Source organism: Eleutherodactylus coqui, chromosome 1 (assembly GCF_035609145.1).
Source record: "Eleutherodactylus coqui strain aEleCoq1 chromosome 1, aEleCoq1.hap1, whole genome shotgun sequence".
NCBI classification, from domain to species: Eukaryota; Metazoa; Chordata; class Amphibia; order Anura; family Eleutherodactylidae; genus Eleutherodactylus; species Eleutherodactylus coqui.
Genome location: NC_089837.1, coordinates 480,071,468 through 480,204,462, shown reverse-complemented (window position 1 = coordinate 480,204,462; position 132,995 = coordinate 480,071,468). Strand labels below are relative to the sequence as shown.

The window sequence follows — 132,995 nt, the reverse complement described above, 5'->3', positions numbered from 1 at the left end:
ATAGTACCAGTGTTTCTGTGTGCTACACAATATATCCATTATGATCCCCACACACAGCTGTGCTACATGGTACATCCATGCTGATTTCCAGACATCATCAGCTCAGCAAACTCCTGGATACAGTGATCAGCCCATGGGCATGTAATCCCTGACTCCAGCCACACAGGTGATCACATGATGGTGACATCATCACAGGTACTGGTGGCTGCTGTCGGCTTATCCAGTATACAGTACTTTCTACCAAACTGTACAATGGCTCCTCCCACAGCAGTGATGTCACCGCAGGTCCTTCAGCCCACCGGATCTCTGTGGTGGCAGTAGGTCGGTGTCTTCTGTCAGGACCAATGAGTTGTGTCTGAGATAAGAATGGCTTAGTTATATTCTCATTTTGGTATTTTTGTCCTCCCCTTCCAAAAGCCCTAACTTTGTTGTTCTTCTGTCCTTTCAGGCTCTGTGTTTTATATATGTTGTAGGACCTGCGATGACATCACCAAGCGTGGAGCATGAGAAGCACACACAAACATACATACTCACGGTCAAGTGGTCGTTAGTAGTTTGCTACTGTCTGTGCTGCTCAGGAATTGAGTATTCATGAGCAGGTCCAAGCCTACCTTGAAAAGGGGATCATAAAGGAATGTCATTCTTCTTACAAAACTCCATTGTTTCCAGTCAAGAAAAAGGTTGCCAAAGTGCAACCTCAAACCTTTCACATTGTCCATACTCAGTAAGCATTGAATGCTGTCACAATTGTAAACATTCCATTGGTACTGAACCCCCACACGTTGCTGTCTCAGGTGCCAGCCAGCTCTGCCTTCTTCACAGTAGTGAATGTCACAAATGCTTTTTTTGTGTGTGCCCTTACAAAAGGGTGCCCAGTTCTTGTTTGCTTTCACTCATTGTGGTAGGCAATATTGGTGGTGTGTGTATTGTCGCAGGGAGCAGCCAACTCCCCAGGGCGGTACTGTGGCCTTACAAATACTTTTGCAAAGCTGGGTCCCAAAATATCTCAGCACATCATTGCTTCAATATGTTAATGATTTGCTTTTGTGCTGCAATACTGTTCAATGGTGTCTGTTGCAATTTCTTGCTGAAAATGGTTGCAAGGCATCTAAGTCCAAACTTCAGCTTTGCCAACCCACAGTCTTGTTTTGGGGTCATTTTATTTCACAAGGCACTAGCCACATCACTACCGACAGAGTACAGGCAGTTCAGGCTGTCCCTCTTCCCAGAAATCCCTGGGAGCTATGTACCTTTCTGGGACTAGTGGGGTATTGCAGAGAATGGATACCTCAGGCCTCCTGCCTTTTACAACCTCTTTATGAGTGCCTGTCATTTCCAAAATTTGAACTGTTCGTTGAGGCCCATTAAGGCTTTAGGGACTTGAAGAGATCCATTGTCTCAGCACCAGCCCTTGGGCTTCCCAATTATGCTGTGCCCTCTACCTTACACTCTCATGAACTGCAGGGACATGCACATGGTGTACTTACCTAAAAACACGGCGGTAAAAGTAAACTAGTAGCCTATTAATCAACTAAATTGGATTCTGTAATACAAGGTTCGCCTTCATGTGTGTGTGCCATGGCTGCTGCTGTGTTAGTAGACAAATCTACCCCTATTGTGCTTCATCACCCCCTCACAGTCATGGTCCTGTAATTTGAATAGGGCTAACTTATTTCCCAGCGCTTTCAGGTAATTTATTTTATATATTACCCCCCACCAAGCTGGTTATTCATTTTACTGACCTCGGAATGATGGAAGGCTGAGTCAATCTTGAGTTGGCTACCTGAACCACGCGGGGATTGAACCTGTAACCTTCAGGTCATGAGCGAGAGCTTAGCACTGAATTTCTGCTGTCTTAACACACCACACAAGGCAGAATACTGGAAATACTTAATAGAAGACAAACTAAACATCTTTCAGCGGGTAGACTTACTATGTATGAAGCTGTCTCGCTAGCACCCTTTCACATCATAATCAATAAAAAAAGGATGCAGTCTTGAATCCAGCTACTTTACTTCTATTGAGTTCAGAAGAGGGAGGAATAGAGAGTAAACATCAAATGCATGACTGTTTAGAGTTAATGGAAAGTTAAATCAGGGGTATTGAAAAAGGTTGTCAAGCCTCCATTGGTAATGCACATTTTGAGTTTTTTGTAGATGGAGCCAGCTACCATGAAAATGGACAAGGAAAAATAGGCTATGCAGAGGTAACCAAGAATAAGGTAATTGTACAAAAACACTCCCTCCTAGGAAATCTGCCAAGGAGGCTGAGCTGATGGCACTAGCTGAAGTTTGTAAATTGGCTGAAGGTAAGAACTTATTTTCACAAGTGTATATCAGTCGGCGTTTTCACACCTGGCCGATATACGCTTCTATCTAAGCAGTTTCCCCCTTCCCTTCACCTCACCGGCTCTCTGCCTCTGTCCTCCATTCCGGTGTTTGCAATTGGAGGAGGTGAGGCGAAGCAAAGCTCCACTCTGTCCCGCCCACTCCCATTGCTGGCTATAGAGAGGCAGCGGGAGCTTAGCCCCGCCCCACCCACTCCCATTGAAAACCACTCGGAGGGGAGGAGAGAAGCAGAGAGCCGGTGAGGGGGAGGGAAAAGCTCCTGTAAATAAGCCCTAAGACTGTTAACGTCTACACCAATTTGAGGTACACTTTTAGAATAGTGCAGTAGAAATTTTGTTGGATTATCTGGTCAAGGCTCATATCAAGTGGACAACCCCTGAGGTCCTAGAGAACCGGAGAGCAGACGCAAATGAAAACTGGTGAGTGGGCTTCTTGGAGAAGGGCTCTGGAACAATACTTGATTTCTCCTCTGCATTGTGCAGACAATTGGGCATACCTGGTTGATGAGGCTTCAATACCCCTCGAGCATCACCTAATTTAAGGGATTGCTCCAAAACACACCATGTTAAATGTTGATTGTGGCATGTAAAAGCTGCACAGAGGAAATGCTTTCCCTCTGTGCCATCCTTTGCCCTGTGCCATATAATAGCAAACCTGCATGGCCTATGATTGCTATCATTAGCAATACTGCATTGCAGTGCAGAAGTAGGTTCAATTTCCCTACAAATACATTTTAAAAAATTGTTAAAAAGACCTATTTTGACCACTTTCCCCAATTTGTTTCCTCATCGCATGAGTTTTATCCTCATCACACATTTTATCCCGCATGGAAAGTGCTATAAAAAAGGCAAAATAAGCCAAAACCCTTTTTTCTTCATTTTGACTCCCCAAAAAATGCAACGAAAATGATCAAAAAGGTATGGAACGTTGAATGCAGTGATCGAAATTATTATTTTTTTTTTTTTAAACCAAAATATAAAATTTTGGTAGTGTCTTAATTGTACCAACACGCAGAAAATAATTATGTGATGTATGCTGCACATTAAAATTTGGCCTTTCCAAAAAAAAAGTTATGCAATACCTTAAATTTATACCAAAAAAATTGAACCAATAAAAACTACAGCTCACAACGCAAAAAAACAAGCCCTCAAATGGCTATATTGACCGAAAACTAAAGCTTTGGCTTTTGAAAAGTGGAGATGAAAACCCCCAATAAGTTGTTGCACCCTTAGGTCTAAAATAGGCCATTAAGGGGTTAAACCATTTGTATGATTCCATTGGTGTGCAATGATCAAGGCCCACAGTGCCTGAAAGCGTTGGATTTGTGTGTGTATCCTGTGGATGTATGAAGGGGCGTCAATAAAATGTATAAAGTGTAGATTAAGAACTGCCATAAAAACCTGGATTTTTTTCTGAAAGGTGCGGTGTGTAATACCAGCCCAAAGGTGCTGAACACTGAGTGGTTTTTTGGATTGAAAAAAAAAAAAAAAAAATGATATTTTTCTATACCAACCGATTTTTCACTTTTATTTATTTTTCAAAAAACCCAATAGCTAGATGCAAGGCTCAGGGGCCCAGGTGCAAATATTTATCTTGGGGCCCTTTAACTTCTCTTAACCCCTTAATGCAGAGGCGTATCTTGAAGCTCAATGCAAAACCTGTAAGTATTCATAGTACCGGGCTCACTATATGGAGAAGAGAGGCATCACAGGCACCCTAAGGGTCCGGGTGCAACTGCATCCCCAATTGTTACACCAGTGGCTAGATGTAAGGCTACATTCACATCTGTATCAGCTTCCCATAGAGCATCCAGCATAGATCAGCACAAAATCCCAGGCTGTATAGTACAGCATCCTGCGCTATTGATTGAGAAGATGCCGGTCAAAAAACCAGAAGCTGGAAGGACCCTATTATAGGATTGAGACGAACAATGGAAAGAAATCGGAACTGCGGGCTCAGATGTGAATGAGTGAGGAAATCCGATGAGGCAGCACGCTATAGGTGCGACATCTTCTTCAGACCCCTTTTCATAGACTTCGCTATAGAAACAAAAAAAAAAAAAAAAAACACACACACACATGAAAAATGCATAACAAAAAGGTCAGCATGAAAAACAAACAAACATGAAAGTCACAATGTTTTATCAATCCAAAACACAGTTTGTGTGAAGAAAGCCTTGTGCATAGAATCCAGTAACCATACTGTTCTGTCTGTTAAGAATGTAAACATCTCCACTAGAGGGAGCACCACAGACCTTTGTTGGCATACTTGTTAAATACTATTAGGCTCCTTCACATGGGCGTATGCGCAATTGCATTCTTTTTTGTATGTGTATCTGAGTATTTCACTGTACTTTTTGCGCTTGCCGGCATGTTTTTTTGTGCATGGGACACAACCATGCCCCCATTTACAAACACATCTATTTAGCCTAATGAGTACCAGATGTGTTCCTTTTCCTGCATAGACTTCTATGGTGACCTTTAGTGCCCAAATGCGCTCAAAAGTACAGTATGCGGCATTTTCTTGCATGCCCAATAAAAGGAAGTAGGCAAATACATGTGAATCCACCCTTCGGCCTTCTTCACATAAGCGTGGTTTTAGGCGTGTGAAAAGATCGTGTCTAATAGAACCAATGGTTTCCTATAGAAATGTTCCCATGAAGGAATTTTAGGCGCGCAAAATACTCACACTAAGGGTGACTACCCACTACAGGGTTTTTTTCACTGCGAAATTCGCAGCATTTTTTTTTCTGCAGGGGTCTATGGGACTTGTAATGTTAAAAATCGTGATTTACCGTGAAATCGCGATTTTGCACGATCGCAATTTTAACTTTACAAGTCCCATGGACCCCTGCAGGAAAAAAAACACTGCGAATTTCGCAGTGAAAAAAAACTGTAGTGGGTAGGCACCCTTAGAGATAGAACATGTGACTACAATGCCCACATCTAAGGTCCGTGGTGCGTGAAAAGATAGGACCGGACCTATCTCTGGTGCGCAGGAGTTTCCATAGACTCCTATGGGAGCTGGATAACGCACCCCGCAGCTCCCGATTGTGTGAACAGGCAATTTCACAGCTAATTAAGCTCGAAACTTAATAGCTGAAAAATCGCTCATTCACACTATTTTTAGTGCAGTATAGCCTCAATCTTTTCATGCCCCTATACTGCACTAAAACCACGCTCGTCTGAACGAGCCCTAAGGGCTTATTCCCACGAGCGTATATCGGTCGGGTCTTCGCGGCCGGCCGATATACCCTTCCATCTAAGCAGTCGTGTCCCCCCCCCCCCCCTCCTCCTCCTCCTCCTCCTCCTCCTCCTCCTCCTACTCACCAGCTCTCTCCTCCACTCCTGCATTTGCAATGGGAGGTGGCGGCATGGGGGCAGAGCTAAGTACCGCTCTGCCCCGCCTACTCCTATTGCTGTCTATATGGCCAAGGGGCAGGAGCTTAGCTCCTACCACATTCCACCCACTCCCATTGCAAACCGTTGGGAGGGGGAGAAGAAGGGGGAGAAGAAGGGGGAACTTCTTGGTTGGGAGTGTATATCAGCCGGCCGTGAAAACCCGGCTTATATGCGCATGTCTGAATAAGCCCTCAGGGTGTAAGAACATTTTGCCTGCACAAATACAACACATTTCGGCTCACAAAAAAATACGCCCAATACCACATTGAGTTTGTGCGTCTATGCGCAGTGAATACGCAAGTTTATGCATATATCATACGCACTTACGCATGTGCATTGATTTCAAAGGGCTCTTGCTGTGCGTAAATGCGCACCAAGACAGATCATGCTGAGTATTTTTTCACACCTTTGCACGTCACGTGAAAAAATATGCTCGTGTGAACGAACCCAATGAAATCAGAGGCTTCTATTCACTGCGTATTACATGCGCAAAATTTGTGAACGAACCCTTATAAAATTTTTGATATTTCTTAACTCTTCAGCCTATGATTAGCGCATACCCAAAGCTTTCTCACATTACTGCTTCCAGTCAGCACAAATTATGCCATTTGCCAAAATCCCGCTGAATTATTAATCAGAGCTTCCCATGCAGAAATGAATGAATAATGACACAATTTTAGATCATAAATGAGTTCTGGACAATTAACTGCAGACTATTTAGTGTAAATGGCAACGTGCTGGATGGCTTAAAGGGGTATTCTGGGTGCAGACTGACATTCTAAAGTCATGTACATCATTGCAATAGGTCATTGTGTAATATGTTCACTGCACCCAGTCTAGCTACTTTCTTCATTTTGCTGCACAGGATAAAGAGGCGGCAGATAAGAGGTACAGGTTGACGCTACTTGGCTGTACCTCCTAGATTTCAGCATTTTCAGAATATCCATTTTGTGCCCAGAAAACCCCTTTAATAGCACAAGTACTACAGCCATACTTTACATGGTTTAATTAATTTCCTTAAAGGGGTTTTGTCATTAGAGAAAAAAAACCTCAATACTTACCTATTCCTCCATCTTATCTTCACCTCACCAATCTTCTCCTGCAGGCCCCCGATTCACTTCACCGCAAGCTGTCCGGAACCCGTAACCCCTGTCCCTGCCTACTTGCCCCCCTGGGCTAACCCCCAGAGTGACAACTGGGCGGCGGTCCCTACACTAAACTACGGAAGCGGGACACGGGAACAACAAACAAACAGTAGAATGGTCAGACTATCCGGGTCGGCAATAGGAGGGTACGCGGTACAAAGGGGTCAGGCAAAAACAAAGTCAAGTCCAGAAAGCAGAAAGTCAGGGGGGTCACAACAGGGGTCAACCAATACACAGGCGCAGCGGGAAGACCAATCTAACACTGGCAATGCTGAAAGGGAACAGACACATTTAAATGCTGTCAGAACTCCCACCCCAGCAGCTGATTGGGGCGGGGAGCCTGACAGCAGCAGGGCCTAATCAAGGAGACACTGGGAACACTGCCCCCAGCCCTGCTGAACAGACGGATGCCGAGAAAGAACGCCTGGTAGTCATGGAAATGGGGACGCAGTGCTATGGCGGCCAGGGGACAGCACTAGAACCGGGGCTCCCCTGCGCCACACTCCTGCAACCCAGGTGGTAGGACCGGCAGTGCAGGCACAGAGGCCCCAAAGGTCGCCGGTTCTGACAGTGTCCATTTCCGTCATTCTGCTTCCTGCAGGTCAGTGTGCCCGGTCTCTAGTGACATAGCGTTCACTGCCTAGCAGGGAATGCCGAATCCTATGTCGGGCTATTGCCAACACTGCGCATGTGCGCTGTCTCACTGTGAGTGTTCATATACTATTGCCGTGAGACAGCGTGTGTGTGCGGTCACGGCAATAACCCGGCATTCCCTGCTAGGCAGTGAACGCTACGTCACTAGTGACTGGCTACACTGACCTGCAGGAAGCAGAATACTGAAAATGGACACTACATATCAGGAAGAAGAGGATCTGACCGGTTTGCGGTGAGGTGACCCGTGTGGGGGTGGGGGGGAATGGAGGAGCCAGAAGAATATTGACGAGTAGAACATGCAGTAAGACGACCGACGGGGAAGGAAAAGGTAAGTATTGATTTTTTTTTTCTAATGACAAAAGCCCTTTAAAGAGATGTCTCCGGATAGACATTGGTCGTTTATCACTAGAATATGCCACAGATGTCTGATCAGTGGGGGTTGGACTGCGGTGACCTCTCCCGATTGCTCATCAGATGCATTTTGGAAATATGCTTTGTAACTGAATACATAGGAAAAACTAAAACACAAAATGTCTGATTTTGAATAGTATAAGATATCTGCGCTCCCCCATAAAGAAACTGTACAGAACCACAGATAGTTACAGTAAGGGCGCATTCAGACCACCGTATATAGGCTGAGTTTTCACGCCCATCCGATATACAGCGTCTCTCTCTGCAGGGGGAGGAGGCTGGAAGAGCCGGGAGCAGTGCTCTGAGCTCCCGCCCCCTCTCTGCCTCCTCTCCACCCCGCCTGCACTATTTTCTATGAGGAGAGGCGGGGCAGGGGTGGAGCTAATTCATGGAACTTAGCCCCGCCCCATTCTGCCTCCTCTCATTGTAAATAGTGAAGAGGGGTGGGAGCTCAGAGCACTGCTCCTGGCTCTTCCATCCTACCCCCTCTGCAGATGAGGACACCGTATATCGGCTGGGCGTGAAAACCCAGCCGATATATGGTCGTCTGAATGCACCCTAAGGCCGCCTGCACACTGGGGGATTTGCACTGCGGAATCTAGAGCGGGCGACCACCTCCGGATTCCGCAGCAAGTACCCTCCATAGCATGCTATGGAAAAGCGCTTCTTCCTGCACACGAGCGCAAACCGATTTCGGTTTCCGCTCGCAGAGGAAAAGTTGCAGTACGCTGCATTTTTGCGCAGATTCCACGTGAATGACTTCCATTGAAGTCAGTGGAAGCCATCCGATCTGCGGCCCTTCTGCAGTTGACATTGCAGAAAGGTCACAGATTCCACGTCATCACTAGGCAATGACGCGGGAGAAGCAGGAGTTTTTAAAAAATCTGTACTGCGCATGTCCAACGGCGAGACGTGCAGACCATCCGAAATACAGATGAAGAAAATGAAAACCAGATACATGCGGACACCGCTGCTGCCAAGGCCAAAACCCAACCCGCCCGTGTGCGTAAGGCATAAGGAGGGTTTCACATCTGCGTTGGAACCTCCGGTCGGAGGTACCATCGTAGATCCAGCACAAAATACCGGAAGTGGGCAGTTGAGCGGAAAGCAAACGGACCTCATTATCGTCAATGGGGTCCATTTGTCGCTTTTTGGTTTCGTCATAAGACAGACTCGTTTAGCCCGGGGATACCCCTTTCCTGCTCTCCTGAGCAGAAAAACGAAACCCCCAATGCAGGTGTGAGACCACCCTAATCTGAGATAAAGGACAAACTTGCATATCATGGACCCTAACTGTCATCTTTGTGATAATGGTGAGAGTCCATGGTATATTAGTTTGTCCACACCCCCCTTCTCCAGCAGCTAGCATAGGCTCCCATATGAACCTATGCAGCTGCCGGCGGCAGCGTGAAAGCGCCTGGTCGGGCACTTTCATGCCGCAGAAATAGGCCCCTGTGCACTGATGCATTGTAAGCCAATGCATCAGAGGGGCAGCGTATATCGGCTGATATATGCCTGTGTGAATAATCCCTAACGCTGTTTAAAAAAAAACAAAAAAACAATGTTAGAATTGATGGTTTTTTTTCTCTGCCCTTCAAAAAAAATTAATAAAACTTATGCAGTACATTATACCTACCTAAAAATGGTACAAATAAAGAACACAGTTTACCACGCAACAAAAAAAACTATCATAAGGCCATGTTCACGGAAAAATAGGTTCAAAATAGGCCGCGTCACTAAGTGGTTAAAGGGGTTTTCCCATAATTAAATATTAATTTGCTTTATTAGAGCCAAATCACAGTGGTATAGAGATCTATATAAATTTAACTGAAACCCTTCACAGATATAGATTAAAATATAATGACATTTATTGAAAATTTCTAAAATTGTGGGCTCACATATAACACTTATAGACAATACGTAAAAAGGACAGGTAACATATAAGCAAAGAATAGGCCCTTATGGATATATGTAAGACAACGTATCTCTCGGATAGATTTTTAGAGATAGCTGCCGCTCATACAAATGAGAGAGGATAGAACTCCAGAAGGTAAAAGAGTGATATCCACGTCTAAGGATTATTTGTACTTAGATGTTGATATGGTACAGGAATTGGTGCCTGTACTAGGGCACAGTATTCTTATGTGTACTCTTGTTGCTAGAACACTTTTTTAATGACTTCCCATTGGTAGCACAGTTATTGTGTATACAGGTGCTAAACACATGGGCTCATTGTGTGTCAGTGATGCTGACCAGAACGTTTCGGAAAGCTCGCTCGACGCGTTTCCCTACCCATGTAGGGGGCAGTTCCTCAGGAGCGCGGGTAATTATTGCCCGAAAAGTACGTAAAAATAATAGAGCAACAGGATTAGTGCGTCAGGACATAGTCCTGCTGCAGTTTGATACTGCTAAGGTGATGCCACCTGTTCGATAGTCACCTCTTCTTGCTTGTCACTTCCCGTGCGGTATCTGTATTGGTACCGCTATCGGGCTCTCTATTTGAATATTCAGAGAGGGAGAGGGTCATTCATCCCATCTGGCATATAAGATGGTATGTGCCAGTATTTGAATGCCTCAGATAGCACTTCCGTGTAGCAGATGGCGCCCTTTAATAAGGCTTAGTCACCGGCTACTACGGCAGGGCCAGGTGATACCCTCCTAGAGAATTCCTGCAATATCCATTAGGGTACTTGCATTGGTCTGTAGATTTCTGTGACCAGTGTGAATTAATGCAATACCCAGATGGAAATTGTTCTGTCTCTCAGTGTTTGTTAAAGCGAATGCTTCTCCAGGATCTATGGCCGACCCTTCTCACACAGCTGGTAGTTATCCCGGCTGTGTGTGATGAGGGCAATGCCTACACAGATGAAGCTCAGGTAAGTAGCAATATAAGTCTCAGATAGTTAGCTTCAGAGAATAGAGGGTTGTTTCGGCTAGACCTGGGGGATAATACTCCATTCAAAGTTCTTTCATAGAGACCAGGAAAGACAGAACCCCTACAGTGTCAGTCCTAGCTGGATTAGACAGGGGTAAGAGGCAGGGACAGAGCAAGAGAGGTAGCGCCTGCGGCTCTGATGGTGAGCGGCTGGCTATGAGGTGTTGGAGCTACTGACAGTGTTTAAATGGAGGTATGGCTCCTCCTCTATGGGAGGGGTAATGTCCTCCAGCCTATTGGGACTCCAGGGGGCGGTAGTGGTTGTCCCAGGAAACGCCCACCTGATCATTGTGTCCAATTTCACATGCTTCTGCTGGTCACAGAAATCTACAGACCAATGCAAGTACCCTAATGGATATTGCAGGAATTCTCTAGGAGGGTATCACCTGGCCCTGCCGTAGTAGCCGGTGACTAAGCCTTATTAAAGGGCGCCATCTGCTACACGGAAGTGCTATCTGAGGCATTCAAATACTGGCACATACCATCTTATATGCCAGATGGGATGAATGACCCTCTCCCTCTCTGAATATTCAAATAGAGAGCCCGATAGCGGTACCAATACAGATACCGCACGGGAAGTGACAAGCAAGAAGAGGTGACTATCGAACAGGTGGCATCACCTTAGCAGTATCAAACTGCAGCAGGACTATGTCCTGACGCACTAATCCTGTTGCTCTATTATTTTTACGTACTTTTCGGGCAATAATTACCCGCGCTCCTGAGGAACTGCCCCCTACATGGGTAGGGAAACGCGTCGAGCGAGCTTTCCGAAACGTTCTGGTCAGCATCACTGACACACAATGAGCCCATGTGTTTAGCACCTGTATACACAATAACTGTGCTACCAATGGGAAGTTATTAAATAAAGTGTTCTAGCAACAAGAGTACACATAAGAATACTGTGCCCTAGTACAGGCACCAATTCCTGTACCATATCAACATCTAAGTACAAATAATCCTTAGACGTGGATATCACTCTTTCACCTTCTGGAGTTCTATCCTCTCTCATTTGTATGAGCGGCAGCTATCTCTAAAAATCTATCCGAGAGATACGTTGTCTTACATATATCCATAAGGGCCTATTCTTTGCTTATATGTTACCTGTCCTTTTTACGTATTGTCTATAAGTGTTATATGTGAGCCCACAATTTTAGAAATTTTCAATAAATGTCATTATATTTTAATCTATATCTGTGAAGGGTTTTAATTTGCTTTATTAGAGCAAGCAAAACAGAAGAAGTTTTCAAACAAGTTTAAAATAATTTTAAAACATGCTCCTGTGTCTAGATATTGCAATTACAGTCCTGTGATGGCGCCCCCTGGTGTTCTTTTGATTCCCTCTCATAATATCCAGCTCATGTGTCCAGTGCTGCTGAGAAGAAGCCACTTCTAATGCTCTGACTCTTAGGCCTCCTTCACACTCATGCATCTCTATGCTTGGCCGATCAAGGCTAAAAATCGCATGAATGAAGAAGAGCCGTGATCAAGTCCTGAGCTTTAGCCGTGTCTTCTCTTCCATTCACAAGGGGTGGCTGGGGCATATCGGCGAAAAAATACGCTGTAGCGCAGAAATCCCTCGGTTAGCAGAAATCCTCAAAATTACTATTAATAATAATAATCTTTCTTTGTATAGCGCCAACATATTCCGCAGCGCTTACAGAGACAGGGGGGATACAGAATACAGAAAGACAAAAGTACGAAAATTACAGAACCACGGCTACATAGTAATCAGTTGATGGAAACAATAGGGGTGAGGGTCCTGCTCCAACGAGCTTACATACTACAGATAATGGGGTGATACAGAAGGTAAAGGGGCTGGAGATGTGCGCGGTATGGTGAGGTGGAGAGTGAGCGATGTTATACACATAGACAATGGTCAGACATTTAGCCGTGTGACGGCAGAATCAGTATGACTGCAGGAGCGGTTTAAGATGGATAGCAGGGATTGCAGTCAGTAGGTCTGGGAGCATGTTATCGGGCGGAGTACAGAGGGGTTTGTTTAGGTAATGCAGTACGCCTCCCTGAAGAGGTGCGTTTTTAGAGCACGCCTGAAATTTCTCGAGTCCTGGATTGCCCGGGTATCCTTTTGGTAGTGCGTTCCAGAGGACCGGTGCTGTCATTGTTTCCCAGCGTCGGCCACAGCTAAACTCCCTCCCCCTCCCTTTTCCTCAGCCCCCATAGAAGTCTATGGGAGCATCCAGCATATCTCGACAAAAGATAGGGCAAGACTTTTCTTTGACGCTGCGTTTTCGGCTGCTGATGTGCTATTTTTCCTGGCATGATTCTTTTACTTGGCTAAAAATCGCTCATCTGAAAGAATACATTGGAATCCAATTTCACAATTTTTAACATGGCACAATTATCCACGTATATACGGTTGTGTAAATAAGGCCTTATCGTCCATATGTCTATACAATATGACGGACCACTTCGCCACATGTGTACAAAAGATCCATCCAGGCAGTCTGACTGAGCTACTGGGGACGTGTGACTCACAGCACTGGACATAGGGGGCGCTGTAACAAGCATCTAAGCAATGTATATCCACTGGTACATTGTTTTAAAATATTCCAATTGGTAACAGAGTAAATGAATATTTATGGCTGGGCCAACCTCCTTAATTTGAAGCATTCCACAGTCATCGGCTCCATGTGCTCATATCTCCTAGTTTGCACTTTGCATTTACAGAGGAGAAGAGGTAATAAAATCTACTAGGTAAATTGGAAAAAAATTCCCTTAACAGCGCAGTACACTGAAAAATGACTTTGTTTGCATCATTAACCTGCCTCATTTAGAGAAGTGTTAAGTGCACAGAACCTGAGACGAATAAAAATCCCTAATTATCATGGGAATTATAAGCAAAAAGCACAATAAATCAAGCTATCAGAAAGTCATCTCTGCTTGGGCTCATCCATTCACACCTCACAGAAACACTGAACGGATCGCTATTAATCTAGGCTGAATGTTTGTATACATAGAAATGGCGAATTGAAAGAAGCGCAAATCCTCTATACATGCACACAGTGTAATCTGTATTAACCGTACATGCCACAATTCATGGCAGGAGCAGATTCTTATGAAGCTGCGCTTATTAAAGGCTGATTGATAAGAGTCATTTGTGAACACCCACTTTTAAACCACTACTAATATTCAGTATAAAATAACTACCTGTCGTTCGGCACACGAGGCGCCAATTCACTAAGCCGCTTCTTTGTAAAATTGCGAAAGAGTCGACCCCTGCACTATAACATTACCGGGTTATTTATTACTATATAGTCCCCTTGGAGAACGTCTCTACAGCTCCAATGGAAAGTGAAGGTGTTAAGTAGATTGATTAGAGTCATGTAGCATTCAAGGACATTTTCTCCCCACCCTAAATCTTCATAATGCAGCTCTATGGTATGAGCAGTCTGCGGGCTATAAACATTTTGCATTCATTACTATTCCTGAATCACTTTCGAAACTTGCATTACTGGGGCTTGAGTTCCATGGAAACTTTAGTTGCACGATTTTAACTATTGCTTGACTGATTCAGAAACGCACTTAGCTGCTATCAAGTCAAAGTCCACTGTCCGCGCGCAGTACAGCTCGGGGCTATAGGCCCAATGTCCACGGGCGGATCCATGCGTCTTGCTGCCCATAGGGATGCATTAGCATCCGTAGGGCAGCTAAAAGCATGCGGATGGGATTTCTTCCCGGCGTGCGGGAAGAAATCGCAACATGCTCCATTTACCTGCGGGTCTGCCGCACGGACGGCTCCCGCAGCTTCTATTGAAGCCAATGGAAGCAGTCTGCATCTGCGGCACATCTGCAGCTAAATTTCTGCTCTGTTGCGGAACCGCGGGGGAAAAAAGTGCACGGCGCATGCCGAGAACATCCGCCGGGCCGAAGAAAGAAGATCCGGCTGCGACGTAGGGGAGATCGCAGCGTCCAGACAGGTAAGTATTAAGGATTTTCTGGCCTCATGTCTGCGGGAAAGGAGGGATCCGCAGCGGGATTCTGCATGGAGAATCTGCGCAGGCCTGAATTTTCCCGTGGACATTAGGCCATACTGCTCTAAAGATCGTGTGAACCGGCTAATTCCTAGCTACTTGAAAGCAACCCATTCACACGATCGGAGGTGCGTGCTGTGTGCTTTCCAGCTCCCATAGGAGTGTATGGAAAGATACGACAGGTCCTATCTTTGTGCGCACCACAGAGCTGACATGCGATTTCGTAGTCACTTGTCCTATTTTTGCTAGATGCGCAAATTCAGTGCGTCTAACAATCATTCATGTGAACGCTTCTATAGGAACCCATTGGTTCTTATAGAAGCGCGTCCTGTGCTCGCCTCTAATGCACGCGGATGGTGCTCATCGAAACAAGTCCTAATAATGTTGGAAAGCCGACCTACAAAGAGTTCTTCATGTAGTGCCAGTATATACAGTGTAAGGACAATCGTAACATAATGACAGTTGTGAGAAAAGACCAGCAATAAATTATTTTTAGAAAAATTACTGTTAATCATTCATTTTCATTGATCGTAAAAACGATGATTATCAGCAGCACAATCGCTAAATGTAAACTACATTCACGAAGGTCTTCAGTGGGCAACGCTGATGCTTCTTTCCTGGTGAGGAGAAGGTATCGACCTGTTGGCCATTATCTTCAGCAGTCACTTATCTGTGTACTCACTCGTTCACTGGTTTCCTTGTGGATGGGAAGCTTCAAGCAGTCATTTAATGGAGAACGCCAAAGTTAGTTTTATTTCTTTCCTGTGTCACTGATGTATAATGTGAACAGTCACTTCACATTTAGTGTTTGATCTCGATGCCATAATTTGGGAATGGGCCCGGCCTGTTAATTAATATATGTAGAAATCCATTGAAATGTTACTCGCAACAGCTTACTAGACATGTTATTCACACTGTCCAACTAGTAATAATTGTAGACATGTCAAAGAGATATGATTGCTGGAGGCTATTCCAAAATGAAGGGGATTCTTCTACCAGTTCACGGAGGAGACTTGACCATGCATTGCAACTATTTTATATACATATTATAAAATAATGTTCTGAAGCTGGCCATAGATATGAAATATTAGGTGAGATCTACTGCCAATCTGATTCTGTGGTGGTCATACATATACAGGGGGCCATACACCAGAGGCGTAACTTGAAGCTCCTGGGCCCCAATGCAAAACCTGGAACGGGGCCCCCAACTATAATGCTTTATTCATAGTACTGGGCTCCCTATATGGAGAAGAGAGGCCTTATGGGCCCCCTAAGGCTCCTGGGCCTGGGTGCAACGGCATCCCCTGCATCCTCTATAGTTACACCCCTGCCATACACCTTAGAAAACTGTTGGCTGAAAGCTCATTTGGCCAATAGCTATTCCTTCTTACACCCCCTTCCCCATACTGATACACTTGGCCGAGTGTACGTTTTACCAATAAAAGGGAATAAGCTGCTGCTAGACAATTTAAACAGCTTATCTCCCCTGAGAACTAAAGAAATGGTATTTTGAATTCCAACATGACTGACCCAACTGCCTTTGGCCACCTGCAGACGAGCGGGTCGGATCCGGCGGCGAGGATTCTCGACCCGCGATCCGACCCGAGCGCCTGCAGAGATGAGCGCGTACTCACCCGCGCCTGGCGGCCCCGGCTCTTTCATGTGCGGCCGGGTGAGTGACGTTTCTGTGCGAGGCTCTGCGAGCCCTGCACAAAAATAGGACATGCCGCGGTTTGTTTGCCGCGCGAGATTTTGCGCGGCCAAACCGCGACCGTCTGCATAGGAGTGCGTATTGTAATGCACTCCTATGCAGGCTTTCAGTGGCGGAAATCCCGCGGGAAATCCCGCCGCGGGATTTCCGCCCGTGTGCAGGCGGCCTTAAGGGAAGAGTCAGGGGATACCTCCATACACATTAGATGGTCAGTCAATCCTACTAAATTCAATGGGTTGGACGACATTCATCAAATGTGTATGGCATATGCTAATAAATTAAGCTGGATCTATCAATGATCTGTAGATAAATATATCATGCCTATGGCCAACTCAAACTTTTAGCATATTAGTATACATCATCTGATTTAGGGCTTATTCAGACGACCGTATATCAGCCGCGTATTCACGCCAGCCGATATACGGCATCTCTCTCTGCAGGGGGAGGAGGCTGGAAGAGCCAGGAGCAGTGCTCTGAGCCCCCGCCCCTTCTCTGCCTCCTCTCCACCCCCTCTTTGCCCATCTGCACTATTTGTAATGAGAGGAGGCGGAACGGGGGCGGAGCTAATTCCAGAAACTTAGCCCCACCCTGTCCCGCCTCCTCTCATTGCAAATAGTGCAAAGGGGCGGAGAGGAGGCAGAGAGGGGGCGGGAGCTCAGAGCACTGCTCCCGACTCTTCCAGCTTTGTCCCCCTGCAGAAAGAGACGCCATATATCGGCCGGCGTGAATACCCGGCCGATATACAGTCGTCTGAATAAGCCCTTAACTAATGCTAATAATACACTTTAGTCAGCTGCTTGTTTGGCTGACAACTGCTACTTCAGATCCAAATCCCTGACTACATTTGAATGGGGAAAGGGTAGTAAGCCACTGCCAGACATCTCTGGCAGCGACTTTTGGTCTTCAAGAACAAAAGGATCGGGCATGTTGAAATCCAACAGCTCGATACTCCTTTTCCACAAGATCTGCAGATGATGGAAAGTTGGAACACCCCCCCCCCCACACACACACAAATAACATGATTGGCCGGTCCAGCCAAAAATCCTCAGGTTTGGCCAACAGTTTTCTTTTGTGTTTAGCAGCTTCAGACCTGTACCTTTAATAGTTCTCTGACACTTTGCTAATGGAAAAAGTTGCAGTAAACATTTTTAAATAAGTCTTACAAGGTCCTGTATTCACTTTTGAAGATACAATTAGCGTAGGGTTTCATAATTATGGTGCTCAACACATGAGCATACTGCTAATTAATTATGATTACTATGTGGCGTTCATCCACAATGCTGGGTACAACCACAATACTTCGTAAAAATGTTTTTGCTGTATGCACAGAAACTTAAAGGGGTTGTCCCGCGGCAGCAAGTGGGTCTATACACTTCTGTATGGCCATATTAATGCACTTTGTAATATACATTGTGCATTAATTATGAGCCATACAGAAGTTATAAAAAGTTTTATACTTACCTGCTCCGTTGCTGGCGTTCTCGTTCCCATGGTGCCGACTAATTTTCGCCCTCCGATGGCCAAATTAGCCGCGCTTGCGCAGTCCTGGTCTTCTGCTCTCTTCAATGGAGCCGCTCGTGCAGAATGCAGGCTCCGTGTAGCTCCGCCCCGTCACGTGCCGATTCCAGCCAATCAGGAGGCTGGAATCGGCAATGGACCGCACAGAAGAGCTGCGGTCCACGGAGGAAGAGGATTCCGGCGGCCATCTTCACAGGTAAGTATAGAAGTCACCGGAGCGCGGGGATTAAGGTAAGCGCTCCGGTAAGTTTTCTGTACGTCCCTGCATCGGGGTTGTCTCGCGCCGAACGGGGGGGGGGTTGAAAAAAAAAACAAACCCGTTTCGGCGCGGGACAACCCCTTTAAGGGAATGCTTCATTAAAGGGAACCTGTCACTTTAAAAGTTCTTGAACTCTGCAGAGATCATGTTATAGAACAGGAGAAGCTGAGACAATTAATATATATAGTTTTATGGATAAAAATCTTGTATAAAGGTGCTTTTAGACAGAACGATTATTGTTCAAAAAATTGTCCAAATGAGCAAAAGTGAACGATAATTGGTTGGTCTAAACGCGAGCCAATGACTGGACGAGAATCATTCGCTAGTCCCTCGTCGCATAAAAATCGCCATTGTCTGGTTCGCTTATCTTCAGTGTAAACAGCACTCGTTCAGTCATTCGCATTTGCTTATACAGCGAATGTGAAAGACTGATTGATACTGATCGATGCTCCTTTTAACAAGTCAGCAATGTGTCTTCCTGTCTCAACAGAGTGCACAAGCGAACGAGCTAGCGGTTACGTCATTCGCTTGTTCGAAAGAGAATCGGCTCGTCTAAAAGGACCCTTACTTGTGATTTATAGATCTAAATCTGTGTTCTCTCTTACCTTAGGAGCCCAGTGAGCGGCCTTATCAGTGACTGATAGCCTTCTCTGTGTTACATTCAGACATAGCTATCAATCACTGATAGGACCGCCCCCTGGACTCCTGAGTTCAGAAAGAACAAAGATTTAGATCAATAAATGTTATGTTGAGGCTTTTCTCACAAATCTATATATCGATCTGCTCAGTACTTCCTGTACTTTAACAGGCTGCTTGCAGAATGTATTGCATATTTAATGTGACAATTTCCCTTTAAAGGCTTATTCCTATAACAAATATTTATGGCAGATCCATAGAATATGCTAGAAATGTCTGATAAGTGTGGGTCCTGCCTCTAGGACCTGCACATATATCTAGAACGAGGGCTTCTCAACCACATACCACCCAATGAGGGGGCTATCATTAGTTTTAACCATGCATGTAAGCGAATGGTGGGATGAGTGCATTTCTCGCCATTCATCCTTTGGTAAATACAGAAACTGGCTTGTATCATCTGTTCTGTACCTACAGAACATTTACGACATCTCAAGTGGTTATTCCATTAATCTCTATGATAGGAAGACCCATATCAGGATTTGCGTGGAAAGTGGCTGAATAGTTATGCTGCGGCAGGGTGGGACGAGCGTAGGTGAAGGTAGCACTCACCTAGGGCACCAAAACTGAGGAGGGCGGGCAATTTTATTGAAAGGAGAAATCTCTTGTCCCACTTAGCCTTATAGATAAATCACTACAGGAGGCCCATGGAATGGTCACATTGGGCATGGTTTACTGTACTATTGACCATGCCTCCGGTTATTTCACGGTGTTCTACGCCTTGACATCACCAAACCTCAGAATGTAGTGTGAGATCATCAGGATGTAGCGCAGTGCCCCTAACAGAAGAGGACCCATAGTGTTGGTGGCGGCTCCTCTTCACACTGGTCCTTCCAGACCAGGACACAGTGCAGTGAAGCTGGGCCCAGAAGAGGAAGAGAGCTAAGTGCATTTATTTCATCGGTTGGTCTGAGGTCTGTATGAATTATGGGATTAGCCATGGGGTCTGTATCAACTGTAGCGGGATTGGCGGTGGCCATGTGTTGTGGGATAGTCTACTCAATACGTATACCTATTTATGGCACTAAAATACAAGGAAGGGTTGAAGGGGTTACAGTTTTGCAAAGATGGTCAACTGCCAGCCTGAATGCCAGTGCTGCTAGTTTTCTGCAATTTATAATTATCATTTACAATATTTGAAGCTGCCGAGAAATGCTACTTCAGCATTCTCCTCCTAACAGCCCTGCTCATGTGTGAACAGGACTTGGAAATGTTGTTGCTTTGCCTGCACATTGCTCTGCTGACATTTAATAGCGTTGCCTCCATTTACGTGAATACATAGATTCAAAGACGCTGTCCCCGAAAGATTCAGACCGTTCGCTTTAATTTGATCACAATTATACAGAACTTTCATGAAACCCTTCTAATTAAGGAAACACATATACATTCATTATACATTCATTCACACATTCGTGTGACGCTGTTGGTTTATGTATTTGCTGCTACATTTGTAACAAGTCCTGAACGCTCTGTGATACATTATTTCACAAGGCGTCTATCTTCATATTACCACAATCCATACATGTAAATATCTATATGCCTGAAGATCTTTTTTATCTCACACTTCTTCTCCTGTCCCCCAACTAGGATAGATCTTGTAAGAAGTCACTCCTTTGAAGCTCTCCTTCCCTTCCTCCTTTCCAACACCAGATCCTCACATCCTCCTTTTTTCCCCTCTCAGTGGGTTATTTTGCTGAGAGTCGAGTTTTTTTTTTTTTTTTAGGCTGTCTTTCTGATTAATTCCCTTGGTCAATAGAAGATTGGCTTTCTCTGGCTGCGTGAGACACACACTGAGTTGTGCTGAGGCATCCCCATTCACTGCACTGCTGAGGGAGCGAAGACATACTCCACTTTAACTCCAGAACAAAGAGGTGACGGCTTTCCCTGCCACAATGATTGTCAGCGCTCAACAGAATGTGGCGACAGAGCTGGTCAGTATATATATATAGTATATATCCATTACTTATGCTATGCACCTGAGATGACTAAATAGTGATAGCTGCAACATGGCTTGAGATGTGTGGCTGATACTGCTAACTGCATGTCTGGTACCTTCATAACTTCAGTGTCCTGTCTTAGCCTTAAATGACCACCGCAATCCCTTAGGTTAATAGATCTACTGTTTTTTTTTATTTTTCCCTTGACAGCAATGTCCTTTTTTATTGATTAAGCATTATCTATAAGTCTACCTTGAAGAGCTAGAAGAAGGGAACTCCACATCACATTGGCTTAGACTCATCCTCCTATAACTGGGGCAAACACCTCCTATTTTACTGCAGCCTTTGCAGAACACTGTACATACTGTATACGGGTGCTAACACATATATTGCATGTGTATTGCATTTATTGGCATGCACAGCTGCCGGGCTCTATCGGTTCCTCTTATAAACAACCTGTAAGTTAGCAGGATCCTGTTGCAGCATACTACTGTAGACACAATAATGTCTATTATGTACGGCTTCTCGCAGCCAGATGGCGGGATGTCACCGAGATGCGTGAAATCTACTGGTGTCTGTTTATGTTGTGCTCCGTTTTCAGCGTGAAGATAGCACTTAGTAATGGCAGGGCTGTATGTCACGCTTTGCGCACATTTCTTTTTTTTTTTATAGCGTCTGGATAAAGGTGAATTTATCACTCCGGTCTTTTCTGCATTTGCAGTCATGGCCAGACATTCCCAGAGCTGTAGAGAGATTAATCTGCATGGCTAGCGCGCTTTACATGGGGCGAGATTCGGTTTACAGTCTGAAGCTCAATGAATGCCCTGCCGTACGCTTACTACTCTGTAATAAGGACACGCATGAGTATCTTTTAGTGAGATGTTTGGATTTCTATCCGGTGTGAAGTGCTGAATATCATCGGGAAAGATAGCCGCTGCTTTCACTGCACAGTCTTGTAGATCATGTAAATCAATTACGTGATTAATTAAATAAATATTATTATCCACCTCATCTGGATATCATTGGTTCACAGACATGATTATGTCTATTGCATGACTGATATGAAAATTTACTAAGGTACATTATGCTAAATCTTGAATGGGTCAAAAGGTCCATCAAGAAGTCTTTGATTCCAACCAATCCGTCACATTGTAACTTTATAGTCACCTGCTACGCTATTTGCTTCTCCTGGGATGCATCCTATTCTGGTACACCCTCACTTGAATAGTGGGATATAACAATACAGAGGTTCTTTTCTTTTGCCCACTATGCACCTCTATGAAGTCGAAACCAACCTACATAGGACTTGTGTTTAAAGCGTACCTGAGTTTTCAAAAAAATGTTCAAAAGCAGCCCAGGTCTTCATTGGTCACTGCTGTTTGCACCCAGTTTGAGCTCTATTAATCACATTTTCCATGTAGAATTTCTTTATGTTTGGAATCTACTTACAAGTGGGGGTTCTAATCCAGCTATTCTACCAGTACTGTACTGGCCGGGACTTCCTCTCCTACATTTTCCATGCTTCCTTGCTGATCCAATCATCTGCAAGGCAGCATCTGAATGCTTACTCCTCATTTGCATGTAGTGACTAGCATTCTCCACATGACCCTTTTACTAGAGGAGCCAAATGCCTAACCACAGGCAGTGGATTGCAAAGCTGTTTGAAGGGAGATTCCTAGTGGCAGTGTTAAAACAACATTTTTTTAATGCAAGGATATTACAGGATTGATGATGCACACATAGTCTGTTAGATGAGCAGAAGTTGTGTGAAATGTTAGTGTCCGTTTAAATAATCCTGTAGTTTAAATGGAAAAGGGATTCAATAGGAAGTCATAAAAACTAATGTACATGTGTCAAACGCAAGGCCCATGGGCTGAATCCAGCCAACCACATCATTTTATCTGGCCAATGATTGGGGTTTGGACACGGAAGGATCGACTCTCCACTGTTCCTACAGGACGCAGCCAGCACTTGGCAGAAGGGGTGTCGCCAGCAAAGGGAGCGGGTACCACCTTTATTCTGAGTTACGGAGAGCACCTCTACACCGCACTGTTCAGCAGCTGACAAGTGGTGGCACGGCTCTGACAACCCTACCCAGGCACCCTAGCGACATAGCCCATGAGCAAATCTGCCCATGTAAATGAGCCCTTATGTACTGCCCTATGAAGGCAACCATAATGCTGATGTGGCCCTCCGTGAAAATGAGTTTGACACCCCCGGTCTAATCTGTGCAAGTGCTGGGCATGCTGGCTAGGCCGAAATAAGTTCTGGCAGCTGTCAAAAAGTTCAGCTGCCGGTGGATCTCCATTGCTTCTGGGATGAAAAAAAAGGCTGCCTTCCATTTATTGAAAATAAAGTCCATTTCTTTTACATTTTGACCATGTGGGGATGAAGGTAGTAGACCCTCTCAGCTGCTAGGTCCTACGGCTACCGCCGTGCCTGCAGCTATGATAGGTATGCCCTTCACCAAAACTTTCATGGGCTTAATCTTGCATAGTGCTATAACCCCACTAAGTAAAGTAATATATGTTAGAGGCACCTGGAATATTAGTGATTCGCTATCTCTAGTGCTTCATAATATGCATATGATGGACACGCTGTAGGTGTTTTATGAAGCTGCCACTTTGACTATGGTGGTCATGTGCATTACCTACAACAGTGTCTCCAAGCAGCCATATAGTAGTACACAGACTGTTCTACGGGTCTGAAATATGGATGTAGTGCCACCACGAGGCACTGTACTCTTCCTTAGAACCAGGGGCGTTACTATAGGGGGTGCAGGGGATGCGGTTGCACCCGGGCCCAGGAGCCTTAGGGGGCCCATAAGGCCTCTGTCTTCCATATCGGGAGCCCAGTACTATGAACAAAGCATTATAGTTGGGGGCCCTGTTACAGACTTTGCACCGGGGCCCAGAAGCTTCAAGTTACGCCTCTGCTTAGAACTAATGCTTTTAGGGGAGATTGCCTTTAAAATACAATATCCAACAAGCCATAAAGTGATTTCTTCTGGATTTTCATGTCTGTGTAAAAGTGAAGGCACTCAACTTGATATATGAAAACTATGTCTTCTGCCAAAACTCTAGATTTATCAAGATGGTCTGATATGAGGTATGAGATACATGCTTTGTACACAAGGAGAATTTGCTGTGGAGTTTAGAGACAGAATGAAAATGTCCTGTTCGGGTTATGATGAGCTCAATATATTTTTGGTTGGGGTTCATTGAAGGGTAAAATAGCAGTCTGGTCTGGAGCCTGATTAATAGGAGTGAAGTAATGCATGTAATCTGCGGGTGGTACATCCGAATGAGCAAAAGTGAATGATAACACTGCGCAACATATTTTTTTAGAATTTTCGTAACAGAAAGTAATGGATATTTTTCTGTAAAATTAAAACATGCTGATTACACTGGTAAAACCGAAAAATAGATAGCACGCCTCAAGTTCAAGTTATTTAACCCTTTAGTGACCGAGCTTTTGGTTGTTTTAAAAAATCATAACTCCTTTATTTCTCCATCCACGTCGCTGTATGAAGGCTTGTTTTTTTGCGGGACGAGTTGTATTTTTCAATGGTGCTATTTAATGTACCATATGATGTTCTGAAAAACTTTAAAAAAGTTCTAAGTGGAGTAAAATGAAAAAAAAAACAAACAACAAATTCCGCCATATTTCGGTGCATCTTGTTTCTACGGCGCACAAACTGCAACAAAAGTGACAACATAACTTTATTCTATGGGTCAGTACGATTACTAGGATAACAAACTTAAGTAGTGTTTTTGTTTTTTTCAAAGCCATTACATGTTTTTTAAATTATTCTCTGCTGCCATTTTCTGTGCAATAATTTACTTTTCTGTCCATATAGTTGTGCAAGGGCTCTTTTCTTGCGGGATGTCCTGTAGTTTGCATTAGTACCATTTTGGAATACATACGACTTTTTGATCATTTTTTATTGCATTTTTTTCTTAGAGACAGAATGACCAAAAAAAACGCATTTCTGGCATTTCCTAATTTTTTTTCAGACAATGTTCCCCGTGCGGGGTAAATAATGCATTACTTTGATAGATCAGAATTTTACGGATGCAGCGATACCAGATATGTATTTTTGTTTTAGGATTTTGATTCTTTTATTTGGTCTTACCAATGACCTGTAAAAACACAGTTCATTAATTACAACTTAGGCCGCCTGCAGACGGGCGGGTCGGATCCGGCGGCGAGAATTCTCGCCGCGGGACCCGACCCCAGTGCCTGCGGGGACGAGCGCGTACACACCCGCGCTTGGCGGCCCCGGCTCTTCCATGTGCCGGCTGCCAGGCAGCCGGCGCATGCGCAGACCGGAGCCGGCGGCCGGGGAGTGACGTTTCTGTGCGAGGCTCTGCGAGCCCCGCACAGAAATAGGACATGCCGCGGTCAAACCGCGGCCGTCTGCATAGGAGTGCGTATTGTAATGCACTCCTATGCAGGCTTTCAGTGGCGGAAATCCCGCGGGAAATACTGCCGCGGGATTTCCGCCCGTCTGCAGGCGGCCTTACTGGTGGAGGATCTGCAGTGTTTATGCCATGTGGAAACATATATGTTACATAAACCTACCCTTATAGTGTTTGTTCAGCACACGGTGTATAACAGTGATTGTGTAATATTTGCACAATCACTTTTGTTATTCTTTTTATTAAGCAAAGTTAACGACGAGCCGACTGGATTAATTGTATAGGTGGATTTCCAAAAAATACAATACAACGGCAATTAGATTACATTATTCCCCATAACTGGAAAACCTTACGTGGCAGAAAAAAAACGGATATCATATCTGAATTCAGCGCTTAAAGTTACTATGAGCCACCTATCTGCTTATCTGTTACAAAAAATGTGTTGCACAGTGTAATCGTTCAGTCTAAGGCCTCTTTCACATGAGTGTTGTTTTAGCGCAGTATAGGCGCGTGAAAATATTGCGGCTATACTGCACTGAAGATCGGTGATTTCCAACTATTTTAATTAGCTGTGAAATTGCCTGTTCACACGATCGGAGATGCATGATGCGTTGTACCCAAGTCCTATAGGAGTCTATGGAAAGAACGCACCAAAAGTAGGTCAGGTCCTAACTTTTCTTGCACCACAGACCTTAGATGCGAGCTTTGCAGGCGCATGTCCTATCTTTGATTGGTGTGAGTATTTTGCTCATCTAAAAATCCTTCACATGAACGCTTCTATCGGAAACCATTGTTTCTTTTAGAAGTGATCTTTTCACGCGCCTCTAATATGCTAAAACAGCGCTCATGTGAAAGAGTCTTAAATGCAAGCCAACGGCTGAACGATGAACAGTAATCGTTTTCTTCTTGCTCGTTGTTCATTTTATGCAGGCATACAGATCATCGTCTTGTTCGCTTTTCGTTCCCTTTAAGCAGAGCTTATTCAGAGTTTCACATTCGCTTCTTTGCTGGTACATAAGAGAATTGGCTTGTCTAAAAGGAGCCTTATGGTACAGGGGAAGGAGATGTGCACGATAGGCGAAGTGGAAGTGTGGGGTGCCGTAGGGAGGGGCAGAGGGCATGTTGTGGGAGTTGGGAGGTGGGGGAATTAAGTCAGGAAGTTTGGTATGCTTTTTTTAAGGTGCGTCTGAAGTTTCATGCGTTGGGGATAGTCCGGATGTTTTGGGGTAGTGTGTTCCAGGGAACCGGTGCTGCTCTAGAGAAGTCCTGGAGGCGGGCATGAGAGATTTGTATTAGGAAGGCGTTTAGTCTGAGTGTATTAGCAGAGCAGAGTGTGTGGGCTGGTTGATATATGGACAGGAGGGAATCGATGTACAGTGGTGCGGCGCAATGGAGGCCTTTGAGGGTGATGAGTTTGAATTGAGTTCTGTAGTAGATGGGCAGCGACTGGCAAAGAGCGGAGGCATCCGAGAAGTGGCTGGATAGGAAGATGAGTCTAGCTGCCACATTTAGTATCGATTGGAGAGGAGAGATTCTGGTGCGGGGAAGGCCGATGAGCAGTGAGTTGCAGTAGTTGAGTTAGGAATGAATGAGGGTGACAACGAGTGTCTTTAGCGTGTCTGTGGTGAGAAACGGACGGATTTTAGCAAATATTCCTGAGCTGTGGGTGGCATATTCGAGATTGGATGTGGGGGGTAAAGGAGAGGTCAGAGTCCAGTGTGACCCCCAAGGCAGCGGTGTGCTGTCTGGGGCTTATGATGGTGCCAGATACTGATATGGAGATGTTGAGGGAGGGAGGTTGGCAGAAGGTGGAAACACGAGAAGGTCGGTTTTTGAGAGGTTTAGTCTGAGAAACAGGGAGGACGTAGTATTAGAGACAGCATATAGATAGATAGATAGATAGATATGAGTAGATAGATATGAGTAGATAGCTATGAGATAGAAGATAGATATGAGATGGATAGATAGATAGATAGATAGATATGAGATGGATAGATAGATAGATATGAGATAGATATGAGATAGACAGATATTAGATAGATGTGAGATAGATAGATAGATAGGAGATAGATAGATAGATAGATAGATATGTATTAGATAGATAGATAGCCCTCTCAAAATAAATAGTTATTTTAGATGTATGCTAATAATTGAATGCCTTCACCTGATGACTCCTAAGAGGTTTGTTAACAGAAATGTGCTGTGTATTGGCAACCTGTCATGGACTGCTGGAGCTACTGATCACTATTAAATCAGCGATGTCTTCCACATCTTACTCAGCTTTTCCTTTCTCAGTCAAAACACATCTTCAGTACCTTTAGAGACAATATTCAGCTTGATTTGTATTTATGCCCTCCAGATGATAAACTGCAAACAGTGCTATTACTTTTCATGTCCCCTTACGGTTTCCAACACTTTTTGCAGTGGTTAGCCTACAGGCGGCTTGATTTGCGTAACCCACGCGGGAAATCTGCAAATCAAGCCGCCCATAGGGATGCATTAACACCTGCAAGGCAATTTAAAGCATGCGGATGTGATTGTTTTTTTTCCCAGCATGCGAATCACACACATGGTAAGAAATCGCAGCATGCTCTATTTTCCGGCGGATACCGCAGGGATAACTTCCATTGAAGTTAATGGAAGCCGTCTGGTCCGCGGCATACCCGCAGCTGTCACTGCGGACGTGCCACAGATCCGCAGGAAAGCAGCAGGAGATTCGAAAAAAGGCACTGCGCATGCGCTGGGCACATCGGCCCGCGTGCTGAAGAAAGAAGATCAGGCTGCAATGGAGGAGACCCGCACTGGATCCAGACAGATAAGAAGCTGTCTTTTAATGCCCATGTCTGCGGGCAAGGGCAGTTTCCGCTGCGGGGTTCAGCAGTGGAATCCGTGCGTGCCTGTGTGCATGAGGCCTTACTGTTTTGTAATTTTGGGGAGCCCTGAGTAGTACTGATTCTGGGGGTCTACCCTGCAGTTACATGCAAATATTACCTATTTATCTTTTATGCCTCATGCACACCGAACTGTATTGTGCGCTGCACTTGGGATGCCATATGTAGCAGCCAATTTTTCCTTAAAGGTGTGTTTTAGAAATGTAACAGCTGGGGTTTCACCGCATATGCTTCATGGTTACATGGGCACAGCGACTCCTCCATACAGACTGCTGTGCTTGGTATTGCAGCTGAGTCCCATTCAAGTAAATGCTTCAGTACAACTAAATATACGCGGCCGTGCCTGTGTAAATAGTGAAGGCAGCCCTTGCATTGTGGTGAGCATCGCTTTTATTAGCAGCATTCTGAACTACACATAATTTATTGATTGACCTTTATTACAATTTTTGGAGGCTAATGGGGAAAAAAAATAGTAAATTTAATTTTTTTTTCATATCATGTGCCGTGTAGTATAGATACTATATCATCTCTATTACTTTGTAGCATCTGAGGTGTTAAACATGAGGGATCTCATATCTCAGTGGATTCTTGGCTGTATATTACAGCTGATGCCACTAAAGGTATCTTTACACGGGGGGATTATTGCCCAGATAATCGCTGGAAAGAGTAAATTCGGGCAATAATCATCCAGTGTACATGTGGCCACCGACAGGGCTATGAGCGACAAATAGCTCGCTTGTCGGAGTCTCTTGGTTTTTAGCTCACCTAAAAAACAAGCGGCTATTGGCCCATTTAAGCAGGAGTTGTTCAATCTTTGAGCGCCTTCCTTTGAGGGGCCGAAGCGATCCCGTCCCTCTCCGCTTCCATTCATTTGAGCGACTATTGCTCCTGTGCAAAGCACAGCATTGATAGTCACTGGGATGGCTGTCGTCCCTTGTGCAGCGACCTTAAATCATGGTGTGAACACAACTCTTGTGCCAGCACCATCACTGCAATATGGCAGTTCACAGGAATGAACCACGATAAACTATCACAGGGGAGAAAGAGTATTAAGAAAGAATGAATTCATCTTCTGGAGGTCCATATCAGTTGGCAACTGGTTTATCAGATGCCTCCATGTTCCCGTAGTACTTTAATCCCCTGATGACCCTAGGGACCACTTTGCCTAGAAGCACGTTGGGTTGAATACAAGTATGGTATCTTTTAGGGTTTTATTGGTTGACAACAGGGTTCAGCCGCATTGGGGTGCTCGTTTTAGAGTGATTGCCCCACAGACAGGCAAGGTGATATTGACTACCGTTTGGCCATTTTAAATCTGTGTCTGCAATTGACTGTGTAATCTGGTATCCTGAATATTAGTATGATTATTCTAAAGCCGGTTTCACATTTGTATTGGAACCTCCGGTCAGAGAAACAAAAATAACTACAAGACAATCCTGCCACTAGAAGTTGTTGTTGTTTTGCTGCAATACTTGGCATGCAGTTACATCTCAGGCAAATGATGAGAGTTGTGGTGATTAGATGATGGGTCTTGCCATCTGAGGACCTAAAAGTGGTTCCACCCTCGGCCTGTAAAAAGGCTCTCGGAGGCTCCTTGTGTGTAGTGGCCTCTTCTTGCGCTTCTGTAGAGCTTGTTGACCACTAGACGCCTCTATGATGCATTTGAAGAGATTTTGTTGAGTTAACAGAGTTTGAGAGGGGCGCATTATTGGAATGCGAGAAGCTGGATGGTCGTCTCAACGAATTGTTGCCTGCTGGGCTCTTCTGACCAGACTGTTAGGACCAGTGGATGCGTCAGGGCATGCACACAAGGCGACTGGGCTTAAGATTTTTTGCGAGACGAGCTGTAGTTTTTATTGGTACCATTTTGGGGTGCATACGGCTTTTTTGATCACTTTTATTGCGTTTTTATGGAGTTTTTTAAAGACTTTTTTTAAAAGCATGTGCAACTTATTGTACGTGTCATTACGGACGCGACAATACCAAATGTGTGGGGTTTTAATTTTTTTTACCTTTTTTTATGCTAATATGAGAAAAAGCATAAAAAAGAGGGTTTTTTAAACTTTTTTTTACATTTTTCTTTTTTACTCATTTTTTAAATCTTTTTTTTACACAATGTGAGTCCCTCTGAGGGACTTGCAGCACAGCACTGATGATCGCTGTGATGAGGCATGGCAGGGCGATTATATCGCGAGAGCCCGGCAACTTCACCGGCTGCGGGATAGCGTGAGATCATAAGTGATCTCGCGCTATCCCCAGGACGTAAGTTTACGCCCTATTGCGGGAAGTACCCCGCTGCCAGAACAGAAATTTACGCCCTGGAGCGGGAAGGGGTTAATCAGAGGCTAGGATTATGTAGTAATTTTGTAATCCCCTGCAGCTGTGAAGCTGTAATATCCGCCATGCTTATTATAGACCTTGTACGCCAATAGTCAGAGGCACGGTATCTGACGAAAGCAAAGAGCATAGTCTGATATATTTATACATAGTTATTAGTTCGCCCCTCAGCCGCCTTTTTTCTACTCTAAATAACCCCAATTTTGATAGCTTCTCTGGGCATTGTAGTTCGCCCATTCCGTTTATAACTTTAGTTGCTCGCCTTTGTATCCGCTCAAATTCTGAAAATGTTCTTCTGGAGTACCGGTGCCCAAAACTGTCCACAATGTTTCATGTGTGGTCTGACCAGTGACTTTTAAAGAGAAGGAGAATGTTCATGTGCCCCTAGACCTCTTTTAATACACCCCATGATCCTATTTGCCTTCGCAGCAGCTGCCTGACACTGGTGGTTCCAGTTAAGTTTACAGTTAACTAAAATCTCCAAAGAGCAGTGAGTCAAAGGCCAGCTTCACATCTGCGTCGGCACCTCCACCTGGAGGTTCCATCACAGATGCAGCGGGAAAAAGCAGAAGAGAAAGTACTTCATGCAGCGCTTTTTCTTCCGTCCAAAAGCCAGCCAGCTGAGCAGAAAGCAGGCGGACCCCTTAATAGTCAATGGGGTCTGCCGGCGCTGCTCGGTTCAGTCCAGAGACAGAACCATTCGGCATCGGGGATTTCCCTTTCTTGCTTCCCAAACAGAGCAGGAAATCGGAATCCCCAGCCTAGATGTGAAAGCACCCTAAGGAACTCTTGCCTGAAGATGTGGTGATGGCGAACTCCCTAATGGCCCTTTTGCATGGACTGAGAGTCTCATATCTCTCGTTTGCCGGAGTGAACGAGCTGGTGATGTTATCACCAGATCATTTATGCTTAGGCAGCGTGTTTAGACTGCACGATTCTTGTTGAGAATCATACCGTTCTTGTGCACTAATCATTCAGTGTTTCGCATTCCTATCACTTTTTTAACTGCCCAACAAGTGAACGAGCCGGCGCTGATTTTTATGCCGGCTGAAACTGAGCAACGAGCAAGAAGTGCATGATTCTCCTTCGCGTTCAATCATTGGCTGCATTTAAATAATTATCGTTCAGTTTCAGGCCTCAGTCACATGGGCGCATCGGCGCCCGTGTTACTGCAGGAAGGAGACGTACGTACCTGAAGACGGCCGTCTCTCTGCAGCGCCGGAGGAAAGAACATGTGACCGGCTTCATTGCTGGTCATGTGTTCTTTCATCAGCGCTGGAGAGAGATGGCCGTCTTCAGGTACGGCCATCTTGTAACTGTCAGTCACACGGGCGCATCGGTGCCGGTGTGCGGGTGCCGATGCGCCCGTGTGACTGAGCCCTCAATCATTTGAATGATTTTCTGAACGATAGTCGTTCAGTCTAAATGCAGCATAAAAGAGTCCAAGAGGGACCAGAACGCCTTTCTTGAGTGTTACAATATTATGTCTTATATCCCCGATTACTTTAGAAGGGTCGGTAATCCCGGGATTATTCTGATTGCCAGAGTTGGAGTCAGGAAGGAATTTATTTCTCCCTAAAATGAGGAAAATTGGCTTCTCATGGTGTTTTTTGCCTTCCCCTGGATGAGCATTGCAGGAAATTAGGCTGAACTGGTTGGACACTTGTCTTTTTTCAGCCTTACACACAATGTTACAATGTTACCAATCCAGACACAATTTACAGTGGGTATAATGTGAGAAGAGGCATCATTCTACAAGATTAGAGGTGCTCGAGCGAGCATTGCCTTTAGCGAGTACCTGCCCGCTCGAGACGAAAGGTTCAGGTGCCGGCGTGGGGGAGCGGTGAGTAGCGGCAGTCAGCAGGAGGGAGCATGGGGGGAGAGAGGGAGAGAGAGATCTCTTCTCCGTTCCTCCCCGCTCTCCCCCGCAGCTCCCTGCCCGCCGCCGGCACACGAACCTTTTGTCTCGAGTGGGCAGATACTCGCTAAAGGCAATGCTCGCTCGAGCAATCGCCTTTAGCGAGTATGCTCACTCATCTCTATACAAGATACTTCAAACTCGACCAAATTTACTGATATTATGGATCTGCCATGATAAATTTGTCAATTTGCTAGACACGTTCGATACTTTTCTCTTCCTTGCTCCAACTCATGACTGGAGTACATGTACATCAATAATATCAGCATGTACTAATAAATTGGGCACATTTTAATAGCTCCTTTAGAATGAGACAAGTTGACTTCGAGGCATTGTGCCAGAATTATCGCATGGGTTGTTGCCTTCTCCTAAATGTAGACATATTTACTACTGATTTAAGTCATACTAGATACTTTTCGAAAGTGTCTAGAAAAGAGGGCAGTGAAAGGAGTGAGATTTTTAGACAGATTTACCAATTGAAACTTTGTAAAAAGCCTCACAATTGTTGAGCAATCGTTGGTGTAAAAAGTGGAGGAACATCTCTAGAAGTATTTAAAGATGCACAGAATGTATTAACATCATAAATCTGGAGTATTTTGTGCATGAGAAGGGAAAAAACATGCCAGAAAACCGCCATCGAAGGTTTCTCTAATGATGAACTCCCTTAATTGTGCGTACAACACATAATAAACGTGTCACTTATCAAGAATTTGCCCTTTTTTGCCAAAATTTTAAAGCACAGTTGTTTAACTAATCCATCCTATTTATTTTGCTTCAAAACAATATTGGGAATTAAGATGGGAATTTGAGGTAAATGAGGGTCTACAGTGTTGCTCTTTTCTTGAGCCTGTGAAGGAACAGAAGAATAAAAGGAGAGAGAAGAAAAGAATGGAACATTAATTCTCTCCGCCAGCACCAGTGCACATTAGAGGACTGTATTCTATACATGTAGCTCCCTGGGAACTGCTCCAATACTTTTTATCATGGAAAGTGTGCAGCTTGCAGTACATTTCTTTTGTCATTTTATGAGTCCCTTGAGAAAACAGTATGCAGCATGCGTTCCAAAATGGTTTTCCAGACCCTATTAAAACAGGCCTGCTTTTTTATCTTGTGTTGCTCCTGGAACCTCTGGAGCCCCATTGCTTTGTTCAGGGCTGGGTTATATTTCTCCTTTCTCATTAGTGTAGTCTGACCATGATCACTGTACATGGGCCGAGTGCCTAATATTTGTGATCATCAAAGGCAGGGACAAATGGGAGCTGGCCTAAAGGGAATTTGTCAGAAAGGTGGACTCCTTAAAGCGCCACTGTGATGAAATCACATATCTTTATATATTTCCATCCCTCACTTGATTGCCTGACACAGTCTGGACGTCTCCTCTGTGTATTGCAGCCACTTCCATGCAGTCCAGTCCCTGTCTGATGCTTATCAGGCAACATTTTGATGTTTAGATTTTTGGGGTTTTACTTTGATGTTAATCTCAGGATGCATCAGCACAGCATTAGCTAGAAACTATCTATACCATTTCTGCCTGCTTAGGGGATAGTTTAATTATCATTACCTTGTATATGCACCTAAATAAGCTACATACCATAAGTATACAGTCAGGTGATTGTATTATAACTGCATGACAGAAGTCTGTAATCATCCTGAGTAACTGAATTCCCCTCTAGGCAATTTCTGAGGTAGGTTCCATGTAAGAGCATCGCACAGACTGAGAAACTGACTAGTTTCAGACAGCATAAACCCAGGTAGATTAGAGCTCGTGAGAATTTAGATCACATGACCATCGGAGGAAAATGAGGCCAAGGGTTTTGGATAGAAAGGAATAACTTAAGGCCCTTTTTAGACACAATGGTTTTAGCTCAAAAATCGTACAAAGCCATCTTTTGAACGATAATCGTCGTGTGTATCTGCACTGACATCGTGCAGTTTTCGTTAAGCCGTCGTTGATCGCTGATCTTTCAGGATGCTGAAAGATCAGCGATCAGTAATCAGGAATTCACAGCGGGATACAGATGATACTATTGTTTCAGCTGTATCCCGCTCCCTGAAGACAGGCGGGGTATGAAGAACTCAGCTGTCCAGCTGTTTTCTTCATTCCCCGCTCAGAGTGCTCTGCTCTATAACAGCCAGGCACTCAGAGCGGGGAACAGCTGGATGCAGAAGACAAGCAGCCTTGCTTGTCTTCTGCATCCCCCACTCGGAGCGCTCGGCTGTATAACAACCGGGCGCTCTGAGCAGGGAACAGCTGAATGCAGAAGACAAGCGGCCCCACTCGGAGCACAAGGTGAGACTGTATATCCTAATGCATGGCATGGAAACATCTTAAAAATAATAGCAGTATGAAAGTTATCCAAAACTGTTCCCTATTCACAAAATAACAAATTAATATTGCAATATATTGGTATTAAAAACATTATTAAAATCATCTGTAGGCCGGGCTCACACAAACAGGGTGGATTCCGCTTCTGAATATCCGCAGCGAAAGACTCGTATGTAAGATTGTGGAAGCGAATTGCATTTGGTTGCGTATGCGTGCTGTTTTCCGTGCAGGTGTACATTTAAGGACAGCATATCGTCTGCACGGAAGAACGAACGCAAGCAGGGAATGACATCACAAAGTACACCAACCCCCTGGAAACACCCTTCTATAGCTTAGGCGAATGCCCAGACGACATTTTCCTGTGCCTTCGTGGTGAGAGCTGCTCTGAGAACCATGCCTTCAAAACGGGATACTGCTCTCTATGCTTGGCTGGTTTATACTACTTTTTTTGAAAGTACTATAAACCATTTTAACCCATTAAGGACCAAGTACAGTAAATTTACAGCACTTGGTCCTGGGCTTTAATCCCAGCCGATAATAAAAAAATATGGAAGGGGATTAAAGCCCCTCCTTCTGCAATCAAGCCTTTTTTTTAGCTTTTTACCTCCAATAAAACTAAAAAATGGGGGAAAAAAGTCAGTGAAAAATATTTTTAAAAATAGCCCTATATGTCATGGAAAAACACAGCAAAATTAATTTTGGTAGCTGAAGGGAAAAAAATTACTCAAACCACCACATGGGTAAAATCCCTAAAAAAGTGTCTGGTCCTTAAGGTCCAAAACTGCCTGGTCCTTAAGGGGTTAAAAAGAACCACTTCTTCTCGTGGAGGAAGAGCCCTGAAGAACAAGTGGAGGTTGAGGACCGCAGGCTGAATGGGTTGTTGCTCTCCAGACTGTCCTGCATTGTCTGCCCACAAATTCCTGCTTTCTTTATACTATTTGCATCTGGTCTCCTAGCAATCCGTGTCCATACACAATGTAATTACGAATGCACTGTGGATCGAACGCATCCATAGAGATCAATGGAGCCCATATGCGCAGAATAGAGCATGCTGCGATTTTTCTGCCACTCGTGGAATCTGCAATTCCTACCCGCAAGTGTGAGCGATCTGGTGAAAGCCAATCCATTTCAATGCCAGAGTATCACTGTGGATCGTCCATGCGGACGCCGATCGCGGGATCTGCACTGAATGCAAGGATTGCAGCAAAATATCTGCTTAGGAAGTGTAACATGTCATTCTATGTATACTTAACCAATATAGGAATCAGAGGAGAAGGTAACTAAACATATGTGTGTTGAAAATACTGTACATAGCTGTAGTAAGGGCTCCTGCACACTTGCGTTTTTTCTTCACACGATATTGTTGCGTTTTTTTGACGCGACTGTCAATGGACTTTCTAACGTTAAAAACTCATCTCCAGTTGGTGCTTTGCAATGTTTGTGCAATGCGATTTTAACATTTGAAAATCCTGAAAAAAACGCAGTGATATCGCGTGAAAAAAACATGCAAGAAGAACGCAAGTGTGCAGGAGCCCTAAACTGAATAAAAGGAAATAAAGTGATGCTCTTACAGTCTGGATGGCTGGCGGCGTATCTTACAGAAAGTTATTTTGGCACTGATTAGTAGAGGAGCTGTAGCGTTTATTTAAATTACCGTTTTGGTGGGAGCAGAGGGGCGGGAGAGGTATAACATAGTATATTAGGCTGAAAGAAGGCAATGTCCATCCAGTTCAGCCTGTTTTAACCCCCCACCCTTTCCCTCTTGTTGATCCAGAGGAAGGCAAAAAAAAAACCAATGAGTCAGAAGCCTATTTAGCCCATTGTGGAAGAAAACATTCCTTCCCGTCTCTATAGTGGCAGTCGGAATAATCCCTGGATCAACATTTGAAAGTTCCTACCTGACTCCAAGACCTGAATCAACAACCCCGCTGGTTATTTAAGGTCTATATCCTGTAATATCATAGCGCTCTAGAAAGACATCAAGTCCCCTCTTAAACTCCTCCTTGGATTTTGCCATCACCACATCCTCAGGCAGAGAGTTCCACAGTCTCACTGCTCTTACAGTAAAGAACCCCCTTCTGTGTTGGTGATGAAACCTTCGTTCCTCTAGGCGTAGCAGATGCCATCTTGTTACTGACGCAGTCCTGTGTATAAACAGCTCATGGGAGAGATCCTTGTATTGTCCCCTCATGTATTTATACATAGTTATTTGCTCACCCCTTAGCTGTTTTGTTTCCGGGGGGATTAATCCCAATTTTGATAGCCTCTCTGGGTATTCCAGTCCTCCCATTCATTTTATTAATTTAGTTGCCCTTCTTTGTACCCCTCAAGCACTGCAATGTCTTTCCTGAGCATCGGTGTCCAGAACTGTACACAGTATTCCATGTGAGGAGAAATATGGTTTGAATATGATTGGCGGACAATAAAAAAGTGATTCTCTATTCTGGACCCTCTTACCCTTTATCCTTGTCCACGATTCATATTCAAAACAGCACGGGGCCCACATGTTCATTTCTTATGGGGCCCTCTGCTTGCTATATATTTATACATGAACAGATGCTATAATAAAGATCAGCTAGTGGGTTCCATTTTGTATTATATTGCTTGTTCCTGACTTGGTGCTGTATTATGACTGGTATGTTAAGCAAGTAATGTCTTAAAAGCTCTCACAATGCTGTAGAACTCTGATGAAGGATATCATACTAAAAGTATCGTTCATTTCAACATCAGATGTTCCATTTGGAACTTCCTTCCCTGATTTCTGAAAAAAAAACAAAAAAAAGCGGTGAAATAGCGCAGCATGCAGAACTGTTTCATCCTGTTAAATCTGGAAAAATGCCAGGCTGCTCAATGGAAACGGAACAAACCCCATTACAGTCAATGGAGCCATTCCGTTTAATCATATGACGATCTAATGTAAAATTCCTCAGTCTAACCAGGATGCTCCCAGAACCTAATCCTTGGGCAAGAGTTTGCCTGGTCCATAGACAGTTCAATTTTCATCAGAATCTTCATATACATTGTTTTTATGATGATAAGATGCCACTTTTGTAACATTATTGTATCCTTATTTATTACCACTATGAGCCCTTTCAAGGTTATTGTTAAAGGGATTGTCCAGTTGTAAGCCTATTCTTAGGATAAGTGATATAAGTAGTAGATCGGTTTGACTCTGTTGCCAAAACCCCTACCAATCAACTGTGCACCCCTGCACTAAACAGTTTTCTACAGGAAGCAAAAAGCTCCTTTCTTAGAACAGTGGCAAGGCTTGGTAATGCAGGCCGTGTTACCATTGAAATGAAGGGAAACCTGACCTGCAATACCAAACCTTGCCACTGCAGTGAGAATAGGGCTGTTTGCTTCCTGTAGAAATCAGCTCAGTACACAAATATGCCAGCCCGGCAAAAAGCTGATTGGCAGAAACCTCAAGCAACGTACCCCCGCCGATCGAGAATTGATGAACTATCCTGAGGGTAGGTGGTTTGCAATTGGATAACCCCCTTAAACTTACCCATTTCAAATGGAACACTTTGTAGATATTTTAGACACAGCAATGTGGATTGTTTCTGTCGCTAGGCAAAAGGAAACATTTTCATCATAGTTTATTTTTGGAACTGATTTTTGTCTTTTGTTTATCAGGACATGCGTTCGTCCAGTGCCCCGCCACGTAATTGGCGTGGAATTGGCCTGGCAGTGCTGGTGATTTCTGTGGTAATGTCACTTGTCCTGCTAGCGATATTCCTGCTTTCTCCAGGTAAGGAGCAGCACACCTTAATATGACAGCATTACGCAGGGAACTGCTATGTCTTATTTTAAAGTAAATGTGAAGTTTGTAATTGCATTAGCAAACAATTAAAAAACTTTTAAAGCCCTGTTCACCTATGGAATCACTAGAAAATGTATTTAGAAATTGATTTTTTTTTACCAGGGTGCAGTTAAACAGATTTAAAGAAAATCTATAATTAGAAAATAACCTTTTGTTTAAATGTAAGCTTATACTTATGTTTTATGTCTTAAACATAAAAAAATGATGGGTTTTCTTTTGTACATCACAATGTATATGAAAAAAATCTTGCACAGTTTCTGTTTTATACAGATCAGTGAGATCACCTTTCAGTTTGTGTTATTGTTCCGTTTGTGCAAAGCTTGCCTGCATGAGCGTAAATCAGAGCTATGCAGGGCTAATACTTGCACGGCCTGCGTGGGTGCCAATATTATGTCCAAGCAGTAAATAACTGGCCCTACCCTCAGGCAAATCGCCTTGATAGGGGCGGCCCTACATCAAGAACCTAGGATGACCCTATCTTTCCCTAGCTAATAGCAGTGGTTATTAGCAAAGATGTTATAAAGCCACAGAACGGGGAACAAGTTGTTACAATACCCCAACTAATAGCAGTTCACAGACTGATTTATATAAGCAAGACAGCAACAAGTATAGCTGACAAGACCTCAAACACCACAAGACAAGAGTCTACAGCAATGCATCAGAATTCAGACCAGAAGTCGGATAGCAGCCAAACAAGACAAGACTCAGGTGTCGGACAACCCATTGGATAGAGTTCAGACAAGACAAGTTTTAGCAGGGGCTGGCAAATTTTAGCCTTGATGGCAAGATCACAGCACTTGCCCTTGAATAGTGCCCACCCTAATATGTTCACACAGCAATATCTGACGCAGAATTTTCTATGTGGATTTTGCCTCTAAGGCTGGTTTCACACGGAGTGGAATTTCTATGCGGACTTTCTGCACGGAAATTCCGCCTGCAATCTTAAACCTGAAACTAAGCAGCAAAGTGGACAGTAGGCCAAGCTGCGCTGAAACTGACATGCCACGTGGAATTCAAAGCCACGGCATGTCAATCTCTCTATAGGGAGATAATCCCGCAGTGGAATACAAGGTGCAGGTTATGAAGCTGTCTTTTTACTGCAGAAATCTTGATGAATTTCCATGCGGGCCCGCTGCGGACATTCCGCAAGATTTCCGCTGGATTTCCGTCCCATGAGAACGTAGACTAAAACCATGGCAGAAATTCACACTCAGTTTTAGCCCTGTCATGAACAAAATCTGTGTGCAGAATTTCCATCACGATTCCATGTCAAAGAGTGATATGTCATTTTTTCATGTGGAAACTAGAGATGAGCGAGCATACTTGTTAAGGGACAATACTCGAGCGAGTATCGTCCTTTTCGAGTACCTGCCTGCTCATCAGAAAAGATTCGGGTGCCGGCGGGGGGAATGGGGGGGTGATCTCTCTCTTTTCCCCCCTGCTCACTCCCGCAACCCGCCGTTCACCCCCACCAGCACCCAAATCTTTTCTGACGAGCAGGCAGGTACTCGAAAAGGACGATACTCTCTCGAGTATTGTCCCTTAACGAGTATGCTTGCTCGTCTCTAGTGGAAACACATCAGAAATTCCGCATGTGGATATTGCCCATGCACAGGGCTAAAACTGCAGCTGGATATGTGGCAAAATCCGCAGCAGAATAGCCGTGGATTTCTGCCACAGTTTTAAAGGTGGAATCCACATGGAAAATTCCATGTCAAATTCCGCCATGTGAACATACCTTCAAACCTCCTTCACATAGACTGGAAATGCTGCAAAATTTTTGCTGGTGGAATCACTGCGTAACAGCATCTATAGTACAAGCCATGTGGTGGGAATTTTTAAAAATCTTCCTTGATATGCTGCAGAAAATTTCCACAACAAAGCTGCAGCATTTTTTTAAAAATGCTGTGGATTCTGAATTTGCAGCATGTCTATTTATGCTGTGTAATTCAATTCTTGAAATACAAGGGTTAAATGCCAAGCAGTGAGTGCGGATTTGGCCGCTGTGGTCTTCCAGCGTAATTGATGCTGGCTTTCCGTTGTGGAATGCCCGCAGGGATTATCATATAACGGAATCGAATAGCAGATGATGACAACAAGATGATGTGATTTCTGTTTGGAGTCATTTATATTCAGTTTTCTGGGTCCAGACAGAAATAGAGATTTCAACCAGCCATGACTTGCTTCTGCACTTGCTCCACATCCTCCTTCCGCAAAACCTAACTAACTTACCCATGCATCCTTAAAGTACCAGTTCCCCCACTGTGGTCCCATTATGTAATAATGCCCCTGCTGTGGTCCCACTAAGTTATAGTACCCCCATTGTGATCCCACTAAGTAATAATGCCCCTATTGTGGTCCCACTAAATAATAGTGACCCTTCTGTGGTCCCAATTTGTAAGAAGAGCTTTCTACGGCCACAATAAGTAATAGTGACCTCTATGTCCTCAATAAGTCACACAAACCCCTGTGTGGCGACCATTAGTAACAGGACCCCCTGTGATAGACATGATGATTAGTCAGTATAAAATGTCTATTGATTTGTATAAACCAAATGTATTATGCTATTGTAATGACTTTTAACTTTGTGGAGGTTAATGGCCACACAATCTCATCATGGTATTTGCTAGACAATGGGATGGTGAAAGATGTGTGGTGTAATGTTAGCTGAGTACATAAAGTTGCACAAGCAGCCTCTAAGAGTTAAAGGTCATAGTGTTATACGTATATCTGTATTCAATACTGAGTGTTTTCCTAGCCCTCTTCCACCCCCCCCACACTGAAGTTACTTAAACAATGAGTTGCCACGTACACAGAAATTGCTTAAGGTTGCCTGCATGCTAAGAAGACAAAGTCCAAGCTACATCGGGCTTGAGGAAGGTTGGGCAGAGAGGCGGGAGATTCTATATGATCCGACAAATGAGAATCTTATATGTTGCTGATGTAATCTGTCGCACGCCCATTAAAGGGCAGGTGTCATGTGTTATAATAAAAAGGCTGAGGCTCTACACATTGTAGAGACTCTCCCAGTTTAGACCAGCATTTGTGTCTGATCTGGTCGATGATGTGTGCACACTATACAATTTGGAAGCTACATAGTACCCCGAAGCCTGCTGGAGGAAAATATGATCCAGCACACCCCTCTGTAGCTCTACTTAGTAAAATGACCCTTCTGTTGCCCCAATTACTAATGAGACCTCTGCTGTGGCCTCAATAAATAACATTGTTCCTTTTATAGCCCCAATTAGTAAGAAGACACCCATCTTTGGCCCTCTCAATTCATATAGGACCCTCTTTTTAAAGTGGACTACAAAATACAGTTTAAACTAGCTTCCTAACACACACAGTCATACAGGGCTGCCCTGTATTGCAGGGATTAGGGTAGCTTCTTAACACACACACTCACACATGACCTTACGTCCAACGCTGGGAGTACTATCTCGCACAACATAACCTCACTTCTTCCACCGGGCTCTGTCACTCAGTGTACAATGAACGATGTACATGGTCAAATAGCCCTTACATGGCTTGGAGATGGGTTTGACGTGAAATGATGGTCCAACTAAGTGCAAACCAGATGGGATAGCATGACACTGTGGAATGTTTCTGGTAGCCATGCTGGTTTAGTGTGCCTTGAATTTTGAATAAATCACTAACAAGGTCAACAGCAAAGCACCATCACACCTCCTCCTTCAGTTGGTTTCTACATATGTGGTTACCACCATGCTCACTTGATCTGCTTTTCTCAAAGACATGGCGGTTGGAAGCAGAAATCTCAAACTTTGGCTCATCAGACCAATGTACAGTTTTCAACTGGTCTACTGTCCATTCCTTGTGTTGCTTAGCCCAAGCAATGCTCTTCTTCTTGTTGATGTTTCTCACTAGTGGCTTATTTGCAGCAATTCGATCATAAAGGTCTGATTATCGCAGTGTCCTTTGCACAGGTAATGTTGAGATGTGTCTGGTACTTGATCTGTGAAGCATTTATGTGGACTCAGATCTGAGGTGCAGTTAATTTGTAGTTTCTGAGGCTGGTGACTCTAATGAACTCATCTAATACAGTAGAAGTACTCGTGATAGCCAGTTTCATCATAGTGTTTGATGGCTTTTATGACTGCACATCAGGATATCTTCTTGACATTTTCTGGATTGACTGACCTTTATATATTAAAGTAATGATGGCATGTCGTTTCTCTTACTTAGTTGGGTGGTTCTTGCCACAATGTGAATTAGAACAGTAGTTGAATAGGGCTAAACACTCTTTGGAACTTTGCACCAACCCTACCTCTGCACAAATCAACTGATGGTCTCAAATGCATTAAGAAGAAATTGCACAAAAACTCTTGACAAAGCATACCTAGTTATTGAAAACCATTCCAGGTTTTCTCGAGGCTGATTGAAAGATTGCCAAGAGTGTGCAAAGCTGTTATCAAAGAAAAAGAGAGCTACTGAACAGTTCAATCCCCGCATGGTTCAGGTAGGCGGCTCAAGGTCGACTCAGCCTTCCATCCTTCCGAGGTCGGTAAAATGAGTACCCAGCTTGGTGGTGGGTAATAAATAAATTACCTGAAAGTGCTGCAGGATAGATTGGCACTATACAAATAACATGATTTATTTTTTTATTTACTTAAACCTTTTCAATCCACTGTCTGACCTCTGAAGACATTATGATTTAAGACTGTACAGCTCCCATGTTGAAAGACGTCCGTCGGGGTTGTCTTACTGTATATTGCCAGCCTCTCTACTGTGGGAGCCTATCCAACGTGTCACCTCATGCAGTACTGGCTTTAGCCAGCAGATAGCGTTGTTGTAAAACAGCAGGAAAAAAGAGTAAGCCCCCTAGGAAATCCAGGATACAGATTGGATTGGAAAGGGTTAAAAGGATCTAAAATAGAAAACATATATTTTGGTTTAACACTTATTTTCTTTATTACCTCATTCCATATGTGCTCCTTCATAGTTTTTTATGTCTTCATTATGAATCTACAATGTAGAAAATAAAAAAAAAATTAAAGCAAGAAAAACCATGGATTGAAAATCTGTGTCCAAACCTTTGACTGGTATTTGTACATTTGGGTTACATCATCATCCTGCACAACTTGGTTGCAACTATTTATTCCTACAGTAATTGTGCCATAAAGATTATTTATGAAAAGCATTTGTATAACACTCTCATGCAGCTAGGCATTACTTATCCATCTCTGCAGTGGGGGTTGGGGGGGACTTGTTATTTCTATAGCGCCAACTTATTCCGCAGTGCTTTTGGGTAATTTATTTATTACCCCACCAGCAAGCTGTGTACTCATTTTACTGACCTCGGAAGGATGAAAGGCTGAGCCAACCTTGAGTCGGCTACCTGAACCAAGTGAGGGTTAAACCTGCAACCTTCAGGTTGTGAGCGAGAGCTTAGGACTGCATACTGCTGCCTTAACACTCTGCACCACACGAGGCCTATTACACTATGACGTCCAAATAATACACTAAATATAAAGCATGTCTGCATAGTAATCTCTACATATAAGAAATGTCTATATATTGCACTCTACATATAAGGCAAGTCTATATATTACTCACTAGTCATTCCAACACTCTTCGGTTACCCATACACCTACACTCCACTAGCATACATCGACTTTGTATAACTAAGGGCCCTTATGCACAGAACAATCCTTGTTCAAAAAATTGTCCAAACGAGCGAAAAGGAATCATTCAGTGTAAACGCAGCCAACGATAAATTGTTCGCTTTTCGTTCATTTCATGCAGGCATAAAAATCATGGTTGGCTCGCTCACTAATTGTTTGGTTCAAATACTGATTGTTCACTCGTTCTCATTCACTTAGGACCAGAGGCGTAACTTGAAGCTCCTGGCCCCCAATGCGAAACCTGTAACAGGGCCCCCAACTATAATGCTTTATTAATAGTACTGGGCTTTCTATACGGAGACCTGAGGCCTTATGGGCCCCCTAAGGCTCCTGGGCCCAGGTGCAACCGCATCCCCTGCACCCTCTATAGTTACGCCCCTGCTTGGGCTTATTCACAAGAGCACATATACAGCGCGTTTTTACGGCCAACCGATATACACGACCATCTGAGGCATTACTTTCCAACGTATTCATTCACACGGGTGAATATATGGTGCGTAAAAACATTGCATCGTAAAAAATGGAACTTATGCGACCGAAATATGGTGGCGGCGAATATACGGTGGGTAAAAACATAGCTCTGGAACTATCTTTTGACCAATATAGGAGCTGGGGAAAAAAAGTGAGGGGGAGGCAGTTTAGCAGTGTCCAACACTGAGAAAAGACAGGTGCCTCTATTTAGGCATTTGAAGTAATTCCCGAGATTTATGCCAAGCGAGGGTTTTCCGGAGTGCAACGTATTTTTCCGCTAAAAACGACGCTCGCAGTTGAGTGAATGGACAAGAAAACACTAATTATATGTGGCCGTGATCGCGGAAAATCATCCATTCATGCGAATTTATGGCATGGACAAGAAAATGTAAAAACACATACAGTCGCGTGAAAGAACCCTAATACAGTAAATATGAACAACTGAATGATTTCTTGTTTGAATGAGCCAACGATGTATCTGCTGGCATAAACAGGCTGCCCGAGCGAACTAAGACATCGTTTAAATGAGAAATCGGCAGGTCTTAGCGGACTCTAGCTCTAGGCATAATTAGCAGTTTCCTGGGTAAACATTCCAAAGTTTCCAACCTTACCCCTAGTAATTAGCATCATTACTGGCTTCTGGTCTAAAGGCCTTTTACACGGGCCGACAGTTTTTTTTAAACGACTGAGCGAGCGCTGACATCACCGCTGAGGTCGTTAGCGCTCGTGCAGAGCATTTAAACAGAAAGACTTACCACTGGATCACGGGCTTCTCATCCGCTTCTCTCTCCGCGCTTCACCTCCTATGAGAAGCACTGAACAGGGAGCATTTACATGGAATGACAAGCCAGCAAGCTAACAAGGTTTTTTAAGCGGACTGAAGGACAAGTGAACGACTTTTTCGCATTCACACTGAATGATTATCACTCAAGGTTGACCGAATTTTTTGCGATACGTGTAAATGAGCCTTAACACACACTGAAATGGGGCATTTTCTTATCAACAATTAATACTAGCTAATTAGATTATATTAAAGGGGTTGTCCCGCGGCCAAAACGAAAAAATTTTCACACCCCAGTCCCCCATGTTAAGCAAGCATCACAAACTACCCATGTAAATCGGTTTTTTAGAGCGTTTCTACTCACCATGAAGCTGTTTCATGAAGTTATAAAAATCTTCTTCCAAGATGGCCACCGTCATTTCCCAAGGTGCACCGCTGGTCTTCTCCCATGGTGCACTGCGGGTCTTCTCCCATGGTGCACCGTGGATGTTCTTCTCCAGTCTGAGCTCCACTGCCGATTACAGCCACCTCATTGGCTGATCGGCACCATGTGACGGGGCGGAGCTACGTGATGATGCTGAGAAGGGGGAGGAGCCAGGACGCAGCTCGTGAGCCCGGACCCTGCAGAAGAGGATTCCTCTCTGCGCAAGCGCGACTGTTGCGGAGACCAGAGGATAAGTTTGATCGTCGCCATGGAGACGGGGACGCCAGCATAGGAGGAGGCTCAATAGGTTTCAGACTTGGCTCTTAAAGGGGTTGTCTTGCGACAGCAAGTGGGGTTATGCACTTCTGTATGGCCATATTAATGCACTTTGTAATATACATCGTGCATTAAATATGAGCCATACAGAAGTTATTCACTTACCTTCCCTGCGCTGGCGTCCCCGTCTCCATGGTGCCGTCTAATTTCAGCGTCTGATTGGCTGGAATCGGCACACGTGACGGGGCGGAGCTATGCGATGACGTGTAGAAGGGGGCGGAGCCATAACGCCGCTGCTGCCGGACCGAGCCGAAGGGAAAAGACCCTTCTGCGCAAGTGCGTCTAATCGGGAGATTAGACGCTGAAATTAGACGGAGCCATGGAGACGGGGACGCCAGCGCAGGGAAGGTAAGTGAATAACTTCTGTATGGCCAATATTTAATGCACGATGTATATTACAAAGTGCATTAATTTGGCCATACAGAAGTGTTTAACCCCACTTGCTGTCGCGGGACAACCCCTTTAAGCTTGAGAATTTGCTTACATTGAAAGTGATAACGTTTCCGAGCCCCCTATACAAGGTACCTATACATATGGGGGTTACCAAGTTGATTGTAATTTATGGAATATTATTACAATGTCTACAAACGTCAAATCTTAGTATGTAATAGAAATCTATTCAACATATAGTTTAACTGCTTACTTATACTGTCTCTTCACAGATATCCCGAAACAGCCTGAGAGGTTATACCTGACATTATCTGACCTTGAGAATCCAGACTATCAGGTCCATGTACCCAAGCTTTTCTGGATAAGTGGTAAGTACAAGGAGCATGTCCTTCAAAGGTAAAATTAGTAGAAAGCTGGTCCGTGCACGGTGACTGCATCAGATATTTCGAATATATGAAACGCTCAGGCCTTAGTCACACGGGTGTTTGTACATGCAAATTTTTGTGCGCATAACTGATGCGTTCAAAAATTAGTGTGACCGAAGCGGGAGTCACGGTGGAAAAAACGCACCTAGCAGCGTCTATCCGCTCAAAAAGAGCACTGCCCGCTATCCCCTGCTGTGGCTGTGACAGCTGCAGCAGGGGATTCCTTGGATGTGAAACCCCTGGATGCTGTCACATCCAGGGGTTTTACCTGTGGTCAATGGGGCCAGCGGCAGCTGCGGCAGCCCTATTGACATACAGAGAACATCGAGATGCTCTGCTACAGCTGTGGCACAGGATTGCAACGTTCTCCCATTGAATTCAATGGAGCCGGCAATACAGCCGGCTCCATTGAATGCAATGGGCTGCTGGCAAGCCCTGCAGTGGTTTTCAGGGAAGGGCTTAAAATATAAGCCCTTCCCTGAAAATCAGTCCAAAAATGGGTAAGAAAAAAAAAATCTATACTCACCTCTCTGTAGCTACCGGGGCTCAGCCATGTCCAGCCGGCTCTTCTCCTGCACTGCTATGAAGAGCTTTCACAGCGGGGATTTAAAATCCCTGCCTGCTGAAACGGCTGCCTCCAATTGGCTGAGCACTGTGAGCAATCAGAGGCAGCTCTCAGCTATTGAATGACAGCTAAGAGCTGCCTGTGATTGGTCCCAGCGCTCAGCCTATTCATGAACTATGTGACATGAAGTCCAGGACTCACCCGGTCCCCCATTCCTGCGGTGACTTCATTGGGGGACACTGCAGGAACAGGGCAGCAGGGTAAGTATGAAAAGAGGCTCTCCGAACTCCGCGACACCTGAAATATAAGCACCATAACTTGGATTATGGTGCAAAATTTTCATGACAGGTTCTCTTTAAGCATAATGGGAGTTTTTGCATCCCTATAAGTTTAAGGATATGGTCACACATAAAGGGAATGTTGCGGATTTTCCGCAGCAGAAAATTCCAAGTCAAAAGTGATTAAAATCGAGAAATTGCTGGGCCCAGATGTAATACAACCAAGGTTTCTAAGGGAACTAAGTGATGTAATAGATCGCTATTTCTTATATTTAAGGACACTACTGAGACTGGGTTGTAACACTAGATTGACGTATTGCCAGTGTGGTTCCAATTTACAAAAAGGGGTCTAAAGGAGAGCCTGGTAACTACAGGCCGGTAAGTCTTACTTCAATAATTGAAAAAATATTCGAAGGGTTTCTGAGAGATGCCATCCTGGAATACCTCAAGGGGAACAATGATATAACTCCTCAGCAGCATGGGTTCATGAGAGGTCGATCATGTAAAACCAGTTTGAGCAGCTTCTACAATGAAGTAAGATCTAGACTGGACCTGGGAGAATTAATTGATCTCGTATATCTGGATTTTTCTAAAGCATTTGACACCGTGCCACATACTATGTTACTAAGTATGTAAAAGCCGAATCCTCAGTGCCGAAATTGTCTCGAAATCAGTTGAGTATCCACATTTGATTTTGGCAGATACAGAACTCCCTTTACCTCCCAAGTCTTCACACTGTCAGCACAGCCTTTTACCCTAGTGGGCAGAGGGCTTCTGGTCAGGTGATCGCACTTCCACATCACCTGACTTGTGGTGCTGCGCTTACTACAGGCTGCCAGGTAACAGGAGAAAGGCTGCGCTGATAGTGTGAAGAATTGGGAGCTTATGGGAGCTCTGTATCTGGCAAAATCCGTAGCTGATTTTGACTCTGCTTTGCATGTGTAAATGCTGTGGAGTTTCCTGCTGTGAAAATTCTGCAGCATTTCCGCCCCATGTGACCGTACCCTAACATTGTTTTATAGGAGTTGTTAGTTTTTTTATTGCATTGTATATATTGGGGATGAAAGGGGTTTGTTTAAACAATTTTGTCACTACATAATGAAGAACATCTAGAAGATGTTCCAAGTTTAAGGCTCATTGGGGGTGTCATCCAAAAGGGATCACCATATTATAGTCCAGTTATCTCATACTACTATACAACCAAGAGGAGGTAATGTAACACCAGAATTATAGACATTGTTGACACCAACCAGAGATGTGATCACACTATCACTGTCATGTAACAAACGGCAAGAGCTAATGCTTATAGGCAGAGGCGTAACTCGAAGCTTCTGGGCCCCAATGCAAAACCTGTAACAGGGCCCCCAACTATAACGCTTTATTCATAGTACTGGGTTCCCTATATGGAGAAGAGAGGCCTTATGGGCCCCCTAAGGCTCCTGGGCCCAGGTGCAACCGCATCCCCTGCATCCTCTATAGTTACGCTCCTGCTTATAGATGCAATAGAGCAACATATTACGACAATATGTGCAGTTAACAGGCTATAGCCGTTTATGATTTTTTACATTTTCACAGATTCAGAAATTGTTCAAGAAACCCGAAATGGAAATTTAATTAGACAGAATTTAGAAACCAAAAAGACCACAATTCTACTGAGTAACATCACCTATGTAAGTATACTAACAGTCTAATTACCCGGTAAAAAGTAGCACTTTGCAAAAAAAACGTATGACTAGAGAATCTGTGACAATTTGCTTTAATTGCATGTCTCCTATGGGTGAACATCCTTTTGGAGAGCGTAATTTCCTTTAATTGAGGTTGAACTAGGCATCTGTATTACAGCGCTTTTCCCATTAAATACATTTACCACCCCTCCAGATGGCTACCGAGTCTCCCACTCATCCTTATCTGCATCACAACTGCAAAGAGGAGTTTGAAGGGATTGGTGATTGAGTACATTCTAGGGATCATGGATGGTACTGTGGAAAGATGATAAATGCATTTTGTGGAAAACCTCATTTAAAGTACAACCCCAATTCCAAAAAGGTTGGGATGCAATGATTTTGAAATCTCATAAAAACCACGTCAGAAAGTGAAAGTGAGACATTTTTCCATTTCTTTAAAAAAAACTAAATAAATAAGTAAAGAAATTGATGTCTGCAACACATCTCAGGAAAGTTGGGACAGAGGTAAAAAAAAGCTGGAAAACTAGGTCACGTGACTGTGTATAAAAAGAGCATTTTAGAGAGGCAGAGTCTCTCAGAAGCAAAGATGGCCAGAAGTTGACCAATCTGTGAAAAACTGCATCTAAAAATTCATGTGCACAAGGTGCAAGGATGGTGGTCAATATTGGATGCTTGAGATCTACGGGCTCTCAGGCAGCTCTTCATTAAAAATAGGCATGATCCTGTAATCCAAATCACTGCATGGGCTCAGGAATACTTGCATAAGTCATTGCAAAAACAGAACATGTATGGGACCATCTGGGACTCCAGCTTTGACAGCCTAAGAGTTTGCATGATTTAGAGGCTCAGTTACAGCAAATGTGGACCGATATGCCGCAGAATATCATACGGAACCTGTATGCCTCCATGCCCGCCCATATCACATCTTATATCCAAGCTACAGATGGCCCAACAGGGTACTAGAGCCTCTATGCCTGCCCGTATCACATCTTGCATCCAAGTTAGAGGCAGCTCAACAGGGTACTAGGGCCTCCATGCCAACCGTATCACATCTTGTATCCAAGCTAGAGGTGGTACAACAGGGTACTAGAGCCTCCATGCCAACCGTATCACATCTGGTATCCAAGCTAGAGGTGGCCCAACTGTTTTGGAATTAGAGTTGTTGTTCATTGTTAAATGACTTATACAATATGTGAGAGATATGACTCCATTAATTTATATGTAGGAAACACAGGGGGTGGACAAACATCTCGAAACACTGTGGGAAATGCATGCCTTAATTTACACGAGATTATCAATCATATTTCAATAAGACATGTAGAGACCAATTTTAAGTGGAGGAAATATGATACAGCCGCTGCCAGGCAGAAGTGAACATCTGCCCAAGCAACAAGGTTTGAGCCACTCAGCTGCTGTTACCAGCTGGCTCCAAAAACCACCCAGAGCAGGGCAAGAGGTGAAGTAAACACAAATTTTGCAGGAAAGCTCTCAGCCAAGCAGGAGTCAAAACAGCAGCTCCGTGCTAATGATTAAAATCACATGCATTTCGTGCAGTTTTCATATTTTTGTCCACCCCATGTAAGTCTTAATCGATATAAAGCACAGTTTAAGTGGATTATCATAGTTTCACTTATCTCTACTCAGAAATATAACAGTAGCTTCATTTTAATTTCGGTAGATGTCTCTGCAGATGACCAGTGCAAAGATTTCCCCAGATCTACAGAATTTGCTTCTGGTTTCAAAAAGCCAAAAGGTATGGCCGCCTTCCAGATAAATTGTGTTATATGTGTAATTTTACATGTATGTGTACAGGCTCTGAGATATTGTTCTGTTGGCGTCTTTGAAAAGAATCTGTTATATCCAGAGGCGTAACTTGAAGCTCCCGGGCCCCAATGCAAAATCTGTAATGGGGCCCCGACTATAATGCTTTAGTCATAGTACTAGGCTCCCTATATGCAAAAGAGAAGCCTTATGGGCCCCCCAAGGCTCCTGGGCCCGGGTGCAATCGCATCCCCTGCATCCTCTATAGTTACGGCCCTGGTTATATCTTTGGTAACTTGGCTATGACAAGCTGATTGGGTTCTTCTATGGGGTTATCAAGTTTCAACTGACAAATGAACACCCAATACGTAAAAGTTGCCTGGATTTGTCTATTTTTTCAGGATCAGCCAATTCTCTGTGTATTGAGGAATTCAAAAATCCCCCAATCTGAGGAAAAGGTGGAAAGAACCTTTGTTCCCACAGGAGATAAGCTGCTGCCAGAGGGTTTTGTGTGGTTTAGGGTCCTTTTACCTGGCCAGATCATCTGCCCATGCAATGAGCATTGACCAACAATGAGGATGCCAGTCAGCACTTATTCATTATGCTTCACGCAGGTAGATAAAATCCCCACACCTCTTTTGGGTGCTCTCCTTGGGGAGAGACTATATCATCCCCCAACCCACTCACCCCCTAGGTGTCTCCACACACTTTTTGGGTGCTCCTCTTAAGGAGACATGACACCCTTCCTGACCCACATTGCAGGCCTCTCACCAACTAAGCCAGAAACCTACTGCATACTGATGAGGGGTAAAGACCCCGAAACAGCTATCCATGTATGGTTTTATGGCTTGGCTTCCTGTTCCCAATCATTGTTAAGACTTGTTAAAAGTCCCATTGATTTGAAGGAATGCCGCCATCCAACAGGTGATGCTACAGAGGTATTTTTCCATCTACCTTATTTGCCCAGTCATTGGGTCGTGTAAAAGATCCTTTAGTCTCATCTCCCCACAGAAATAACCAGGCATGCTTCGGTTAGCTGAACATAAGTGGTTAAGCCCCTCAGGACAAGAGATTTTTCACTTTTTTTATTTTTGTTTTTCCTCCCTGCCATCCTAGAGCCATGACGTTTTATTTTTTCCATTGACATAAATGTCTGCGGGGCGAGTTGTATTTTTGAATGGTTCTTTTTAATGTACCATATAATGTACGGAAAAACTTTACATTTTTAAGTGAGGGGAGATTTTTTAAAATTTTTGGGGGAGATTTAGTTTTTACAGCGTTCACTCTGCAGTAAAGATGACATATGAATTTTGTTCTATGGGTCAATATAATTGCGGTGAAAACAAATTTTTTTATAGTTTTGTAATGTTTTTTTATTTATAGAAAAAATATTTTCAAAAATAAAAAGGTTTTCTTAAACAAAAATTGCTTTTTGTCACCATGTTCAGAGACCTGAAACTGAGTCAATTGGGCTCTGGCAGGATTTTTTTTTCTTGCATGGTAAACTGTAGTGTTTATTAGCGCCATTTTGGTAAACATATGGGAAACATTTTTGTTTGCTTTTTATTTAATTTTTTTGTGAGCCAAGACAGCAAAAAAAAAAATCATAATTCTGGCATTCCATCCTTTTTCTTTTCCCTCCCCATCATTGTGCAAGATAATCATTGTGATATTTTAGTAGTTTGGACTTTTATGTACACAGTGATACCAAATACATGGCGGTTTAGATTTTTTATGGGAAAAGGTTTTTTTTTAACATTTTTTTACTGTTAAAAAAAAAAATATTAAATTTTTTTAACACGTTTATTTTATCCCCACAGGGAACTTGAACTTTTGATCATTTGATCGTCGTTTAAACTGTAAACTGCAATACTTTGGAGTAGCATATAGTGATTTGTAGTGTTGTCTATGTAGCCATGCCAAACGCATGCTTGTCAGCCTTGAGAGCCTTCAGTAAGTTTCGTGGACCTATTGATACTCCTCGACAGTGTTGTAGTGGTGCTGATGGGGCGTGGGAAGGTCCCTATCTCTGCTGACTGTTTAGATGCATTGGTCAGTTTTGCCCACGGCATCTAACCATTTAACTGCTGAGATCAAAGTTACCGGTGACTGTCAGCCAGCAGAAACAACTGAAAGCCACTGATTATGGGGCAGCCATGGCTCCCAAATCAGCTCCATACACCCTTCATGACCTCATGACATAAATTTAAATTAGGCGGTTGTGAAGATTTTAAGGTGGAACAGCTGTCAGTTGTTTGACTGCCAGTTATTGCAAGTGGCCAGTTTAACATTAATTTTATCTACTTACACTAATTATTCTTATGGTCCGTCATTTTTGGATACATTGTAATGAAAATCGCCTTTAGCCTCATTTCCTTGTAGTTATTGAATAATTCAAATTAACAATAGCAAGAAAAATGTTTCTCTTGCACTGCTTTACCTCATCTCCCAGGCTCAGATTAAATGCATTAATGGATGGCACTGAAACTTTTATGATTTATGAACTTGTGCTGAATCTGCAAGAAACCTAATAGTGGAGAAACTGAAGTGTGATATATGAGCTCCCTGGACCATGGGTGGCACTGACAGCCCGGAGGAGCTAGTAATCTTCTTGTTGCTAATCAATTCAAATAACAACTTCTTCTCCAGAGATGATTATGTGAAATTTGTCATTGCTAAGCACATTACAATTAAAACACATCTCAAAGAATAAAATTGAATCCTACTCACTGTTTAAGACCGCAATGATACAGCTGCATTTTGTGAAAGTAGGCTTTAGTTGCTTAGTCACTCACTAGAGGCCGCCGGGTCCCGGGTGAAAGGCTGCGCTGATAGCATGAAGAATTGGGAGGTGAGGGGAGCGCTGTATCTGCCAAGATCAGCTGCGGATATGTACTGATGGTGGGGATTTTGAATAGTATCCGGAAATGCTGCATAGGTTGCTGTAGAATTTTCCGTTGTGGAAATTCCTCAGCATTTCCACCCGATCTGAACATACTCTTAGGCTTCTTTCACACAAGCGTATTATTGCGGCTATTCTACTGCAATAAAACACTGGTTGAAAATCGTGACCATCCAAATAATTGGATATCAATGCATTTGTTCAGATGGGTGATCTTTCAGTGCATAAAATCATCTGGAAAAGATAGCGCATAAGGTGTGCAAGCCGGATGGCCGATTTTACGCATGCCCAGAAAAAATAGGACTTGCATTCCCGGAAAAGATAGGACCAGGAATACACGAATTCCCATAGGCTCCCCTTGGAGACGCCAGAAAAGGGAAGGAGGAGGGACTTTAGCAGTGGATCATGTTGCTAAAGTCCCTCCCCCTCCCCTTGCCAGCAGCTGCCATAGGCTGGGGCGAAGAGGGGGAGGGAGTTTAGCCACTATCTATGCTAAGCTTCTGCCCCCTCCCTTTGCCGGCAGCTGGCAAGGGGCAGAGAGGGGGAGTTTAGCTGTAAGGACTGTGGACGTGGAACCACCGCGTCAACCTACCGGGTAAGTGATGATCCAGTCCAGCACGGTTGACAGCCGACCTCAGCGTGAAAGGTAAGATACCCAATGTACGAACCCCGTATGCAGATGAAAACTAGGGAAGGTATCTTGCCCTGAACTAATAACCAGGAGGGAAGACCCCTGCCTATAAGAGAAGCACTCGTCCCAATAAGGACGACCCCACAGTCTTCTTCTAGGTACTGACTAATATGATGCTTATTCATACTACTCTTTATCTCCCCCAAGTTAGGCTACTGTTCTATTCTCTATTTCTGTATATTTTTGTAGCAGGGTACACATTTGCGTAGTTACACTTTTTGCACCCAGTAATATTTAACTCATGCTCCATAAACTAGTTGGACTCATTAGAACCTACGCATTGGCCTTGTTTTTCCCCTAATCTGTTGAATAGGTGCTCTACATCAGGTGAAATTTTACAGCAAATAGTTGTTTCAGCCAACCGATGGCAGACTGTCATTGTCCAGAAAGAAGTCGGCCACGTTTGAAACCTTCGTCCAATAGTTGGATGAAAGATCTTTTGTTGAAAGAACATTCCCAAAAATATCTTTTGTCCAGTGTCATTGAACATGTATGGACAGTTCGAACAAGTGTGATGGGCAATATGGGCTAAAATGTGTATTGCTACTTTTGAGAGAAGAACGTTCACTGACTATCATTCATTCAATGGTTGTTCAATTGTATAATTATCTTCTTACTTCTATGACTTTGTCTACAAAATGATTGTTCACCAGACAATTGTTCAACCTACTTCTGTCTAATGTGTATGGTCACACTTGTTTGGCCAACAGCTATGCGGCTTATCTCCCCTTAGAAGGATAGGATGGAGTGTTGAAATTGTTCTCTCCCTCTACATCCTATATGGAGGAAGAGAGGTCCCAATGTATATAAGATAGTCAGCCAGACCTGCTGAAATCGGCCAATTTTTGTGTGTATGGGGGCCTTTGGAATGTTTCATTGCTAGGAATACCATGCACATGAGATTTAGTACTGCTAGACTATAATAAAGGGGAATCGAATGTTTTTAGTAGGACTTCCCAGAAGCCTTAAAGGGTGCCAATCAGTGAGACTTTGTATGAAAGGCTTCTGGCAGAGGAAACATAAATCTGAATCATAGCACTTCAGTAAATGAAGATATGGGGATTTGTTTGGCAGGATCATTGCAGTAAAGAGCTGGTGGTCATGTAGAATTTTCTTTCCCTGACTAACAAAATAGTGTTTCCTTAAAGTAAAAAATTCCATTTGCTTTGAATGAGACATGCGAGAAAGTTGGTAGTAGGACACTGCAGTCACCTCTTGTTGAGGTATAACTTTTAGAAGGATAAAATCCGAATTCTCCAACCATACATATAGATACAAGCAAATCTTCTGGAATCCCCCGATTCCCCCTTATCTCCTCACTTCACAGATTTACAGTATACTTTCAATTGTCTTTGGCTTTTTCTGGTATTGTACCAAGTTTTATTAGGAAGCAGCCTGGATCACACAGGAAGAAGGACGGTAATACATAATAGAAATACTTATAAACCGCAATTCTTTGGCTAACCCTTTGTACTAACTTTTCCCCCCAGCTTTATTTGAATATGAAAAGGTGTTGCTTCATAGTTTGTGTCTGCAGCTGACTTTTACCCTTTGCAGTCCAATTTTGGATTCAGGGTTTCCTAGGGAGTTTTCTCTTTCTGCCATTATACAATGGCGCCATCTGCTGGCCAGAGCCAGTACTGCAGTATGTGACATGCCAGAGAGGCCCCCCGACAACAGAACAGCGAGTAATCTACAGTAAGAATACCCTGCCGGACGTCTTCCGACATCGGAGTCGTACAGCCTTCAATTAGAATGTCTTTAGACGTCAGACAGTGGATTGGAAAGGGTTAATATACTTTTTTTAATAAAGGGAGAATCTCATGCAAAGAATATTGATGTGATCTTTACACTGTTTTTACATTTGTTTATTGCAGTGTAAATAGATCAGGTATTATAATGTAAATTGAATAATAGTGACAATCCTGTAAACAGGAAGTGTAGTCATATTGCTTAAAAAAAGGTACTGCTCTAATATCTAATTTACTACTACATATCACATAACTGCTAGAAATATTGGTCTCCAGCAATCTCGCACAAAATATTATATAGAGAATTCACTAAAGTATTGTGCTATATATAATATAAAAAATACTCTTTATTTCAATCATTTAAAATAATTTTTACTAAAGCCTTGTATGCAGATTCTGTTAACTAGATATTATCGTATTCATTAAACATGCAGATACCCGTCCTGACAAGGACAACCCCACCCAGAACCTAGACTCTAATCGCCCTATTATACCCTAATGTCAGGGAAATGGGTGGAGAGGGTCTGGTAAAGTGTAGATCAGTTATTATAATGTAAACTGAATAATAATGACAGCCGTGACAACAGGAAGTGTAACCATTTGCTTGAAAAAAGCTACTGCTCTAATTTACTACTACATGTCTGATTTTACATTCTTGGTAGAAATCTTCTTTAAAGGGGTTGTCTGAGTTACTAAAATTTTAATTAAACATGTTACATGTGTAAAAATAATAAACCAGCTAATAATTCTCCCAGTGTGTCCAGCGCCGCAGGTTCGGGTCTCCTGACTGATGCATTGCTTACAGGCTGCAGCACCCTTTGTACAGGACACCACAGGCTGCTGCAGCCAATGACAGAGTTCAGCAATTGATCACTAAGCTCTGTCATTGGCTGCAGCAGCCTGTGACATACTGTACACAGGCTGCTGCAGCCTGTAAAATATGTCATAGAGGAGGCCCAAAGCTGTGGCGCTGGATGCAGGAGGTAGCCTGGAGAAGTGAATATTTTCTTGTTTATGATTTTTACACATGGGGAATATATTTAATTAAAATTCAACAACTCGGGCAACCCCATTAAGTAGGACAGCATATTTAAGAAATTAATATGCTTTAAAACAGTTTTTGAGTTTCTTCGTATCTGCTTGAGCCACGTGATGATACTCTCATCTGTTACACTCCCTAAGAATTCTAGCTTAAGAGTATACCTGGATGTCAGTTCCAAGCCAGCTGACAGCAGATATGGATATGGCAGGTTTTCTAGTCTGCAGCATAAAGTAGCTCACTGAGAAAATTCTATTCGAGATTGCTGAAAGAAGCTTGGCAACAAGGTTAAGAATAGTTTCAAGAGATGGATATTAAGTTGGCACAGCCTAAAAGATGTGAGGAGTCTAATATATCTTCTGTTTTCTACTCTTATCCTCTGCATGGGCATGTGGACTTTACTGGTCAGATACCTAAGTTGCTGTCACCAGAATAGACCCCAAAGCATATCTGACAGTGGACAGCAGGCTGGGCTCAATTTATAGGTAGGGCAAAATCAAGCGATCCAGGACAAACAAGAAGATAAGTAGGAAACACACCACAAAGAAGATAACCAAGTAATGGAAGATTGGAACAGTTTCTCTTTGAGATCCCGAGTGACATCACATTCCACAGACATTATCTAATTTCAATATTGTGTGTGATATCACTGCTAGGACCCCCGATGATCTGGAGAACTCCTGTTGCACATTCTCCTGGCAGTGACCTCACTGAGAATGGAGCACTGGCTGAGCATGCGTGGTTAGTGCTCCATTCATTTCAATGTGGCTGGTGTAGATACTTGAGCAGGTGCCACTTGGGTATCTCAACAGTGCATTGAAAGTGAATGGAGCTCGGGTGTGCTTGCACCACCAGTGCTGCAATCAGTTTTCTACTCACTGAGGTGGGTGCAGTAACCCCGCAGTGGGGAGGAACAGGGACACAGGACCTCTGATCTTGGGATCGACGGGGGTCTCAGCCGATAGGGCATAACTTCACATTCTGGTAAAACCCCTTTAAGTTACTTCTGAAAATAAAAAAAATAAAATGTTTATTATTAGAAGTTTATTCTAATTTGTCATCTGGAATTTTATATATTGCAGATTACAGGAGTGTCCTTCATTGCTTCACATACTGTTTACAGTATCAGGAGCAGGTAAGATTATGCAGGTATACTTAGAAATTTGGTTCAAATTTATTTTTAAAAAGTGTCATTTTACAGTTTTCTTACACAAAATAAAAATAGAGTAAAGTAAAATGAACATAGGACTAATATATTAAGAGCACAGATTATGAACATTTGGAAGTTCTATATGTTGGAGCATCTCATCGATAGCTGATAAGTAAAAGTTGTAAAAATATCTCAGATCCATCAGAGAATAACCGAGATGTCATATCATTAATACAGGAGGCGGTGTAGCCTATTTGACAATTTTGTGACATACGAGTACATGTTGTGCATATAAATTTGGAGCACAGTAGTGACAAGTAGTGATGAGCGAGCATACTCGCTAAGGGCAATTGCTTGAGCGAGCATTGCCCTTAGCGAGTACCTGCCCGCTCGAGAGAAAAAGGTTCGGCTGCCGGCGGCGGGTAGGAAGCGGCGGGGGAGAGCGGGGAGGAATGGAGGGGAGATCTCTCTCTCCCTCTCTCCTCCCCGCTCCCCCCTGCTCCCCGCCGCAACTCACCTGTCACCCGCGCCGGCAGCCGAAACTTTTCTCTCGAGCGGGCAGGTACTCGCTAAGGGCAATGCTCGCTCGAGCAATTGCCCTTAGCGAGTATGCTCGCTCATCTCCAGTGACAAGTTAAACAACAAACAGAAAACATATAAAACACCTAAACCAGACATTTTAAATTATTTAACTATTCAACAAAAGCAAAACACTAAACTGTCTGTGACAGCAGGAAGTCCAGCCAGATTGGTTGCCACTTTTAAATTAGCTCCTCAGAAACGGACGGTTAACCAATATTCTGTCAGCAAGTTCAATCAATAACAAAGTAATAGTTATATTACTTTCTGAGACGTGAATACAAAGAAGACAACAAATACTGTGTGTCTGCACTTCCTTCTCTCACTTTTGTAAAAATGGCCATTGCAACAAAACAGAAAGATGTCAATATCTTAAATCACTGAACTTTAGCTTATGCTCTTGCTAAGTCACAAAGGAGAACAAACAAATGCTTACAAAATAGAATACAGCAGATTTTTTTTTTATACTAACCATTTTTACAATACATACGGTAAAAAAAACTGCCTGAGGCACATCAAGAGCAGATGTGTTTCACTCAGGCATTGGTGCTGCTTGAGGATTGTTTTATTATACTGAAATGGACAAGAACAGGACAATAGAGGCAATCAACATAGCCATCATTTATGAGCACCTTCAGTTTGGATGTCTTCTTGGAGAGGTATGTGGATAATGGATGGTTTGGAGTAAATGATATGGCCTACATCCCACCTCTGCTTTCCTTGATGACATCTGCTACCATCACGACTGTTCTGATGGCTCAAGAGCATCTTGCTTACACTTGACCAGCTGATATCTGCTGTGCAATCCCTGAGAGATAAGGTCCTACCTCATGAGTTGGAAGGCCTTGCCCCCGCTTATTTTTAGACCAGTATCAGCTGCACATCATGATGTTGAGGTGTCACCCCACTTTCCCAGGTTACTCTTTTTAATGCTATGGTCTGCCTCTTAAGCATGGCTGGCAGCTCCTCTGGCTCTCTCTCTGTCGGATGACTCTGGGGGTTGGGGAAGAACTGCAAACATTTTCCCCAACATCCAGCTTGGTACACTCATATCTAAACCCATTGAAATTACTATTCCAACACTCACACACTCCTCCCCCACTGACCATTAATGTGAAGATCATTCTTTTCAGAAACTGATGTCCTTGGTAAAGATTTGTTATGTGTATCTATATATATGTTAATGCAAAAATCAATAATTGCTATATGATATGCTTTTTGGGGTCCAAATTCTTATTTGGAGGTAAGCTAACTCTCACCACAATAAGACTTAGCATGACCAAATTAATCTGTTTATTGATTGACAGACAGCAGCTTTTATAGAGGCACAGGGTCTAATTACAATAATTCAAATCTATTATAATATTTACCATTGGTCAAAGAAACATAAATATGCAAGATAAGGAATATAACATCTAAATTGCTGAAGGGAAACCAGTGCAGACGCAGTAGAATCCTTCATGATTAACTTCTCCGAACACAAAGTGAACTTTAATTATAAACAATAATTGTTTAGAGAGAGACAGGAGAACAGCGCGCAATGACCCAAGACAATCAATCTAGGGCTTTGGAATATTCTAATCATCGAGGTCCCTTCTTATTCTTCAATACATTTTTGTTAAAGGAAACGTACAAAATAATTGACACGGAAGATGGCTACTTGCTCACAAAATGGCTACACATAGGATAGAACATGGAGTCATATTCATTTCACTAATTTTATATATATATATATATATATATATATATAAGTTCACTGAGAGCCGTGTCTGCAGTTACAAGCGCCGGCCACTACACAGAGATCGGCGCGGAGGCTTCCACTTCGAGCTCTGTGTTATTGCGGCATTCACAGCATGTGCCCATTCAGCTGATCGTTTGTGGTCCCGAGCGGCAGACCCTTGCTGATCAACTATTGATGACCTATCTTGATAATAGACAAAAAGAGGAAAAATACAGCAGCACTCAAAGAGACCCCTTCAGGGGGAGGTGGAAGCAGGATGCAGGCCACAAAAAAATTCCGAGCCTCCAGACTCTATAGATAGTCCAAAAAAAGCTTTTTTGAGCATGAAAAAAGGCCAAAACATAGCCTGCTCTCTCTTTTTGTGGAATGACCATGGACCAATAAGGATTATCTGAATTTTATCTAATTCCTCTATGCTGTCACTTTTCTAGTATTTTGGACTATCTTGATAATAGGTCATCAATAGTATTTCACTGGGAAACCCCTATAATGCAGTCAGTTTTCATTCTATATTTGGAACAAGACCATCATGAAGACTTCTTCCAGCCATGAATTGCCAAATTATCTCTGCACATTCTTACAATCCTGCTGCTACCCATAATGTCCCTTTCAGTACCTCCCATAGTAGTAGTTCCCTCTCTGTGGCCCCAGAAAGTAACAATGCCCCTTATAGTACCCTCTCTGTGCCCTTCAAGGTTATAGTGTCCTTTCTGTGGCCTTCAAAGTTATAGTACCCCTACAGGTTATAGTGTCCCTTATGTGCCCCTTGTAGTTACAGTGCCCCTCTGTGTCCCTCAAGGATATAGTGCCCTCCCAGAAGTTCAACCAACAGCAGTAAAACTCGCGCTGCTGATATGGTAGTATATGCTCAGTTCAGGCTACCATTTAATTACATGACATAAAAATACAAAGGGTTTATAACTGTAGATATTCAATTTGTGTGTCCCTATCATGATCCTGCTAGATGCCGTGACTCTGCAATGCAGAAATGGACTCCTCCCTATCTCCTCCTCCATAGCATTCACTATATTGACTGCAGGAGAAGGGAGAGAAGTCCATCTCTGGACTGCACTGAGTAGATACAGTGAATAGTAATAATAATATAATAATAATAATCTTTATTTGTATAGCGCCAACTTATTCCGCAGCGCTTTCAGGCATGGATAAATGTATATTTTGGGGTAGAAAAATGAAAATTACAAAACTAAAATACTGCGGTTGCATAAGTGTGAACACCCTCTTATATTTGGGGATGTGGTTGTGTTCAGAATTAGCCAATCACATTTAACCTCATGTTAAATAGTAGTCAGTACATAACTGATATTTAAAGTGGTTCTGATTCGCCCCATATAAAGTCCAGCTCTTCTAGGAGGATTTCCCTGACATTTTCTTAGTTGGCCTGTAAAGGGCTTACAACACATCAAGGCATCTGGCTGTTGGAAGGTATCAGTCAGAAGAAGGGGACCAAAACATTTCCAAGGCATTACATGTACCATAGACCACAGTGAAGACGTTAATTAAGGAGTGGTTTAAGTTTGGCACAACAGTGACATTACCAAGAACTGGACGTCCCTCATGAATTGATGAAAAAAAACTGAAGAAAAGAGGCCTACAGCAACATTAAAGGAGCTGCAGGCATTTTTGGCAAGTATTGTTTATGTAATGCATGTGACAACCATCTCCTGTATTCTCCATATGTCTGGGCTGTGCGGACAGGTGGCAAGATGGAAGCCTTTTCTAACAAAGAAAAATATCCAAGCCCGGCTATGTTTTGCCAACACCTACATCAAGTCTGTCAAAAGTCTGTGGGAAAACCTGTTATGGTCTGATGAGACTTAGGGGGAACGTTTTGGCCATATTTTCAAAGGTATGTGTGGAACAAGGCCAACACTGCGCATCACCAAAAGACTACCATACCCACAGTGATAGTGGAGGCAGCATTATGCTTTGGGGCTGGTTTTCTGCTACTGGAACTGAAGCTTTTATCAAGGTGGAGGGAATTATGAGCAATCCATTTTGGCAAAAAAAAAACTTCAGGCTTCTGCTAAAAAGCTGAAGATGAAGAGGAATTTCACCTTTCAGCACAACCACAGCCATGACCCAAAGCAGATCTCCAAATCAACAAAAGAATGACTTTGCCAGAAGAAGATCAAAGTTTTGAGATGGCCCAGCCAGAGCCCAGACCTGAATTCCGTTGAAAATCTGTGGGTTGACCTGAAGAGGGCGCTACATGTGAGATGCCTCGTAATCTGGGAGATTTGAAGCGCTTTTGCAAGGAAGAGTGGTCAAAGATTACACCTGCCCAAAAAGACTGATTGCTGTCATGAAGTCAAAAGGTACATCAACAAAGTACTAGTTTTATGGTGTCCATATTTATGCAACTACCTCATTTTTTTTTTCAGTCTGTTGTTCAATGGAATTATACAGAAAACGGGTCACATTGAAGGTGGAAATTATTCATCTTTGTCGAATTTTTAGCATAACAAAAACATGGCATTTTAACAGGGTTGTGTAGACTTTTAATATAAACTGTAGTTCTATATCAGCAGCCAAAGCTCTACTGCCGCTGGCTGGACTTTTGAAGGGGAAGGGAGCAACAGTGGAGCCATTCAACCTCAGGCCCCGCTGTCTCACAGCCCCATAGCAGTTCTGTTGTCTGCCTCTGTTGGCAGAATGCCGTTGTAGTTTTATATAGCATCTTGTATAGTGTCTGTATCTTTTTCTACTTCTAGATACAAATGCTGAGAATTAGGCCCCCTGCACTCTGCTGAGACGGATTCCGCAAGCGTCCACTGTTTAGTTTCTTTTTCTTCTTTACCGCGGCGAGTCGTCGGATATACGCAGTGGAGAATTTTTTTAAACCGCCTAGTGATGACGCAGAATCCGCGACCTTTCCGCAACGTTATTGCGGAAGGGCCGCGGATCGGACGGCTTCTATTGACTTCAATGGAAGTCCTCCATGCAGAATCCGCTCAACAATGGAGCATGGTGCGATTTTTCTGCAAGTGTGCAGGAAGAATCGATTTCCCACAGCATGCTATGGGCGCTATTTACTGCTGATCCACGGTGCAGATTCTGCAGCAAACATCCGTCCGTGGGCAGGAGCTCTTAATCTATTTGATTTCCTGATTTTTGCGCGCTGTTTGTTCTTGTATGCTTATATTTATGACACTGTAGGCTGCGTTATATATTGCTGTGATCCAAACACCAAAAATAACCCTATCTGATGCTGATCTCAGCAGCTTGTCTGTTATCTGTGAATTGCATTTTTGTTAAACCCGTTGTGTAATAGTTGCAGTATGCTGCGATAACTGTGACCTATAAATCAAGTGTATTCTTGAGCTACGGGTCGCTTCTGCCCTCCCACAGCTTTCTCCTTATTACTGTAAATCTGTGTTGCCACATTTCAAGTGCCATAACGTTTCCAAGGAGAGCTTGTTTTTGCAGAATGAATTCAAGTTTTTATTGGTACCATTTTGGGTACATATAATTTATTGACAGATTTTTTTTACATTTTTTTCGGAGGCAAATGGGGAAAAAGCAAATCCACCATTGTTGTTTTATTGGTTTTTTTTTTTAAAGGCACACTCCATGTGGTATAATTAATAAGTTGACTATATTCTACGGGTTGATGGGATTGTGATAGTACCAAATATATTTTACCGTAGTAAGAAAAAATGGAAAATTGTGTTAGTCTTCTGGTGGAGAAGTGCATTAAACTAAAAGGGAGGAGGCACAAATTAGATATTAGAAAAAACTTTCTGACAGTGAGGGTGATCAATGAGTGGAACAGGTTACCATGGGAGGTGGTGAGTTCTCCTTCAATGGAAGTGTTTAAATATCTGTCTGGGATGATTTAGTGACTCCTGCACTGAGCAGGGGGTTGGACCCGATGACCCTGGAGGTCATTTCCAACTCTACAATTCTACGATTTATTTTATTTAACTTAATTTTACTTTTTTCTTGTCCTACTAGGGGATTTGAAGTTGCGATCAGTTGATCATTTGTATAATGCTTTGGGGTATATAGTATTCCAAAGTATTTTTGCCTATCAGGCAATCTGAAAGGCAATCTATTAGACACATGCCTCTGGCTAATCTAGGATCATTTACCAAGCTGACATAGAAAACCCACCAACACTCCACAATTGTGGAGCAGTGCTCCCTCTTTTAAACTTCTTAGATACTACGGTCACTATTCACCCATATATTTAAGGGCTAAATTGCTGAAATCTGAGCCTTCTCTGATCTTGGATATTAAAAAGGTTGTAAACTATTGATGACCTATCCACAGGATTTGCTATCAATAGTAGATCAGCAAGGGTCCATGGCCTGGGACCTCCGCTTGTGAGCTGTTTGCTGGGCCAATTTACTTATGTATTAAGCTGATTTCTGCAGGAAGCAATCAGCTCCGTTCCCACTATAGTGCCCAGTCTTTGTATTACAGGAAAAGTTCATAATCCCTTAAATAAAAAATTTGCATGTGATACCAAGACTGGCCATTGCAGAGGGAATGGAGCTGTCTTCTTCCTGCATAAAATCAGCTCAGTGCATGAGCACATTGGTCCAATGAATAGCTGAAGGTGGCAGACCTCACTAGTATACTCTAATATACTATTGAGAGTATATCCTGCGGATAGACCATCAGTGGTTTACAATTGGACAACCCCTTTAATGTACTCATATACTTTCATTGTAAAAAAAAATCAAGCACCTAGAAGAGAGTTGGCGGAATTAAATGAAACTTTATATTAGTGATTGTAACATTAATATAGGTAAGTGATTACAATATCAGAGCAAAAGGAAAATTTATTTCGGAAAACTAACCCCTTGAAGGAAGGCTCTAGAACCCTGTTGCACCGCCTCCAGTTTGGACACAATATGTGATACGGGTGGGCATGGAGGCTCTAGTACTCTGTTCTACCACCTCTAGCTTGGATACAAAATGTGATATGGGGGATGTGGAGACTCTAGTACCCTGTTGTACCACCTATAGCTTGGATATAAGATGTGATACGGGCGGGCATGGAGGCATACAGGTTCTGTATGGTATCCTGCACCATATAGGTCCACATTTGCTGTAACTGAGCCTCTAGATTGTGCAAACCCGTATACTGTAAAATATAGCATACGAGATGGTCCCATACATTTTCTACTGGCGATATATCTGGGCAGCCACAGAAGTGTGACTATGTTGTGGAGGCTCCTGTGACCCCCTTGTGTGTGTGGCCAGGCATTATCCTGCTGTAAAATGCCTCTTGGAAGCCGCCATGAGAGGAACACATGTGGCTGCAGGATGTCTTGAACATATCGCTGAGCTGCCATTGTCCCTCGTACCTATACTAGTGTAACCAACTGTCATATGTGATGGGCCCCCAGACCATCACACCAGCAGTGGGGGCCGCTCCACATCAAATGCAGGATTGAGGCACTCACCCCTAGATCTCCAGACATGAACATGGCGCTGGGAATGCCCAAGCTAAAGCTGGATTTTTTGCTGAAGACAACCCAGTTCCACTTCGTAGAGTCCAGTTTTGTCGTTCACGACACCATGGCAAACAGTGGAGATGGTGAGTGGTGGTCTAAGGCAGTACACATAATTGGTATTGCGAGACCAGCCAAACGCGTGGAAATGGCTCTGACAAACACATGGGCCTGTAACAATAGTGCCACCGGTCTATGAATAGCGGTTATGAACACAGTTGGAGCTGCTCATGATTGTCAGACAGTCAAAGGATCCTCTCTACTGGTGCTCTGTCAAGGATGTTCTGAACCTTGTGTGCCCTCATGCACCCACTGGTCCCAACACCTCCTAACAGCCTGGTCAGAACGGCCCAGGTGGCGGCAATTCATCAATACGACCATCCAGCTTCTCTTATTCCAATAATTCGCCCTTCTCAGACTCTGGTAACGGGGTGACATCTCTTTGTTTGCGTCTTGGAGGCATCTTAACAAGCTCTACACAAGTAGCCTCTGAGAGCCTTTTTATAGGCCAGGGCTAAAACCACTTTTAGGGCCTCAGGTGGTAAGAGCAGTCATCTACTCACATTACAAGTCTAATCATTTGCTTATCTGCCTGAGATGTAACCACATGCCGATTTTTGCAGCAAAACGAAAACTTCTTCCAGGTGCTCGATTTTTTTTTTTTGGACAATGCAGGTACCTTCAACACCTGCTGGACAAATGGGTACAGGTGAATGTTTGGCTTGGCCAAACGTTTGTGTGTTTATGGAGGTAAGTCACAGCCAGACAGCTCTGGTTCCTGCTTATCTCCCAGGGAAACAAAAGGATTGACAGCTGAAATTTAAACATCTTAAATCAGGAAAAAGCCAAATGGCCCCAGAAACGTCATTGAAATTCAGCATCCCCAATCCTTCTGTCCCCCAACATCATCTCTTAGAGGAAAGTTGAGTTTCTCCCATGTACATTAGAGAGCTGTCCAGCCATGCCATTTTTAGCAGACTCGGACGATTAAACATTAATGTATATGGGTTCCTTTACCGAATGAGTCAATCAACACCGGCCTCCTACAGTTGAAAGCACAGGCTCTGATTCTGTGCCCCTGTGATCCCATAATGTTCATGTATGGCATGGTGGCATGGTGCCTTTATACAAGGCATTCCACGTACGATGTTGCCTTTAAGACTACTGCAGCCCATACTTTACTATACAGTAGAAAAATGTATCCATATGTAAACCGGAAAGGAAAGAGACACTCTTGGCATATGTCTGCCCCATAGAAGTCTATGGATACTCTACATCTTTGTTTTTTTCTCTCCAGATATATACTGCCAACTGTATGGAAAAAAACATTTTGTTTATTGTGCCTTGAAAAAAACCATTGTAATGTCTTAATCCTAGTACACTGTACAAGTAGTATGCCAGTATGTCTCCCCAGTGTAGTAATCGCCACATTCATCAACAAGAGTGCTTGGCCTATTGATAAATGTGACACAGCCTAGAAACAATTACAGATCTTATTATAAAAATGCCAGAGGTTGTTAGTAATTGAATTACACTCTGTGTAGAAGGCCTGCTTACTTTTCCAACACAGTTGCACGCAGGGCTCTATAAGTATGAATGAATGTGTATCTCCACCACTGTTTAGAATGTGAAAATGAAATACCATGTTTCACCAAAAATAAGACAGTCTTATATTAATTTTTGTTCAAAAAGCTTTAACTTTTTTACATGTATAGCTGCCTGGACACTATTTAAATTGACTTTTTAAATTAACTGTTAGCAGGGCTTAATTTTGGAGTAGGGCTTATATTTCAAGCATCCTCAAAAAGCCTGAAAAATCATTTTGCATCCTCAAAAATTCTGGAAAATCATGCTAGGTCTTATTTTCAGGGAATGTCTTATTTTCAGAGAAACAAGGTAGCTGTTTTTAATTGCCACAAAAGACCTTTTTAGAAAGGCTGACAAAGAAGCCACATAAAAATGAGACCTCTGGTCTTAGTGTAGAAATACATGGAAATGATGCTGTTACCTTTGTGCAGGGCTTATTCACCTTGACTGCACAAATATTACCAACATGTCGCACCGAGACTCGATTATTGTCCTTAATGTACCAACATAAGTACATAATACCAAAACATATTAAAATGTCCATAATAGATCATTACAGCAACGGGCTTGGCAGTTCCTGCCTAAAAACAAGGCTAGCGGCCCTAGTCTGTCCTTAGATGGAATATACGGAAGGATACATATAGCAGATTGTAAAGCTAACATGACTAGGCAAATGCATTGGTACAGGACAGACAGGGGACCAGCCACGCCAAACAACACAGATTTCAGGCGTCCACACCAATGGACTGAAAGGATTCAATCATTCAACAACCATACAAATGGATTGAGGACTAAGGCGTCAGACTACATGCATCTGATGGGGTAGAGATGGAGGTGTCAGACATCACCCATCTAATGGAGTAGGGATTATGCCGTCCGAGATTACACATCTGACGGAGTAGGGATTATGGCATCAGACATTACCCATGTCATAGAGTAGAGACATCTAATGTCCAGAACCACACCTGACAGATAGGTAAGAGAACAGGGGCCTTCAGACCATGCGGACCAGGGGAATAAGGTGTACTGACCATCTTCAGGGAGCGTGGAGGAACAGATAGGACATTACTAAACACCGACATCCAACAGACCATATAGACAGAGCCTCATACTAGTACTAAGGTTCCACCTGGCAAGCATGCACACACCAACAACCCTATGGACAGACAGGGAATTAAGGCCAAAGTACAACAAACTGAGCCCACCTAGCATGCATGCAGACAGGAAAGGAAAATGACAAGCACCTATAAGAGGGCATGGCAAGAATCAACAAATTGCAGTTATGGTTGATTGACAAGTCTGGGCATACACCTCCCTGTCAACTAATCAGTCCATTTACCATAGGAAATATTGAAACAGGGAATAGAGGAAGGACCCATTAGTGAATACCCAACACATTACATTCTAATAGAATAGAGACTAAATAAGTCAGATGAAAAATGTGGTTAAACTAGCGCTTAAATATTTACAAGCCTTGTTCCTGAGAGGTACAGGTACAGTTAATAGTATTGTAACGGAATCAAATTGAAATCCTTTGACTGGCCTAAGCCCAAGTAATATTAACTTGTAGAATGCACTGCAATGCAGCGAACAGTTTTTGGTGGCAAGAGATAAATGTCAGAATAAAATAGAAATGTTACAAATGGAACGATTTCTTGAAGAGGGCAGAAGTCCTGGTTTTAGAAAAATGTTCCATTTCTGTATTCCTGGCACACCATCCTTCAATTCCTTTTGCTAGAAGAATGGATGAACAGTAGCAATAAAGTAATAACAAGAGCCAGCCAGATATTAGTATGGATATTCTGGTCATAGCACCTTCTTCAACATAGTGGCTACAATGTGACAAAGTAATAAAGAATCTCCGATTCATGTAAATTCATAAAAAATCTCTAACATAAATCAAATCAATATTACATTACACACTGAAAACATAACAAAACCCACAATGTTATAAAATGACTGTAGGGACACACCCTCTTGGACAAGGGGAATGGTATCACCCAGTTGTCAATGTATGCATACGTTTCTAAAAGGAATAACAGACGACTGGCACAACACTAAGTTATAAGAAAAGATGACTCAGAAAGGTATTTACTAAAATCAACATCTCAGGAGGGCTGATGGGACCTCTTTAAATGGGTTGTCCCACTATGAAAAAAAAAATTAACAGCAATGTATGTCCTAAAATAACAAAACAGACTATACCCCCCTCTCTTCAACCCTCCGGGAAACAGCTGAGCAGCTCTGACGGACCTCCCTTCATCCAAGATGTGAGCACTGATGCCTGGAGAACCGGCAGTGATGTTGCTGCCTCTGACTAGCTGCAAGCTGTCACCTGAGTTCCATACCAGAATGACTGCCGGCACTGCTCAAGCTGTACATGAAGAAGAGAGGTGAGTATTGCCTCAATTTTAATCTCATGCCATGCTGTGTTTAAAAAAAAAAGTGTGAAGACCCCTTTAAAGTATGCCGAGGTGGTCAATCCCTTCTGAGTCTAACAATGAAAGTATACAGCTGACTCTATGCACTATTCTAATTTTATGCATATTTTAGGTTTTCATACAAAAGATAACATTGACATACTGAACATATGAGTGTGGCAAAAAACGCAACCTTATTATAACAGATTTGCACAAAATATAAGTTAATAGAATGGTAACAGTAGAGTCAGACTATAACAGTAATACATTACCCTCATTTACAGGGAACTATGGAATCTCAGCCCACCTGGAAAAAATACTACTAATCTGCAATATGCCAACTGGGGACCTCATGGGAGCCAACTGGTGAGTCAGCATGAAAATGTCTAGTATTCTGCTCTGTTCGGTTAGAGCTCGATGACAAAGAGTAGAGCAGAGGGATTAAATCATTTTGTGCACACAACTTGAAAATCACATTTTATTTCACTTGGCTTATATAGCACAAATTTATTCCATTGTTCTGTACCGTAATTATCACACTGTCCCCGGTGGGGCTGGCAATCTAATTCCCCTATCTTACACACACACACATACACACACACAGGCCTTTTTCATAGGAAGCAAATTTACCTATAAACTATTATGGTCTTTGGATGAAACCTTCATGAAAATGGCAAGAACCTACAAAACCCATGCAAATGTTTTTGGACTTACTGTAAGGCAACACTACTGTAAGGCAGCAGTGGTAACATACTGTGTTTCCCAAAAAATAAACACCTACCCCAATAATCAGCCCTACCCTGATTTTTGGGGTGGGATGGGGCTTGAAATATAAGCCCTACCCCAAAAATAAGCCCTAACTACAGTACATGGAAAAAAAACCAAAACAATACTCACCTAGCAGTTGCCGTTCGGGTCCCTCCCGCTGGCCTGCGGCGCTCTGGCATGCTTCTGTGCAGTCCTCATTGCCGATGGGGCATCTCTTGTTGGTAACAGGGCTTGAATACCTGGCCTTCAGGAGCACCACCTGAGCCAATCAGAGCCGACGCTCGATGAAACAATCATAGTCATTCATTGAATGGCTTTGATTGGTTTATCGAGCGCCGACTTTGATTGGCTGAGGAGGTGCTCCAGAATCAATCAGAGCAATTGCTTGCTAGAGGTGGGGTATTCAAGCCTGGTAACCAGCAAGAGATGCTCTGTCGGCATTGAAAACTACACGGAAGCCTGCTGGAGTGCCGCGGCCTAGCAGGAGGGACCCGAACGGCAACTACTAGGTGAGTATAAGACACCTCTGAAAATAAGACCCTGTGCCTCTTTGGGGCAAAAATTAATATTAGACAGGGTCTTATTTTGGGGGAAACACAGTAGTAACATAGTGTGTAAGGATAGCTTCACACAAGCGTGTTTATGTGTGTACAGTTGTGCGCACAAAAACACTCTCCTATTAGAAACATTGGTTACCTATGGTGTGTTCACATGTCTGTGTTTTACAGGCCTGCAAACGCACGTACCTGCAAAACATCGGACATGCGTGCACCATAGGTCCGTGGTGCATGTCAATATTCCTCAGCGGGGAGTCACAGTGATCAGTGCCAAGAGGACTCCCGACGGGGAGTAAAGAATCCCCTGCCACAGCTGTCACAGCTGAGACTTCTGCAGTCCCATTAAAAGCAATGAGCTGCTAGCAAGCCCTGCTGGGATTTTCGGGGGAAGGGCTTTAAATATAAACCCTTTCCTGAAACTAATCCCTAGAATGTGTTAAAAATATAAAAAAAATTATTCTCACCTCTCCTCAACTGCCGGGGCTCAGGCGCGTCTAGCCTGTCTTCTCCCTGCACTGCTCTGAAGATCTTTCAGCAGGGGGGAAATTTAAAATCCCCACCTGCTGAAAGTGCTGTATCTGATTGGCTGAGCGCTTAGCCAGACACAGGCAGCTCTCAGCCATTCATTGAATGACAGCTGAGTGCTGCCTGTGATTGGTCACAGCACTCAGCCAATCACAGGCAGCATCTGGCCAATTCATAGAATTCAATGAATGGCCAAGCACTGCCATTACAGAATATAGACATTAAATAACCAGGTCCTGGAGTCAGGTAGGAAATTTCAAACGTTGATCCAGGGATTATTCCGACTGCCATTAAGGAGTCAGGAAGGATTTTTTTTTACCCCAAATGGGCTAAATTGGCTACTGCCTCATTGGTTTTTTTTTTTTTGCCTTCCTGTGGATCAACAGGGGGGGTGGGGGTGGAAACAGGCTGAACTAGATGGACTAAGCCTAACATAATATGTTAGGGCTTATTCAGACAGGCAATATCGGTCGGGTTTTCACCCTGGCCAATATACGCTGCCCCTCTCTGCAAGGGCAGGAGGCGGGGACGGGAGCTAGTGAACTGAGCTCCCGCCCCCTCTCTGCCCCTTGCCACTGTTTGCAATGGGAGGGGTGGAGCTAAGTCTCACCCCCATCCCACCCCCTCCCATTGCAAACAGTGGCGAGGAGCGGAGAGAGAACGGAGAGGGGATTGGAGCTCAGTGTACTAGCTCCTAGCCCGTCTCGCCTCCTCCCCTTGGAGAGAGGGGCAGCGTATATCGGTGAGGCAGGAAAAGCCGACCGATATACTCCCGTCTGAATAAGCCCTTACTATGTAAAACTAGTTCTACATTTTGCCCTATATAATTAGATATACATACCCTGTTGGTACATCCATAATTGGTCCTTGGTAACTTTACAAACCTCTCAAACACGGATACTTTAGGAAATGAAAGTCATGTGATTTTTCCAGGAATGTTTTTTGTTATACATGACTTGGTCACCTTCTGTAACTAAACTAGGACTTCATTTGTTTATTCTAATGTATGACAAAGAACTTTAAAATAAAGTAATAAAATTGTCGAAAATTGATAAATACTTAAAAAATAGTCCTGTTGCTGTTTATTTTTATATACACACTATTTTTTGTTTGATTCTAGGTTTTCATCTTTGAAAATGATATCTATTATCAAGAGATGGCTTCTGGTCCAGCACTCAGGCTTACTTCATCTGGAGATCCAGAAGGAGTGCTGAATGGGATCTCTGACTGGACCTACCAAGGTATAGATTATCTATGTAAATATCCATTAGATTTCTAATGTGAAACTGTAATCTTTCTTATGTGTCAAAATCGTTTAATAGTCAAACTACTAATGACCACTTGTCACTGAGTATGTGAGTGCTTCTGATGCTCTGCCCCTGGTGATGTCATCAGAAGTCCTACAACACATATAAAACACAGAGCCTGACCAACAAAAGAACAACACAGTTAGGACTCTTGAAAAGGGGAGGACAAAAATAACAAAATAAGACTACAACGAAGTTATTATCTCAGGCACAACTCAGTGGTCCTGACAGAAGACACCGACCTACCACCACTATAGAGATCCGGTGGACTGAAGGACCTGCGGTGACGTCACTGTTGTTGGAGGAGCCATTGTGCAGTTTGGTATAAAGTACTGTATACTGGATAAGCCGACAGCAGCTACCAGGACATGTGATGACATCACCGTTATGTGATCACATGTGTGGGTGGAGTCAGGAATCGCATGACCAGTGGCTCTTCACTTCATCCAGGAGTCTGGTGATGTAAATGTAGCAAAGCTGTGTGTGTGATGCATGTATATTAGGATGTACAGAGCTGTGTGTGTCATGTGTGTAAATCAGGATAGATGTAGTAGTGCTGTGTGTGTCATGTGTGTGAATCGGAATGGATGCAGTAGAGCTGAGCTGTGTGTGTCATGTGTGTGAATCAGGATGTAGTAGAGCTGTGTGTGTCATGTGTGAATCAGGATGTAGTAGAGCTGTGTGTGTAATGTTTGGGGTCAGGATGGATGTAGTAGAGCTGTGTGTGTCATGTGCTGTATGTCATGGGTGTGAATCAGGATGGATGTAGAAGTGCTGTGTGTGTCATGTATGTGAATCAGGATGGATGTAGCAGAGCTGTGCGTGTGATGTGTGTGTGAATCAGGATGTAGCAGAGCTGTTTGTATCATGTGCTGTGTGTGTAATGTGTGGGGTCAGGATGGATATAGTAGAGCTGTGTGTGTAATGTGTGGGAATCAAAATGGATGTAGTAAAGCTGTATGTGTAAAGTGTGGGGATCATAATGCATGTACCATGTAGCAGAGCTGTGTGTGTGAATCAGGATGTAGCAGAGCTGTATGTGTAATGTGCTGTGTGTGTAATGTGTGGGAATCAGGATTCATGTTGTAGAGCTGTGTGTGTAATGTGTGGGGATAATAAGGGATGTGCCGTGTAGCACAGCTGTGTGTCGCATTGCACCACTAGAAACACTGGTACTATAATTTCCTAATTACTAGTCTTATATAATAGTCAACCAAAAAGAAAAAATACTGATAAAAAACTGATCCACTATAAACTTTTCCTTCAAATGAAAACCATGTACGTCTAAGACTCTGAAGAAAAGTGACAGAAAGTGTTCAGTGAACCATTATAGAATGCTCATTGAGATCAGTAGGCTGTCCATGTAATGTCTCCCCCACTCTCCCCCCCCCCCCCCCCGCTTCCCTCTGCCCCTCCCCGCTGCCCCCCTGAGCCTGCTCGGACGAGAATGCAGTTACTCGAGAAGAGCGATGCTCACTCGTGTAACTGCCTTATCCGAGCATGCTCGCTCATCTCTAGTGAGGGTCCTAAATTGGAATTTCTTAATAGGGTATTTCAAGATTTTGATCATTTCTGAAGGTTTTCTAAACCAGGAATCCCCTTTAAACATGTTGGTCAGTTACTGACAGAGAACAGCTGATTGGCAGGGGTTCAAGCATTAGAGTCCACTGAAGTACTATTGATGACCTATTTTGCGGATCATCAATAGTTTACAAGTGGACAACCCCTATTAATATATTGACCTGTTATCATCTGACTAAGGGGGCGTAAGTATAGAGGGTGCAGGGGATGCGGTTGCACCCGGGCCCAGGAGCCTTAGGGGGCCCATAAGGCCTCTCTTCTTCATATAGGGAGCCCAGTACTATGAATAAAGCATTATAGTTGGGGGCCCTGTTACAGATTTTGCATTGGGGCCCAGAAGCTTCAAGTTATGTCTCTGTGCAGCATGGTTTAGGTATGGGTACGGGTACAGATATAGATAGAGGGGGGGGGGGCAGCTCACCTTTTGCATTAGGGCCCCTGAGCCTTTACTTACGCCCCTGATCTGACTGCATTACCTAACTTGTCTGTTTTCCTTGGATTCATTTTGGATCCAAGCCCTTCTTTCACTATTAGACCATTTGAGATTTTGAAGTATGTGTCCAGAAAGTATTGTTCAGTAGAACATGCTGCCTCTCATCATGTGTTTGTGTTGCAGAGGAAATACTACATAGCTATACTGCTCACTGGTGGTCTCCCGATGGAGCAAGACTTGCCTATCTGACTATCAACAACACACTTGTACCTAAGATGGAGCTGCCACATTTTGTTGGGGCTGACTATCCAATATGTGCAAGATATGCCTACCCGAAGGTATGTAGCTAGGATTCTCTTATTGACAGATTTGTTTCTGTTCTTTTCATCACCTCTTCAAACATGCTCTAAAATATCATCTTCTCTGTTCAAGGGATTGTCCACCTCGTATTAATTAAAGGGAACCAGTCACTTACTTTTAGTCCTATCAGCTAAGCTTATGGGCTGAAAATAGGTGACCCACTGAGTCCAATGGAGAACTGTCCTGTATACTGTAACATACATATGCAGAACAGCTTCTGACATCGGAGTGCTGTCCTGCATACTGTTAGAAATGCGTGGGACCTCGTCTCACATAGAAACTACGGAGGTAAATCTTAATGTCGGACGAGGTCCGACACTGGATTGTAAATTGTTAATTTTCAAAAAATTGCTAATAAAATCATAATTTTCAGTTCATTTTTATGTATTTCTGTTGAGTAATTACAAGGAATCTACAATGTGCTTTCTTATCCAAAATGGAGAGCTGGGGAGTGTGCGGATGGCAGGGAAATTGGATCAGGAAGGGTTAAGAGGCTTGCATTTCTTAATACTTTTGTCGCACTTTTGGACACTGCAATCTTTACTCACACGGCTTCGTACACAGCTATTTAGCTGCGTTCAAAAATCGGACAAAAATTGGGACCATCTGAAGCATCGAATTTCAGTGTATTTATTCAGGTGAGCGCCGAATGAATAGAACATCGGCGATCGTTTTCGGTCGCCAATTTAATATGCTGTCTCCAAAGATAGGTCTCGCCTAGAGATGAGCGAACGTACTTGTTTCGAGCAATTACTCGATCGAGCACCGCGATTTTCGAGTACTTCAGTACTCGGGTGAAAAGATTCGGGGGGCGCCGGGGGGCGGGGGGAGGCGTGGCGATGCGGGGAGTAGCAGCGGGGAACAGGGGGGAGCCCTCTCTCTCTCCCTCTCCCCCACACTCCCCGCTGCAACCCCCCACTCACCCACGGCGCCCCCCGAATCTTTTCGCCCGAGTACGGAAGTACTCGAAAATCGCGGTACTCGGGCGAAAAAGGGGCGTGGCCGAGTACGCTCGCTCATCTCTAGTCTCGCCCTATCTTTGCCGAGATACGCTGGAAGCTCCCTTAAACTCCTATGGGGGCTGAAAAAAAGGGAGGGGGAGGGAGTTTAGCTGCATCCAACACTGGGAAAAGAAGATAGCTGGTTCTCTTTAAGCATGACTAGGCATTCTAAGGATTTCTGCCGATAGAGGGATTTCCGCGCTGCAGCATATTTTTTTTCCGATACGCCGCAGCCGCCCGTGTGAACAGCAGAAAATATGCGAAAAGTTTGGGATTTGATCGCGGCTATTCTTCATTCATGGGATTTTACAGTGTGTACTGGTGACTGCAAAAATGCATACAGGCGTGTGAAAGAACCCTTAGTCTGGGTCTATGTGCCCTTCCAACAAATCTTGGATTGATTATAGCACTTGTCCTTGGATGAATGGCTTACTACTCTAGTGAAACTGAAGTATAACAAGGTGTGTAATGCATGTTAATTAACCGCCAAGTGATTATTAAGGCAGTCATTAGCATATAGATTTGCAAATAAACTTGACTGCATCCATTCTGCATGTCTGGCGGTTTCTTTCGGGCTGTTATAAATGTCACTATCAGTTATTGATTTATGTAAAACATTGTCCTGGCCTTTAGTTCAATGAGAAATAATTACATTCTTCACTTGCCTGTTTTGCATTTTCCTCAATACTTTCGCTGCTGCAGAGATGATGCAGAAGGAAATTTATATGCCAGTCTAAGACTGAAGTTCATTCAAGTAAAAGGCACAAAATGTATTAAAAGGCACACCGCAGGCTGTTCTAGAGACAGAAGACGGAATCTAAGTCTGTCATGAACAGGTGTAGATTTGTACTAAAATCTCAACTATTTTCTGTCTTTTGTAACAATAAATCGAAGTAAGGCAAAAATGTGTTGACCATGGCCCCTCTGGGTAATCCCACCCATTTTAAATGTAACCTTAAAAGCTATGAGCCCTGTTCTTGTCAGAGTGCTACACACAGTAGAGGAACAATTATCAATCATGCTGTTGGAAGAGGCTCTGGGGCAATGTGAAACTACGCATGTACTTGAGTGAGGCCTGACACATGTGCCGCACAGCTCATGATAAACACAGTATCAATAACAGTAAAGAATAAGTTTTACTATAAGGGTGACTACCCACTACAGTTTTTTTTCACAGCGAAATTCGCAGCAATTTTTTTTCTGCAGGGGTCTATGGGACATGTAATGTTAAATCCGCGATCGCGATTTAACATTACAAAGTAATATAAAAAGTATATAAAGTATATATTTTAGGGCACCCAGGCGGGTGCTCTTTCGTCGTCGTCAGCAGCTGCATTGACTCCTATAGAAGCCAATGACAGCTGCAGGAGAAGGGAGGTGGGAGGGAGTTTAGCAGCCTGACTGCTAAACTCCGTCCCCCTTCTCTTCTCCTCTCCGCCCCTTTCTGCTGTTTGCAATGGCAGGGGCAGGACTGGGGCGACGCTAAGCCCACTGTTGCGTTCAATAATGTGCAACCACAATAACATAAATCACAGGCACGACCGTGCACAAAGGAAAACAAAAACTAAAGGGGAATGCTCTCCCTATCGTCCCCTAACCCGGGAGGGGACCCTGCCTACTCGGCAGACTAACCGCGCTGAAAAGTGCGAGCCCACACTCGAACCTGGGCCACTGACCAGTCCCTAACTGGGAGCCCTAGCGCAAAACAAAAGGAGAACAAAACCAAACAAAACAGCAAAGAACTTAGCTTATCCAGCAGAGCTTCCACCAGAGTGTGTTGCTCGGTCGCTGTCCAACAAGGAACTGCAGAGAATCATTGACCAGCACAGGAGTAACCGTTAGCCCTGCTTAAATAGCAGCAGAGCTACTTAACTCCAGGTGCTGACTGACATTATTCTTGTTACTACCACACCTCTCAGCTCCAGGAGAGGTAGGAATGCTACTAAACCCTGGTTTGGCCTGACAGCAAGGTGGGAACCTCAGGACGGCTGCAACACCCACCCCTCCCATTCCAAACAGCAGCAAGGGGAGGGAGCTCAGCACACTAGCTCCTGCCCCATCCCGCCTCTTCCCCTTGCAGAGAGCTGGAGAGGGGGTGGAAAGGGGAAGACAGTTTAGCAGAGCTAAGCTGTCTCTCCCCACCCGACGACGTATACACCTCCCCGTGTATCACACAGTAGTGTATATCAGCCGGCCGTTTTCACGACCGACCGATATACTCTCGCGTAAATAAGCCCTAACCATGTAAATAGGCTCACACACTAATACAATACAGCCATAGCTGTTTACAAGACCTACCTTAGCCAATGGTGCTCTTGGTAACCTTAATTTCTCACTACATAATGTCACCGTAGCTGATCCATAGGCCAGTCATTTAAACCTTTTACAACTTGATGCACATGTTGAAAAAAGTATAACATAAGACAATATCATTGCCATGCAGTTCCCTAAATGACTAGTTTATATAATCGTTGTAACATATTAAAGGGGTTGTCCTACTTAAAGGGGTTGTCCCGCGCCGAAACGGGTTTTTTTTTTTTCAAATAGCCCCCCCGTTCGGCACGAGACAAACCCGATGCAGGGGTTTAAGAAAAAAAAACGGATAGTACTTACCCGAATCCCCGCGCTCCGGTGACTTCTTACTTACCTTGCGAAGATGGCCGCCAGGATCTTCACCCTCGGTGGACCGCAGGTCTTCTGTGCGGTCCAGTGCCGATTCCAGCCTCCTGATTGGCTGGAATCTGCACACGTGACGGGGCGGAGCTACAAGGAGCAGCTCTCTGGCACGAGCGGCCCCATTCAGAAGGGAGAAGACCAGACTGCGCAAGCGCGTCTAATCGGGCGATTAGACGCTGCAAATTAGACGGCACCATGGAGACGAGGACGCCAGCAACGGAACAGGTAAGTGAATAACTTCTGTATGGCTCATAATTAATGCACGATGTACATTACAAAGTGCATTAATATGGCCATACAGAAGTGTATACCCCAACTTTGTTTCGCGGGACAACCCCTTTAAGGTGTTGTAAAATAAGAAAAGAAGTTACCCAACAAGTCCCCCATTGCTCATGTACTCACTCCTCCCAGTCCTCCGCAGGTCACTGTACTCCGTTACAGCTGATCATGTTCTGTCTAACCATGTGGCGGGGGTTCCGCTTTCCTGATCCGTTCGGAGTGCAGATAAGAGGAAACCTTGTCAGTGAACGGCCTTGTCTCTGGATGCAACCGAACATCACCGAACGGTCCCCATTGACTATAATGGGATCCATTTGCTTTCCGCTCAGCTCCCCGCTTTTAGCCGAGAGGTTCCAACGTTGATGTGAAACCACCCTAGAAGAAGCACCACAGCACAAGCCCTTTAAATGTGGGCTCCTACACTTCTTTTAAATGACATGCTTGGCATCTATTTAGATTATTTTTTTTATTAAATGCATTAATTTATTTGATTTAAGTCCATTTTTATGAAGTTTATAGAGCGCTGGAGAAATCTTGCTTAGTGATTGGGAAGAGCGGTTAATATTCTCATCAGTTCCCGGGTAATAATGCACATGAGAACTGTATAAATGCACATCACTTCAGAGGATTTGCTTGCAGAGAATATCATTACAGATTCCATTTACAGCCTTTAGAATATCTTTGCTTTCTGTAATTTTGCTTCATTAAATTTTCAGCTATGAAATCTCTATTGTCTTTTCCTGTGCATATTCCACGAGATAATGGAAGCGAGTCTATATCCTCAGCCCTAGAATACTCATTAGGCTTACTACCTGCGAGCACTTCCTATTCAAATGCAGAAATTTATAAATGTACTTTTCTCTTGGATGGAGAAGATTGCTAGGCAAGGACTTGTAGTTAAAAGACTGTCCTTCGGGTTATTTTAGGGGCATTTCTTGAATTTACTAGTAAAAATCCTTGAGTTGTCCTCATCAGCCATTTTTAAGCTAGATATAGCTGTATGACAGGTATACTCAGTAGGGGCCCACCTGCAAGAAAAGTATATGGGACCCCGAGTCTTCAATACCCCATCATAGAGCATCCCTCGTGTCTTAAAGGTAAACCTTTCACTAGGACAAATGCAGCATATAAGGCCTAATTTCCACAGCTGGATTTCCACTGGCGGAAATCCGCGGTGTTTTACTGCAGCTATTAGGTTCTATTGTGTTCCCCCAAAATAAGACAGTGTCTTATATTAATTTTTGTTCAAAAAGGTTTAACTTTTTTACATGTATAGCTGCCTGGACACTATTTAAATTGACTTTTTTAATTAACTGTTAGCAGGGCTTAATTTTGGAGTACGGCTTTTATTTCAAGCATCCTCAAAAAGCCTGAAAAATCATTTTGCATCCTCAAAAATTCTGGAAAATCATGCTATGTCTTATTTTCAGGGAAACAGGGTACTGAACCTAATAGCTCAATGTAAATGCTGCGGAATTCCGCAGCATAAAAATACCCACAACATGTCCTATTTGTCGCGGGAATACGTGCGGATGTCTTCCATTGTAGTCAATGGAAGCCGCCCGTCACGTTACACTTCCGCTGTAGCACAGCGCTGTAGCGCCCCGCCCACTGCCGGCTACATCATATGACGCTCCCGGCGCGTCATGCACTGTACTGTGCATGCGCGCCGGCAGTGTCATGCGGGAGCTACGCAGCAGATCCAGAGGTGAGTATGGGGTCTCTGGGGGGGTACCGTGACGGACTCAGCTGCGGTATTCCGCTTGCTAAGCCCGTCACGGCCGTGGGCATAAGGCCTAAGTCATTTAATAGCAGAAAGAGTGTTGTTCCTCAGGTACACACATGGCAGCTTACTATGAAAAGTTATCTGAAAACTTTGTTTCCACGATTTTTGAGCATCAGCAATGCACTTTTTTAGAATGATCTCGTATCGCATCGCTGCCGATTTTTTATCGCAGAAGTCAATTGGACTTGCTAATGTTAAATTCGCATCGCAACGCAAATTTGTGTGTTGCAATGAGATAAAAAGAAGGCTCCAGAGGGAAACGTGGGAGATAAAAAACGCACATCGCAGAAAGATAAAGCAGGTCGCGATTTTTTGTTTTCTGAACACCGTATGAGTGAAAATATCGCAGATGGGAAGGAAATCATTTTAAATCATTGGTATCATAAATCTGCGTTTTTACTCACTCTCACATCGAGCGATTTTCTCGCCCGTGCAAAACTACATTTAGGGTACTGTAATATAATTTATTTAAGTAGGGGGTACATACAGTAGCTTAGAATACGAGAAACCTTGATTAAAGCCCCCTGCACACAACCGGGTTTGAATTGTGGAATCCGCAATCGTCTCCCATGCGGATGATCTGCGGCATTCTGCACCAATTCAAACTAATGGAGTATCCGCATGTTCACTCACACGAGCGGACAGCAACTACGATGTTTCGCTTACGGAGAAAAAAATCACAGCATGCTTAATTTTAATGCAGGCTTTGCACATACGGCTTCCATTGAAGTCAATGGCAGCTGTCTGACCCGCGGCCCTTCTACAATTGACATTGCGGAAAGGTCGCGGGCGTGGGAAAAATCTGTACTGTGCATGTTCAACGGCAAGCCATCCGGACCATCCACAGTACAGAGAAAGAAGACGACTGGCAAGTATGCAGGGTCGCCGTCCGTGGTGAGGGCTGGATTGCACTGCTGGATTCCGCATGCGGAATCTTACCCATTCGTGGTTTTTTTTGGCTTCCTCTGGATCAACAAGTGGGGGGGGGGGGTTAGAAGCAGGCTGAACTAGAGGGATATTGTCTTCATTCAGCATAACATACTATGTTACAAAAATATATCTAATTCCGACAGGGTGATATTATTTCTGTAGCCTAGAACTCATTGTAGTAAAGTCTATGATCTGCAGTCATTTGTGATGTGTTTGCTGTGTATTCCTGCATCTTTGTACTCACAGATTATGTTTTATAAGTATAATAGACATTTTTTAATGAAGTCACCAGTTATTATTTTCAATACTTGCAGGCTGGACAACACATTCCTCAAGTAAAGGTCTTTGTTGTGAATCTGCACGGTCCATCACACTCTGTGGAGATACTTCGTCCTGATACTTTTGAATACAGGTAAAGCAACACCTGACATTTGTCAGTGCATCATTTTATAGAACCTAATAGCTGTTCCACATGAAAACCTTGGGAACACGCTACAGTGTACACAATGCATTGCGTACTGCTGCGTGCCAATAAATCCCCATACACTATCTTGGAATATATGTGCGCGTAATATGAGCCAAGATAGTGCATGCTGCGTTCTTTTTTGCATGCGCATTTCCCGCGCTCTATGTGAAAGCTACCATTGAAAGTAATGTACAGTTTGTTACCACGTATTATGTGCACAGTACTCTGTAAAAAGCGCTCATGCGAGAGAGCCTTTAGAGGATGCACCTCAGTGGGACAATTTAGGTTTCTAATATAGAATTAAAATAAGGTTTCTCTATGCTGTTTCTTAGCTTCATTCACTTGCAGACTGTTCACTGAATCCATAATATCATAGGGAAGAGTAGAAGGAGACTTGAATTACAGCAACGCATTTCTAGCTCCCAGTTGAGAGAGCTAGATATATAGAAAGGTTATATAGAGGCCTCAGACCTGACAGCCTCTGCTGCAGTGTTGGTGTAGGAGTCCTCTCATGTATGCATGTGTCACAGCTGCTCCTGTTGTTCCTGAGTCTGCAGTTGGTGCTTGGTCTTCAGTTCCAGCTTGGTCCTGAACTTGCTCACTCCTAGGTTCTGCAAACGGCGTGGTGTTATGCAATTCTTGACCAGTCCTGACAGGGTTAATCAGCGCCTAGGTTCCCCCACAGGACCGCCCTTGTCAGGGCGAATTCTCTGCTGTTGCTAGGCAGGGGCTTTCCATCCCCTGCTTCCAGCATAAGGTTAGATCCCCTGGTCACTTTCGCATTCCAAGACACACTTCCAGCATTGAGCATCCGGGTTTCCAGAGTCGGCTGTCTGCCCTGCCGGTCTGATCCATCTACTGGTTGGGCGACACAGTGGATCCACATTAAATCCTCAAAAGTTTGCTTTGTTCAGCAACCAGGAAAGCATTCATTGCCATTCACACAATGCACTGGTATAGGGATTTCAATTCAATTGGAAGGAGATAGAAAGTGTCTAACATGTATAGCAAGATGTGTAAAGGTTTTCACAGCACATGCTACTGTAATACATTTGGTACAGTTTCTGCCTGTCTGGTATGGATTTATTCTGTCTAATTTTAGGTTAATGATAACACTGGCCAACACATATTTTGGTGCAGAGCGTTTGATAGCGGATCTAAGGTATATTTCGTGTGCTGATTTTAAATATGCCATCCATTTTCCCCTATCAGCTCTAGTTTCTGTGATATAGGCACCTACTGAATTTTATTACCCTATTCCATATTACACATATGATCGATATAATTAAACAAATACCATACAAATTAGTGTTACTTTCTACAATATTGTGATGCAAGGAACAAAACAAAGTAGACTATGTAACAATTTACAACAAGGGGTGGCCCAAGCTGAACTTTTGCACCCGGGCCCCTGAGCCTTTAGGTACACTCCTGAACACAACGATTGTATAGCTATAAAACCCCACAACACCTTGGGCGACAAATGTACACAACCGTTCCTCACTACTGGTTGTGACAAACTAAATGTACTAATAAGATTGATGATGTGACACGGCGTGGCTGGCCATGTGCATTCGCCGAAACTATAGCTAATGGAGAGAAACTGTTTGCATATTCGTAAATAATAGGCCAAATATACACTTAATCAGTTGTAACATTTCTGGCACCAAAAGGTTTTTACAATTTTGTTGGCCAGTGTAATAAATCTGCCCCATCATACTTTTTTCTGGCCTGGTAGATTTTTAGTAAAGTTTTCATTGTAGGCATTCTTTTTTCTTGGATCCTTAAAGGAGTTTTCCTACTAATTGGTAGCAGCAGGGCCATTAGTGGCAGTGGGGGGGCTGCATTGTATAGAAAAAAAATAAACAGAGCACTCCCCTTCCCTTGCCACTCTGCTCCCCCAATGATACTCTCCGCACTCTGGTTCTCTGTTACATCGGAGGCAGTGGTCACAGGGGTTGTTTACCCACGTGACCGCTGCAGCTAATAGAAGGCCTAACAGATTCCGTGGACCCAGAAGCGGTGGTCCGACAACATGGTGAGTATATTACTTCTATATCGTTTTAGGCACAGGGGGCTTAAAACTATATAAAAGAAATAACTCAGATCACCCCTTTAAGACACAAAAAAAAGTTCTGTGGGGATGCAGTACTTACAAAAACAACGCAATATCACTTCTTCTTAGGTAGAATACTGCAGAGGCTATTTATCAATGCATGTTGCTGGGACAATTTATACATTTATTCTCTTGCCATTAAAGAAATTGTATTTCAACGTGGTTGTTAATCAATAAAACCAATCCCATTGTGGCCCATTATACAGCAATCTTCTCTCCCCGGTGGTCAGATTGCAGTAAAGAACACCTTCATCGAGCCTGCCTATACCTTATTATACAAGACTTATAACAGCTTAAAGGGGGTTTCCATGCAAATACTATTCTATTCTCGGGATAGATAATCAATAGTTGATTGGCTGGGATCTGGCGCTTGGTAGAGATTGGAGCAGAGGCAGTTAGCTACAACCCCTGTGTAGTAGCCGATGCGCGTAAATATAGGTGCAGCTGTCATTGATTTTAATGACAGCTGCACATGAGTCGGAGCCAACTGCTTCTGCTCCAACCCCTCTGTATTGCTATGCTGACAGCAGTCGCCCAATTAGCTAATTGGCTGGGGTCCCAAGCGGCAGAATCGGGCGGTTTAACTATTGATGACCTATCCTGAGAATAGGTCATCAATAGTATTAGAACCCCCTTAAAAGACATCAACACATCTTTCAAATGCTCTAATAATGATGGGCATAATATGGTAAATGGCCACATGATCTCGCCAGCATTATTGACAAGATTGGGCGGTCATTGGCCATTGTAGGTGGGGTTTCTTCTGCATGTGATTACTGCATCGTTGGGCCATATCCTTACCATTCGGCTTTTAGTCCTCATTCTTTTCCTTCTAGGGAGTACTATATTACTCTAGTAACATGGGTAACCAACACCCAACTTGCCGTGCAATGGCTGAACCGCTCGCAAAATATGTCTCTTCTCACCATTTGTGATACAACCACTGGGGCCTGTGCGGAGGTGAGTCATTAATATTTATACTCCTATGTTACTCACGGGTAGAAATGCCCAATACAATACAACCGTCAGTACGAGATCTAACAGACTTGTACTATTCTCTACACAAAGCCTTAATAAGAGTAGAGTACAGTACTGAATTAATCATAATGGTGTTGGTTTTTGTATCATTAGATCAGGAGTCGGAGACGAAAACCCTCATTTAGATCCTTTGATCAGCACTTTCACATAAGCAGCAGACAGTAACTGTCCGACAAAATTTGCTGCCTGGGGCAACTGCCGTAGTAAGCCTCATTACATACATTAATGTCCTATATACAAAATCGGCAGGAAACACTGAGAGTTTTATGAACATTGTTTAATGTCTTTTTATGATATCTTCCATTGTGATAATTGTATATGCAATCAATAATAGCTATAAATGGTGCAAACATAATAGAAAAGCAATATAGAAAATTCATATTGTTAGTAAAAAAAAGTTTATCTAATAATGAATTTATCAAGTAGGGTTGTGTTTACATATAAAGAGCTCAGCCTTCAGAAGTAGATCATTTAGCTTATCACAGGAAGCCATATTCCCATGTTGTGGAAAATATTCTCTTTGAGAAAGGCCTCCAATCAGTGGCAAAATCTGCACGTATTAGGGCCTGTTCGGATCTTGTTATGGACTCCATCCAGGAGTCCTGTTAGGGTTTCTGTTTAAAAGCATGAAAATAGCAACCCAGGACAGGACCTGAATGGAATCTCTCTTGGCCATTAATAAAAACTTCTGAAACAAAGACCAGTAGGTCTCTGTTTCAGCAGATTTCTGTTCATTTATAGCATTTTGTGCCAAAAAGAAAAGGCAAGTCCACCATGTTATTCTTTTTGGCACAAAATGCCAAAAATGAATGGCAACCTGCCAAAATGGATACTTGTTGTTCTCCATTTCAGCAGTTTTTATTAATTGTCAAGGTCCTGTCCTGGGGTGCCGTTTATTTTAAATGGAAACCCTGATAGGACCCGTGGATGGAGCCAATAACAAGGTCTGAACAGGCTCTTACATGTGGATTTGGATGCAGATTTCACTTTTGGCATTATAAAAATGTGAAGATGGAACAATACCTCTACAGCAAAGTCTATTAGAAGGCAGCATTCCTGCAAGGCAACATCAGAGTTTTTAACAAAACCATGTAACAATGACTGGGAATTGTGAGCTAAAGCCAGAGTAACCATGCACAGACAGCTGTTTCGGGGTGATTGCCCATCATCAGTGTGCAACAGATATCTGGCTTGGCTAGTGAGAGGTCTATAGACATGAGTCAGGAAGGGTATCGCTTCTCTTTAGGGAGAGCCAAAATAACCATGCACAGCTTCCTATTTGCATATTTCAAAGAGGAGCATGGGTGGCCTTATAAGCCTCCTCACACACCTTCTAGGTGCTCTCCCTAAGGAGAAACTATACCCACCTTTGGCATTTTAATGGGCAAAATCTTGAGCAATGGAGTAAGTCCGGAAGAAAACTGAAACATATTGGGCATGTTGTGGATTTGAAAATCATGGCCAAAGGCTTGGTTCACGCGACGGTGCAGTTGCTGGAAACATTTATAACCAAAACTTAGATTGATCGAGAAGCGAGAATTTTCTGAGGCTGACTTCAGGCTTAATTTATGCATATTATTACTGGCGTGGGAGAAAGCCCAGTGAAACTACTTCATGGTCTATTAAAATTCAGCATGTTCACATTTTTTTCTCAGTTGGTGAGCATTATAGCTGCCATCATAACTTTATTATTAAACATAATATGAATTTACTTCATTAGGATCGTGTCAGACAGCTAATACAGCCACACTTTATGGCCCGTGTTATCGCTGCAACACTCCAATTCTACTGAACAAACCTAGAATATCTATGTTTGCAACATTCTTGGGATGAAGAAGCACATAAAAAATGTCCTCATCTTCATCGAACTGCTTTAGCTTTTCCTATATCTAGACTTAGCTAAGAGTAAAAAAAGATTGAGTGCTTTCCTAATGTCATGCCCATTATTTCATGTAATATCTCACACATATAAAGATGCCTTCATTTGTTTCATAATAACAATGACCAATTATTTTCATTATCACCAGCGATCACTTACTGACATCAGCATGGTCATCTCCAACACAAGAGGACAATGCAGCCTCGTCTATTACAGATCTCATACGCTCGCAAGAAATGCTTCATTATCAGCCAAAGCATAAGTATCTGCCATTGGGCAGTTATCATCATGCTCACTCCCATCAGCCCTTGCTCAAGATAATAATAATGCTGTTACTTATTGTATCTCTAGAAGTTCCGAACGTCCTCGGATATTTGGATCAGCAGTCAGGTAAACCCATCTCTATCATCTTATAGTGCTCTTTATGCCATTAGGCCTCCCTCCCACAGGGCGTTTTATACAGCATTTAGCGCTGCCTTTTCAGCCCAGCGCTAAACGCTGTACAACACTCCCATTCATTTCAATGGGGCTGCTCACACAGGGCTGAAAACGCAGCCCCTTCCAACGCTGCGCTTTGAAAGCGATGCATGTTCTATTTTGGGGCGTTTTCAGCCCTGCGTCGCCCATTGAAATGAATCGGCAGCGGTTTTAGCACTGCTGAAAACGCGGCAACACTTGGTGCCGCGTTTTTGGCAGTGTTAATCGCTCGCCGATTTTCGGGGTGAGGGCTTGTAATAGAAGCCCTACCCCGAAAAACAGTCCCAGCTGGCTAGAGAAAAAAAAGAAAATAACACTCACCTAGCCACTGCGGTCGGGTCATAGCCGCTGGTCTATGCCGCTGATCCGGGCTTCCCCTGCATTCACAAGTCTATTGCCGTAGGCCAGGTTTGAGAACCCCGCCTCCAGCAGTAGAGTGCTGTGATTGGTTGTCGGCACGCTCGATGCCCAATCACAGTCCTTCATTGACTGTCTCAGCCAATCAGCGCCAGCAAGCTCTGATTGGCTGAGACAGTCAATGAAGGGCTGTGATTGGGCATCGAGCAAGCACCGACAACCAATCACAGCACTCTATTGCCGGAGGCGGGGTTCTCAAACCTGGCCTCCGGCAATAGACTTGGGAGTGCCGAGGAAGCCCGGATCAGCGGCAGAGACCAGCGGCCGCAACCCGGACTGCAGCAGCTAGGTGAGTATTGCTTTTTTTTTTTCTTTTTAGCATTCTTGGCTGCGTTTTCAGCCGAGCTGAAAACGCAGCCAAAATGCTGGCATAAAGTATGCCAGCGCTGCTGAAATGGGGCGGAATCTGCAGTAACGCAGCGTTGAAAAACGCTGCGTTTCTGCAAACGCCCTGTGTGAGGGAGGCCTTAGGCCTTGTTCACATGATATAAACTCCACGTTGGGAACATACAACATAGATATCAATGGAATTCCAAGCCAGAAATCCACTATTATCCATAGATCTGCATGGGAATTGGCCCCATTCAATGGACTGATCCGCATATTCCAAAGTGGAATTCACATGTCAAATCTTTATTCGTAACTCAGATTTCAAACATGCACCCTATGAACTATGAAATGGATTCCTATTCAACTCGATTGTAAAAGGAAGCAGATTTTAACATAGATTTTGATGCCTGAAGCTGCCCAAAGAAAACCCAGTGTGAATAGGGCCTTAACCTTTTGCAATCCAATTTTGGATTCAGGGTTTCCTAGGGGGTTTTCTCTTTGTGCCATTATACAATGGTGCCATCTGCTGGCTAGAGCCAGTACTATAGTATGGGACATGCTGGAGAGGCCCCCGTCAACAGAGTGGTCAGTAATATACAGTAAAAATACCCTGCCGGACGTCTTCCGACATCTGAGCTGTACAGCCTTCAATCAGAATGTCTTTAGACGTCAGACAGTGGATTGGAGAGGGTTAATAGGGTTTCTGATCCCCTTAAAATGCCTACTTTATTCTCATAACTCAAACATACTTACCTTTTAAATAGCCATGCTACATTAGATGCCTATTGTAGATACTTGGTAGAAACATTACATTCCGTTAGAAACTTTAATAACTTTAATAATGACACATTTCCCACAAATATCAATTTAAGGCCTCTGTTGAAGCCAAAATGTCAGCTGGTTTAGAAACAATAAAGACGGATGGCACATAAAGGGCATAAGATTTGGGCTGAATAAAAGTAAACTTTTGGTATACTGATGTCTCTGCACTTTTTTTTTTACTATTTTATTAATGGATGGAAATTGGGACGGATTGTTGCATTCTTCTACTTTGGAGTCAAGTTATGCTCCTTCCACCCCCTCCTGTCTGATATATATCATCATAGGCAATGTGAGTGAGGTTGGCTGATAGGTCCCTTTTATGGACCCAAAATGAGGTCACAGGTGGGGGTATGGTGGGCAGTCACATCACAAGATTTGTTAGCCCTCTAAATTGAGCACTGGAACCCACTGCTGCCAACATGCTACAGTGAAGTGTTCTCTTTAAGAAACTATAGTAGGAAGTGACATCACTTAAAACATCATCAGACTGGGTTGTCAAGGATATAGGCTGGTGGGTGCTCTGTAGAGAAGCAGTGCATGTGATGATATCACTGAGGTGATGAAGTCATGATGTGCAGAATTGGTGTTATAGATGGAGACATAATATGACATATGGTACCATTCCTCTAAATTTAGCGTCAAGACCCATAACTGCCAGACAGCCATGGTAGGTACAACCAAGAGCGGGTACAACCATGAGTATGGCTCATGTCAGATATATAATGCTTCTTCTTTAGGGCTCCATAGCATGTATCGCCACCTCAGACCTCACATCACAGTAGTCAGTGTCACTGCCCTGGTGACTTAATGACTGATGATGTCATCAGGGAATCTTTCTATGGCATGGGATTTTGGGTTCCCTGCATGTGATGCTGTCACAAGGTTGATTACATTATTGGGGTGGTGACAACAACATAAAGAGCATTATTCTTTAAACTGCCTGATGTGACCTCTTTAAGTCACCAGAATTGGTCTTGATGGCTGGTCTATGCAGCCTATTAGGACATATGAACACCATGGAGGGTTACTAGTAAATAGCCCATCCCAGGACAGTGACTGTATTGGAAAATGCATCCACTTTAAGTCAGTAGTCATAATGACCTCCCTATAGGCCTTGGGCTGGGCAGCATCTCTACAGGCATACAACTCACCCAGTCTGCAGGTCCATGTTCAGAGGCAGCAGTGCAGACTCTGTGACCGCTGACCTATATCCTCTGAATCTGTGCTGCGTATAGGACGCCACACGCAGATGCCAAGGAGGAGAGATCAGCGGTTAGACTGCACTGCTGCCGCCGGACTGGACCTGACTGAGCGGCATTAAATGAGAAGGCGGGCCAGATTGGGCTCGCAGGTTTTGTGTTTGACACATGTGCGCCAAGGCATTTTTATATATTAGATGATACACTTCAATTGCTGCGGTTTAAATGTACAAGTGGGCCGGCTTAAATTTCAAAATCACTGATCTTCAAGTGACAATTCCTTCAATACAAATAATCTTATCCTATAAGAGGGAATCTCTATTCTGCACTGATGTACATAACTGTGTAGCAAAACCCTTAAGACAACCTCTTTTAACCCCTTGAGTGGCACGCCCGGAAATTTTCCGGGACGAGCTCCACTGCTCATAGTGACATAGCCCGGAAGATTTCCGGGCTATGTATCACTATGGGAGCTGCAGAGCACAATGCCACAAGCTGTGACAGTGTGCTCTGCCTGCACAGACCCACACAGAGCAGTGCAAGGGCTTTGAAAAACCAGCAGAAGATATTGCCGGCATATCTGCAATGTCCTGCTTTGTTTACAGGTTGCCATAGAGACCATCGGCTTGTCAGAAGCAAGCCGATGGTCTCTGTGGCAGGGAGAGCTTGGTGCTTGGCTATCAGAGGACAGCTAGGTACCAGCTCTTAAAGCAGAGATCAGAGAAAACCTCCGATCTCTGCTGTGTTAACCCTTTACATGCTGCAGTCTATGTGACTGCAGCATGTAAAGGGCTGTCACTGCAGCATGTAAAGGGCTGTCACCATCAGACCCCCGGAATGTGATCAGGGGTCCTGATGGGTCCCTGTGGAAGTCCCCTAAAGGGACAAAAAAAAAAAAAAAAAAGTTTAAAAAAAAAAAAAAAAAGTTAAAAAATTATTTTTTAAAAAAATTATAAAAACACTTGTCTCCCTTTACTTTCTAAAAAATCAAAAATACAATCACACATGTGGTATCCGTGCGTCGTAATGACCCAGAGAAGGAAGTTAATGCATTATTTAACCCCTTAATGACATGGCCCCTTTTTTTCTTTTTTCCCCATTTCTTTTTTTCCTCCCTCCTGTTTAAAAAATCACAACTTGTCCTGCAAAAAACAAGCCCTTATATGGCCATGTCAATGGAAAAATGAAAAAGTTATGGCTCTTGAGACGCAACTGCAAAATTAGTTGAAATTCAATGATTAGACCATTTTAAAAAACCTGCCCTGGTGGGCACGACAGGGTGGTAGGAAACCCGCCACTCAAGGGGTTAAATTATTCCCCAAATAAGCAAAAATCTTTCACTATAAAACGGCTTTGTTTTTCTGTGACTGCCAGTTTCTAATAATCCAACGACCAGAGGCAAGCTGGTATAGTACCAGAGATCTTATCCCTGTGGCACCATTTTAATTAGTTTAATGCTGCATCCGGGGCGTAGAAAATCTGAGAATGAACCTTATGCTAAAATGACTGCAGAATCTGCTTCGCTACATTGTGTTATCTTCATAAAATTGCAACAGAAGAATCTTGTTCCTGCTTTTACTCTAACACTTTGTTCTCTTCGCAGGCCGCCCCGCTGTTTTCTGCAGACTTTACTTTTCTCCTGGTACCAGTGAAGCAGGGAGGACAGGGGGAATATATCCATATTGCCATGTTCTTCACACAGGTAGTGATGCTATCATCATCAGCGTGCCAATTATCTTGGCATCATTGAAAGCATGAAAATCAAACTCATCTTAATGCCAGCGCTTTCTGTGGTACTCGAATCAAGTCAGGCTCATAACTTTAATGTTAAAAGCTGTTGCTCTAAAACAAAGTACCTTGTAATATAAGTGATATAGTCGTCACCTCTGGTGAACCCCTTTATTGTCAGATTTAGTAATGCTAAATTCTCTGGTATAAAAAAAGACAAAAGTATTATAGAGGTCATAACTATTGGCTAACCTAAAAAAATAGTGGATTCAGCTCATTTAACCGCTTAATGCCACAAGATGTAAGTTTACATCTTGAAAGGGTGGTAATTAACTCAGAAGTAACCCCTCACCATCCCACAGCAGGAGTCAGTTGTGACTGATAGCCGACCTCATGCTGCAACAGCGGGAATTGATGAGGAGACCGATCCACCTTTTAACCTTACATGCTGTGATCAATGTACATCGTGGCATGTAAAGGGTTCACGGAAGGATCGCAGAGGGCTGATGGGTTGCCATGTATGCCATGCACTTGTGTCCGGGCCTGCCAAGGCCTGTGATAAGAATTTTGAGCGATAATGCATTGCAGTACAGAAGTACTGCAATGCATTATCATAGTGATTAGAGGTTCTATGGTTCAAGTCCATAAACCAATGTAATGTCCAATGCAGAAAAAAAAACATAAAAAGCTAAACAAAAAACACTTTTTTGTACATTTTCTCGTGTGTATAAAAAAATTTTGAAAAATTAAAATAAAACCAAATGTTTGGTATCCTTTTATCCATAATGACTTCTGCAATGAATTGAACACACTATTAATCATGCACAGCAAAAGCTGTAAAACAAAAGCCTAAAAAATGGAGGCAAAATGCTTATTTTGTTCATTTTGCCTCCCAGAAAAAGCAGTAAAAGTAATCAAAAAGCCATATGTACTCCAAAATGATACCATTAAACTCTACAGTTTGCCACACAAAAAACAAGCCCCCACAGAGGTCCTTCCATGGAAACATAAAAGAGTTATGGGACTTTGGAAGCAACAATGAAAAAAATTTTTTAAAAAGGGTCATTATTGCACAAAAGTGGAAAAATAATCCCAAAATTTGTAATTGTCCTAATTGTACCAGCCCGCAGAAAAAAATGTATCATGTCATCTATTAATTAACACTGTTAAAAAAACAAACACAAGGGCAGAATTGATGCGTTTTCTCTCCCTGCCTTAAAAAAAATGTATGTGTTTCACAATACATTAAGTAACCAAAAATAGTACCAATGGAAACTACAGTTCACCACGCAGAAAACAAGGCTTTATATGGCCATATTGATGGAAAAATAAAAGTTATGACTTTTGAAAAGTTGAGATGAAAATCCCCCAAAAATCGTTGCTTCCTTATGACTAAAAGAGAACATGTCCTTAAGGGGTTAAAGGACTTTCTAAGCATGGAACAATACCCAATAAATTCAAATCACTGAAAATATCATATGCTTATGTAGTCACCATAAAGGGGTTGTCCAGTTGTAAACTATTGATGGCCTATACACAGGATAGGTCATCAATACCGTGGTAGATTAGGAAGTACTTACCACCTGGGACCCCCGCCAATCAGCTGTTCATTGGGTCAATGTGCTTGTAAAGCGAACTGATTTCTGCGGGAAGCAGACAGCTATGTTCTCACTAGGGTGGCCAGGCTTGGTATTACAGGCAAAGTTTCCAATGAAGTGAATGGGAACTTTGCTTGTAATACCAAGCGTAGCCACCCTAGTGAAAACAGAGCTGTCTGCAGAAATTAGTGCATGAGCAAAATGGCCCAGAGAACAGCTGATCTGTGGGGATTCCAGGCAGCAGACTTCTATTGATTGCCTACCTTAAGTCTATTGTACTGCATGCAGTGAACTTCTGGGTTTCTTTTAGTCGCGGCTGCAGACTGCCAGGATTTTATGACTTGACTCTTGCAATTTTATGATTTGTCCATGCAGAGGATTGAAGCTCAGTATCAGAAAAATGGAACTCTAACCACTATAAAATACTGAAGCGGGCTGTGCCAAATTATGCAGTTTATCTCCTATTTATAGGATAGGGCATCATTTTATGATTGGTGAGGGTCCCAGCAGTCTGACCTCCACTGATCGTGACATCGAGATTTCCAAAGGTCCCAACATGAATGAAGCAGCGGTCACACATGCGTGCCACGGCTCCATTCATTTAAATTACAGCTCTAGAGATTGCCGAGCGCTTGTACCCAGCAATTTCCAGCACTCCCACTGAAGTGAATGAAGCAGCAGTGCATATGCTTAACCACTTCTTTATGTATGGGGGGACCTTCTGGACCCCAATCTCCAAGATCAGTGGATCTGTGGATGGGGGGATAACTTTATAACTTGGCCCAACTCCATTTAATCATGACGAACTTTTGGATCTATTTAAACACCTTCAACAACTATCAGATGAAGAGTTGTTCGTCCGACCGACTCCCACATGCAGGGGCGTAACTATAGGGGATGCAGTTGCACCCGGGCCCAGGAGCCTTAGGGGGCCTATAAGACCTCTCTTCTCCATATAGAGAGCCCATTACTTATGAATAAAGCTTTATAGTTGGGGGCCCTGTTACAGGTTTTCCATTGGGGCCCAGAAGCTTCAAGTTATGTCTCTGTGCAGCATGGTTTAGGTATGGGTACGGGCACAGATACAGATAGAGGGGGGGGGGGGGGCCCAGCTCACGTTTTGCATCAGGGCCCCTGAGCCTTTAGTTACGCCCCTGCCCACATGCATGTTAATGTTTGGATTGGCCGAATATTCGTGTGTTTAGGGAGTTCGGCCACAGCCATACAGCTCTGGTGGCGGCTTATCTCCTGTGGTACAAAAGGAGCTGCTATTGAAATTCAATATCTCTGATCCGTCTTTCCTTTGACATCGTCTGTTAAGGGAAAGTTGAGCTGCCCCCAACCGCATCAGAGAACCTATTATCTTTGGGTTCGGATGGCTAAACTCTAATGTGCATGAGGGCCATAGGAGTCACTAATCTAACGCTATCTTCTCGTGCAGCTAGGTGGAAAAGAAAACTCTTTACAAATGTTGACTTCTGGGGAATGGGACGTGACAAGGATTGTGGCCTACAATGCAGACAACAAAACAGTGTGAGTATTGATTTCTGGTGTAACGGTGGGCTGACTGAGGATTATGGGGTTAAAGGCTTCCCATAAAAAAAAACAAAAAAACGTTATTTTATAGATGTAAAGAGCTTCTACAATACAATAGATACTTTGAATAACAAAACAAAAAAGGCATACTGGTCAGAAACAATGCAAAAGTCATAGCAGATCGGAACAGGATGGGTAGCAGAGAGAAGTCAGGAGACCGGTGGGGTGGAGGGTACCATTTTGAAAAGTCAAGTTAATTAGTGGAACAGATCTAAATGACAATCCAGTCATACACGCAGGTAAAATTGAGAAAAACTTCTCAGTGCTGATAACCTAATATTTCAGAGACCCGTGTAATCCTTTGCCTCACATAGAGCTACCTTGGTCGGTACATCTATATTCTTGGTATAAGATATTTCTTTGTAGCCAGTGATCTTGGAGATTGAAGCCTTTAGGGTGAAGTCACACGAACGTATATCGGCTCGGTTTTCATGCCGAGCCGATATACATTGTCCTCGTGTGCAGGGGGGGGGGAAGGATGGAAGAGCCAGAAGCAGGAACTGAGGCTCCCGCCCCCTTCTCTGCCTCCTCCCCGCCCCTCTGCACTATTTGCAATGAGAGGAGGCAGGATGGGGGCCGGGCTAAGGTCCGGGAATTAGCCCCACCCCCATCCCGCCTCTCCCCATTGCAAATAGTGCAGAGGGGCGGAGAGGAGGCAGAGAGGGGGCGGGAGCACCGTTCCTGGCCCTGGCTCTTCCATCCTCCCCCCTCTGCACACGAGGACAACGTATATCGGCTCGGCGTGAAAAACGAGCCGATATACATACGTGTGAATGCACCCTTAGGATGCAGCATACCATACTATTATGCGTTTGCTGTCTTGCTGATTTCCAGTCTCACCTCTGATATATGGTAAAAGCTTTATAGAATTGGGCAAGTGCAAGCAGCGCTCAATGTACAATATTGTATGCGGTTACCCCTAATGATGTAGTCTGGTTTAATCATCTTACATGGTCTAATAGGCATGCCTAGATAATAAGGGTCAGGAAAAGTATCATCTTTCCTTAAGGAGAAGGTGAGTGAGGAGACTTATAAGGTCATGCCTGCTCCTCTGGGAAATATGCAAATAAGGAAGATGAAACAATACCTCTGCAGCGCCACCTATTGGAAGGCAACGTTTCTGCAAGTCAATGTCAGACCCTTTATACAAGTCTTTATAACAATGATTGAGAATTGAATATTTCCCAGGGAAGCAAGCACAGCCTTATAAGTCTCCTCACACACTACCTAGGTGCTCTTCTTAAGGAGGGATGATACCCTTCCCAATCTACGTCATAGGCCTCTCCTAGCCAAGCCAGAAGGCTACTGCACACTGATGAGGGGCAAAAACCCAGAAACAGTTTCCTTTGTATGGATTCTGGCTTGGTTTTCAATTCAATAAAGAGTATGACATTGATTTGCAGGAATCAACTCAACTTAAGATCTTGTCTATTAGATAATTAATTCAATTTGCTTTAAATTGACTTTGTTCTGACCTTTCCCATCTGTTATTGATACCAGTTATTTCCTAAGCACTGAAGACAAACCCAGAACAAGACATCTTTACAGGTAAATGTTTATATGCTCCCATTTCATCATATATACCCTACCGGCCCTCACGAACCACATTGACCTCCATGCATAGGGGTAATTCATAGAGGCAATAAGTCATTATGTATTTGGCAGGGTGCACAATTACTTGATATTACCAGTCCTATAACTGATGTGTGCAAAGATACAAGTCCAATGACATATAGTGAGGGATATCACAAGGTCAGCGTCCTCATCTTGACCCATCAGCGGTAACACCAATAAACTTATAAATGTATGTATTTGATCCCAAGCTGTGTGTGCAAAATACTTCAGCAGTCAGGGGAGTCATGGCTCCATAACTAATGTCACTACAACAGTGGTGGCAAATAGGGTACAACTGCTTTGCCACGTTAACCCCTTAGTGACCACCCCATAGTGTTTTTACATCCTGCCTAAGTGGGCTTTAATCCCCGAGGACGTAAAAACATGCATCCTCTGGGGATTAACCCTTTGCAATCCAATTTTGGATTCAGGGTTTCCTAGGGGGTTTTCTCTTTCTGCCATTATACAATGGCACCACCTGCTGGCTAGAGCCAGTATTGCGGTATGTGACATGCTGGAGAGGCCCCTGACAACAGAGCGGCCAATAATATACAGTAATAATACCCTGCCGGACATCTTCCGACATCAGAAGCTGTACAGCCTTCAATCAGAATGTCTTTAGACGTCAGACAGTGGATTGGAAAGGGTTAAAGCCCTGCAGGCTGTAGACATCATAACTCCATGCTGTCGGTTCCCGGAGGTAGCCAACAACCTAGAGCTGTCATCCTGGACCGCGGGGAGCCCCCCCTTGGTAAAACGACCGCCGGTATCCACCGGATAATGGCGATCGCATTAAAGTAAATAAAAAGTTAGAAAAAGTTAAAGATACAGCTGCCCTCTTGAGTTTTTTTTTCACAGCGAAATTTGCAGCAGTTTTTTTTCTGCAGGGGTCTATGGGACTTGTAACTTACCGCGAAATTGCGATTTTGCGCGATCGTGATTTTAACATTACAAGTCCCATAAACCCCTGCAGAAAAAAAAAACGCTGCGAATTTCACAGTGAAAAAAAACTGTAGTGGGCAGTCACCCTGAATTGGATGTTCTAAATAAGACATTATATCGCTGTACATGTAGAGTTTTCAAAGTATGTTTTCGAAGAACTTCATTACAGTGACAGGACCCAAGCAGCTAGATGCTCCGGAGCCCCAGCAGCGGCAGAGAGGTAAGTGTATATTTTTTTTTTATTTTTTACACCAGATAGGAATGATTTTCAGGGGCGTCAAGCCGCTTGGGTCCCTTCACTGTAATGAAGTTCTTTCCTTAAAATCCTCGCCTGCTAAAAGTGCTGCGTCTGATTGGCTGAGCGCTCAGCTAATCACAGGCAGCACTCTGCCATTCATTGAATTAATTGAATGGCAAAGCGCTGCCTGTGATTGGCTGAGCACTGTGACCAATCACAGGCAGCACTCAGCGGTCATTCAATGAATGGCTGAGTGCTGCCTGTGATTGCTTGAGTTCTCAGCCAATCAGACGCAGCCCTTTCAGCAGACTGGGATTTAAGATCCCCGCCTGCTGAAAGAACTTCCTTACAGTAACGGGACCCAAGTGGCTACACGCGCCTGAGTCCCAGCAGCGGTGGTGAGGTAAGTATATATATTTTTTTATTTTTTACTATAACTAGGATTGATTTTCAGGAAAGGGCTTATATTTAAAGCCCTTCCCTGAAAATTATTGCGGGGGTGCCGGCATACTATTGCTTTCAATGGGGCCCCCAGCAGCTGCGGGACCATTGAAATCAATCAGAGAGCTTCGGGATCCTCTGCCACAGCTGTGACAGCTGTGGCTGGGGATTCTTTACTCCCCGCAGGGAGTCCCCTTGACACGCACCATGGACCTATGTGGTGCACGCATGTCCTATCTTTTACAGGTACGTGCGACATGTGAACACAGCCTAGGGAACCAATGGCTCTAATAGACGCGTGATTATATGCACACGTACATACACACATAAATGCCCTCGTCTGAATGCACCTTAAGTATGTGTGTATAAATATGCATGCCTCTTCGGATCGATTTCATTTATGCCTGAAGAAGAACCCTGCGTTGGTTCGAAAGCTCGCATTAACATCATGTATTAAAAGGTATCAAAAGATTACTTGGTTTCTCTTGCTGGGAACAATCACATATTAATCTAAAACTAATGCCCTCCTTTCTTTATTTTAATGCAGTGTGGAAACATCGGGCTCTCTTAACCGAACATGCTTGACTTGTGACCTAATTCCAGGCTGCCATTTTGTGGATGTGGAATTTAGTCCTGGAGGCAGCTTCTTCATCCTATTCTGTAAAGGTGACTGGTTCTAAAGAACAACTTACACGAATCCAGTATATTCATAGAAAACATGATGTAATTGTGTATTTTCACGCATCTTCTTCCTCATTGGGTTTTTTTCTGCCTTCCTCTGGATCAACGTTGTGGGGGTAATAGGCTGAGCTGGATGAACATATGTTTTTTTTGGCCTTACATACTATGTTACTATCTCTTGGCAAAATAGATTGATTGGCTGCAGAGGTCATCTTACTTCCAGTGACATCAGTCACAACAAATGGCAGAACGACAGCACAGGGGGCACTAAAGGGGCCATGTTGTCCAGTAAACGGACAACTCCCTTAAGGGTTTGTTCATACCTGCATTGGAGGTTCTGTTTGGAGTCTTTGTTGCATATTTCCATTAAAACCTAGAATAGAATAGCGCTGTATGCAACACTATTTTGTCCTGGAAAATGACGGAGGGCATAACAGAATACAGATAGACCCCATTAAAGTCAATAGGGTCTGAGTTGTGCCGTATCTGGTACTTCCGGTTTTACCATTGTTTGGTCTCTATGACTGAGCTGAATAGCGAAAACAAAAGCTGCACTACAAATGATCGCTAACTATTGATTTGTATTGAGCGAATTATGACATTGGGGGTGGGTTGTTATTGGAAAGTTGGTATTCTAGATTACAAGTGTTTTTAAAGTGGTTTCTGAGTCTCTGATTTCTATGGCAGGAAGGGTAGCGATAAAAGTCTGTCTTTGGTATTTTTAGACATAAATATAATTGCATATTTGGCAATTTCACAATTTATGTATACATTTATCCTAATTAAAAAAATCTTCATTATTTGTCTAATAGGTCCTGGAATTCCTCATGTCTCCGTGCACCAAACTCACAACCCAAAAGGTAAGAGCCATAGTTGGTTCATGACAAGTTAGTCTACAAAGTTATCTGCATTAACTGGTAAAACTCCATCATTGCCTTGAGAATTCCACTGTGTGGTTGAGGTGCAGTAGAAACAGCATCAAAAACCGCACCTGAAAAACTAAACGCGATTTTACAAAAATGTCTATGTTTTTGGATGTGGTCACTGTAGAAAACCAAAACTACATTGAAAATTGGTGAGGAAATGTGCAATTTTTTCAGTGTGCTTTTTTGGTGCAATTTTTAAGACATCTTGACTGCAGAGTGTAAATACAGCCTTAGGCTGCATTCCCACGAGCGTATATCGGTTTGGTTTTCACACCGAGCCGATATACGTCGTCCTCATCTGCAAGGGGGGAGGATGGAAGAGCCAGGAGCAGGAACTGAGCTCCCGTCCCCTCTCTGCCTCCTCTCCGCCCCTCTGCACTATTTTCAATGAAAGGAGGCGGGACGGGGGCGGGGTTAAATTCCGCGAATTAGCCCCGCCCTGCCTCTCCCCATTGCAAATAGTGCAGAGGGGCGGAGAGGAGGCAGAGAGTGGGCGGGAGCTCAGTTCCTGCTCCTGGCTCTTCCATCCTCTTCCCCTGCAGATGAGGACGACGTATATCGGCTCGGCGTGAAAACCGAGCCGATATACGTTCGTGGGAATGCAGCCTTAGGCCTCGGTTTCACGACCGTTTTTTGGTCTGATCTGCTGAATGGGCTGCCTCTGATTGGTCACAGCCCTCACCAATCAGAGGCAGCTCTCACTCACCCATTCATGAATTCATGAATGGGTGAGTGAGTGCTGCCTCTGATTGGCTGAGCGCAGGGACCAATCAGAGGCAGCTCTCAGCTGTCATTCAATAGCTACACAGGAGAACTGCCGGCCGGACGCGGCTGAACTCCGGCTGCAGGAAAAAGGTGAGTATACATTTTTTTTTTATTTTTACACATTTTAGGATGATTTTCAGGGAAGGGCTTATATTTTTAAGCCCTTTCTGAAAATTCATCCCGCGCTCGCCAGCAGCCCATTTCTTTCAATGGAGCCGGCTGTATTGCCGGCTCCATTGAATTCAATGGGCGAACATCGTTCTCCTCTGCCACAGCTAGCGGGCAGTGCGGGGCGGTTTCACTGAAAACGCTGCTAGGTGCAGCTTTTTCAGCAAATCGTCGGCCCCGATCACGCGATTTGCGGATGCGCATCCGTTATGCGATCCGCAAATCACGGGAAAAAACGCCCGTGTGACCAAGGCCTTAGGGCGCATTCAGACGACCGTATATTGGCCAGGTTTTCAGCCCGGCCGATATACGGCGTCCCTCTCTGCATGGGGGGGAGGCTGGAACAGCCAGGAGCAGTGCACTGAGCTCCCACCCCCTCTCCGACCCTCGGCACTATTTGCAATGGGAGGGGCAGGGCGGAGGTAAGTTTTGGAATGTAGCTCCATCCCCACCCCACCCCTCCCATTACAAATAGTGTTGAGGGGTGGAGAGGGGGCGGGAGCTCAGAGCACTGCTCCCGGCTCTTCCACCCTCCTTCCCCTGCAGAGAGGGACGCCGTATATCAGCAGGGCATGAAAACCCAGCCAATATACGGTCGTCTGAATGCGCCCTTAGGCCAGTTTCAGACCAGCGTATAAAAACATGTCCGTAATATGAATCTGTATTATAGACACGTTTAAAAGGACATTACATCTGAATGTCATCGATATTTCATCCGTATTTACCTCCAAATTTTTATTATGTTCTATTGGGCAAATACTGTCTGTAGAAAAGATTACAAAAATGCAGGCAAATATGCCAAAAATTAAAAATTACGGTTAGAGAATAAATCCACAGCATTGGTGCACATTTTGACATGGATCGGCAGCAGACTACACCCCTTAGTGACGAAGCTTCTTTTCGTTTTTCCATTTTTGTTTTTTCCTCCCTCCTTTTAGAGAATGAAGGAGGGCATACGACTTTTTGATCGCTTGTTATTGCATTTCTTCTTGGAGAAAGGGTGACCAAAAAAAGCGCATTTCTGGCATTCTTTATTTTGTTTTGTTTTTTCTGACGATGTTCATCGTGGGGGTAAATAATGTGTTACTTTGATAGATTGGACTTTTACAGACGCAGCGATACCAAGTATGTATTTTTGTTTTATTATTTAGATTCTTTTATTATAACCTTTTTTTTTAATAATTAGTAAAATTTTATTGATCTTACTTTTCCTTTTTTTTTTTTTAGTCCCCAGAGGGGACAGCAACTTACATTGCCAAAGCATTACACCATACAGCGATCGGGCAGGCATTCAATCAAGCCACCTGATGCGCATGGCTTGATAGGCGTTTTGGCATGACAGCTCTGAGGCCTTTCAGAAGGCCCCTGGCTGCCATGACACCCGCATGGTTCCCTGCGATCTTATTGCGGGGGGGCGTACAAGACCCCCCAACATCATTCGGGGGATTTAAATGCCGTTATCAGAATTGACAGCGGCATTTAAAGGGCTAACAGCTCCAATGACCCGCACGGCTTATCGGAGCTGTTTCCACCATGTGTCAGTTGTAAGAAACAGCCAGCGCCCGCAATGTATGGAGGGAGATTGTCACACAAACTCCCTCCATACACGTCCAGCAGCTGCAGAACCTAAAAATACGATAGGCCGGTCTCTAAGGGGTTAAATCTTCTGCGAATCCACGTCAAGTTTTTAGTGCGATCCAAAATCCACAGCGCAAAATATGCTGCAGTATTTGCAACAGATTTACGCTAAGTTCTGCTACATGTAATCATGCCCTTTGGTTATGTTCACACAGCGAAATTCACTGCATAATTGTCTGCATGAATTCCGCAATCTAGAAACCGCTGCACGGCGAAATTCGTCATGTGAACTTACCTAAGGCCGGGGTCACATGGGTTGCAAACCCTGCAGAATTTCTGCTGCGAATTTTGCTATGGAAATTCCCCAGCATTTACAGTGCAAACCATTGGAAAGAGATTTCCGAAATTTCCTTCACATCCTGTGGAAATTTAGCACATCATTTCTGCAGCGTTTTTGAAAAGCGTTCCGGATTCTAAAGTCTTTTTTGCTGCAGAATTCAACCCTTGAAATACAAGGGTTAAATCTCACAGTAGATCTGCAAGAAAACCCATGGCCAAATCTGTACCATTTAAGGGCGCCTACCCACTGGCGTTGCCGATTTTCATGAGTGAAAAACGCAGCGTTTTCCGCATGTTTTCCGCGCGGTTTTCGCGGCTTTTTCGTTAATTTCCATTGACAATCATGGGTGCATTAAGAGAAAAATAAGGAGACATATGCAACTGACAGTTCCTATGTTAAAAATTGCAACGGACCGGAAAAAAAACCCCAATGGACAAGAACACATTCTATACTAATTGCTCTTCAGAAAAAAACGCAAAACGCAATTTAGCATCACAGGAAAAAAAATTGCCAGTGGGTAGGCGCCCTAAGTGTGGATTTGGCCACTGCGGATTTCCAGCATAATTGCTGCCGGATTTTATATCAGTGCTTGTAAGCCAAAACTACGAGATGGTCTAAAAAACTGTAAAGTTGCAAATATTTCCATTAGGGCTCAGTCAGACAAGCGATTTTTTTTTTCGGGTGTCTAGGTGCGCAAGAAAAAAAAGCGCTCCACAAATGTGCAAAATGCACGTGACCGAAGCTCTGTGCTTTTTTACATGTGCCCAAAATAGTGTGTGAAGGCCTTGAACAGGCACAGTTCCAGATGCCCGTTCACTGGAGCAGCTTGTAGAAGCGCATTGTTACGGCACTCTGACCCCCGAGCGCCAGGTGGGGTGCCCTGAACTTCCCGCACCCCACTGTCCCTGCCTACTTGCCTTGGCCCTGGCTAATCCCAGGCGGACAACTGGACGGCGGTCCCTGCGCTGGCTAGGGACCTGGCAACTGACAAGAGAAACTAACTGATGGGGGAACAGAGTGCCGACAGAGAGGCAGATGGAAAAGACCAACAGAACAAACAAAGCTACAGGCAGGCTGAAGGAAACTGACTGGCAACCTAGGGCTAGCTGAGAGTAGCCGCAGGCAGACTAGCTAGTAGCAGACAGAACCAGAACAGACTGAGTAAAAGGCACACTAGAAAGAGACTGACTAGCAACTAGTACTGACTGACTGAGACAGGCAGAGCTGACTAGTGGCTAACAGAACCAATAACTGGCAGTGAGCTCAGGTCACTGCCAGCCTTATAAACGAAAGACTCCGCCCCGGGGTGGAGAGTGGGAGGAGCCAGCTCCCCCACTACTGCACAAGAGGGGTGGAGGAGTGCGGGCGGCGCTCTACGGGTGGACACGCCCACGCCACCGCACACCAGCCGCTCCACGTCGCCGGTAGAGCCCCGACGTCAGGGCTCCAGGACGCCGGAGCCGACGCCGGGGTGGCGCGCGCTGACCGCGGGACCCTGCGCTGCCCTGCATGGTAACACGCAGCTGCTCCACAAAGGTCCCCTCATCACTGCACACTGTGTGACAGCACTGTCACCGTGTTCAGTGATGATGGGACTCCTCACAGGCACAAAAGAATCCCCTGTCACAGCTGTGGCAAAGGACCACGATGCTATTGAAAGCAATGGGATGAAGGCAACCCCTGCAGCGAGGATTTTTTAGGGGGTGGCATGAAATATAAGCCCTACCCCAAAAATCATCCTTAGCTGTTAAAAAAAAAAAAAAAATTCACCTAAAAGTGCTGTCCTGCTCTTCTCCCCGTCCCCGGCAGTCTTCATCTGTATTCTGGTGGCCGGGGATTGAAAGATATATACATATCACGGTAATTACTGTCATTCATGTACTTTCCACATGTGCAGGATTTCCATATATACTATACAAGGTTTCACTTCATTATAAACCTTATAGATTTCCAAATGTTGGAGGACAACCAACCACTGAACACCTCCCTTTCTGAGAAGGACATGCCGGAGACACTCTACAGGACTATTCATATTGATAACTATGGTAAGTAAGATGTCCTTTTAACCATACGTTAAGCTAATGACATCACCAACATATTTACAAACTAGCTTGTTACCCACGACTTCATCATCCGCGTGGAATTAGTATTTTTTTATCTAATCTGTGTGTTGCTGTATATTGAAACCCAAAAAGTTGAACTAGTGAAAGGAATTGCATGTCTTCTGAATGTAGAGAGTGGATAAAGCGGGTGCCAGAAATTCCTTCGATTTTATTAAGATGGCACAAGTGATTAGTAAAATGTGGCACAACTCATTAGACCATGTTAGACACTTTTCTCTTTGTTAGCCTGCTTTCACACTCGCCCAAAATTTGTGCTTTGCGAGGCGCCCAAATATAACGCAAATATGAACCCCTATTCTTTTGAATGGAGTCATATACACGAGCGATGTCCTATCGTTTCGCGTTCCTCGGAACGCATCGCCAATTGATTTCATTGGGACCTTTAATGCATTGCAATGAGTGCGATGCGAGGTTTCCCATTAAAATCAATGGGAAACACTTCACCCGTGTGTAGGAAGCTTTAGGCCGCCTGCACACGAGCGGAAATTCCGCGGCAGGATTTCCCGCGGAATTTCCGCCGCTGGAAGCCTGCATAGGATTGCGTTAATAAACGCAATCCTATGCAGATGGCCGCAATTTGGCCGCGCGAAATATCGTGCGGCAAGCTCTATTTCTGTGCGGAGCTCGCAGAGCCCCGCACAGAAATGTCACTCACCCACCGCCGGCTCCGGTCTGCGCATGCCGGCACATCAAACAGCCGGAGCCGGCGGGCGCGGGTGAGTACGCGCTGGTCCCTGTAGGCGCTCGGGTCAGGTCCGGCTGTGAGAATTCTCGCCGGCGGATCCGACCCGCCCGTCTGCAGGCGGCCTTAAGCTATGACTGATGTCCTTTACACCAATCATTTTCTAAAGAAGAATTGTGCATGTCTTTCATAAATTACGCATTTTATGACACTTCTTAGTCCACACCCTTTTTTTCTAGATATTACCTCAAAAATTGCATAAATTGTGCAAAATTTATCAAAATGCCACACATCATAAATTTGGTGTCATTTTGTAGTTAGGTTAGACACTTATCTTCCTTAACCACTCTAGGACCGGAGAGTTATTACTTTTTAACTTTTTTCGTCCCCGCCTTCCAAGAGCCATAACTTTTTCATTGTTCCACTGAAAATTTCCCGCTTGTTTTTTGTGGGACAAGTTATATTTTTGAATGGCACTATTTTATGTACCTTATAGTGTATGGAGAAACTTATAAAAATCTTTAAGTGGGGAGAAAAGAAAAAATGCAATTGTGCGATTTTTAGTGGAGTTAGTTCTTGCAACGTTCGCAGTACAGTAAAAATGTCATCTGAACTTTTTTGTATGATCAGTACAATTATGGTGCTACCTAAGTTATATAGTTGATACATTTTTTTTATTAAAACACGTATCTTTCCATCACCATATTCTGAGACCTGTAACTTTTTATTTTTTTCTTTCATTGGGCTTTGTGAGGGGTCTTATTTTGTGGAGTGAGCTTCAGTTTTTATTACTATTTTGGGGTGAACACATCTTTTTAATTACTTCTTGTTCAAATTTTTGGAAAGCAAAGATTCAAAAGAAAAAAAAATGGCAATACTTGCTTTCCATCCTTTTTTTCTTACGGCCTTTACCGTACGGAATAAATATTGTAATATTTTAATAATTTGGACTTTCACATACACTAGGATACCAAAAATATGAGGTTCTTTAATTGTTCAGGTTTTTTTAGGAAAATGGGAAGCAGGTTTTTCTTAACTTTCAATATATTTTTTTATTATTAAAAAAACTTTATTAAATCTTTTTACTTACACTTGAACTTGTGATCATTTGATTGTTTGTACTACAATATACTGCAATTCTTCAGTATTGCAGTATATAGTGATTTTTGTTGCCTTTCAAACCCTAGCAGAGCTTTATAGGCATCTATGCGTGGTAGCCCTGGGAGCATTCAAAAGGCTGTGGGCTACTATGCTAGCCCATCTGCACCCTCTGATTGGGCATCACAGCATTAGAGGGGAGGAGAAAGAGTCAGGAGGATGCTGCTGCTTCATGAAAGAAGAAAACTGGGTCAGGGGCCACACCAAATGGTTTCATGGGCCACATGTAGTTCTCAGGCTGCACAAAAAAGTGCACATTGCTAATAAATTTGACACATTCTATTACCCCTCTTAGCCATGCTCCTTTTTCTTAACATCTCATATCTCCTAAAGCAGATGTAATGAGGGTCTATAATGCCAAATACTCAACTTTTTTGGGTGCAATTTCTTGTAAATTTAGTTCAGTAAATCCCCACAACTTATATGCAGAAGGCTGCACTTTGGTGATTGAATTGTTCCTTTACTACCCTCCAGATCTTCCTGTTCGTCTGACTCTCCCACCAGGATACCAAGATTCAGAGTATCCTTTGGTTCTCTGGCTGTAAGTAACGTTGGTTATGACTAGGTTATCTTAGTTACCCAGCAATCACTTTCTATGTATTGAGTTATTATGTCTTGAGGTGTATTCAGCATAAACCATAGATGTGCCATGTACATCACCGAGGCTGAAGCTGTATTTAGACGGACAGACAAACATAAAGAACAGGACCTCATATAACTGGGTTTATGGATGTTCACCCAGACAGTTTATATGTGGTCTCGTATATGAAAGAGGAAACACACTGGTATATATAGAAACTAAGACGTCCATTGATATCTCCCACATACAGAAGTCTCTATTTACTTCACCAATCATCATTTTTATCATTATTGTCTCTAGTGGTGGTATCTTCTAAGTTATAGCCAATGCTACACTAGCTTTATTGAGCTCATCCATAAGCTGTATGTTACAGCATCAGACTATGGTTAATACTGATGCTGTTTCTATAGCCATTAGTGAAATACAGAACCATGGAGCCTTACGATACGCACTGAATAAAGCTCGGCAATGGATAGGGAGTCAGTGCGCATGCGTCACACGCCAATACCGGCAGGAAGGTATAAAAGGGGTGGCATGCTGTCTGTTGAATGGCCACTGATTGGAGCTTTGGAGACGAGCGCCCTATGACGTAAATGGCCTGACGTGATAGCTATACTTTCAGGTATGAACGCGAGAACAGGGGAGGAGACTTTTTTCACTGATAGGAGCGAGAGGGATGAGCCCTCATGGAGAATGGACGGAGTTATAGATATTTAACCCTTTCCAATCCACTGTCTGACGTCTAAAGACATTCTCATTGAAGCCTGTACAGCTCTGATGTTGGAAGACGTCCGGCAGGGTATTCTTACTGTAGATTACTGGCCACTCTGTTGTCGGGGGCCTCTCCAGCATGTCCCATACCAGAGTACAAGCTCTAGCCAGCAGACGGCTCCATTGTATAATGGCAGAAAGAGAAAGCCCCCTAGGATACCCTGAATCCAAAATTGGATTGCAAAGGCTTAAAGAACGTCTTGCTACACGTATCTCAGCATTTCATCTTGACCCCGCAGCCAAGCACCACGGCTGTGAAGTCTCTTGCTCTGATCTCATTGCACAGTAGCCTAGCTTTGCATCCTGATGAATCGTCTTGCAGCTATCCAAGCCGAAGAAACGCGCTGATGCAGTTTATTTGATGCAGTTTAGTAAATCTAGCAAGCACGAAGTTTGCTAGAGAAAAGCACTCCAATAAACTTTATATAGCGTAGCATAGAATAGGTCTAGCAAGCGCTTTTTAGTGCTCATCAAGTTTGCTAGCCATATTAATCCATCTGAGTTAGTTGATGGAGTTTTTGACAGCTGACTCTAAAAAATCTGTGCAGTTTATCAGAGAGTTAATCTAGCAGGCGCTTTTCAGCACCCACGAAGTTTGCTGGATAAATCTCTTCAATACACTTGGTCTTAGCCTAAGGAGTGTGGGCGCACATTAGGGTCTTAGAAATTGGGCTAAAAACATCTATATGCTCAAAAAAGTCCTACGAACTAATAATCTTTTGTTGTGCAAGATCTCCTCCAAATACCAAGTGAGGAACTAACACTATAGATATCTGGTAGTGCGGTCATGAAAGAACATCAGCTAATACACTGACACACAAATCTATGATATATAGATAAAGAGGTTAGTTCAATAAAGCCGGGATCTAATGCCGATGAGTCTCGGATAGAACGCGTGTAGGAAGATACGGGAAAACAGCAGTGGTGACAAGGATCTAGTGCAGCATTGGCTATAACTTAGAAGATATCACCACTAGAGAGACGATAATGATACAAATGATTATGGACAATCTCTGGTGACGTAAATAGAGACTTCTGTATGTGGGAGATATCAATGGAAGTCTTAGTTTGTATATATACCAGTGTGTTTCCTCTTTCATGTACGAGACCAAATATAAACAGTCTGGGTGAACATCCATAAACCCAGTTATATAAGGTCTAGAGATGAACGAGCAAGCTCGTTTAAGGTTGCTACTCGAGAGAGCATCGGTCTTTTCGAGTAATATGAGTGGGGGAGCGGGGGGGAGAGTGAAAAAGATCTCTGCCAGACTATTGTGCACTGAGCTGATTTCTGCAGGAAGCAGACAGCTCCGTTCTCTCTGCAGTGGCCAGGCCTGTTATTGCAGGAACAGTTTACATTCACTTCAATGGGCACTTTGCCTACAATACGAGGAACAGAGTTGTCTGCTTCCTGTAGAAATCAACTGAATGTACAACCTTATATTCACGGCAAACAGCTGATCAGCGGGGGTCCCAAGCAACGGACCCCCGAAAATCTACTATTGATGACTTATGCTGAGAATAGGCCATCAATACTTTACAAATGGACAACCCATTTAACAAAATAATCTGCTGTACTGTATATAAGGATTGATTTTCTTAATTTCCAAATCATTACATCATACATTTCCCTTCTTACAGACCAGAAGCTCCAGGCGCACAGCAAGTCACAGAGCAGTTCTCGCTTGGATGGGAGTCGGTGCTTGTGAGCTCATTCCACATAATTGTGGCACATTTTGATGGCCGGGGATCCAAAAATCAAGGACTGAATTTGCTTCATGAAACTTACCGGAAACTTGGCTCTGTCGATGTTAAGGACTATATACCTGTGGTGCAGTAGGTCTGCTTTATATAGCCACTATTAGGCCAGCCACACACATGGCGTAATCACTGCTGGCATTCCGCAATGGAAAACCCACAGCAATTACATAGGAAAGCGTCAATGGCCAAATCCTCATCTCAATGGTCTGGATTTGGCAGTGTTTTCTCTTGCGGATCTGCTGTGGGATTTAACCCTTCTACCTCCGAGGGTTGCATTCCGCAGCAGTAATCCGCAACATATATAGACATAATTCGGATTTAGAATCTGCACTTTTTCAAAAATGCTGCTTATTCATCGCAGAAAATATCTGCGCCTTATGAAGGAGATTTCTGAAATCTCCACATGGCTTGTATGTCCGTAGCAAAATCCGCTGCAGAGACTCCGCAGCGTTTATGGCTCATGTGAAGATGCCCTTAGAGTTACCGCTGTCATGGGATATTATCTTATTATAACTTGTTTCAAAGGCTAATTTATACCCAGTTAATTGCCACCAATTTGGAGCACATTTTAATATAAGGTCATGATCTCACGCACCTACGTTTTTATCTTACATTCACTGGTCCCTTTGGAACCTCATTTATTACTGTAGCTTGCACTAATGACAACTTTATATTGTTTCTCTAAACGGGCTAGCCAGGAAGTTAAATTTCTTCCAGCTGTGTTCTGACAAGGCGTCACGTGGTACTGTGGGTGGTCGGTGTTGGTGATGTCATAGGCGAGGGGCAGGCTGTCGGCGCATTATAATAATTAAGCGTGCCCCTCTTAGTATCACCATCTCCGGCTGCCCGCGAAGTACCATGTGACGCCTTGTCGGAATGCAACCAGAAGTGGCTGGGTCTGAGACAGCGGGTCCCTGTAAGAAATATAAATCCCCGGGAAGTCCCTTTAAGCCTGGTATTACCCATTTTGCCTGATAGCCAGCATTCTCAATTAATGTTCCACTTTTTATGGAACACAGAATCATAAATACACTTTTTAAAGAGGATCAGGTTAATTGAGAAAAAGCTCAACTTAGTTGTAAGTTTTTTATTTATCCCACTTCTAATCCAGTGAGAGATGTAACACACAAGGCATAGGGCAGCAGAGCCCTCGGTAAGATAGGTATCCCTTAAATGTGTATAGTAATAATCTTAGGACAAGGTGATCAATACAAGAGAAAGCCCTTTTAAGACTGTCCGCTTTATTCACTCTCGACTTAATTTAACAATCATTTTTCACCAGGCAATTGAAACAGCTGCCGTTTGTTGACCAAAATCGCATTGGAGTATATGGGAAAGTAAGTTAATCTTGTCCGTCTCCACTTTCTTCTGTGCAGCCCTTCTGTCTATGCTCTCCATTATGTCCAGCTTGTTCATCCCCACCACCCCAGAAGATGCTGGTTTTCCTATGAAAAAGTCACTGATGCGGAAAAGATCCTAAAAAGGGAATATAGCATAATGACTGGATGGAACCCCTTATAATATAACTTTTATTGTAGATTTAATTAAAATTCTATTATAAATTCAACATAAAAGGACCAAAAAACCAACAAAAAGAGAAGTGACAATAGATTTTGGCAAAATGTCAAAAAGTGCAAAAAAGAATAAAAAGGAGGAGGAAGGATGGGGACCCTGTCAATATTGCTGGGACCCTTATTTCTATTCACTAATCCTCTGAGGGTAAGTGTCAGAGAGCTAATTAACATAAACAATAGTTCCCCATATGGAGCACAGCAGTGGAATGATAAACAGCCACTGCATGTCCATAGGACAAAAGCAGTCAGGTGAGTTATGCAGGTCTCTTGGTTATTGAATTTAGGTTCATGTATCGTCAGGTTCATATATATATACGGTAGCTATTGTTATGTTTGTTTTTGTCCAACAGTAGCTTTCCAAAAAATACACCCGGCTGTGGAATAATAAATATCCACTGCCTGTAGTTGGGGCGAAAGCAATCAGATGGACTATATAGCTCTCTTACATGTCATTCTCATTTTGTGTATATATAGTTCTGTTTATTAGGTTGTTCAACGCGTTTCGTCACGAGGATTTATCAGGAACCATAAATGGTGTTTAGATACAGAACTAATCCAATGAAACCAGTGTTAGCATGATATAGATATAAGAAGCACTACAATATTAATTTCGCCAAGATGGATATAGGACCCCTATATGTGGCTTCTTCAATTATTAGATGCCAAATAGCATATGTGATAGATTGCCTATGCTGCTCTGTGTGTATATATATATATATATATGCAATATTATACTATGCATGCAAAATACATGCTATCCATACATATTAGTTAATATTCAGTTGAAGCCACCAGCTTCGCTTTATGGGGGTGTACAGAGGAAAAAGAGGGATCAGACATGTTGGATTTTAACATGCCCCAACCTTTGTTGCTTCTGCCAGATGCAACTGGAAAGAACGGAGGTGGATAGCAGTTATTGACAAAGAAAACTCATGGACACCCATGCATGTGTAAGGGGGACTTGAGACGAATAGCTGACAGATATATATATATATATGGGCACAACCAGCCATTGTCCTCCTGAATGTGTGCACATACTCCACAAGTTACAACGAGATGTATGTTACCTGTTATAATGATATCGGTTTGGCCCTTGAAGGCTGTCATTGTGTGTGGGGGTACACAGCCTAGTGATCAAAACATTCGCCCCATGGAGCACGTTTACGCCATAACATCTGAACGTCACTTCAACGCCGCCAGTTTGTAAAGAGAAAACTACTACAAAAGGATCACCTGTTCAGATACTTAAATACTTCCTGCCGGTTCGTCTAGCTGTCAAGTAATAACTTCATTGTGTTATGGCTGAGTTGTTGTTAGATCAATACCCATTGATTACTCACCATGAAGTTATAAAACATGTCTCGGTTCCCTGCAGAACTCGACTTGAGGCCTCCGTTACATTAGTTACAGCGTATTAGCAGGAGGATCAATGATGTTCTCGTTTCCTTTCTTTGAATTAAAGGAAATAAAAGTTTTCTGTATAGATGATGAATACCAGACAGCAGTGGTGTGGATTGTTTATGGCCCACTTAAAGCGCATTGATGCATAACTAGACCAGCTTGGTCGATTTTCATATACGGAAAACTTCCATAGCATGCAGTGAGATATTTTAAAGTCTCATCCACATGTATGCTATTGCAATTTGCTGCAGAAATAACCTACACAAACTGCAGGTAAAGTCTGAAACAATTCCGTTACGTTGTGGACCTTCCCTAAAAATTGTCAGAACATCAGTTTTAGGTTAAGGTCACCATATGACACCAAATCTCCCACACGGGCACACAGCAAGTACGCAATGACATGCATACTTGCTGCATGCCCCCAAACCCCATGCTCTACCTTGGCATGTATGTGCGATTAATATGCGCCTGGATAGGGCATGCTGCTTTTTTTTTTTTTGCTCAAGTAATACATATGAAAAAAAAACGCAAGTGAGTGGCCCAATAGAAATCAACAGGCGATTGGCATTGCATGTCGCATTTAAGAAAATTGCGCGCGACTCACAATGACAATACGCCTGTATGAGGGCAGCCTTGGAATGTTCAAAAGGCAAATGAATTAATTAATCTTTGTTTTTTTAAGGCTTATGGTGGGTTTTTGGCTCTCAAGCTGCTATCACTGTCTGACGAGCTGTTTGTGTGTGGTGTAGCGGTTGCTCCGATCACAAGTTTCCACTTACACTGTGAGTATCTATTGAGCAATACTGACAAATAAGGGCTAAATACACCTTTTATGCAGCACCTGTCGTTGTTTTTTTCAAAAGCAAATACTTTTTTGCATGTTATTCTACAACTAAATACATTAAAAGGGTTTAAAGGGACTAAAAAATGCAAGAGTAGGGAAAGGTGTTAAATAGAGTTGAGCAAACGTACTCTGGCAAGCTTGATGCTCGTTCGAGTATTAGCGTACTCGATGGTGCTCATTACTCGAACGAGCATCAAATCATCTTCGACCCCGCTCCAGTTTTTGGCTCCTCCCTACTGTGACGTGCCTGTTTTGGCCCCTCCCCGCCACGACACAGCACGCGTCATTGGCAAATTTTTTTGTCTGGCAGGAGGGGGAGAGAGAGCGGGGGGGGGGGAATGGGGTGAGGGAGGGAGGGGGAATGGGGTGAGGAGGGGAGAGGGGGAGAGGATGAACCAAAAAAAAAAAAAAAGCTCGGGACCCGGCGTCCCACATACAAAAATGCTCAAGTCTCCCATTGTAGTCAATGAGGTTCGTTACTCTAGTAGAGCTCTTGAATTTTATGAAAAGCTCGACTCGAATAACGCGGACCCGAGCATTTGGGTGCTCGCTCATCTCTAGTGTAAAATAAAAAATATGGCATAATCAGCTTTTGAATTGGTCTCCCCTATCCAGCACAGGAGTCCCAATCCTAGAAGAAGCTGGCAGTGGTCATTGTGCATGTGACAACTCAGGCAATCACAGGCTTTGGCAATTTTGCCATGAACGGCACAGATTCTTCTGGGAAAACAGCATTTTTTTCTACTGTCACAGAACCACTTTAAAGATAAAGTAACAAGTTGCTGTTAAGGCATCTTTATATTTTGAGAGTTATAGAAAAAACAACAATTGCGCCATTTTTAAAAAATCTCCTGTGATATTAGGGGACTTGCTCGGGACCGCCATCTTTTCTCTATTAAATGGGAACTGCGCCTGCAATACCAACCCAGGTCACTGCACTATGGTCAAAGCAATCTGCTTCCTGTGCTGTCCATAGTGACTGCGGCACCAATAATCAGCTGATTAGTGGGTATTCCAAGTGAAGGACCACCGACGATCATCTACTGATGACGTGTCCTGTGAACAGGTCATCAATAGAAAAGAAGCTAGAAAAAAAAAGCTCGGCACCCGGCGTCCCACATGCAAAAATGTTCGAGTCTCCAATTGTAGTCAATGGGGTTCGTTACTCGAGTAGAGCTCTCGAATTTTACGAAAAGCTTGACTCGAATAACGCGGAGCATTTGGGTGCTCACTCATCTCTAGTGCAAACCCAATCATTACGTATGGAAGCCATCTTTATGTCTTTGAGTTCCACAATGTATTAGTCCTACATAACTGATATGTAATAATCCCAGCGAAGAGGAGTTGAGTATGTTTATTGCAGCTCCATTCTAACTCAATACAGTTTACGGAAACGCGTGACTCTGAATTAATGATATCATTATTTTACTTTTTATGGTGCAGCGGCGGTACTTTCGGAGCGTTACCTGGGAATGCCATCGCAGGAGGGTTCAGCTTACATGGTATGATTTTTTATATTAAGAACATGTGTACAAAATTGCTTTGAAAAAATGTTTTCTTGATATTTTTGATTATAAATCAACTTCAACGGGGCACTAAAAGGGGTTGTCCAGGGTTAGAAAAACATGGCTAATTTCTTCCAAAAACACTACCACTCCTGTCCATGGGTTGTGTCTAGTAGTTGTGTCTAGTGAAATGAATGGGTCTGAGCTGCAATACCAGAAAACATCTTTTGGACAGGGATGGTGCTGTTTTTAGACAACCCCTTTAATAACCAGCTTCATGCAGGTATCCATCCTCCTCTGTTTTCTTGTATCTGACTTCCTAGGTGGCCTCTGTATTGAATAGCATCCAGAGGCTACGGGACAAGCGACTTCTATTGGTCCATGGCACTGCAGATGGTGAGACAACCTCCCTGGAATGAACAGGTGCATGTTAGTCCACTTCATTTAAAATGCATTATAATACAGTACATAGCATGTGTTTCTTGTAGAAAAGGAATGCCCGCACATTGGGGGTAATTAATAAGTGGCACAGAGGCCCATCAGCATCTCATATTGAACAGTCCGGTGTATATCTATATGGCTGCTGCGGGGTACGGCACATTTGTCCTTGCAGTATATAACGCCTCTGGTATGCATGATGGATGGCAGAAGCCTGTAAGAAAGGCTAATGTAGAATGCTTCAAAGCTAAACATTATATTGTATAAAGAATGCATGTGCTTTACGGTCTGAAGAATAAGAAGCACTGGGAGCAAACGATGTGTCACTTAGGTACCTACTAGTTTAGTGTTGAGCATATAGGAGGGCTTGAAGTCAGCAATTTCCGATAATCCTATTGAAATGAATGGAGCAGAAGCGTGCATGTGAGGCCGCCACGCCATTCAGGGAACTCCAGAACCCTCTTTCTGGTGAATTAGACTAAAATCAATCAGATTTCACCTATGCAGTTAATGGGTGAAAACTTGAAAAAACATCAACTTACCTGGAAACCCCTTTAAAGTGAACATATCCCCAGGTTTAACCATTCTAAACAGTCTGCAGCACTATAATTAGGTGTATTCCCAAGATTGACATTTATCACCTATCCATAGGATAGGTGATAAAAGTGTGATTGGTGGGGGTGGCACTGCCGAGACCCCCACTGATCCCTGTCCCACTCTTTTTCCTACTGTGGGCTCACTCCTCACAGTGATGTGGAGACTGAATAGAGAGCCAGATGAACATACACGGTGCTGCTCCATTCACTTGAGTGGAGCCTACGGAAATAGCCAAGTAGAAGTGCTCAGTTTTCTCCGGTAGTCCCACTGCAGATGAATGGAGCAGCACCGTGCATGCTCGACTCCTTCCAATCTCCTCCTCACTGCAGGGGGTACAGTGAGCCTGAATTGAGGTGGAAGGAGGACACAGGACTCAGTGGGGATCTCAGCCGTGAGACATCCACCGATCGGACTTTTATCACCTATTCTATGAATGAATTGTGTCCTGTTCAGCTTGGATCATTTACCATCTAGATCAAGCTACGTCTTTAGGTTCCAACGTGGGGCCGTCCCTATTGGGACAATTACCCCGCTTGCAGGCATGATTCATAGGGTACGTTGTCTTGTTAGAGTAGGGACCCACGAATCAATGAGGAACGTTGTCACTAGCTCGTGGGCTTAAGTATATTGGCCAAAATACAAACCAATACCTCTTACATACTATAGCAATTCTATCTGTTTATGCATACAGATATGCTAGGTAAGTGTTTTGGGTATGTGTCAGTCATTGGGTTATGTCTGCCTGTGAGTCCCGTCTTAGTTCTTGAGTGCATGTAAGAACTAGACATAACATATGCCCATATACCCATGTGACATTACTGATCTCAGTGGTCTCATACCATATACCGCTAAAGCCAGCAATTGGCTGCAGTGGTCACATGGGTATATGAGCAGATAACGAAACAAAAGTGACTGGGGAGCCCTTGTGCTGCAGCAGAGGATTTCATATATAATTGATATTTTGTTATTTTATGCCATTCCCTCCTTTTGGCCAGTTTTAGTTTATCTCAGAAAAGCCTTTAAAAAACTTTCCAGTAATTTTCCAACTATTCAGGTTAAACTTTTGGGGCTATAACCATAAGGCTTTGCCCTTGAACCTCTTTTGGGTATATTAGCCTTTTGCCAGTCCATTTGTACCTTACCTGTAGGTAGAGAATCCTTAAAGGAGAAATAATCCTGCCTCTACCAGCAAAAACATTTCCAGTCTATATTAGAATAATTAACAATTCCCTAAAATGATTGCGCCTAACTTTTTGTACACCCTGTTCTATTTTACTACATTGTGCAGCCCCAGACACTGATCTTAGCAAAACATGGCATCTTGCTTCCAAAACTAGTAACGCTCTTGTCCGTGGGCTGTATATAGAATTGGATTTCAAGTAAGTGGGCTAACCTACAATACTAAAACCACCATGGACAAGAGTAGTGCTATTTTTTCTAATCTCATACAGCCCCTTCCTGTTGAGGCATGAGGGGTGAGATGTCAAATATCGCCATTCTCACTCACTTTTGGGTAAAGCAATAGCAATCACCTGGTTAAAAACACGCTTCGTTGATCAATTGTTCTGCGTGGGATGGGGGCTCAACGCGATGAAATTCCAGTATATAGAATTAGGTACACGGAAGGGGCACTAAATCCGTTTTGTAAGAAGTAGATGTTAAAGCTTCATCATGAAATTCCGCGCTTACCTATATGAATTGCTTCTGGCATACAGCTGAGTGATGGAAACAAACTGATGGCATAAAAATACGAGGGAGTCCAAATCCCAAGTATCTCAATTCCCAAGAGCCTCAGCTGCTCTGCAGAAACTAATAATGTGATGTTGATGATATGTCTGTGTGGAATACAAAGTGTTTGCATAGAAGAGATTCTGCATTATGACATTTTTATCAGATTGCCTGAGTATAATCTGCGATGCATTTTGCATATTGCTGCATGCCTACTCTTGTCATTGAGCCAAAGAGAGATGCATTTCGGAATAGCAGCGTGACAAATATTTCATCTCACGATAAATAGTAAAACATGAGAATGTAAATTTCAGTCCTGTTTTAAGGTACATCTTGGTACCATAAATTGAATGCTACATTTGAGAATAGTTAACTAGGACTGCATGCAGACAGAAATGTATTCCGTCTATAATATTGTACTACCATATGATATGAATTAATATTTAAAAGGACCACTCCGGTGATTTTCCTTTTCTTCATTCATTATACAGCTATGCCCCGAGTATATATAAGTTTAGCTAGTGCTACCTTTCTATGTGAAACTCCTGGCTTCTTTCTCCCCAGATGGTCATGTGACCTTAATTCTGACCAGCTCAAATTTACTTGGGGTTATGCTGTCTGAAACTAGACAGGTTTTCAGTCTGTGTTATGCTATTACATCAATCCTGCTGCCTAGAGGGGGATATAGACACTCCTATCTCAGTTACTGATGTTAATCACACAGCTCCTGTCACACAGTTATAATAGAGGACATCACAGCTCATCCTCCTCACTCTATACTTATGAACTGCGGCTTATTTAGGTGAATATAGAAGGTAGTGATAGTTAAACTGTTCCTACAGTGGGCAGAAATAATAATAACCTGTAGCTAATTCTGTGCTGATGCATCATGGGATAGATTTGAAAATGAAAGTTAAAAATCACAGCATCAAGATGAATCCTGATCAGCATCAGACAAGGGGCTGCATGGCAGGAAAGTGGAGACTTCTAGAGCATGATAGGCGATTAGAAGAGGGGGGCAGAGATGTCAAAATGTGTTTTCGCCGGAGTGTCCCTCTAAATATATATGTAAACAATGTATATGCACACTAGAGGATAAACACTCATCACAACAGTCTATAGGGCTGCCGATCCACTGATTACTGTATTTGGGTAATTGACAAATCACACTTTTTGGTCTTTCCTACTGGTTATTAGTAATCTATGCATGGAAAGGCTTGTGGTGTTTACCTGAACCCAATTCAGAATATGATCCCTCAGGGTTATTGGTTTTCAATAGGAATTGACCACGGAGCTGGAATTATTATATTTATATGTCATTGATTTAAACAGTTTCTGCTCCTCCCTGTTTGGAAATTGTAATTTTTATTATAGAGTCTGTTCTCCGTTTTGGTTACTAACTGTCTGTTTCCTTCTATATCTGTATAATTTGTTCAATCAAAAGCCAACGTGCACTTCCAACATACAGCGGAGCTCCTCAACCGTCTGATCCAGGCTGGGTCCAATGTCACCAGCAGGGTAAGCCGACAACCTAGGCCAACTGAACCCTATGGAGACGGTTCAACAAATGTCTGCAAAAAGAATTCTAAAATGCAGAAATATGTGCTTGTTTTTAGCATTAAAAATCTAAACACTGAAGTAAATATAGAACCTACATAACATAGTATGTAGACCCCCGCAACCTCCTCTCTCCCCACCCCCTACTCCTACTGTTCTCCCCTTTGTGAGATGTTTGTAAGTCATCCCTACATGTCCTGTCCTTCAGCAAATGCACATGAGAGCACGCACTAGCAGAAGCCCACGACTACAGGTGAAGCAATCGCTCACTGGACACAACCTCGCATGGAGACATAAAACCACCCGGGGACCGTCTATCTTTATGCACTCCACCCCTCTGCTGCTGCTCTACCCTTACTCTATCTAGCCAACGGTTTCACACATGACAGCCTGGCAAAGAACACTGGCCAAACCAGACCCAGTAGCGAGAGAATGACTGTTCTGACTGTACTCGCTGTTCTCAGGGCGCAGGAACAATCTAAAACTCCACACTACACATAACAGCCGAGACAGGACTATGTAAAGGATGTCCAAGTTATGTTCAGACAAAAAGTTTGAAAGATGTTTAATGAAAATGCCATACTTTTTCGTTACTATGTCAATGTAATTGCAAATGAAAATTGAAAGTGAGAAAATAAAGAATTAAAAAAAAAAACAAAAACATAGTATGTAGAGATGAGCGAGCATCTCTACATACTATGTTTTAGAGTAATTGCATTCTCGGTGGGGCGGCGGGGGATCGTGGGGGAGAGAGTGAGAGAGATCTCTCTCTCCCCCCCCCCACCCCCCCCCCCCCCCCTGAGCACGCTTGGACAAGAATGCAGTTACTCGAGAAGAGCGAGGCTCGCTCGAGTAACTGACTTATCCGAGCGTGCTCGCTCATCTCTAATAGTATGTTAAGCCGAAAAAAGACTTATGTTCATCCAGTTCAGTCTATTTCCCTCTGTCCCCCCACAGTTGATCCAGAAAAAGACAAAAAATACCCAAATGAGGTAGAAGCCAATTTTCCCCATTTAAGGGTAAAAAAAAATCATTCCTGACTCCAATTGAGAACTATAAATACCAATGTCTAGTGGGTTTGTATTCTGCATATAAAAACAAATGCTCATATGAAATTGGTCTTAGGTCAGTTTCACATGGCTATAATTTAGATGCAACACCCACCGCCCCAATAGTTCTATTGTACAAGACTATATTAGATTCTATGGCCATCGTTGGGTTCAGTAGTACCACAAGGAGGTTGCCGCTGTATTACAACAATGTGAATCCAACCTACTTTATTAGCTGGTCGTCTTTTGTGATGACAATGCTGTAACAAAACAATTTTGTCTGTATAACGACGATTCTAAAGGCTATGTACACTGTGCCGGGGTTAGCTCAGGATCGCCTTTGCTGGGGATAAAGGACACGTTCCTTCTCACCAAAAGTTGAAATCAGCAGTCAGGAATATATTTAAAACTGATACTCAGCCAGGCTGCTAATAGAACAATACAGTTGCTTTGCATAAGCAAACAACTGTAGAGTTCTCTGTGCTTACAGACTGTCAGACTGTACCCCGCTGTGAATTCACAGCAGGACACAAGCACAGAGAATACTATCAGTGCAGCCAGCTGATAATAGCCTGCCCCGCTGAGAGCAAGCTAGAATTCAGCGATCAGTGACTCATGCACGAAAACTGCACGATGTCAGTGCAAGATTCTTTTGAGCGAAATTTGAGTGATTCTAGTTGGGTCTAAATCAGCCTTAACTTTCCGAATACACTTCATTGAAAATGTCCTGAACCCAAAGAGAACTTAAACTGAACCATGGAGAGCAATGCATTATTTTTGCTCTCAGTTTGGGTTCAGTTTGACCCCATTGCGTTTGCTTTCAGTTTTTTGCAGTGAAAAACAAGTGCAGCGTTATTGTTCCCGTAACAATAGAAATAGAAAGTGAATGGAAAGCACCTCTCCGTTTTGTTTTTTGCATTAAAGTCATTGACAGAAGAAACTGAAGGGTTTATGTCTGCCTTCATTGTTGAAAGGATCCTTTTTATCAGTACACTGCAAAGCAAAATAATAGGTGATCAGAGAGAGAGAGGGAGGTGAGGGGGAAGAGGAGGGGAAAGGAGAAGAGGAGGGGGAGGGAGAAGAGGAGCGGGAGGGAGAAGAGGAGGGGGAGGGAGAAGAGGAGCGGGAGGGAGAAGAGGAGCGGGAGGGAGAACCCCAGCCACCACCCACCAGCCAGGAGTGTGTATTGTCTGCATTGTGCTGGCTTGGATGAAGAGCTCTGGCAGACCTCCCAGAGTGAAACTTGTGGAGTGTGCAATGACCTGCATAGCCAATAATCAGCTACTCCAACCCAAAAAAGGTATTTGCAGTTCTGCTTCAGTTTGTAATTGGTCCACATTCAGTTAAAAATGGATTAGTTAAACGCAGGTGTGAAACCACTCTTAGACCTAGTGCCCATGGCCGTGACGGGCTCCGCAAGCGGAATTCCGCAGTGGAGTCCGTCACGGCGCCCTCCGCCCCCCAAAGACCCCATACTTACCTCCGGATCCGCCGCCCGACGTCCCGCATGCCGCTTCGGCGCGCATGCACAATAGAGCACATGACGCGCCAGCCGCGTCATATGACATGCCCACACTGTCATATGACGCGGCTGGCAGTAGGCGGGGAAGCATTTCCACGCTATCTTCCGCTGTGCTACAGCGGAAGATAGCGTGACGGACGGCTTCCATTGACTGCAATGGAAACCGTCCACGGGTGAGGACGGGAGATTTCACGGTGTGGAATTACACGGTGGAATTCCACACCCAGAGCATTGGGCTATTAGGTTCAATAGAACCTAATAGCTGCGGGGCAACACGGCGGTAATCCGCCCGTGGGAATTAGCCCTAAGGGTTTTTACCCACTTCTTCATAACGCTGCGATACCGCTGCGATTTTTTTCAATGGGACTTTCTAATGTTAAAATCGCATCGTACAAAAATCGCAAGTTTGTGCTATTTGCGATTTTTCTGTGATGCGATTTTAACATTAGAAAGTCCCATTGAAAAAAACGCAGCGGTATCGCAGCGTTATGAAGAACGCTAGTGGGTAAAAGCCCTAAGTCTTAGTTTACACTGAAATTATGACCCATTTTATAGGACCATCCCAATAACCTACTACTGAACCTACTGCACTTACTTTTAACATTACATTCTGGTTCTGTCACAAATTTCCATCTTATATGAACAAAACTGCATACGGATGGAAATTAGGATGAAATCATGATGGAATCCTAAGGTTTTGGGCTATTTCAGATGGCCGTATATCGGCTCGATTTTCACGCCGAGCCGATATACGGTATCCTTGTCTGCAGGGGGAGGAGGATGCAAGAGCTAGAAGCAGGAACTGAGCTCCCGCCCCCTCTCCACTATTTGCAATAGGAGGGGGTGATATGGAGGCGGAGCTAAGTACTGGCGCTTAGCTCCGCCCCATCCCGCCCCTACCATTGCAAATAGTGGCAAGGGGCAGTAGCTCAGTTCCTGCTCCTGGCTCTTCCATCCCCCCCCCCCTGCAGACAAGGACACCGTATATCGGCTCGGCGTGAAAACCGAGCTGATATACGGTAGTCTAAATAAGCACTTAATACGTGGGACGGTGACCTCTGGTCACCATTTCACATAATTCCCGTCCCTTTCAGTCTTTTTAGCTGGGTAGAAGCGCATCGAGGATGGAAACTCGGAACGGACCGAGAGCTGGACAGAAAAACGTAATGTGAAAAAAGCCTTACTACTTTTGTTGAGCAGAAATCTGACAATAAATAGTTTGAGAGTCACTAGATGAGTGCGGTTGGGCTGCTATAACTTCATGTACAAGCCGAAGTACAGTGGGAGTTTGTTTTACTACTTCAGAATTTCCTTGTTGACTTTTGCCCCATGGCAGTGTCAGATAACTTCTCTACATGAGAAATTTTTAAAGTGTGACCTGTTGGGGTTGGTGACTAGAGAAACACTGATGTAAACCTAATTGTATTTGAATAAAAGTAATTATGTCATCCGTCTCTCAGATTTATCCTGATGAGGACCATTTCTTCCTATCGAAGGGAAGCCAACAGCACCTGACTCAATCAATAGTGTCCTATCTGCAGAGCTGCCTTCATAGTGGGGGCATCAGACACAGAGAGCAGTGAGTCGGGACCCTGTGAGACTCACACAGAGCACAAGACGTTGATGGTCTACAAGAAGCCAGAACGAACATTGATAGACATTTCTGCTGGAAACCTTGGAAGCTCAATCATCTGAACATTTAAGAATGAACTTTTGACTTGATCATTGGTGGTGGATATCATCACTTATCACATGAGTCCTGATTAAATAATTGCTAAAACTACATAGAGGCCACAACCTTGAACACATAACCATACATAAAGCATTACATCATGTATATCATTCATGCAACCTTCATGTTGCTTCTAACAAAAGTTGGCCATGCACATCATAAGATTGTGACATTCAGCCTACAGCTATCGCCCATGAACAACGAAGCATGCTTGCTTGTATTAAGGGGGTTTCCAGCTGTAAAGTATTGACGGCCTATGTTTAGGATAGGTCATCAATAGTAAATCAGTGAGGGCCGCAGCAATCAGCTGTCTGCCGAGTCAATGCACTACTAACCAGCACTTATTTCTGCTGGAAGCAGACAGCTCCAGTCTCACAACGGTGGCCTGATGTGTAATAGCAAGCTAGGCCACCACTGTGGGAACAGAGCAGATCAAGTCTTGGCACAAGCGCACCAGTTCTTTTTCATTTTATACACATATGTATTTCTGCATGTAAAGCAAGCGGTCCATAAACTGTACATTTAATTTGCACTGATGAAACCTGTAATAAATTAAAGCCATATCTTGTACAAAGTCCCGTCTATATGCTGTTGTAACTTTCCAGACTTGCCAATTGCAGAGGTTTTCAGTAATTAGAAAGGTAGACTTACGTTGAGATTACAGATGAGCGAGTATACTCGCTAAGGCACATTACTCGAGCGAGTAGTGCCTTAGCCGAGTATCTCCCCGCTCGTCTCTAAAGATTCGGGGGGCGGGGGAGAGTGGGGACACTTGACTTTTAGCTCTGGAGGCCTCCCATTATTCTTAATCATCTTTGAGATGTTTCTATATCTTCATTGGAGTGACTTGTGCTAAAGTCAGTTAATTAGACATAATTAAAAAAAAAAATCCACAGTCTATTTAAGGTCTCACAGCTGACAATGCATATCTGAGCCAAAACCAAGTTATGAGAGTAAAGACCTGCCTGCAGAGCTCAGAGACAGGATTGTGTGGAGGCACAGATCTGGAGAAAAAAAAATTGCTGCATGGAAAGTTCCCAAGAGCCCAGCGGCCTCCATAATTCTTAAATGGAAGAAGCTTGGAACTACCAGGACTCCTCCTAGAGTTCCCGACCCACCAAAGTAATCAGGGGAAGAAGACCTTTCGTAAGAGAGGTGACTAAGAACCCATTGGTCACTCTGGCTGCATTCCAAATATTCAATGTGCAGATTGGAGGCACTTCCAAAAGGAAAACCATCACTGCAGCCTCCACCAATCTGGGTTTTATGACAGAGTGGTCAGAAAGAAGCCTCTTCTCAGTAAAGGACATATGGAAGCCCACCTGGAGTTTGACAAAAAAGCATCTGAAGGAATCTCAGACTGAAAAACAAGATTCTCGGGTCTGATAAAACTAAGATTGAATTTTTTGGCCTTAATGCTAAGTGTTATGACTGGAAGAAACCAAGCGCCGCTCATCACCTGCCCAATACTGTCCCTACAGTGACGCAGGATGGTGGATGGTGGCAGCATCATGCTGTGGGGTGTTTTTCAGTGGCTGGGAAAGGGAAACCTTTTCGCGTCGATAGACTGATGAATGGGGCAAAGTACAGAGATATTCTTAAAGGAAACCTAATCCAGAGCACAAGGGACCTCAGACCAGGCAGAAGGTTCATCTTCCAACAAGACAATGCCACCTAAGCACTGGGCCAAGACAACACAGGAGGGACATCTCTGTGAATATCCTTGTGTGACCCAGCCAGACCCTGACATGAACCCAATCGAAAATCCATGGAGAGACCTGAAAATGGCTGTCCAAAGACAGCCCGCATCCAACCTAACAGCTTGAGAGGATCTGCAGAGAAGAATGGCAGAAAATCCCCAAATCCCAGTGTGTAAACCTCGTGACATCATACCCAAGAAGACTGAAGGTTGTAATCACTGCCAATGGTGCTTTAATTAAGTACGGAGTACAGGGTGTGAATACTTACATCACTGCAAAACGTTAGATTTTAATTTTAAAAACTTTGACTCCAATCAAGATATAGAAACATCTCAAAGATGATGAAGAGAAATGGGAGGCCTCCAGAGCTAAAAGTCAAGTGTCATACCAAAGGGTGTGAATTCTTCTGTCAACGCAAAATGTTAGTGTTTCATTTGTTTGTTTTTTTAATTACAAAGATTTCTAACATTCTGTTGTCACTATGGGATACTGAATACAGAACGATGGAGGGAAAACTAGATTTTTTTGTAATTTGCACAAGGCCACAACATAACAAAATATAAAAAAGTGAAAGGGTCTACTCTAAACGCTTTTTGGCACCCATTGTATTACACTTGAGTTGTGATCATTTTAGCAGCTTTCACAAAAGCTTTTCTTCTAATCAGTACTGGTTTACATCCTAGGGGCCTGTAGGTACACTTTCTAGCGCCTTAGACCCCATCCATCTAGTAGTCATGTATGGCTTCAAAGGGAATGTATCACCTATATATTTTTTTTTACTAATTAAAACCAAATACTGAAACATATTCTCATTTTTTATGTTCTGACTGTAGACAGAACAGAGAACAAGTAACAGGACACATGTCACAGATACATCCAAACAGTACAAGATCAGCTTCAGACTGACCAGGAGCTGGGTTTATATGTGAGCACAGACTCAGGGGATTGGCTAGCAGGAAGTACCACACCTAGCCAGCTCAATCAATTAACCCTGTGAGGGCTGTGCTGCTAGGAAGCTTAGAACTACAGATATATAAATACAACCTTCCAACGTGTTTCATCTCCATAGCAGGCACTGACTGCGGGTAGTGACTGCTGATACTTCAGCGGTATATACACAGAGTATCCAGATAGTGTCCCACCACACCGATAGCACATGCACAATACTCAAAAGTGAGGCACTTACTCGCTTTGCAGTATTGCGTATGAGCTATTGGTGTGGTGTGATGTTCTTTAGTACATTCTACAAGGTAAGGTAGAGGGAGACAATAGATGAAGGTTTAAAGGTATCGGAGGGTTGTTCTTGCTTTCAGTGCACCACAGGATAGGCCATCAATAGCTGATTAGTAAGAGACCACTGCCTGGGACTCTGGCCAATCAGCTGGGTCAACTGTCATCCTGTTTCGAGTAGGAAGCAGATATCCCCAGACATTGTGTGGTTGCTTGGCAAGCTATTGCAGATACAGCTCCATTAAATTGAATGAGACCTGTGCCCGCAATAGCACATCTGGCCACTACACAATGGATGGAGCTATCTGCTTCCTGCTCTGTACAAGGTGATAGCTATGTGAACAACTGATTAACTTGGGTCCTACATGGTGGAAAACTGCTGAATAACTATTGATGACCTATCCTGTGGAACGTGATGTCACATGTCCTACATGGGCACCATGGCATCTTCAAACAGCTGATCAAGGAAGGACACATGGCGGGCCCTCACTGATGAGATATTTATGACTTATCCTGTAATGCACTTTAAGCAGGGCATGTATAAGGGTCCATTCACACACTTACGTTAGGACTCGTTTTTGGAGCAAGTGTGAATGGGCCCTAGAATATAGGGTGGTGTTGGGAGGTGGTATGTAGTTCTCACAGGGCAGGACACCCAATATACATCAGTAGGAGGCTGAGGGCAGCGGAACAGAAATTCAAGATGTGAGAAGAGTCACTACAGCGCAAAAATCTACACCAGGACTGAGCAGACTTTTCTGGCATGCAAGTAGCTACAAGTGGAGTGTATCGCTAAGCTACTATGGAAAAAAATACGTGTTGCAAATGTATCATGAGTCCGATCTAATGCTCTGAATTAAAGGCTGGTTTTACATGGGGCGATAAAATCGCGTAATTTTTAGAGTGGGTGAAAGCAGATTTATGAAACCAATGATTTTGAATGATTTCCTTCACATTTGCGATGACTTCACTCATGTGATGTTGCGTGGAAAAAAAAAATCGCAGCATGTTCTATGTTTTTGCAATATCGCCCATTGTTATGAATGGGGCCAGCCCCATTGAAAGCAATAGGAGAACTCCGCGATCCTCTTGCTGTGGCTGTGAGAGCAGCGGTTGGGGGAATCGCTTTAGACGCGTCTGGGAAATCTCGTCATCAGCGGCTGGGAAATCCCTTCATCGCCATGGGGATGAAGGGATTCCCCATAGTTATGCGAGGCTGTTTTCACATGAAAACATCCACGGGGTTTTCACATGGTGAATCACGGCCCGATATTGCCCTCGCCTGTGTGAAATTAGCTTTAGCCTGCATGTCCACGGGCGCGATTCCGCCAGCGATAAATCGACAGCGAATCACACTGTCTGAAGCTTTCCATAGTGTTGCTATGTAAAGCGCAGCCGCGGCGTCCATGAGCGGAGAATCGTAGTGATTCTCCGGTCGCGGGATTCAAATCGCAGCATGCAGCGATTTGCCGCAACTCTCCACGGTGAGCCTATCTGTCAGATAGGCTCAGTGCAGAGAACCGTCAGCTGTCTCCTGCTCCCCAGCGGCGGAGATCTGCCGCTGATATCGCTATGCCTGTGGACAGGCAGCCTTAAGCTATTCCAAAAGACATATTAGGAAGGAATTCATGGCAGGCCTAGGGGGCCTTCACAAAGCTCCAGGCGGCCATTCTAACTGTATGGTACTCCACAATCTCATCACGGATGAGGCTGTTTGGGAGACAGAAGGCCACTTAAATGCTGCTGTCAGTACTGAGTAATCTCCGATCCTGCAGGCACCTGCTGCTTATGGAATGGCCCAGATGCCAAGCCCACTCCATACACTGACACCTACAGTGATTGTCAAGAACAGATTAAAGGAGTTGTCCAGTTGTAAACCATTGGTGGCCATCATTAGATCAGTGGGGGTCTACTGTCTAAGGCTCCTGCTGATCAGATGTTCACTAGTTAAATGCCCTTGTGCACTGAACTGATTTCTACAGGAAGCAGACAGCTCCGTTCTCACTGCAGTGGCCAGGCTTAATATTACAAGCATTAAAGCGAATGGGAACTTAGCCTGCAATACCAAGCCTGGCCACTGCAGTGAGAACGGAGCTGTCTGCTTCCTGCAAAAATCAGCTCAGTGCAAAAGAATACTGACCTGGGAAACAGCTTGATCAGAAGGGATGCTGCGCGGAAGACCCCCGACGATCTACTATTGATGGCCTATCCTAATGGCCGACCATCAATAGTTCACATCAGGACAACACTTTTAAGGGTGGCCATACACACTAGATAGCTGTCAACGGAATTTGCCCAATTAGCCCCCATATACATGCAAGCATGGGGTGTGTGTTCTGAATATAGAGCAGAGAGAGCCAGACACCTCTGGTCCAGGTAAAACCGTAGCAGCCCAATGTGACCAGGTATACGAGCTGTCATGTCATGCCTCTGTGTGTACAGCGCCCTGTGAGATAATGCATCATATGTGTCACCTACACTAATGGCACATTCATATGTTCAGGATTTGATGGGGATTTTGGGGTGGATTCTTGGGAAATCCTCTAACACATCACCTCCAATGCATCTGAGTGGGGATTCTGTAACTCCATTTACGTACATGCGGCAGAATATAATCTGCACTGCAATTGGTTGCTATACTACTGAGCTACACTGAAAGCCCTGCTGTGATTGGTTGCTATGGGCCACAAAGGCAGACTTTAGACCACATTTATTAAGCCGCTCTCACAGAGGCGGTTATACTCGGGCGGAGCTGCTTTGTGCCGCGTTCAGTCTGCACGTTGGCCTGCTTTGTTATTGCGCTTTTAGCAAAGCAAGCCGATGACGTCACCACTTTTATGGTGACATCACTTCCTGTGCAATAGAACATTGCGGTAAAATGCCGTACACAGCATTCTACCACGTTTTTGACAGCGTTGAAAACTCTCCACATTCATTTCAGTGGGCGACGCATGACGTCTAACTCTTTCCTATCCACTGTCTGACCTCTGAAGACATTCTGATTGAAGCCTGTACAGCTCCAATGTCGGAAGACGTCCAGCAGGGTATTCTTACTGTAGATTACTAGCCACTCTGTGGTCGGGGGGGGGGGGGGGGGGGGGGGCCTCTCCGGCATGACACATATTGCAGTACTGGCTCTAGCCAGCAGATGGCGCCATTGTATAATGGCAGAAAGAGAAAGCCCCCTAGGAAATCCTGAATTCAAAATTGGGTTGCAAAGGGTTAAAAATGCTGAAATGCCCGAAAATAGGGCAGCTTTAACCCCTTAACGACCAATGACGTACCGGTACGTCATGGAGCGTCGGGGTATGTATGAAGAGAGGTTGCGATGCAACCTCTCTTCATACAGTGCGGGCATCGGCTGTTTATAACAGCTGACATCCGCGGGCAATAGCCGCGAGCGGCCCCGCGGCCGATCGCGGCTATTAACCATTTAAATGCCGCTGTCAATTCTGACAGCGGCATTTAAATCCCCCGAACCCGCACGGCCCCCCCGCGGTGAGATCGGGAGAGACGTGCATGTGTCATGGCAGCCGGGGGCCTAATGAAAGGCCCCAGGGCTGCCTTAGCAGACTGCCTATCAAGCCGTCCCTGTGGGGTGGCTTCATAGGCTGCCTGTCAAAAAGCAATATGACGTAATGCTATAGCATTACGTCATACTGCAGGAGCGATCAAAGCATCGCATCTTAAAGTCCCCCAGGGGGACTTCAAAGTAAAGTTTAAAAAAAATCAATAAAGTTTTTTTTAATTGAAAAAAAAAAAAGTTGTAAAAGTTTAAATCACCCCCCTTTTGCCATATCTATTATTAAAAAATCTAAATAATAAATTAAAAATATGTATTTGGTATCACCGCGTCCGTAAAAGTCCGAACTATCAAAGTACCACATAATTTTTCCCGCACGGTGAACGTCGTCCGAAAAAAAAAATGAAGAACGCCAGAAATGCATTTTTTTAGTTACCCTGTCTCCCAGAAAAAACGCAATAAAAAGCGATCAAAAAGTTGTATGTATTCCAAAATGGTACTATCAGAAACTACAGGACATCCCGCAAAAAACAAGACCTTGCTCAACTACGTTGACGGAAAAATAAAAAAGTTATTGCGCGCACAAAATGACCGCAGAAAATAATTGAAAAAATGTTTATGTCTTTAAAAAAAAAAAAGAGGAGTATAGTAAAAAAAAACCTATACAAGTTTGGCATCGTAGTAATCGGACCGACCCATAGAATAAAGTTATCATGTCGTTTTTGTTGCCATTTGTGCGCCGTAGAAGCAAGACGCACTAAAAGATGGCAAAATGTAGTTTTTTTTTTCATTTTACTCCACTTAGAATTTTTTAAAAGTTTTTCACTACATTATATGGTACTTTAAATAACACCATTGAAAAATACAACTCGTCCCGCAAAAAACAACAAGCCCTCATACAGCGATGTGGATGGATAAATAAAGGAGTTATGATTTTTTTAAAGGGGGGAGGAAAAAACGAAAATGGAAAAAGAAAAATGCCCGCGTCATTAAGGGGTTAAAAAACGTTGGACGACTTGTCTGAAAAGCCTCATTGAAATCAATGCAGGCGCCTTACAGCGTTAGCGCGGCGTTTGAAATGTCACGCTAAATGCTGTAAAAATTGGTGTTTGAGCGGCCCAAGACATTTTCATC

The 132,995-nt window shown here is 43.6% G+C and overlaps 2 protein-coding genes and 1 long non-coding RNA gene across 4 annotated transcripts; all 3 read left to right on the top strand.

Annotated features, from left to right (window-relative positions):
* Positions 1-20,886: 20,886 nt before the first annotated feature.
* Positions 20,887-47,098, top strand: LOC136587036 (uncharacterized). The gene is made up of 3 exons (XR_010787417.1): positions 20,887-20,998; positions 38,537-38,651; positions 47,040-47,098. It is a non-coding gene; the product is annotated as an uncharacterized lncRNA (long non-coding RNA).
* Positions 47,099-51,398: 4,300 nt separating this feature from the next.
* Positions 51,399-88,820, top strand: LOC136606429 (inactive dipeptidyl peptidase 10-like). Its single transcript, XM_066589007.1, has 8 exons — positions 51,399-51,473; positions 58,947-58,999; positions 71,109-71,190; positions 73,795-73,915; positions 76,179-76,333; positions 83,342-83,439; positions 86,446-86,569; positions 88,675-88,820. Exons 1-8 carry the CDS (start codon positions 51,399-51,401, stop codon positions 88,786-88,788), a joined length of 822 nt encoding a protein of 273 aa, XP_066445104.1. The 3' UTR covers positions 88,789-88,820.
* A 45-nt stretch (positions 88,821-88,865) lies between these two features.
* LOC136587016 (inactive dipeptidyl peptidase 10-like) lies at positions 88,866-125,960 on the top strand. 2 transcript variants are annotated; one of them, XM_066585425.1, is made up of 15 exons: positions 88,866-88,916; positions 93,375-93,473; positions 96,539-96,630; positions 98,194-98,241; positions 100,476-100,594; positions 101,422-101,469; positions 106,333-106,431; positions 108,824-108,890; positions 111,342-111,536; positions 112,744-112,798; positions 115,119-115,218; positions 116,724-116,782; positions 117,109-117,181; positions 120,993-121,066; positions 125,137-125,960. In XM_066585425.1, exons 2-15 carry the CDS (start codon positions 93,459-93,461, stop codon positions 125,257-125,259), a joined length of 1,167 nt encoding a protein of 388 aa, XP_066441522.1. In that variant the 5' UTR covers positions 88,866-88,916; positions 93,375-93,458; the 3' UTR covers positions 125,260-125,960. The 2 variants fall into 2 exon arrangements, with proteins under 2 accessions (XP_066441522.1, XP_066441527.1); XM_066585430.1 differs by lacking the exon at positions 125,137-125,960 and having other exon boundaries at positions 117,109-117,208; positions 120,993-121,065.
* The last annotated feature ends 7,035 nt before the right edge of the window (positions 125,961-132,995 follow it).

Coding starts and splice junctions, on each gene's coding strand:
- LOC136606429 (XM_066589007.1), top strand. CDS start 51,399: ATGTCTCTGCAGATGACCAGTGCAAAGATTTCCCCAGATCTACAGAAT. Junction 51,474..58,946: donor TGGTTTCAAAAAGCCAAAAG/GTATGGCCGCCT, acceptor TATATATTGCAG/ATTACAGGAGTGTCCTTCAT. Junction 73,916..76,178: donor CTCTGACTGGACCTACCAAG/GTATAGATTATC, acceptor TTTGTGTTGCAG/AGGAAATACTACATAGCTAT.
- LOC136587016 (XM_066585425.1), top strand. Junction 108,891..111,341: donor TATCCTTTGGTTCTCTGGCT/GTAAGTAACGTT, acceptor CCCTTCTTACAG/ACCAGAAGCTCCAGGCGCAC. Junction 116,783..117,108: donor AGGAGGGTTCAGCTTACATG/GTATGATTTTTT, acceptor CTGACTTCCTAG/GTGGCCTCTGTATTGAATAG.